Source organism: Maylandia zebra, linkage group LG1, assembly GCF_041146795.1.
Source record: "Maylandia zebra isolate NMK-2024a linkage group LG1, Mzebra_GT3a, whole genome shotgun sequence".
Lineage (NCBI taxonomy): Eukaryota > Metazoa > Chordata > Actinopteri > Cichliformes > Cichlidae > Maylandia > Maylandia zebra.
The window spans coordinates 18,945,320-19,082,265 of NC_135167.1; the positions used below are offsets into that span (position 1 = coordinate 18,945,320).

Below are 136,946 nucleotides of genomic sequence, written 5' to 3' on the forward strand. Positions count from 1 at the left end.
TCCTTTGCATGTCACTCTGTGAGTTTTGGTTTCAATTTCATGTATTTAGGTTTTCCCAGTTTAGTTATTTCTTAATTCCTCGCCATCTCCACCTTAAATAAACTCACTCCTCATACCAACCTCTGCCTGCACTTGGGTCCTCACTTTATCTACACACAGCCTGCCTCGCCAGCCGTGACAGCATTGGTGTTATTGCTCCAGTCCAGTTTACAGTCCATGTATACTCCCAGGTACTGGTAGTCCTCAACGATCTCCACATCAGCCCCTCTGATGGTGACAAGGGTAGGAGGAGGAGCATGCTTCTTGAAGTCCATGATCAGTTCCTTTGTCTTTGTGATGTTAAGCTCTAGATGGTTTAACTCATACCACTCAACAAAGCTGTCCACCACACTCCTGCACTCCTCCTGTCCATCCCTGATACAGCCCACAATGGCAGAGTCATCAGAGAATTTCTGCAGATGACATCACTAAGACTTGTACCTGAAGTCAGATGTGTAGAGGGTGAAGAGGAAGGGTGATAAGATAGTCCCCTGCGGCACCCCCGTGCTGCTCAGGATGTTATCAGAGCGGCAGCTCTTCAGCCGAACATGCTGTGGTCGACTTGTTAAATAGTCAGTGATCCAAGCTACCAGTGGGGCGTCCACCTGCATTTCCGTGAGCTTATTCCCCAGCAGTGATGGTCTGATCCTGTTAAAAGCACTAGAGAAGTCAAAGAACATGACCCTCACAGTGCTTCCAAAATTGTCCACCCCAGAATAAGCCTGGTCTAGCAGGTAGATGATGGCATCCTCCACGCCGATACGGGCTTGACAAGCAAACTGCAGGGGATCCAGCCAAGCAGACGCAGGTGTCTCAGGATGAATCTCTCTAGCATCTTCATGACATGTGAAGTCATTTTCCCTTTCCAGTTCACAATCAGTCTTACCCCAGGTCAAGAATATGTATAAGAAAATTGGCCTAATTTAATATTATTTATAAACATACCTGTCCGATGATTAATTGCATAGGTACATGGAGTCAGGACCTCAGAGCAGAAGCATACGGCATAATGTGTTGTACATTATTATATGCATTTTTCATCTATTGTATTTACAAACATCAAGGAGTCACAAACAAAGAAAGTCCACACCATGGCACATGTTTAAACAAGGAGTGTTAATTGATCAAAATTATTTATTAAACAAATAGACATGGCAATTTTTTCAGCCCCCCAAAAATACATGTTCAAAGCAACACAACGGCAGCCCAATATGAGACAGAATTGTGAACTCGAGTCTGTAGAGTGGGCAATAATAATGAAGCAGTTGATTTTATTTTGTAGATTCTAGCTGCTCCTCATATGTTTGGCCACCAGATGTCACCAGAGAGGACTGTGTTGAAAAGCTTTGAGTAATGAACCGTTTTTTCAACACAATCTTCAATGCTTCAGAAAGCTTTATCTGGCCATCACTAACAGAAAGTGAGCCTTTATTGACGGCGGAACAAAATAACCAACAGGTGGAACATGGAAAATGAGCCAAAACCTAAACTGAGAAAACAAAAAAACCCCCCAAAAACATGTACCTGAAACTAGAACCACCTGGAAACGCAAGGAGACGGAGAGCAGAGATTACACATGGGATGACAAGCAGATAAAGGACAACACACCAGGTAACGAGGGGGATGCACAACAGGAGGGAGACACAGCTGGGATAAATCTCACATAACGATCCGGGGCGGTGCCGGGGAGGCAAGGTGAGAACACAGCTGGTGGCGTTTGGACTGAGGACGGTCTGTTTCCCCCTTTTTAGTGACGAGAGAAGTTGGTTTTTGGAAAAGCTGAGACCGGCGCTGACCAGACTGCGGGTTGTTGCACGAAAAGAACCATAAATAAATGTGACATCTCTGAGCATAAAACAGTTCTACACCCTCCAAATACGGTCACTTCTGGTCTGACAATGTCGGGGCTTGTAATGGCCTGATGGACAGTACAGGATCTCCTCTCAGATGCAGCCAGGTGCTGGGGGTGCAGTCAAAACAGTAGTTGTGTTCTACTGGATTTAGGTCATGCGAGCGTTGGGGCCAGCCAGTGATATTATGATGATGATGATGATGATTATTATTCCTTCATCCTCCAGGAACTCTCTACATACTCTCACCACATGAGGCCGGGCACTAGGCTGAATCCAGGAGCCACTGCACCATCATAGTGTCTGATAATGTGATGTCATCCTGATACCTAGTCAGGGTGTACTTACCTAGCTTGTTGATGTTCCTTCACGGATATGCCTCCCTCAGACCGTCACTGACCAACCACCAAACCGGTCGTGATGAACGATGTTACAGGCAACATAGCGTTCTCCACGACTTCTCCAGTACCTTTCAGATCGGTCACATGTGCTCAGGATGAACTTGCTTTCATCTGTGAAATGAACAGAGCATCAGAAGTGGACCTGTGTAACAGGGTCATAAATCACATCTTGTTATAATTACACAAAATGTGTTCTAAACCCCCAAAACTGTTCCTTTTATACCTGACTTTTAGGACCTCCAAGCCTGTAGTTATGTTTATTATCAGTTAGAGCCCCTCCTCATTGTTCTTCTTCTTTGGTGCTACCCTATAAATACAGTGTACCCCTTTTGCCTCTCTTCTACAATTCCCCTGTGGGAGAGGTGGGTGTCATTTCTTTCCAACACTGTAAAACACACATATAATTCATATTTAGCCACCCTGATGTTTCTGATTGCAATTTTAGTTCAATTATTGTCATCATTATGCCTGTTTTTTGTTAGATGCTATAAATGTGTAGTATGTGTGTGCCATATGTGTGTTCTAGGGAACGTGAACACTAGCATGAATAGATAATTCTTGCTAGCTTGGAAGTTGTGGTGGGTTGAGCTAACCCTCTTCCCCACTGTTTGTATTTGGTCATAGGAGCTGGAGTGGGCAAGCTATTTGGAGGTCTTTCTTTCTTTTACCTTTTATCGTCAGGTATGTCCGATTTCGTGTTGTTGTTTTTTTAATCTTATGTCAAATATGTTACGTGTAAATTCATACTTTATGTTTAATGTAAAAAATAAATGCCAGCCCTTTTCTACAATCCCCTGTGGGAGAGGAGCTGGAATGGGCAAGCTATTTATTTGGAGGTCTTTCTTTCTTTTACCTTTTATCGTCAGACACAACGCAGAACCACACCGGTTACACCTGCCAATACTCGTATTCTATGGTAAATGCCAATCTGACTCTACAGTGCCAGGCAGTGAGCACAGGGCCCACTAGAGGACATCGGGGCCTCCAGCAACTCTCATGAAGTCTGTTTCTGTTTGTTTGATCAGACACATTCATACCAGTGGGCCCTTCAAGTGGATTTTGTAGTTCTGGCAGCACTCATTCTCTTCCTACATTCACAAAGGAGAAGATACCGGTTCTGCTGATGTGTTAAGGACCTTCTACAGCCCTGTTCAGCTCTCCTAGAGAAACTTTCTGTCTCCTGAAATATCCTCCATGCTCTTGACACTCTGCTGGGAGACACAGCAAAGCTTCTGGCAATAGCACTTATTGCTCTGCAATACTGGAGGAGTTGGACTAACTGTACAGCCTCTGTAGGGTCTGACAGACGGATTTCCTGAAAGACCAAATTCCAGATATCGTCTGTTGCAGGCCATTATGTACAAACGTCATTCTGGCAGTATGTCAGCAGTTGTCAGCAAATCCCCTCTTGCGTCTGCTTGGAAAGCTTCTCATTTTGGCAGAGACTGCCATCAGAGTGAAAGTGTGGAATCAATGAACACTACCATTGGAAGCTGGAGCTAGAAAAGGACACTGGTTTTTCAGCAGGACTTGTAGAAACCACAGTAAGAGCACTGGACATGAATTCACGCATTGTGGATCTGTCATCAGTGCTGTGGCTTTGAAGTTGAGCAAAACTGATGGTAGAAGTTTCTTCTGAATTCTTCAATTCAGGATTCTGAGTGCAACCAATTTGAACTAGCTACCCAGAATACATTGCAGCGTAAGCCGTGGCTGCCTGTAAGTGAAATGATTAGTTTTTAAAAATACATATATAAAACCCAAACCATATAAACTGCATATAAACATATATACCATACCCACTTGTCTAGGAGGAGATTATATAATGAGGTACAGCTAAATGATTTGTAATCAGTGTATTGCATCTTTATTTACATTTGAACTGTCTGACTTTGTGAATACAGAATTGCATGCCTTCATATGTGACAAGAAAAGCAGATTATTGTCAAGAATCAGAATATGATTAAACTGTCAACCTAAATAAATATAAAGAGGTAGAATTAAATATCAAAATCCAGACAACAAACCAGTTTAAACTGGTTGTTGTTATGACTTCACTGCATGAAATCGTATTTTGCATCTGTGGGAACAAGAGCTGGCTATTTATTTACACAGAACACAACAAATAACCGCAGTACTGAGACCAGCCCTTATCCAGTCACCTAAAATTCAACTGTGGAGCTCACAGGGTCCCGATCAATTCAAGTTTGAAGCAGATCAGCTTAACGCATATCAAAAAGTGGAGGACCGAGAGACAATGACAGCAGCGACAAAACAAAAAAAACTTGACAGTTAGAGTTGATTAAAGTTGATCACATTTTATTTTTTACATTTTTAAAAAACAAACACAATTTCTAACAAAAAAAAACAAACAGTTGCCTCAAGACATTTTATACTGTAGAGTAAAGAACCTACGATATAAGAAAGAAACCCCAACAATCTGATGATCCCGTATGAGCAAGCACTTTGGCAACGGTGGGCAGGAAAAACTCCCTTTTAACAGGAAAAAACCTGTGACAGAACCAGGCTCAGGAAGGGGCGGTCATCTGCCATGGCCGGTTTGCGGGTTGATGTTAAGTTTCTTCAGTATTTGAAGAAAAGCGAAACAGCCTTAAGAAAAAGTTTTTTATCCTTTTCCCTAATGAAATCCGACCTATAGGAGGCGCTGCGTTGACTGTTCCTTCTTTGCTGTCTGCACTTGTACAGCTGAATCCCTGGATTTAGAGGAAGATTCTACCAGCTGTTTTTGTTTGACACCCAGCTTCCAAGACATTTCATCTTTTGCATGCCATGCAAACCTACTAAATACAGGCTGATCCTTTTTGCGTGCAGCTGCTCTTTTCTGTCGGTTTCTCTGGATTTCAGCTGCAGTGGCACAGTTGTCAAAAGTGGAAAACAGTCTAGATCCTCCACTGCTCTGTTCTCTGTTTTTTATGATTTCACTTGAGGTAACAAAGTTTTCGTTTTCATTTTCTAGACTGAGGGGTGGGCACACTTTCATGAGATGGGATGACTCCGCGTAGCAATCTACTGCAGGGTCCTCAGGAAGATGTTTCATTGTAATAAAACGATCTCCCAGACCCTCAACAGGTGTCATTCTTTTTACAGGATCCACACATAGCATCCATTTGAACAGGCTTCTCGGATTCTTTGTTTGGCTGTGGGTGGTGTTTGGCTAAATCTCCCATGCATGTGAACTTGTCTGTGATTGATTTACTTTGTTTGATCACAGTGCTTGTAGATACTGAATACTGAACTGATGTCTTCATTACCCATGTGTGTTTCATTATCCCTTTTCTTTTCCAGAAATAGTTCTTGCTGTGCAAAAGTTTTGCGAGATCCCGAGTTTGTTTTGCGAGATCTCACAAAACTTTTGCGAGATCCCGAGTTAGTTTTGCGAGATCTCGCAAAAGTCCCTCTTAATTTTTTTTCTCCCATGTCCCCTGCGGGGCTCCGTACATTAGGCCGACTAATGTGCCGCATGTGAACAAAACTTCCAATCATTTCATATTCACACATACCGGTGGTAGCCCAATTACAGAAAAGCTGCGACAGAACCAGGAGCCCACATGTCTGCAGATTCAGTCACAGGTATACCCAACATGACCTCAGGGGCCCTGTAGCCAAGGGCCTGGATTATGGCGCCACATGGAATGTTTGTAGGACTAGTGGCAAACCAAAATGAATAAGTTTAACTTTAAACGGCTGTCAAGACTGATTTACAAGCATGATGTTATCAGGTTTGATGTCCGCATACATTATACCTATGCTCTTCAGAGCGGTAAGAGCTACAAACATCTGCTTTAAAATGACCCGAATCTCATAGAGAGCGAGTGGATGGCGGTACCTGTGACTAAAAAAAAAATCAAACTAATGTCTAGCATTTCCATTGAAATAAAGGCGCACTATTTGTACTCGAAGATTTCATAGTACTTTACCAAATTGCACCGATCCTTGTCCAGAGCACTCATCTTTTTTTTTTTTTTTTACAACCGCGGCCTCTTTCCAAGCCATCCTTTTGCATTCCCTTTTAGCAACCTTGACTGCAGGGGCGATTTTAGCCCATTTTTGGGGGTGCTTCAGCAAAATGAATCAAAGCACCCCCAAAGATTTCTTGCTGTTTTTGACAATATTTGCTGTTTGTGTGACACACTACTAAAATATAAAAAGCATACAGTACATAGGTTGAGACGTAACATTTTAACAATAACAGTATAGATACCCCCCCCCCCCCCCTCTCAAAATGGTTTGTTCCAGCTCTCCCCTGCTCTGGCTCTAGCGCCGTTGCTGCCAGAGCTATGGTGGCTGAGACGCAGCGGAGCGGAGGTGTAAGTGCCTGGCTTAAAACAGGACATGTTAGCTGCATTTAACCCTAAGTTACTCTTTATATAGTTAGGTAGGAGTCACACCATGTTTCTTTTTGGCTGAAAAACATTACACCCAGGTAACCTGCAGTGTTGAAAACGTGTTTTCCAATGATGTTTGCTACCCTACAATCCGTCCTACTCTGTAGTAAATTCAGCGACATTTGACCGTCCTGTTGCTCCCATTGAAATGTATACAGCCTATTTAAAATCTAAAACTTAAAATTGTCGTAGCCTACTGTTGTTACCACTGTCCTGTTTGAAATGGAATGAGAGAATCTGGTTATTTTGTCATTTGTGCCGATATTAAACCCAGGAGCCACATTCAGGTAAAAGTGTAATAACAAATGATCCGTCAATAAAGGATAATGTTGGATCAGTGTTTCAATATTTATATCTTTTATTAGATTTACATGTGGTTTGGTTATTTACCTTGTGGTGAAAACACACTGAGAGAGGACTTTTTTATTAGTGATCTTAATAGTATTTTTTTTTTCATATTAATGTAATTTTTCATCTAATTGAATACAATCTATTTGTGTATGATTGTCAGTCCAAAGAGGGAGAGAGGAAAGAGGGGAACGTGAAGAGAAAGTACAAGTTCAGGAAGAACCAGGTAAGGAAACAGACAGGGAATAGTGACAGGCAAAACAGAAACTGTTTAACCGCTTGAGAGAGTTGACCAGCAAAAGTGATTTGCCAACTTCAAGGTGAGGCGACATAGGTTAAAATAAAAGAAAAAAATCTGCAGAGCCATAGTAGTATTGTCAATAAAGATCTTTTCATACATTGTACCATAGGCAAAGTTGCCTCAATTTTTATAATTTTTTAATCAATATTTTGTACATTTGTGCATTCAAGGACTCTATTTTTGGAGTGTATTTTCATATATCTGTATTGTATTATAATACACATTAGAAGTTAATCTCTGTCCAAAAAATGTACTTAGTTTACTTTTTACTCACTATGAGCATCATTCATTATTCTTCATTCTTCTTCTTTCTTGATGAATTTAAGAATCTTATGAATTATTATGGAAAGTTTGCAGACTTGCACAGAGATGGTAAAATTATGATGACTGATAACGGAGATGAAGACAACAGATGATGAGGACAGGGAGGAACAGGGGTTTAAATACACCAAGGAGACAGTCAGAGGGAACTTGGAACAACTGGAGACATTTAGGGATGCAGGGACTGACAGAGAGAGGGAAGAAGACTCATCATGATGAGTAAAGTTTATCTTGCCTGGCTGGGCAGCTCTCTGAGTGCTCAGCACCCCCAAAGCTCTGATCCTAGAATCGCCCCTGCTTGACTGCTACCGTTTCAAATGTGTCCAATTTTACGCATTGCACCACTCGCCCAAAACTTCCTCTTCCTCCAAGCCTTTTTACTTTTTTTTTTACTTTTTTTCTTTTTAAAGTTTTACATCTGCAGGACTTGAAGTTATCTGTCACGGCTACACTGGCAGACCGTGGGAATGTGGGGAAAACCCAAAACGCAGGACTCTGTGCGATCAGTGCAGTGCATTTATTTACAGTGATGTAAATATTACACAATGAATCCCCGTGTGCGCCCGGTGTTCCCACCGTGCCGTGTCCATGCTCTGTTTGTCCGTGCCTGCTGCCTTCTCATTTCCGTACTCCTACCGGGAAATAACAGAGGCAGCCGTTAGTACAAATAACTTCACTGTGGCAAGCTCCCACTCACAAACCGACTAGCTAGAGAACTGCAGGAAGTCTCACGCAACAATCCAGCGTCGAGGAGCTCTCAGCCACACTGCTATGTCCTTTGATGTTAAAGAGTGTCTATAAGTTCATGTTAAGCCAAAGGGTAAAACATGTTTGAAACGCTACGAGTTGTAAGATGGAACAGATTTCACAGTCGTCTGTGGCAACTAACAGTAATGTGGAGATTGGTGAGAATGCTGTCGTCCAAAGTAATACGTGTAAATACTCCCACCGCTGCTTCCTGGAGGGGTTTTGAGATTAAGGAATTGTACCACACTTGGTGTTTTCTGTAATTTAATTTGATTACTCTTAAATCTTTGTTTTACATTTGATTTGTTGATATCTAGTGTGGATGCGATTAAGCATTGTTCTTCTACTTTTAATCTTCCGTAAGTTCAATACTGTTCATGTTCAACTTAGAAAAACCATTCAACCACCATTAGATTCCTCTTCTTTTGGACACGCGTGCTTGTATTTTTTTCCCTCATTTTTAACTTTTAGGGCAGCACGATGGTTAGCACTGTTGCTGCACAGCAAGAAGGTCCTGAGTTCAATTCCACCATCAGGCCTGTATGGAGTTCGCGTGATATTCTGCCTGTTTGCGTGGGTTCCTTCCGGGTACTCCAGCTTCCTCCCATGACTGTCTATTTGTAAAAATAGACAGCCAATGGTGAAAAGAAAGCACACTAATCAAAATATATGACATGTTAAACCAAGTACACCCCTCAATGATTTGATAACTGGTAGAAACACAATCAGCAATTTTCTTTTTGACTTCATCAGTCTCTTATATCATTGTGGAGGGATTGGGGCCCACTCTTCTTTTTGACATTTCTTCACTTTTCTGAGGTTTGCTGACACTTGTTCTTAAGGTCAGCTGTCTTAAATTTGCAGCACAGCATATCAGTCAGGTTCAGGTCTGGACTTTGATTGGTCATTGCGGCACATTGATTTTCTTTTTCTCCCATGCTGCTGTATATTTTCTGCTGTGCTTGGGATCACTGACATGTTGCATGACCTGATTTAGGCCAAGTTTTAGCTGCTGGACAGATGGCCTCACATTTGATTCTAGAAAACTCCGAAATGCAGAGCAGTTCATGTTTGAATTGATGGCTGCAGGTTGTCCAGGTCCTGTGGCTGCAAAACAAAACAAACCTTCACCCTACTGTGCTTGACAGCTGATATGAGGTGTTTCTGCTTATATGAGGTGTGTGACTTTCTCCAAATGTGGTGCCCTGTATTATGGCCATACAGCTCCACTTTGATCTCATTTGTCCAAAGGACATTGTTTCAGACGTCTCAAGGTTTGTCCAAATGCAACTTTTCAAACCTAACCCTTGCTGTCATGTCTTTTTAGAGAGAAGAAGCTTTCTCCTGGCAACACTTCCAAGCAAGCAGTCTTTTAAAAAAAAAAATTGTTCTGTTATGAACTTTAATCATAACATCCTAAAAGAGTCTGACATGTAACACTTGTTTATTTTAGCAGTTTTTCTGAGCATTGCATGGTCTGATCTTGGGGTGAGTTTACTCACAGGTCCTCTCCTGGGAAACCTCAGAGCTGTCTTTAATGTTATCCACCTGTGCATAATCGTTCTAACTGTAGAATGATGAATTTCAAATTGTTTTGAAATAGTCCTTTAACAACTGCTTCTCTACGATCTGATGAATTTTACTCCCAAGCATTGTGTTAACATAAGACACAGATCAGCAAAATGCCAAAATTTCTACTTTTATTGAGGCGCTCACACTTGCTGATGATCAGTTACACGAGTGCATTTGATTAGCAGAAACTGGCTGCTTTGTACTGTCTTAATTCCTATGAAAGCAGTGAGTATGGACTTAGTATTTTTCACACACACTGCTTCTACATGTTGGCTGAATTTTTCTTATATAAATAAAGGCACAATGTAATACGTCGTGTTTTTAAGGGAACTGAGGTTGTATTTGTCTATTTTTAGGCTTGCAAAGCGGCAGATTAATTTTATTAAGTCCTGATAAAAAAAAAAATACCGTAGAATCAAAGTGACTTCATTTTCATATTACTATGTCAGGATCTAGCTTGTTCCTGTTTTTCTTTTTATTTTACATCATTGGATGCATGTGGCGATATTAGTTTAGTTTAGTTTTTGTTTTTTGTAAAAGAATAGTACTTAATATTTAAAAAAATCTCGCATCTATGCTCATAAAAAATGTATGTCTACTAGTAGACACTAGTGGGCGTGCTAGTACTTGAAATAGAGGCTCGAATAACGCTACATAATCTTAAATTAACTCCGGCAATAGGATTAAACACCTATAACTACACCGGTGTTCTACTCTTTTCTTGTTGGCAGAAAAAAACAGAAAGAGAGACTCTCCCGTCTGGGTTGTAACGACCATTTTATATTGTTGTTATTATTATTTTTTAAGGCACACTTTTCAAGAGTAAAGAACCTGTCGTAAAGTGTCGTAAAAGTAGATGGCGGGGGTTCAGCGCCCCCATGCGGCATTACGGGCAATGACTGCATTGTAGAAGCGGCCAGCCAAGAGACGACCTGCTGGGTAAACAACAGTGGATGCCTCGGAAGGCAGGAATGGGAACTTCATCGAGGGCAAACAGTGAGATTTTTTTATCTTGTCACATAGAGAAATAACACGGAGGTCGTATTGTCTCGTCCGAGTCGTCTGGGTTTCCATTTCGAGCCAAAATGGCTGATAATAATCGAGTATTTACTGAGTGAAGTGGAGCTAGCATTAGCTTAGCTCGTAGCCATCCGGGGCCCACTGCCTTCGATTTTGCTTCTCGGCACGGCTCGGGACTGTGTTGCCAGTTTCACAATCCCGGCCGCTACAGTCCTCCGGGTCGCGATTTCTGCGTGCTAGGCCTGCCTAGTTGCAGTTCGGGTAACACGTAGAAAACTACCTGTTTTCACTACTTGTCACTATTTCCTGCAGGATTCAACCCCGCATGTTGCAAAAAGGACGGTGACACATTTTGAAAAAAGGATTTGGACACAGGTACGTGTTGTCTTTGTTGTCTTCTGTCTGGGATATTTATCAGGCAACGGCTTGCTGTCCACTCTGGTTTCTCTCGATTCGTTATCGTAATATTGGTAGCTGATATTGTGGTGCGAGTGCTTTCCTAATAAAGCGACATTATCCAGCCTCAGTCACTTCGGCACCGTTTATGGGACATACAGAGAGAGAGAGACAGACAGACAGGCAAGCAGGCAGGCAGACAGCAGCTGGGCTTATTGTAATTGTTAAGCGTTGTAGAAAGTATGCTTAGCCCCCAGCTTCAGGCTCGATACTGCCAGCCTAAATAAATCTATGTATCTGTGTTTTTGCTTGCCTAATCAGTTGTTAGTGGTCAGAAAGCACTGTGGGTATCGTTAGAGCTCAGCAGTACTGAATCAGTCGTACATCTTGAATTGGTTTGCTGTTGCCATTTCTGATTGCACCCACCCCCATGTATTTTCTAGTATAGATAGGCACCAGTTAACGTGGTAGAACTACCCCTTTTCTTCGTGATCTTATCGCCTGCATTAGAAATCAGCAGTATTATGGTGCAGCTTTGAGCCTTTGGGATTTTTTTCCCCTTCAGGGCTGTCCTCTGAGGCCCCTGAATTCATGCTTGTCATTGCGCAGCTTTTACAGTGAGATCTGAAGCACTCTCACTTATGTGTTATTTATATATATATATATATATATATATATATATATATATATATATAAGCATATAAGACCATTGTTGCATGTGCTTTTCACAGTTATGCTAAATACTTAAGCAAATCACTCTCTGCTCGCATAAAACCCAGCATCCCCTTTGACAGAAGTTGCATCTTCAGGTCAAGTGACAGCCAGGGTGCTGTTGTGCAATATGCTGCTAATGGACGTCACTTGTGCATTTGGCTTTTCTCTGTCTCAGGAAATGCTCTATAACCTACAGGAGTTGCACAAATGTACATACCAAAGCAGTGCAGTGCATTTTACTCAGACAGTTCCAGGAGCATGTTGAACTGTGTAGTGTTTTTTTTTTTTTTTTTTTTAAATCCCTATTTTGTATCTTAAAAAGAAATGCTTATTTTTGCTATCAACTGACTTTGTGTCTGTCCTAAATGCATGCAGTGTTCTTCATGTTTGGTATTTTAGCTTTTAGCTCCATTTTTTCTAAAAGCAGATTGAAGCAGGAAATTGAAATCCAATTCATATTGTTGTGAATTGTGTGTTCCCAGCACACAATGTGGACAGGGACTAGCAAAGCACTGATTTCATATTTTTGTGTTGTGTTACATCACTTGTACTTCCAGATGGCTGCATTGACAGAGTTGGTACAATATGTTCCCAAATTATATTCTGAAATAGTAGCATCATGAATTTGTTTTCTGATTGCATCGGGTCAACAAGTACGACCAGCTTGTTGCTACATGCATACAGTGCAGACTATTTGACTTTGGGTTTACTGATGGTATAAAGCGCCCTAAATCAGAAAAAAGTTAGCCAGAAAAATACTGATCTGCTTTTTAAGAGATGATCAAATAGTTTGTTCGTGCTTGAAAATACCTTATACAGAACTAGACTGATTGTGTTAATGCCAATATTTGGGAAGTTTAAATTTCTCTATCAATATATTTGCAACTGTTGAGGTACATATAGTGTATTATAGCTTTACTGAAAAATGAACATGATAGGATTGCCGATTATTAACCCTTCAGTACCTAACCTATTGCAAAGTCACTGCTTGGCTCCATTCTGGTGCTACTCTACTGCATTTGCTGCAGTAATCTTTGAGCCTTAGCTGTTCTGATGGAACAACTATGTGATGTTGCTATTACCCCCAAACATATTTCTCTGCATTATAATCAGTAAAACGAAAGATTCTGATGCCAAAACATGAATGCTCATAAGGTATATTAAATAAGCCAGTATCCACTTATACATGGATATATAGGTCAGGCTAGGATCCCATGTTCTACAGTATGTAAACAGAATGTTTTCTGCCCTTTTTAATAGCAATTTTAAAGCCTTTTCTATTACAGATTTCTAATGTGTACCTTTGCAGTCCATATGTTTCCAAACACAAATCCAGGATTGCCAATAATGCCAAGCTATGCAATATATTTATTATGTAATATATTGCAAGAAAGTATTCTGCTTTACATCTACTGAATTCTGGATTTGATTTGATATTTATGATTGAATTAAAAGCAGTTTCCAGTTTCACTGATCACTAAATGGCATCGTGATTTTCTTGACAGTTTGGAAACAGAGCCCTATCGGTTTTTATACTCCATGTTGGTGCAAAGAGCACTGTTGACTGCTGTGTGCTTTTAGAATGTACACGTGGAGTCACGGAAATTGCTTTTTTTTGTTGTATGTGCAAAAATGGTTTAAATTTCACAAATGACTGGGTTTGTCGTTGTTCTGGGAGACTTCAAAACCACTGTGAAAAAATTTCCCGCGGCACCAGAGTGAAAAAGGCTCCTTCTCTTCACAGATACACGTTGGTGCACCCAAATATAACTCATATAGTCTCAGAGTCATGAAATAAACACGAGAATTTGTCTCCCTTTCAGATTTTTTTTTTTTTTTTGTCATGCTTTTCTTGGTATCCACAACAATGCAAACATATCAGGGCTGTTGACTCATCATTACTTTGAGTCAGCCTATGGGTATTTATTTACTGTCTTTAATCAGCAGCTTGGGGTCATTCTGTGTTAATTTGTATGAGAAAACAAAATGACCTGTTCAGTGAATAGATTGTCTTGTATTTAGACGGTGAGGTATTGTTTTAGATGAATTACTGTTTCTTCATGTTGTTGATTGGCCAGTGAAATGTCAAAAATGTTTACCTTGAACAATTCAGTGCAGAATGAAAATAGAAGTATAATTGTCTTACAGTCTATTTAAAAAATGCTGCATTTGGTTAAGGATATTAAGAATGAAGACTTGTTCGTGCATTCATGCACTTCTCGGAGTCAGGAAGTCTAGCTCCGGCCTAGCTGTGTTCACCTGCTCTTGAGTTGGAATAAGGAAACACAGTTTAGTCCTGAAAGACGACATGATAAATCATTGCTAGGAGTGATTAAATAACTTGTTGGCAGCTGTCTGCAGGTTTTATCCAGCTTATTATTAAAGTATTCAAATAAAAATATTCTCAGACTTTGTTTAGTTTTGTTTTTTAGTTTCAACATGAATGAGTGTTTACTTGAATTAAGAAATGATTATTTTTCTCCTTTTAAACACCATCAGTACAGAACAATCATCTACTATTTCTCTTTTATGCATCTTAGATTAAATGTATGTTTCTTACCTGTTTTTGCATCTAGTGTTTTTTGTTTGTCTGTTTGTTTGTTGTCGTTTTGTTTTTGTTGTAGGATAGGCTGCAGAGGCCATAACAGAGTCCATCAGTAGTTGATGCTTTTGGTTTTCCCTCTCCGTGTATTTTCTTCTGGATGTGTAAACAAACAATTACTTCAGTTTAAATGATGTCTGTAAGGCAGATTGTAGTCATGTTTGAAGAACACTGAAAAGCACATGATTGAATTGTCTTATTTAGTTAAGTTGGTCAATTGAAGCTGCCTGACTACTGAGGACTTTAAGTGTGTTTACTGTGTAACATAGACTATTAATACCTCATCCATCAGACCTACATTGAGCTGACAGTACTCATTCACATTTTGCTTATTTTATTTTCTGTTTCTTTGTTGACTGACCTGTGTTATTTAACTCTTACATTTTCCCCCTTTTCTAGGTTTGGTGACATGCAGTGGTGAGAAGCTTTGGAATTAATGCAAGTTCACTTGGTTTTTGCTCCTTGAGGTCAGACCTGCCACCATGAAGAGTGAGGTGCCGTCTGAGGCCGCCAACAGACAGGAGCATATGAAGGAGCAACTGGTGAATCCCGAACCCATGGAGGCATCCAAGAGCTTCCCTAACAACATGGAGGTGATTGGAAAAGCTGGCAGCGATTTTGAAACTCTTTGTGAGTCGAGGCATCGGCCCCTGAGAGACACAGGGACACATAGAGACTCAGAACGGAGCTTTCCCGGACGTAGAAAACGAAAAGGCCAACAGGCAGGCCCATCAGACTGCTCGCTCAAGGATGGCCACATCAGTGAGAGTTCACTGGCACCTCAGCGTCCCAGAGTAGAACTTTTACAGCAACCCAGCGAGGATGAGCATAATCACGAGTCCTCTTTTAGTGACTGTGCTTCGTCCCCTTCATCCAGCCTGCGATTCGGGGACTCAGACACTCTTAGCTCGGAGGACGAGGGGGAAGCAGGAGCAACAGGAGGCCAACATAAGGCCCCTGCCCTGACAGGAGGCGGAGCCACTGGAGTCGGCTTGCGCCCTGCTATGGGCCGAACTCGGGGCAGCCGCACTCATAACTGGGTGCGGTCTGATGCTGAGCCCGTGCTGCTGAAGCGGGCGTGCCTGAGCAGCCGACGGCCTCTACATAGGAAACGCTTTGTGAAAACGGCTCCTGGAGGAGGTCAGCGGACTCAGAAGCAAAAGGAGAGACTACTACAACAGAGAAAGAATCGTGAAATGTTTGCACGCAAGAAGTATGCTCTACACCACAGCACCAGTAGTTCCAGTGAGGAGCTCAGCGGCGACTTGTCCTCTGAATCTTCTACTGAAGCAGAGGATGAGATGTATGTAGATGTCAGCAGCACTAGCAGCCAGACCAACAGTGCTGCTGTGGCCTCAGGTAATCACTAACCCTTACTTTGTTATACATTTATCTCTGTGTTACATTACTTTGTAGGATTAGTTTTTAGTGCTTAATGAATTGACAAGTAAGGGAATAATTTATTTTCTCAGTAACCAGTCTGTAAAAGAAAGATTAGATTGTTTGGACATGACATGGGGTAAGATGGGTTTTATATGTACCAGCAGGCAAAATTATACACCACAGCCTGGGCATTTATTTTTCCATTATGTAATGGGTTGTTTTCAGCTCTTTGAAGAAAAATTCACCACACTTGTAACATTATGATGGAAATTATTTCTCCTAAACATCACGGTCACCATGATCTCTAATGCTGCACAACCATCCAGCATGAATTAACATATTTTAATTGAAGTACGTTGATGCAATGTTAAATTAACATGCACTGAAAAGCGGAACAGAAAAAACAGAAATGGCTCGTGAGGTCAACATGTGTCGTACAGCTTTCACTGACTGCTTTTATTCACAATAAAGGTTGTTAGTGTGGTAGATTAAAAACAAAAAAAAATATATATATCCAAATTACTGTAATATTCATACAGTAATGTGCAAAAGTATTGAGTCACTCCTTATTTGTTTATATTTTTCTTCCAAAGAGCCAGGATTCAATCAGTAATTATCCAGACTTTTAAACGGTCTCTTTGGACATTAACTGCTATTTTTTTTTAATTCCCTTTCAATCAGGTCCTTGTACTTGATCATTTTCAGAGGAATACTTTCTTTTTTAGTCAAGAGATGGACGAGCACTGTCCACAAATAACAGACATCTTAGCAAAGGACCAATTTAAAATTGCATTTTTAGCAGCAGCCGGTCACAAAAGCAGATGATTTAGTTCCATTTGTTTAATCGAATCTATGACAAAAAGCTAAAAATAACAGTCTGGTAGGCATAAACATAAGTTTTTTGGCCAACAAGGTGATTGACAGAGAGTTATTAGCCAAAAACGTAGCTTCAATGGTGTGCAGAGTGTCGTTAAAAATTGGAGGAAACTAGGCAAAAGAAGAACTGACAGGCTTAAAATACTATCAAAGGAAGACGGAGAGTATCTGAAAGTCATGTCTCTAATAGGAAAGCATCTGATTGACAACAATTTAAATTTTCACCATGACAACGATCCTAAACACACTGCCAATTCAATAAAAGCATATTACATATAGTGGAACAATATGAGTCATTATCAAAGCACTGTGGGATCATCTTGATAGAGAACAGAACAAAAAATTTGAATGTCTTTCGAGAAGCCTAGAGAACTATTCCTTAATACTACTTAACAAAATTACAAGAAAACCTGGCTAACACAGTTCAGACTGTGTTTAAAAATGAAGGAGGTTGTACCAAACATTGACTTTCAAGATGTTAGAACTGTATAGTTCACCTATTACACCAATTGCACCAATTTCCCTTTTCCTGAGAAGACTGACTCAAGAGTAGCAGAGTACGGAATTTTTATAGACTTCCTGTTCCCTCACAGCACAATCAGGATCTAATTCTCTGGTGTAGAAGTTTAATGATGAAAAGTATCTCATTTGTTTCTGTAGTTGGAGCCGCTAGCTCTTTAGGTGTGCTGTTACAATTTTGGACTCCAGGTTTGGTTGGGTAGGGTCTCCTACTCCATAATTACTGCGGAATCACAGATGAACAATAGCATCGCTATTAGGGCGGGGTGACGTAGAAGTTTTAAGGTGCAACCATTAGAGCAGTCCTACCCATATATCGCACAGTGTGAAAAGAATCTCAGTAGTGCACAGGTGAGAGAAACACACATTTCCAGGATGAAGAGATTTTTGTATGTTTAATACAATTAATTAATCATAACTAACATAAATGGACAGATATCAGCTGAACAGCTAAAATGCTTTTGTGATGTTTTGGCTTTTTTTCCCTAACAGTTTAACCTTCGACCTATAGACCTGTGTCTGCTCTTTAATGTAACATTTGCACACTGTGTTTTTCACCAATTTAAACACTCGGGGTGAGAAAAAAAAAGGTTATGGCGACAAGACAGATGACTGTCTATCAAAATGCAGTCAGATTAGATCAGATTACGGTGTAATTTAAACATTAAATCATAAGTCATAAAGATCCTCTTTACTTTCATTTAATAATAATGATGGGTCAGTGTAGCTGTTATACACACACATTTACATGTTCAGAAGCATGCATGTGTCCGAACACATCTATCTTGCAAGGTTACATGCAGTGATTGACATGAAGCCATAGCGAGGTAGATTCAATTGTGAATATTATAATAATTATACCACTGAAATAATACAACAGTGTGTACTGCAATCTGAAAGCACAAATGGGAAAACCAGAGTGAAACTAACCACAGAGGTTCAAGTAGAAGCTACTGAAGTGCTGAGCTCCAAACACAGAACTACTTTACCGAGACCTTGCAGTAACGTCCAGCACAGTGTCAGGACACAGCCAAAGCCAGATTTATGGTCCCATATTTTCGTCCATTTTTGTAGCCTAGGTTTGGTGACATGCAGTGGTGAGCCAAAGTTGAGAAAGTCCTTAGTTGTTTTTAACACTATGTTTCACTGTATTACAAAGAACTTCTTTAAATAGTTTGACTTCTTTCAGGCTAAGCTGAAAACTAAACAAGAGTAGTCAGCATTCCAGATAATTTTTAAACTGCCCCCAGCGGGCAGTAGACCACCATAACGTATAGATGTGGGTCTGAAAAGCTCTGTGTACACCTATACATGACCCGCACAGTACCATGAGGGTCCTTAAGAGAAAGAGGCCTTCATCTGGCCTCCTATAAAGACGGACCACAGCTGCTTGGCTAGCCCCTGCTGTGAGCCTGTTGGAAAATCATGGCTTGGCACAGCATGGCTAAATGAGACTAACATGAGCAAAATGAAAACCCTATTAATTTCTGTTTTCTGAAGCTGGATCAGAGTCTACAGGTTTTCCTTTTACAGAAGGAGATTTTATTCTGGCTTACTAGCATGTCCCGTTAATATGAAAGGAAACTAAAAAAATTAAATGAACTTTATTATAGTTTTTGACTTGCATTACAGCATTTCATAAATGTGATGAATGTTGAAACATACATTAGAATTTGATGGCTGAATAATCAGAGCCCTACCTCAGAGAAATGCCAACTGCTGCCCTCTGTACCTGTTCAGGTTTATGAAGCCACTAAATTCAAACTATAACTTTGTGATTTGTTTCTCAGTGACTGTAAGAATGAAATCCTTTGAAAAGCTCCACCTCCGCCTTCGTTCATTGTTTCTTTCATGTAGCTGTTTAGCCCGAGCGATATTTCTGCTGCTGTGGCCCTAAGGGAGAATGGAAAGTTAGTTGTTGTGCCTTTGTGGTGGGAGACAGGTGGGAGAAAACTCAAACACTGTAGAGCAGCAGCCTTTGCATAGAAACAGTGAGTCTCTGAGGAAAAACAAGGCATTTGTTTACAGCAGGGAAAAGCAAGGAGGCAAGTGATGAAACCTTTCTTGTCCAGGGTTTGACGTAGGTGTGTGATGTAGAGAGGAAAGAGTTAAATCATACACGATGTATTAAAATGGGAAAACAATATCACAGCCAAATTTAATTTCAATTCAGTTTCAATGCAGTTTACACCTTAATTGAATTTCTTTAACAAAATCAAATAAAAATTCTGGTAAATTACTGGTTTAAACACAGATCAGACTCTTGGCCAAACTAAATTGCCTCAAGCATATTATGTGTCCTTACAGTGTTGTGTTTTTTTTTTAAAAGGTATAGTAATACGAGGTGTTGTTTATCTTATTAAACATTGCACATATTGGCTACAGTTCCCAACCAACTTGTTGTTTTTGTGACTACATAAAGGCTTCACCTGAGTGCCAGGCAGCTAGACTTGCAGAAGGTGCTAAGCAGCAGTTCTCATGAGAGAGTAGGAATAGAAATCACACTGGGGAATTAGACTTCAGTAACATGGCAAGTCACTTGGTGATATGCACAAAGACACGGTTTAACTAAGCAAACAAAGTGCACAAATATACTCTAGCACTAAGTAAATTAAGCAAGCATTAATTTAAGTTATTTTAAAATCTCTTAACCAGCTTCCACAAGCTCTGTTCTACAAATCTTTCTGAATTTCATTCCTTAGAGATCATAAGGTGTTACAGTTTAAATGTGCTATACGCTGTAAGCCTGCCTTGGTATTTATGTGGAAGGCCAACCATGTTGGAGAGAACTTGTAAGTTTGACTGAAACACCCAATGCATGAGTCAGCAACTCTGACTTGCACTGAGATATTGTGATAATAATTAGAAACAGGCATGGGACTGTAAGCAGAAATAATCATGTCTCTGACTTATACTGTGTATTGTCGTCATCATTAGTGGAGACAAATTTATAGTTTCAAGTCTGGAGCTAACCCTAAAATAAATTCATGTTTGGGGACACTGCTGTCATTACCCTACCATGGCACCGGCACTGCCTCCATTTGCAGTGCTGAGAGGAATGATGCAGTTCTCTCCAATTAGTTTGCCATGACTAACCTGTTTGAGCAGTGCCTATGATGCACTGGGCTCCTTGAGTATAATGTGGGTGGCATTAATACATGCACCCACACAGGACCCCTTGAGTGTTATTAATTGACCACATACATTAGATATAAATCGTAAAATTAAATAAATACACATTTGTGGGTTTGCATAATGCTTATTGTATTTTTTAAAATGGATTACTTTACAAATAATGTAATAATATCTTCTGGTTTCCTTCTTTTGATGTGTCAGTGCAACCATTAACGCTTTGCAGACGCACCTTAGTGTTAAGGTCCCATGGTGTTAAGTGCAAGTAGAGATAGAGTGGGATCTGTTGCATTGATTACATTTCTCTTGTGCCCAGAGCTGCTGAACTGAGCAATTTCAGCACAAAGGTTTATTGGTTGGGTTATTTGTATGCTTTAAGCTAGTTATTTATATTTAACTTGATTCTGGTAAGCAGAAAACTGAGATTAATAAAAATTTGGACTATGACATGTTTATGCTGTTTGTTTTATTGTAGTTAGATGATATTTGCATTTATCAGATAGTATCTGGTCAGTTTATTAGAACTGGGGGGGGAAATTGATACAATGGTATTGTCATATGGTGGTATTGTATCAATGCAGGGACACATGATATCTATATTTTCTTAAATACATTAAATTACTCTGGGGATACTATGAAAAAGAGGGCTCATCTCGTACATCCTGGGATAACATTAGGTGAGCAAACATACATTTTATTGACTCAACTGAAAAAACATCCAACATTGGACACACTTTGCTGTGAACTAGGAGTCAGCTTCATCAAGCTAGCTAAGGGCTCAGTCACATGAGTAAAAGTAGGACAACAACATCCTTGCATCTACAAGAAAATCTGCCTGGTGATTGCATTGAATCTTTTAACATTCTGTGACCGATTGCAGCTTTTGATGTCTAAATGGTTGCACAGAGCTTGAGCGTGTTGATCGCAAGGTACAGATTGCATGATAGGAGGCAACCTTTCTGCAAGCAGTTGAACTCTGACCTGGACTGACTGCAATCACCATCAGAGAAAGTTGAAGGCTTGCACATAACTGTGATCTCAGTTATGTTAAAAATGTAAATAATAATGCATCATGAGTGAAATATTGTGATAATATTGTATTGTAGGGAGTCTGGAGTACTACACTAACTTTTGGTAATGGATTTATTCAGGTGCTCTGGACGAGGATGTCGTGGTGATTGAGGCGTCTCCAGCTCCCGCTCCTGCTGTCCCTGCAAGTGAGGAGATCAATGTGACCTCAACGGACAGTGAGGTAGAGATCGTCACAGTTGGAGATGGGTTCAGGTAGGCACCCCAGCTTTTTGAGTAATTAGTGAGAGTAAAATAAGATCTGAAATTAATTTGACCCTGATTCTATTTTGAATTCTTAAGGGTTTTAGGTGGATGCAGACTAAGCGTCTGAACTGTTAGTACAGTTTGCTTTTTTATCAGCAAACAAAAACTCAAGCCCAGTATTGTGAAAGTTGGGTTAGGACTTTTCTTAACTTGCAAAAATAGACTTTTACGCATGTGCTGTTAATGCTGTTTTTGTATACCAGTGCTATGCATTACGCTTTCACAACAATGCAAAGTGTCCACTTGGGTCAGTGTGGCAGATTAATGCGAGACTTTCTGCAGATACTAAAGTTTCTGGCAAAGCTACATCCTTAGCGTACCTTTTAGCAGACTAGGTAATAACTCCTCAACTTTGACACGAGCTATTGACATGACTACCTATGGGAGTGAATGATTCTGTTGATTGACATATGAGGGAATGGTAAATGCATTAGATGGGAGGCACCAATGCTAAGAGACTGGTTGGCAACTATCTGGCAATCCACAGGTTGCTGGAAAAAAATATGCATACCATGTGAATGCCTGCTGGTTAGTGGCAGATGCTAAAGCTTCATTCATGCAGTCCTAGAGATCTGCCAGTGACGCCCAGTAACCACTGGTCACCAGAGAAAATTGTTTCTTCTGTGACAATTGGCAAGAAGTCACTAGTGAAAACTGAAACTAGAAACTGATCACAAAGAGGTACACAGTGCTGCACTGAAAACCACCTTACTGTTGCTTTGGTCATTAGCAGGTTGCTGCACTCGACTGTAGTTTGCATGGAAGAAACAATCTTGTCTACAAACACCTGTAAACCCCTTCCAAGTGTTCGTGAAACTATGAGAAGTGCAACACAAACTGAAAAGAGACCATTTGTAGAAACTGCGCATTTTGAAACATGTTGTTTGTCACAATATGGTAAATCTTTTTTTTTTCTATTTTGCTTTGCATTTTTATCCAGTTTTAGCTCAGTGGGTCAATTTTAACTCATCAAGAGAAGAGCATCTTCCATTCAAACTAAGGGTGACCATTGCAGTCTGCTATTAACCAAATAAGATCTTTGGTGCAGTAGGGTCCTCTTTGCAACTGTTTTCACATAGTGACAGCCGGCAACTCACTTGCCATCCAGTTAGGAAATGCACATTTTTCTCTAGCATCTGGGGTGGGGTTACCAGGAGGGTAACAACTTATCTAGTTCTGTGTGATGTAGCCTAACCACTGTGAAATCTTTACCAGACATCAGCTGCAGAGCAAAGGGGAATTGCTTTGTATCAGGACATGGCTTTCCTCTTAAATTTACTGGAATAGCTAAGACACTGTTAGCTCCAGCTTCAGCACTTTGCTCGCTTAGACCTTTTATTTTAAGGGTTGATCTGTGATAATGTGCAGTAAGGATAGTTTAAAATGCCTTATAAGACTTAAACCAAGCGCTAGACAGCTGGTTTTGTTAGTGTGGGTGTAGCCATTTTGACAGAACTAGAAAAAGGAGTAAGTGCAGGTTGGTCATTGCTTGCTTAAAGAGAAGTTGTAGGATGGGGGTGTGTAGTGCTTTAGTTGATTTGTTTTGCTCATGGATTCCATAGCTCTGCTTACATTGAACAGAGAAACCGGTCCTAGTAGAGCTGCATGCCTACATGTTTATAGCTGTAAACCCACATCACCCTGAAGCCACCTACGCTGTGCCTCTGCCATTTAAATCTTTCTAGATATGTCAAGCACAATGTGAGGTCAACCAGATGCGTGACTAAAGGTTTATAGTTAAATATAGTTAACTTGTTACACCACGAATGATTTAAGTGGCAGGGACAAAAAAAAGTCACTTTGACATGCCGCTTTTTTATATGCTACTAAAATTGTAAAACTATATATAACCAATGTGAATAATGATCCCATATCACAGAATAATTCTAAAATTCATGTTTCATGTATACATGTATACATGTATACATCAGAACGTATTCCAGACTTGTTTTTTTAACATCACTAGAGGTTTATTATGTAAGCTTAAAACTACCATGGAGTAGATGTAGTGCTATATTGTGGCAAAGAATAACAACAATAACTAGCTGCTTCCACACTGAGTCCCTTATCCCGAGGATGGAGTCCAACTTTACCAACCTCTGGTGCGTACGGAGAAAGTTGTAGTCCTAGTTTTGCTCTGCAGCCTCTTGGGCTCAGCATTGCAGCACATGAACCAGTTCTGTACCTTTTTGTTGTTGTTTAGAGTGGTTCTCCACAGCAGAACGACGGCATGCACAAGGCTGGTTGGACTGTGCACAACTGCGTAATAGACTTTCTGGAGAGACAGCTAAATGATATCAAGGACCGCCACAGCAGTGCCAGCTAACAGAATTACTCACTAATAAAGAAACTGCTAAAATGACATGCAGAATATACTTATCCTACTTTTGATATACCTGGGCATCTCACACAAGTAAAGTCCGTATTTAGGGAAACACTGTATACATTGCATAGCCTGATTGGTATCATGGCTGCCATATCACTGTATATAATGCTCAAGTCTTTTTGATATGGATGCTAGTTAGAGACAGACATTTGAGAGCAGTGTGTTTAGAGAAGTTGTATTCCACTACACCCACCTCCATTTTCCTCACCCAATGAATCTTTTCTCTCTCTTCTCATATAACTTCTTGTCTCCTCATGCAGGCGATTATGCAGCTCAGTTCACAAACCTCTCCCTCTGTGTTAACCTCCATCTGTCTCCTTTGGCTTTCTGTCTTTAACCATATTTTTCCTGTTCCTACCTTTCACATTAGTCTATCAGTAATATATGAAAAATAGTTCCTGGAAGTGAGTATACCCAGCCTGCGATGTCATGGCCTGTCTGCCTGTTTTCCTCACTTTCAAAGATGTCCTGTCTCATTAGAGAATGTAGAGATGAGCTCTGCTGTAAGGGGGATGGGCAGCAGCAGAGCAGAAGGGCGGAGAATCAAAGGCCAGGAGAATGAGCAGTGAAATCTTTGTTCACACTGCCAGTGGTCTAATTTATATGTTCACATGCAGTTTATATTAGTACAGGCACGATATTCAGAAGTATGAAAACCCACATACATATTGTATCGTGACTTTTTCTTGGTATTTTGGGTGATTGGCTGCTTCTGATGTGATTTATTTAATTGTGTGTGATGCATTTGCATGAAAACAACTTCTGTAGGCAGAAGAGTGGGTTTCCTAAGTCTCACTACACATAGATATACTTTTTATTCTGAAAACGGAGAGAAACAGTCTTAGAGCAGCCAAAACCAGTCAAAAAGACTGGAATGCAGTGTAAAAGCTGAAGATAACATAATAAATAGCCTGATAAGTAAAACCATACAGGGTTGGACAGCCTCTCTTCACTCCCAGCTTGTGCAAAATGTGGCACTCCAAATTCAGGTTTAAACCAACAGCAGCACTTTTGACATAAGTGGGGAAAAAACGCTAAAAAAATTAAGTAAAGTGTTTCCATTTTTAACCCACTGCCTCTCAGATTGGTCATTTGACTTGCTGTCAGTGTTCTCATCATGAATTTGAACGGCTGGCAGTTATTTATTCGTTCATGCAGTTGACTCGCCTGTAAAGCCGTGCGTCAGGAGAAAATTCCAGTGTTTTAGCAGTGCACTGTGGGCTGCGTTTGGCAGCTGGTTCACCCAGAGCACAGTGAGTTACAATAAACAAGGATTATGTAGCTGACATGGATCAATTTAAAAAAAAAAAAAAAAGCCCTTGATGAGTCCCTGCCCTGATTCTGCTAATCAGCTCAGTATATGCATATTAGGGCAGTGAATATCACGAGACTCTCTGTGAGCGTTATGTGCGTGCTACATTTTTCTGCAGGATTCCTGAAAGTTTTCTACTCTGTGTTTAGAGTTGGAAGGCCTAAATTATGAATACACAGCCAATACTGCTGTCAGGGCAAAGCTTAATGCCTCACATTGTTTATTCTCTCTTACACAGTGCTGTTGGCCTTTTATGATCCCCTCCCAACCTTTAAACTCCCAACCTCCCAGCCTTAGCTGCCCATAGCATCAGTCCCAGCAGTTTACATTGCCGCAGTGCACAGAACCTCAGCTCCCTGGGGTTTGTGTCTCTCAACACTTTGGTTTGGCACAGCCTCGACATTGCCAAGCCACCCATTCCCACAGTGTTCATATTTACAATGTACTGTTTTGCTCTTTGCTGCCACACTCAAGGGGTCATAGTGGTAAACAGATATTTACAAAATAATCCCAGGGCTGCTTAATTAGGAGCCCATCCCTAGTGGCAAGCCCTGCTCCTTGGGATCAACCCTGAGCTGAGGATGCTGGCCAATTAGACCCCAGTACAACCACCATGTACACCCCTCCCCTCACCCCCACTCCCACTCCCTCCACCCACAGATGCCACCCTCACTGCTGTGTGTTCAGTGGTGAGGAACAAGTGTTTGTTAGCAATGTGTGAAGTATGAAGTTTAATAAGCTTCCTCCTCTATTGTTGCATTGTGCAGTACGTCCCAGAGGAAGCTGATTTGGACGAGGACAGTATGAGCTAGTGGGAATCCCCCTCAGCACAAAGCGTTTGCTCTGTTACATTTAAGCAATGAAATCAAAGCCATCTCTTAATTAGTTTGTTTCTTAGTTAGCCAGTTCAAAACGTTACATATTCATCTTTAAAGTATTAAAGTAAAACATGCAGGCACTAAAAGTGAAATGAGGAATAATAATGCTTTTTATTTACTAGTTAACTTTATACAGTGCAGTAAACACTTTTGCTTTTTAAATAACATTAGTTTTCATCAGTAACACTTCCATAGGTTTAAGGTATTTGGTAGTTTGGTTATTTCACCAGCTTTCAGGGCTTACCATGAGTGTTCATTGGACTCAAGTCTGTCTTAATATTTCTTCCGGTGATCCCAGAGTGGTAAATCCTATTATTATTTTTAAAATACAAAACAAAACCTCATTCGTGACAATGACTTAACAAGGTAAAAGGAAAAAAAGATTGCAGTATTTGCTCACTTCTTTCTTTGGTGTGAGTAAGTCCATTCTTCCTATTCTACTCAGTTGTTCTAGTTTCTATTTGGTTTTGTAATCTGCTCGGACAAGATCAGGGAAATACCCTTAGAAGTCACAAGTACATCATTTGGCTAAAACAAAGAGAAGGATTTTGGGACGTTTACAGCAAAGGCCTCCAATTCATGTGATCTCTCTCTGTTTTCTCTGTGTTAAAAGGAAAACATGAGAAATAATTTAATTTCCCCAAAAGTTAGAAAATTAGTGTGTTCCAGTAGCCAAAACATACCAGATTAAAAAAGCTTCTAGGGTTAAAACTGATGTTCAAAATGGGACTCGGTTAAAACGAAAATGCAAAAAATGAAGAGCTGAATACCATAAAATCTAAATATGAGGATGCAGGTCTTTGCATTGTGTTCTGCATACATCCTGAGCTCAAACAGATGTTGTACAAAGTGTTCCGCAGTATGTCCAGGGTGACCATTATTCATTGCCACAGCGATTTGGATGAACTCTGCATGAGCCAATAGCAGATTCCAGTCAGTGTTTATTCAAACAGCAATGACGAATTCCCTTGGCAACTAATATGGATGCATTCCAACAGTTAGCAGTTCAATATTCAGGCTGCAGAAAAGTTCCTTCATAGTAACGTGATGAGATTGCGCCACTTTTTCAGGAGGATACTCTGTATACAAAAGACTTCACACACTGGACTCTGCCTGTGTAAGCTTTTGGTTATCACCATGCTTTATTTGGAGCCAGACTTGAACACATTAAGACTTAAGAGAGTGAGGTGCTAAGTTACGAGCTAATCATAGCTAGTATTGTTAGCAAGCTGTGTGCATAAACTCTGTGTTGGTATCACACAGACACATTTACCTGCTAGTTAGTGCCTGGTAAGCAGATTAAGGAAATACCAGATTTAACCAAAAACAGAGCCACTGACTCATTAAGATGGTTCTAACTCACTGTAAGCCATGCTATGTATCAAATAATTCCATTTAAAAAATGCTTTTTCATAAAGTCACCAACACCACAAATGTGGCCCAGAGGTTCAGTTCAGTGATTTGAATTGGCCAGAGTGAAACATAGTAGACAACAAGTGGCCTCACCCCTAGATGCCATTTGCCACAAAGGGCAAATTTATCAATAGAGAGCAAATCTATTTTTGTACCAGACTGTAAACAAGTTTATTTAATGGCTGAAGCTCAGCGTTTTAACATCTGAGTCTCTGAGGATTGACTCATTTGTGAAGCCAGGCAGAAGTCAAGTTTTTGCCCCCAGTTTGCTCCTTAAAATGGGTTAAAAAAAAAGGAAAAGGGTCAATCTAACAATGACTTAATCAGTAACATATTGATGTCTGATGTATATGTATCAATCAGTAGGAATCTCTGAGCTGGTCACATCAGGGTTACTGAGACTGTGCTGTTGCTTCCTTCCCTCTGCTGCTCTGTATTCCTGTTTTTAATCTCTCATTTAGCCACAGTGAAATTCCCTAGCTGCAGAGCTCCATGGCATCAAGCTTTACGGCACTCCCATTTAGTCTCTTGACTCTTGTCCCTTGAGGTCATGCCCTCCTCCCTCTGATCACCTAGATTTACAGTGCTGTGGAGGGAAATGTGGCTACTCCCTGGCCTCTCATTTGAGTCTCAGAGGCCATGGGGTAGAGCGACCGGAGCCTTGGAGAGAGAAAATTAAAAGAAAGATAAGAAAATGGGCTAAAGGTGGGGCAAGAGCAGCACAGCGTTTGACTTAATTCGAGGAAAACGAAAGGTGGTTGGAGACGATGGGAATATTTAGATGCAAGGCTGATTGCAGAACAAGTCTGCAGATTCTAAAAGTCAATTTTTTGTATTGTTTTTGTTTTTTGGGGTTTTTTTATTTAGCGACTAATTTACTAAGTAAATTATTAAAGTTTCAAACAAAACAATTAGTGCAGAACAAAAAAAGAATGCAAAACTACACAACCTAATGGATGATGTTAAATATTTTACAAAGACAGGAGACTAGTTTGTCAAGTGTGGCTTATCTTAGCAGCACCAGCTGTAATTCTTTCTCTGCAGGTCCACACACGTGTGCAGACTGTGGTTCTGTGTTGCTCTGGTGGTGATATGCCACTTTACGCCACCACAGGCTGCAGATCAAAGTATAACAGAACTGCGCTGGTTGCAGGGCTTGTCATCTGTTTTACTTTCCAGCATGCTCATTTACAGCTTACTGCCACAGAGTCATAGGGGCTGTTGCTAACTAGTGGTGGATGGTTGCTTAGCAGTTAAAAGGCATTGACCATTATTTATATTAGCAGAGTACTAACATTTAAACGTATCACTGACTAGTCACACACATCCCTAGCCTACCATGCACTGTTTTAGATGCTGCAGCAAAACAAGCCATTACACAAAGTCCTTCTGTCAGATCTGCTCACTTTTACTTCCTCATCCACTTTTGCAGCAGCAGCATCTGCTGGCCTGGAAATGAACTGGTCTGGCTCTTGTAAAGCAAATGCTTCAGTGAGCTGTGAGAATAGTCCCGGTGGTCCTGAACTCCAGCATGTTGTAACAGTCTCTTTTTCTTTCTCCCCTTTTTTCAATGTGTCTATTTTCTGCAGGTCACGCTCAGTGGGGGGTCTTGGCCGAATGTGGGGTAATAGTTGCTCCCAGAATCGCCTCCAGGAGCCACGTGGACGTCACAGGCTCTCCACTGTTATCCAACCGCTGCGGCAGAATGCTGGGGAGGTGGTGGACCTCACGGTTGATGAAGATGGTAACACAGAACTCGTTTCAACAAAGCCTGGTTAAAAGATTACTAAGCGATGTTTTAACTTGGGTCTTACTGACTCAGCTAATGTACTTTTCATGCAAGCTGTGCGAGAGTTGTAGTAACTTATTTGTCACAGTCTACAACTGTGAAAGATAAAACTAAGACTAAAATATATACAAGGAAAAAACATTTAAAATTAAACTTAAAAATACTCAAAAATACTGGATTTAATTGTCAAGTTGTTACAGAACTTTAATTTAAGCCACATGCACATCTCTGGAGTGTTTTAAATTTAGATATGAGATGTAAAGTAAGCAGACAAAGATCTAATGTTGAGTGGAACCAAAAGCGATATTTTACCAAAAAACGTACAATTAGTAACAGAATTGGCTAATTATTTATTAAATTGACTTAAATTTTAGTGTCATTCTAGTTCATACTCAGCTTTGTATGGTTCTGTGACAACATTAACCTAAACCAGTAAGGTTGCATTTCTTTTCAGTGTATTCGTATCTCGCACTTTATTTTCTGTTACATTGCTTTGTATTGGTATTTGTCTCTTAGCCTGGATGTCATTCTCTGTATCAGCCTGCGCCTGTGATGGGTAGCAAAATGGTGCCTCACGCAGTATTAGAGCATTTGCATTTCTTAGGAGAAAGAGGGAAATTAATTTGTGAATATGAAAAGCAGATGGTATTTACACACTGGAATGCTAATAAGGTCTGCTCTTCTACTTGGCTGCTAAGCCTCTGCAGACACTATGGTATGGCAGACATTACCAGTGTGCACAAATACCACAGTGTCTCCTCCACACATAATCGTGCTTGGGAATCGATAAGAAATAAGCGATTCCGATTCCATAATCGATATCAGTTATTGATTCGATTCCTTATCGATTCTCATCAAGTTCTCTCTGGCTCTGCTTTGAGAGTGGCCAAGATTTCTAAGCAGCATATCAAAGACATTGCATTCCTAGAAATTAATAGCGTGCTGTGTGGTCAAATGTTGCACGCTGGAGGTGTTTCCCCTCTTTGTTGTGATCATTATTGGGCTCATTACTCAAAAAAGTAATTATTACCTATTACACAGAACACTTGTCTTAAACGTAATGCTGTACATTACTTAATGTCTTTATCCTTGGAGTAATTAATTATTACTACTATTCGTTAACATTACTTTCACATTTTTCTATAAAATGACCTGAAACAGACCGTCTGACAATTACCAGTTAACAATATAAACCTATAGGTTCCACACACCAACACGAATCCCTATCCTAATGAGGACACACATATGATATTTCTCTTATTATTTACACAAAGCCGACAGCACAAAATAAATCGCCACAGCAGCCCAACTCCTCATCTGCTTGTTACCTGTTAAAGTACACGGTCTGGCTGCTGGGCATTCACTCAGCTTTATCATCAGTCTGTGTTCTAGCTAACTTAGCATTAGCATACTGCCTGTGGAGTTGCTTGCAAAGAGCCAAAGTTCTGTTACAAGTCTAATTCATTTGTTTCTGTAATGGATGGATTTTGCACTTTGCGCTCCCATGCTTTTGTGTAATAAAAATAAAAGTAATGTCATAACCACACTGTAGACTGTGCCACTATCTTCGTCCTCCTGCAAACTGAAATCAGCTGATTGTAGCACAAGTGAAGTCGATAAAGGGGATTGATAGGCAAGCAGGCTAACACTTCCAAGGAACTGAACTTCCCGATTCCCACCCTACTTCTGATCAATAACTCAACTGACAAAAGTCAGCTGGTTTTTATTCTGGTGACATAATCTTTTCTGATTACCATTTGATTTTGTTTTTTTTTTTAATCCACAGATCTCTCAGTTGTGCCAACAACCTCTGGCGGGATTCAGCCTCAAACAGTCAGGTCGTCCTCATCATCATCATCATCCCATCAAGCCTCTACCTCAGAGCTCAATGATGCCCCAGGCCCTTCCACTAGCTGCCCAGGTTCAACACCTGAAAGTATGCACACACAGAGGCCAAGTGGCTCTGCTCGCACAGGTCCAGAGGGTAAGACAGGACACAGCATGTTGACATTGCTGCAGCAGGCAGTTTCTTTTCAACTGTTGTCTGGAGACATCTTGTGTTTAAAAAATCAATTCTTTTTAGTGGCCAATTTCTAATTAGTCTGTATTGTGTGGTCCTCTGTGATATTGTCTGCCCTGTAAAAGCATTTTTAAAAAGAAAAATAATTCTCATATATCTTTCTCTCATCAGATGACAACAGACCAGGTTTGTCAGGTACAACAGGAGAAAATGCAGGCGTGGCCATGCCTAGGCTCCCATCCTGTTGTCAGCAGCACTCACCATGCGGAGGCCCCTCCCCTGGTCACCTGCCCCTGAGCCACTCCCATCCAAGTTGCTTGCAGGCGTCGTCCCCTCAGCAGACCAGCAGCTCTCAGCACAGCCACAGCAACACTCAACACTTTCTCCATCATGCCCACCACCCAGCACCGCAGCCCCCAGGCACCATGCTTTTTCCGGAGCCGATATGCCCCGTGGTGCGACCCAGTGCTCTGCCCGCCCCCTGCGCCGGAGTCAGCAGCAGCAGCAACAGCAGTAGTAGCAGCAACGCAGCCCACTACCATGACCAAGTATGGCTGTTTGTACAATATTTATTGATTCATAGCTGTTAGCGAGGCAGTATAAGCATACGCTGATTCCACACAAACCAGGTTTTCGTGACCACTAAGGTTTATTTTCTTGCATGAAGAAATCCTGGCACCCCAGAGATATTTTAAGTGGAGCTAAGGGAAGATCAGAGCTAAGGAAAAAATAATTTATTAAGTTAAATATTTATCCAAATGTATATTGTCAGCAAAGAACTGCCCCAAATACTGAATCACCCTTATGTTGAAGAGCAATGATGTAGTCTGAGTAATGGGGAGTTACAGTAGTCAGGTTAGAGGCTTTTAGCTACCTTCATTGTTGCTTCATTCTTTGCCTCATTCCAGGCATTTATAGAGATTATCTGACAGGTGTTTGGAAACACAGAACAGCTGTACTCACTCTGTCATGAGGACTCGTTATATCCCTACAGTATCCATAACCTTCAGTAGAGTGCAGGGTGAATGAAGTGAGAGGATTTTTTGTTATTATTTTATTCCACGACAACTTCTGAGCCTGTTTTTGTCAAAGCTTCATGATGCATTTGGAATCAATCAGTGAATGTGATCATTAATGTTTTATTTACAGTGCTGCGAAAAACTACTTGCCCCCTTTCTGATTTGTTAGTCGTTTTGTTTCATTTTGCATATTTGTCTTGTGTCTGTTTTATGCTTCGGATCCTCAAACACATTTTAGTACTTCTCAAAAATAAGTCAATACAGAATTTTTGTTTATCATCATTTTATGTCCATAAAATGCTTTTCAGGTGTGACCCCGTGTAAAAAACGTATTGCCCCTCAACCCTAATAACTGGTTATGCCACCATTGGCAGCAAGAATTGCAATCAAGTATTTGTGATAACTGGAAGTGAGTGTTTCACATTGGTGTGAATTTTGGCCCGTTTGTTTTAATTCAGCCACGATGGAGAGTTTTCCAGCATGAACGGCCTGTTTAAGGTCACGCCAAAGCATCTCAAGAACATATGATTTACATTTACATCTCTCAGCCTGGAAAGGGTTACAGAGACATTTTTAAGGCTTTGCGACTCAAGTAAACTACAGTGAGGGTTCACTTGAGTCCACACGTGTAGAAAATTTGGAACAGTGGTGAACCTTCCCTGGAATCAACTAGAACTGCGGGCCTCACTTGTTTCAGTTAAGGTCAGAGTTCATGATTCAGCAATAAGAAGGAGAGTTGTTAAAAAATGGCATTTATGTGAGGATTCCAAGGCAAAACCACTGCTGACCAAAAACAACACACATAATAATGATCAGAAACACACCAGCAACTCCACCTCTGAATGGCTGAAGAAACAAAAACAAAATGAAGGTTTTGGAATGGCCCACTCAAAGAGTGGACGTAAATCTGATTCAGATGTTGTGGCGTGACCTTAAACAGACTGTTCATGCACGAAAACCCTCCAGTGTGGCCGAATTAAAACAATTCTGCAAAGAAGAGCGGACCAAAGTTCCTTCACGGCGATCTGAAAGACTCTGTGCCAGTTGCCGCAAGCACTTTATGGCAATTGTTGCTGTTAAGAGTGGCACAACCAATTATTAGATTTAGGGGGCAATTTCTTTTGCTACAAAATCACCATCTTATAAACTGCTTTTTGTATTTACTTGATTTGTCTTTGTCTTAAATGAAGTTTCATTGACATGTGTGACAAAAATGTGAAAAAAGAAGTCATTAAGGATTCAAACACTTCCTCACAGCACTGTAGTTAGAGACTGAGGGAGAAAAAACTAAGTAGAGGTTCCTGATGGGTTTTTTTTTTCACTCAGAAAGACGAGCTCAGTGTTCTGCAGATTTGGTCCCAATTCTTTCTGAAATGTCTGTCTTCCTTTCATAGCAAACTTTGCCAGTGGACCTGAGCAACAGCAGCGTTCGGAGCAGTGGAAACAGCGGGGCGAGTTTCCATGGCAGCACTTCAGCCTTTGACCCTTGCTGCCCAGGTTCCACCTCACGGCCCCCTGCTTATGTTTCCCAGCCCACCCCTGGGCCCAGTCAGCCAAGTGTGGTGGACTCATTCAACTCCCCTATGGTGGCTCAGCCCCAGCCGCAAACACAGCCCCAGCCCTGCAGACATTACATGCACCCAACTTGTGAGTACAACGCAGTACATTACATCAGACTTTTTAAACTTTTGAAAATGCATTTTGAATGTTTGCTGCTGCCTATGAAAACAGATTTGCAATGCAATAATACTAACCAATGCTCGCTCACAGACACTAGTGCTGGCTAACAGGTTAATGTGCTCAGTGCTGAGAAACTTAATTTGCTACTCAGAATTTTCCAGTATCTGGTTAGTCTGAAGCAATGCGATGAGGATTCTTGGTGGGGATGTCGTGAAAATTTAGAGTCACTGGTGCCTCTCCTTACCTTTCCCTTACTTGTCCACCCTCCCTGTTTCAGTGCAGTGTGGACAAATATTAACAAATTCAAATTCAAAACAGGAAACGGGCAAGGCCCCAAGAGGACCTATAATGGGTTTTTTCTTATTTTCTGTCATATATAATATTCTAAAATGTACTGTTAAAACAATCCTAATGCTATACCAGTCTTTTATAGTAAAGAGACAGAACCGTCAGTTCAGGGGTCGTTCTTATTCTCACCTATAGGTAGCTCTGGGTAGTGACTGAAAGAATGAGATATAAGATGTAAGCAGTGGAAATGATCTACTCCAAATTGTATGGATTTCTTTTTAGTGATAGGGTGAGGAGCTCAGATTAGAGCAGCTACTCCTCCACACAGAAAGGAGCCACTTGGTCCAGGTATTTGACCTTTCAAATGACGGAGGCCCGGGGGCAGACCAAGGAAATGCTAGAGAGATTTCATATCTCAGCTAACTTGGGAATGTCTTGGTCTCCACCCACACCACAAGAACTGGGGGAGGGCTGGGCTGAGGGAGGGCTGGGTGTCTCATCTTAGACTGCTGACCCTGCAATCTGGACCTGCTTGAGTGGCAGAAAGTGGATGGATAACTGGTGCTTGTATTAAACATAGCAAAAGTTTCGAATGGTGAGGTCAGCATGTGAACAAGTAAATCCCATGAGTCCAAGGCTCAGGCCTCACAATGTTTTAAATAGTTGACTTTAAAAAGGTTTTAGTCCCTTGGCTTGATAGGTCATAGACACGGGATGTCCTTTGCTGGTTGCGAGCGCAGTAGCTCCATAGCAACCTCGTATTCAAACTGATTTTGAGGGCGAGCCGATAAGAAAACTGTAGGGAGCTAAATATCTTGTTTTAGACAGATGAGAAGCTGAACCTTTCTGCCATACTGGGTATATATAATTTTATTTTAAAGTGATAATTTTCCATCAACTATTAGACTTGTGATTGGAGTAGGTTGGAAACGGAAGATATCTGCATTTATTTGTTCTTTTTTTTTTTTTTTAACACGAAGATCCTTGCATAATTTGACAGTCTTAACTTTTCCCCTTTATCTCTTGTCAAACCCAGATGGCCCTCTAACACGTTCACTGCATCATCAGTCCTCTTCCGCCTGTCCTCATTCCCATGGGAACCCCCAGCTTACACCTCAGACCCCAGCACAAGGTGAATTTCTCATTCCCCACACCTTTCATGCACCTCTGTCATCCCACCCGCCAGGCCACGCCGTGCCGCCCGCCCCTCCCCCGTCTCTGTCCACCCACCACCTCACTAATTCAAGTGCCCAGCTGGCCCAACATCTCCCTGCGGACCACCAGACCCTGCCGCACATGTATAGGATGGAGGTTCAGAGGCGCAGGATGATGCAGCACCCCACGTGAGTACCAGTGCAGGCTAAACTTACATAATTGATGGCTTTTCTTTGCTGAACATGTATTTTCCTGTCTTTCCAGACGAGCACACGAGCGTCCTCCTCCACACCCCCACAGAATGCACCCCAACTACGGCCATGGGCACCACATTCATGTGCCACAAACTATGTCTTCCCATCCTCGCCAGCCTGAGCAGAGAACAGCATGGTCAGTATCATCAGGAGTGTAATGTGTGTAATGTGTAAGTTTCATACTAGCTAATCCAGTGATTCCTAGATTTCATAACTACCAAAAAGAAAGCAAAGAAGAAACATGGAGACCCATCTCAGTGTCACAACTTATTTATTTTTTTTAGTCTTTCCTATCATGTCACAAACTGAAGTTATTTTTCTATGTTAAATAAACTGAATGCCCATGAAGTGAAGTACCCTTTAGAAACAGTATTATAGATATTTAATGTGACTGCACTTACATGATTATTTGGATTGATGTGGTTTGATGTAATAATGACTCACCGCCTTGTGTCAACAGGGAGCTCGGCATCGAAGCCGTAGCCCCGTTCCCTTCAGGGCACCTGCACTCCCACCTGCCACACTACCACCCTCCCCCAAGACTGCACCACTTCCCCATCCCCTTCATGGTGAGAAACCCTCAGCACACAGGCATCCATTAGCATACATGAAAATGAATCACTTTTATATGGAGTTTGGCTGCGATTAATGGAGTTTGCTCCTTATTTATAACATCAGTTATTTCAAGGATGGTTTAGTGAACCCATGAATAATTCATTAGCAATTAATAGTGGCTCATCAACCATTTCGAGTGCACACTCAACAAATCCAAAAAAATCCTCGACTCTCATCCTGCGCAAATATAGCCGACAGTTGTGATGTTATTATTATATTAAGGAATCTATCATCTGTGACCTTTATCATTACACATATGCAGTGCCTGCATTTTCAGAAGTTTTTAATTAATTACATTATTTTGTTGAAACTTGGCTTCAGTTTTAGAAATGGCAGCAGCACATGTTGGTTTTGTTTATTTTTAATAAAGCTAAGCTGACACAACACCCTTCATGGACCACATTACAGTGTGACTGACTGCATTCCTTGTATTTTAAGGCTAAACTTAATGAAACTTCCTCCCCTGCAGCACACTGGCATATCTGAAGTGACCTACCCGCACATTAGGTACATCTCATCTAGAATTACTGGCTTCGGAAGAAATTATGAGGTGAGTACTGTTTGTAAATGTATAAGCCTGAGGACAGTTGGGTCAAAACACGAGTACGAGTTACTGTTTCATTCATCACGGTTGTCTGTTACTATAAATTTTAAAATGGCTTGACTCATCTCCGCATGACTCAGCATTATTGTGATCCTGTCATGGCGTCAGTGTTGGTTTGTTTTTATTGAAAATGCACGCTGGAATCAGATGAATGCTGCTGTCGCAGGAAAAAGAAGGGAGACGGTGTTTTAGTGGAAGTTTGTGCAAGGAAAGTTTTTAGCGTTTAATAAACAGTGCAGGGTTATTAAAGAGACAGATTAACCAAAATCAGATTCACTGAGGCCTGTTGCACATCTACATTTAGGTCCTTAAGTGTTGTAGTTTTGCCTCTTTACACCACCACAGTGGATTTTAAATCAAACGGCATCACAGTTTGTGATTGTCCCACATTTTCAGCATCTGAAAATTTGTTTTTTGATGAAATAACATAAATTTATATTCATTAGTTTTCAATTCCTGGATGAACTTGTGGACATCATCAAATGCCTTGTTGGTTAATTTGAGACAGTCTACCAGCCCTTTATTGCTGCCACCTTCAGTGTTTGTCAGGAGATAAGATGTACCACAATGTAAGGAGTGCTCTGACACGTTGATAAATATGTTTTTTTTATCTGATTAGCTTGGTAGCATTTGTCTTAATCTGAGCAGAATGTGTTGCCCTGTACTTCACAATTCTGCTGCTTTTATCAGCAGTCACATCGTTGGTAACCCGGTTCCATTGGCAGCTATATTTGCCCGTGTCATAACATTGCCTCAGGTTTGACAGATGATGTAGTTTGATCGTTACCCATAGTACAAGTTAATTTTCGTTTGTTTCGTCTTGTCCATATATATTTATATATACACGTGTACACAAGTTTTTTTCTCTCCCCAGAACTCTATAAGCAGTGTTTTCTGATCTGTTCTTCCTGTAACCAGTGGTTTGCACTTTGTTCCAAACCCTACATGTATTTATATTCATGAAAGCATCTGTTGATTATAGACGGTAATGCTATCTGTGATCTTTTGGGGTTGTTGAGGTGGTCAGAGAATTCATTCTATTTAAGACTGGACCACATTGGTGTAAGGAACTTTAGAAGTGACCAAACCAGCTGGTATAAAATTTGCTGTAATTCTTAAACGGTTCATCTAAAATGATCATAAAACCCCTCAGCTTAAAGGTTGAAGTCTACATATCAGTGGCATATTGATTGTTTGATTTTTAAAATCCAATCTTAGCAGCTAAATTACAAAAACCACTTCGTTGTGCAACAAATTATGGACCTCACTGCAGATTATTTTAGTCTGAGTTTTGCAGTGTTATCTAAAATGTTTCCCTCCTATTGAATATAAAAGGAACTCAATCCCAGTTGCCTTATTTGGCCTGAAACACCAAATAAGTACATTTGAAAAATTCACCAGTGGCGTCATGTCCACGCAATCATCACATGATTGCTCAGAAAATTCCACAAACGTTGGCATTTTTTCATATAGGAATTGTTTTCTTTCTGCTGAAGAAAACTGTACCCATCAACCACATCACCGCAAGAAAAAGGAGTGCGTCTAACTTTGGCAGGTTCATACTTGTGACATCGGGGTAGGATGTAAAGATCAATAGCGTCTTCATAACTGTAGCTGTAACGCTCGTCTTCACAACGAGCTGTAACGTTAGCTCGGTACACGTCGTCTTTGGTGGTGAATGTGGTTTAATAGAAAGAAAATAGTTCCCGTTTTGAGCTTCTCACACTGCAACCCCAACTCACAGTCTCAAAATGGTGAATTGACCTCTGAGCTCGGTGTGGCCAAATGTTCATGAGCAACCTTTAACCTGAAAAAATTGCTCCCAGAACACGTGTCTGTCAGCCGTGACGTGAAAGCTTCTTCTCACAGAGCCGTCTGCCTCAGTGAGTTGAATTTATTTGCCAAGTCACGCAATTCAACAAGCCAACAAGCACAGTGAGTGGCTCAGTAGGTAACCACAGCTGTCCTGCTGACACTGCATAAACCATTGGCTTGATTTAGAAATATTAATCTGACTTTCGATGACTACTTGGAAACCCATTTAGTCAAAGGCTTTATCTGCTTAATTGATTAATCGAACAGCTGGTAAAGCCTCTCCATAAAGAAAAATGTCAGTTTGTACAGAAAATGTCAGCTTTTTCCCCCTCCAATCAGGACCTGCTGCATTTAGAGGAGAGACTGGGGACTGTGAACCGAGGAGCCTCTCAGGGAACCATAGAGAGGTGCACTTACCCACACAAGTACAAAAAGGTGAGGACCTGTCAGAGTGTGTGTGTTGTAATAAATATATAATGTGCTTACAGATTTTGAAGCTGCTGTCTATAGTTGTGAATGTATGCTGCAGTTGCCTCTGGGACAGAGTGCGCAGTGGTCTTTTGTGCTCATTTCAAACATCTGATGTTTTGCCAGCATTTAGAAAAACACTGTAGTGTCTTTTACCAGAGATTTGCAGCTGTGACGATATCTGTTGGGGCAAAGTTTCCGTAGAGGTTTCCAAATGTATCTAAATAAGCAATCTAACACCCTGCCACCCAATACAGAAGGTGTTGGAGAGAGACATTGACCAACAGTTAACCCCTGAAGCTTGGGCATCTATTGGGAAAAATATGCACGCAGACCCAGAATCGGTGAGAAATAATGAACAAATCAATTTGGAAACATGTCTCTGCTCACATGTACAGTAGATGTTAGTGTTAGTCTTGGGGGCCAGGGAATTCGGCTAATTACTTTGATTTGAATCATTTTGATTTGATTAAAAAACATTTTTCTGTTTCAGGACAAAATGACCATTCTCTCTGTCCCCAAATCTAATGTATTGTTGTAAACATAGTTACCTCTTTATCGGAAAAATATCACTTGTTTTTTTTTTTTTTAAATACAAACTTAATACATACTTCTAATCTTACTACAGTGTTTTAATTGAGTAGCTTGTGTTTGAATTCATAGGATTTTGTTTAACCATCTGTAATAGCAGTTGTTGATCGACACTGCTCATCAAAAACAAACGTTTCTCACAAACAGAGAAAGCTGCACGGTAAGCAAGACGAAGACGAGGGGGCAGATGAAGACACAGAGGAGAAATGCACCATCTGCCTGTCAATACTGGAGGAGGGGGAGGATGTCAGGTAAATGTCTCGCCTCCTGGGTGTTCGTCCCGCTCGCCGCGCTCGGTTTTGTGTGTTCAATTACGCTTTCAAGGGTGTGACGGAGACAGGTGGGATAGCAGGTGTAGTTTAGCCGTTTCACATTGTCTCATAGGATGTCAAAAAAAAAAGAAAGACCCAGAGGCATTAAAGTAATCAGCAGAAAATCCCAAAGAGCCTTAAAATTACAAGCCTCATGGTGCTGCGTTTTGGCACTCACTCAAGTATTTCTTTTAAAGAGGATTTTCTGCCCCCTGTTGGTTTAAGAGAAACTGAAAAATTAAATGTTTTTCTGTTTTCTTTACCGTGCACTACAAATTGCGAATCCCTTAATTATTGTTACTCACTAACAACATTTAGTCTTTATTCTTACATTTAAACTGTGTTTTAAAATCAGTGTTTCCCTAATTGGAGAAAGCAGATGGCAGCTCTGTTTGTAAGGAATACAGATGAAAACTTAAATATATGAATTATACGATGGACTCAAGTGTTTAAAGGCACTTTTATCCGGTCAAATCAAAAACTTCCTCATTGACAGTGTCTGACATTGTAAAATATACTTAACTCTGTTTTTTGGAGCCTATCCCCAGCTGTCGTAGGTCGAGAGGCAGGGTGCGCCCTGGACAACTGTTACAGCTGTTAGCTCACTATTTCAGCCATTTCCTGACTTCTTTCAGCTGTTGTTGTATTTAAACCCATCTCTGCATTGAGGGTACCAGCATGCAGCAGTTTCATTCATTTGAGCTGTTTTTATGCAGCTTCTACAGAATACAACTTATTCACTTTTTGAGCCATTTTAATGTTAATTTAACCTTAATGACATTTTAATGTACCAATAACTCAGCTGTATGTTTGTATAGCTTATCCACTGGATTTTGTTGGGTTAGGGTAGCCCCGGCTGGGAGTCGGTGGTTTTGATACAGCTTGTATTTTACTCACAACAGTGGCTCCTGTTTAAGACTTAATGTGACAGAAAACAACAATTTCAGTCTTTGATTAACTAAAGATGTTGGGTTTTGAAAGCTTTGTTTTTGGGGCCTGTTGTTAGCTGTGGATTCGGTGCACTGGTGATCATTTAAAATAGCTGAACAGTAACATAGTGCTTAGCAAGTTTATTAATATCACCACTCAGTATAACATTTATGCCAAATAAACAGAACTGTAATTACCAAAATCATTATTTCTGTTTCTGTAATGGTTAATTCACTGATATTCACACGCTCTTTAATCAAAAAGATATTTTTAATAGGCTAAATTATAATTATTGTTGTTATCCATCAAGTTAAATTTTTACAAAATGAGAAAAAATGTTTTTAAAATGTGTTATTTACTTGCATCCTGAACAGAAAAAATATTTTAGTGGTTGAATGTTTATTTCTGACTTTCAGTTATTTGAGTATAAATGCATGAATTCAGAATAATATTAATATAGTTTATAGATTTAAACAGACAGATTTCCTGGCTTTTGCACGTGACCATAAACAAAGATTTTAGTAGACAAAGTAGTGCAATCGTTTCTGTTTTTGAAATAGGTTTCGCCGTTTTCATCGGATTTTTAAAAAAAACCCCAAAACTATATTTTAATTAAGCTCATGATCAGGCAGTGCTGCTGTATCATGCATGTTAATATTCCATTCAATTTTATTTATACAGTGCCGAATCACAACAAGGCACTTTATATTTTAAGGTAGACCTTACAATAATACATACAGAGAAAAACCCAACAATCATATGGCCCCCTGTGAACAAGCACTTTGGCAACAGTGGGAAGGAAAAACTTCCTTTTAACAGGAAGAAACCTCCGGCAGAACCAGGCTCAGGGAGGGGCGACGGGTTGGGGAGAAGGAAGACAAGATAGGGAAAGGGAAAGCCTGCTTAATCTATTTCTTTGTCTCACGTCTCTCTCCTCTGTTTCCCCTCCAGACGCCTACCGTGTATGCACCTCTTCCATCAGCTGTGTGTGGATCAGTGGCTCCTCACCAATAAGAAGTGCCCCATCTGCAGAGTGGACATTGAGGCGCAGTTGTCTGCTGAGAGTTGATGCTGTTTTTTTTTTTCCCCCCTTTTTCTTTTCTAACAACCCTTTTGTTAAAAATTTATTTTGAGATCATATTAATTTCTCTTCAGTACTGCAGTCAACCAAAGATGGCATGAATTACCCCTGCAGCAGCTCTACTGCAAGGATATTAAAAAAAAAAGACATCTGACAGAGAAAAAAATAAAAGCATTGAGCCTAGAGTGCCAGCTATCACATGTTACTACAACAGCTAGAATTCTCCATTAAGGGTTTAAGATTTTATTGTATTTATAAAGCTTTTATGTAGCTTTTTTGATCGTTTCCTCAAGTGTCATTTGCGTTCTGTTTCTCTGCATGTTTCCTCGCAATGCATTTCTTTGCACATATAACGTGGGCTCGAAACGGCCTAACAAGTTGCAGGTGAGGATAGCTGCTCTAGTAAAGATGCATTTCTGTAAACCCAATGCCTCGCTTTACTAGAATAGAATGTCAACCTCCAGTTAAGGAAAAAAAAAGAAAAACAACAAAAAACAAAACAAACATTGCAGGATTCATTTTACCAATCATTGTATCATTGATTAGTTTATGTTTAGAAGATGTGGATTGTTAGTGAGAGATGTTTTTTTTTTTCCTTTCCTTTCTTTTCTTTTTTTTTTAAGTAAATCAAGACATTCCTAACTAGGGAACTATGTTAACAGATCAGCTGCTGTATTAGTGCACACCCAGTATTTCTAGAGTGGAAATAAACTCAGATGTTCACCTCACTCCCAGAATATGCACACGCTTTGCTACGATTACACCACCCGCCCCTTCCCCCGTTTTCCAGCACCTTCATTTTGACTACAACACCGTTACCGCCACCATCCGATGTATTTTAGAGGACAAAGAAAAAAGAATGTCACCTCCCTCTCTTTGACTGTTCTTTCTAAACCGAACGATTGTCGGGATCTGCTGTGAATCTTTTCTTCATTCTGTTTGGGGTTCCTTCCTGCAGACGGGCCTGCGGACGCTAGGTTTATGTGAGGTGATCTCAGGTCGACGCACGACCCCGCAACCTGGGATCATTTTGTCAATTTGAAACTGGCAGTGGCGTTGATTTCCTGTGTGTATATGTGTGCGCGCGTGCGTGTGTGCTCAGAGGGAAATACACAGCTCAATGGGAGATGAATATTTACTGTTTATTCTCACACGTCGAACCATTTCACCCACCCTCCCTTTTTTGTCTCTCTGTAGTTGAGCAGCGGCGTCTGCTTTGGCCGCTGAGAAAAGAAAAGAAAAAAACACTAATGCTGTCGACTAACTCACTCGCATAGACTTGCACAAGAGAGAAAAGGGTAGGAGGACCGTAGTGAATATGACAGTGTGCTGAGGCCATGTATTTCCACTCTGACGAATAGTAAAAACGGAAAAATTACAATTTTGAATGGAGTGTTGAAATGCAGTACTTAAAGCAGGTAGCCATGCATTCATTGACTTAAAGGCACCAGGATCATATTCTGTGGGATTTCTATTAGTTTTAAAAAATGATATTAATAAACTTGGATAACTTAATTGTGTCGTTTCTTTGGCGTTTTTCTGATTCATCAGACATGCGAGTTTCTCACTGGCTTTCATAGTACATGCTTATCTGTCATTAAATTTGCATTGGCTTAAAGATCATGTAAAAGCTTAAATCTTTTATATTGGAGAAAAACCAACATAAAAGCACAAATTTACAGACCTGACTTCCCAAACTTCATCTTTGGGTTAAATAAATACACAAATGTACAAAAATCAGTCAGATATAGAAAATGATCACTATTACTACAGGCACATTTACTCTTTACTAATCTCATTATATATTAATCTGATGCGATAGATATAGATAGAATAGATGTGCAGTTTCCAAACTTTCCTAGTGCTTGACCTCCAGACGTTTTTGTGATATGTAATCTCAGAAAGCCTTAGATCGAGAACATGTAGATGATATCAAGTTTATTCTTTCTCGTTATTGTCATTATTTATTGTATTATTAAAAAGGACTTCTATTTTCAAATAATAAATTAATGTAAGATCATTTTAATCAATCATTTTTCTCTAATCAGTGCTGTTCTGGTTTTAATAAGTTGATATAAATAATTAGAAAGTCTGTTATGGACCAGGTGAGTGAGGTGATTCCATTTAGGAAATTGTTATTTTGTTAAAGCAAAAAGACAGAAGAAACTGAGCAAGTCTAGTCAGTTTTTCGAAATGGTCCATAGTTAAAATGAATGTGATTAAAAACTACTAGTGTCTAAAGAAGATAAACGCATTTATCACAACCGATAAAAGAAGACGTTTCTCAGATAACATAAATGTTAAAGGTCAACTATTCAAAATGTTGCAGTACCGATTGTAGCCACAAGGTGGAAATGAAACGCAGTCTTCCAGCAAAGCTGTGGCCCTGAGTGCAGCTGCACAGTGGAGGGTGTGACAGATCCTCCTCAATAAAAACAATGTAGAAGACATAAGTAGGAAATGTTCCTGCCAGCACAGATACATTTTTTTCTGTTTCAGCTGAGTAAAACTATTTCAAGGTAAAAGTCTCTTGTACCTGTAAAGCTGGGCTGAGAGACAATCTTTAGAAAACAGTCACAATTTAAACATAGATTTTGGTAAAAAAATTACTGAACAGTTAAATCTGCAGCTTAGACATTTACTTTTAAAAAAGGCATACACATCACTACATTTACCCTCCAGGTCTTCATTAGGTACACCATTCAACTGCTCATTAATGCAAATATCTAATCACCAAACACATAGCAGCACCCAGTGCATTTAGGCATGTGGACAAGGCCAAGATGAGACCTGCTGACTTTCAAACTGAGCATCAGAATGAAAAATAAAAGTTATTTAGGTGACTTTGAATGTGGCGTGCATGTTGGTGACAGACGGTCCAGGTCTGAGTACCAATTTCTAAAATTTACAGAAAATACCTTGTTGACACCAGAGAATGTCTCGATGACCAGACTGCTTTGTGCTGATAGAAAGGCATCATTAAGTGAAAACTAATCAAACTAATCCAAAGTATGAAGAAAAGTATCTATGAATGTAGAAACGTCTGACCTTAAGGAGTGGGTGTCACTCCTGTCAGCTAAGAACAGGAAACTCAGCCTTCAAATCGCACAGGTTCACCAAATATTTACAGAACTGAAGATTGGAAAAACATCTGCTGTGAGATTCTGATGGCAGGGTCAGAATTTGATGTAAACAACATGAAAGCCTCTTTGACAATAAAACAAACCAAAGCAGTTAAATATGCAGTATTACATGCTTTATTAAAGGACTGATCTACTGTTGTGTATTGCACAAGGATACTTTCCACCATCTGTTCAAACTATATTTCATGATGCAGAGGTTTTATGACAGAAGTCCCAGCAGTTGTCACTGACCAGAGTATAATGTGGTTATTTTATTTGGGAAAAAAAGGAATGTGTAAGTAATGAAAGCAGTGCAAAAAGATGTGCAGAAACAGTCGAGCACAAGTTAAATAGTTTGCAGCGCCACAGGGAAAAATGGCAACAAATTCACCTAAAAGCAAATCGGTGCACTTGACGAAACAATAATCCGTTCACCGTGATCTGTGATAGTAACCACACCGAGCGGAACAGGAAATAAAGCAGATCTGTGAGCAACAAAGGCAGATGAAAACCAGCATGTTAAAATCCTTCAGAGAAAATACAAAACAAAAAAATATTTAATTTAAATTCTAACCAGCACCAGGCATCCTCCTACATATGAACACATATACAGAATCAGATCTAAAATGCCTGTTTTTAACATTTAATGTAAACAAATTAATTACCAAAGCGACTTATTGCTATCTTGGCAACTTGTCCTTCATCAACTTGACTTACTGGCTGTGGCATGAACGATGTCTGTGTCCAAGGTAGTACCGGTGCTAATAAAGTGCTAATAGACCGCAGACAGCATGCTCAGGTTACAGTATACATGGCCTCTACTGTTAGTCTAATATACTGGTGTGCTAGAAAAGCAAAGACATAGTGATTAACCACTTTACTACACTGCCCTTTGACTGGTTTGGGTATTGCTTTGGTATTTCTAATCATTAGAAATCACAGTGTGGCGATTTAATGAATATGTGTTCCTGGAAAGTAGTTACAGTTTTGCACCAAAAATAAATATTTCCTGGTAAAACAGCAGTCACTTCATTTTTGACACGGACACATCCACGTTTGCTTCGGCAATCAAACCTTCATCTAAAACAAGCTAAACAAAACAACGTGTTGAGAGTAAAAATCACAGCCTGGTCCCACAGATTTAGCAGATTTCATTCCAGCGCTTCAAAAATGTTTTGAGCTAAAAGTCCTCAGCAAGATATAAATGACAGTAAGGAGAACACAGAAGCTATAAATACAATAAATAGTTTTGTTCAGTACTCAGAGGGACTGTGAAGGGAAAAGAAATCAGACCCTGGGGTCAAACAGTCTTCTTTGTCTTTAGAGCCTCATTTCAAGCTCGATGATCTTTTAGTCTGCTGGTGTAACCGGGAGTTACATTCGTGTACTCTAAGGCAGTAAAGTGGAGGAAGTGTCTCATTGTGCTTCTCTCTCCAACTGTAAGCTTCTAAGCTCCGCCCCTTCCTCTGAGAAGGTCAGCTGGGATGAAGCGTTCTCTCCTCCGTGTGCTGTGAAACCTGCAGCTCCTAGATCTTGGTGACGTAGTTGTTGGGGAAAAGTCCCTGCTTCCCACGAAGGCGTCCTGTCCACCACCCGGACACATCTGGCCGACAAACACGACTAAATTAGCGTCTCATGAAAAATAGATGACAAATAAGCCCCTGAATGCCTTTTTCGCCCTGCGCTTACCCTCTTTGATGATGTCGATGACGTCGTCAGCGTTGAAGCTGAGCTCGTCTGTGTCCTGAGCATCGTAGGCGTACAAAGCTCTGCACTGGGGCACCTGGGGCTTGGGTTTGGGTGCAGGCTTGGGTCGTCCTCCTCCCGGCGGAGGCCTGCTGGCTGACGGTCTGTGGGCCCTGAGGTAACATCGAGAGAAACAAAGAGAGAAACGCGTTTGTGACTTTGTCTATGGTCGATCTCAGAATACGAGGGCATGCATAACCACCATCTCATTATACCATATACCAACCAGGAAACACCGATTTGAGGATTAAGATTTTTCATTTTCCAATCAACACTGTAATCAAACGGAAAGTGTTTTAAAGAGATAGCAGCAGTTCATAAATCAGACACAAGATGGCGATATGGTGCATGCCATCTATATGCCTGCAACTGAACCTAAAATGTGTTTGTGAAGCCCTCAGGAGCACAGAGTGCTGATCCCAAGTCAGCAGCACCTTTTTTCTGCATACTGGCTGCATTCCATTACTTGCATATTGCTGTACCTGATTCTCTCGTCACCACGGCGCGAGTTAGTGTACGGGATGTATTTGGGAGCAAGTGAAAACCTCAAGGTTGATGTTAGAAGGATTTGAGCAAGTTTGAGAAGGACCAAATTGTGACTTGGTCAGAGCGCCTTCAAAACTGCAGCTCTTATGTGGAACAATGGCCGGCTCCTGTGGTCCGATCTAACAGACGAGCTACTGTAGCTCAAATTGGCCAGAAAGTTCAAGCTGGTTCTGATAGAAAGGAGTCAGAATAACCAGAACAGCCAGGTGCCCGTGCTGACTCCTGTCCACCAACAAAATGCCCAACAATGAACCGAACCATGGAGCAATATAGGAAGGTGGCCTGGTTTGATGAATCATGTTTTCTTTTACAACACGTGGATGGGCAGGTGTGTCCATTTTTACCTGGTAAAGACCAGGCATCAGGATGCACTATGGGAAGAAGGCAAGCTGGTGGAGGCAGCATGATGCTTTGGACAGTGTTCTGCTGGGAGACCGTGGGTCCTACCATCCATGTGGATGTTACTTTGACATGTAACACCTACATAAGTGTTGGTGCAGACCATGTACACTTTTTCATTGAAACTATTCCCTGATGGTTGTGGCCATCAGTGGGCTAGTGGAGTTCATGCCCTGGCAGGTCAGAGCTGTTTTGGTACCAACTCAATATTAGGTATAATTTTGCAGCTGATCGGTGTACACTGTAAATAAAAGAGGGATGCAGTCTCTATGGCGCCACCTGCTGGTCAGGCGGAGCAAATTCACCATCATCATCATCATTCAGGTGTTCTGACGTTCTGACCAAAGAGAGCTCGTACCCTACTTTATCATAGTTTTTTTTTTTTTATCCTGTAGGGATAATCTATAACATGAGTTATATTGTAGATGTCTTATGTATCAACTTCAACAAAAAAACAAAACAAATAATAAGTAAGGCCATAGATCAATGAGCTGTAGTGTTCACTGCAACCGGGCTTCTGTTTAAAACCAGAAAGGTCGCCCCCTGCTGGCCACGAAAAAGAACGCAGGTTTGAGGCACATCTCCAGTGGCTTCACTTTTTAGTGCCGTATGACACATCCGTCTTTTATACACTGAACTTTAAACAGGCAGTGAAGCAGCCTGTTTTATACATATGTAACTTATGCATTGACCCAATAAAATTATTTACTCCTGTGATATTAAAATTGAACCAATATTAAAATAAATCAATAAATCAATAAAAGCACAGAAGGATTCTTTCAACCTCCCAGAAATCTTGTTTACAAATGAAAAAAAAAATTTGAGAAAGAATTCCCACTTGATTGAAACAGAGCAGCAGCAGGAGCAGGAAATAAAAATAAAATAAAATCTTAGTTGCATACTACGACAGGAAGTCGAATTTTAATCATACAAGAGAATATGCATGAGCATTTCCTGCTGCTGCAAACTTTTGCACTCATGAAACACCAGTCAAAACACTGCAAACACTCCAACTCACATTCCTCCGTTTGAAGTGGGCGGTCTGCCTCCAGGACTACAAAAGAATAAATTATCCAAATTATGTCAAAATACAGAAACACAGCTATGTGTGAGAGTGTCTATAGTCATTTTAATACGACGTTTATAACTGTGTTCGTGACACGAGCCTGACTACTGTCTTATTTTATGAAACTGGGTTTGGACATTGGACATCTAAACACAGGAAAACTGTACGTTACACAACGCCAAATAATTACATGACTTCATACGTTTATTAACACAGAATCAATAGAAAAAAAAAGGACTTTTCCACCACATGAGTTTATCCGGGAAACAGGAACCTTTTGAGGAACTTAGGGTTTTAAACCAACAAAGAGCAAGAAAGAGTCAGAAGGAACCTTTAAATTCTTTGAGAAAAGTTCCTGGGACTAAAAGATCCACATAGTTTAAGGTGCAAGTGTAAATTCTCATCAAATGGGATTTCAAAGCTGAGCTAAAACAGTGCTGTGTCACATTAAGTTTAAGGACAACGAGCGACATTTGTTTTTAGCTGAAAATCAAAAAGATGAGTTGATAAACTGCTGATTTCTTTCAGCTGAGCTCTGTGAAACATCACGTTAGTCATACAATTAAGATTCAGCCAACAGGTGTCAGAGATAAAAGCTAGCTTTGCTTGACTGCTGACTTGCTGGTGACTCTTTCAACGTACAAATCAGCTGTGACATTTTTATTTCAAAGCTGGGAGACGACAACATTAACCAAGCAAAGTGTAGACGCTAAAGAACAGGTGTAACTTACAGCAGTATGAGGAGTTCAGGCACAATTTAAACTAATTAAAAGCTTGAAGCGGTGATGGGAAAGTCCTTGTTTTGTGTGGGTGAGTTAGTCTGTCTGTTCCTGCCTGGACTGTTTGGCTACAGTGTGTGCCGGTTTCTCACCCTGCTGCTCCTTGATCGGGGACTCTCAGACAGTCTAAGTTCGGCTGCTGGCGACTGCCGCCTCGCTCCTTCACCTGGTTGATGTTGCTGGGCAGGACCGGGTGCGCTGAGTTGTGGGACGATGGATGCCTCTTGCTGTGATGCTGTGAATTTCTCTGATTGGTGACATGGTTGGTGTTTTTTATGCCACCGTTCTGGTGTGAAACTGCAGAAAGAAAAGCTTTGTTGTCATGTGAGCTGTGAGAGAGATGATTCACTCGGGACAGGTGACCAGCGAGCTGCTCGGACGCTGTACCTGGAGGTCCCGGTGCAGCTCGTGATGGGGTGTGCTGGTGGCTTCTGGACATGTTTGAGCGACTCTGAGTGAAGCTCTTCCTGGTTGGGCCTAAAGGGGAGAGATATTCAGATATTAACTAACCAGCAGCTTTGTAATTTAGATAAACAAAACTAAAACACAGTTGGATCCATAATTTGTTGGATAAAAAGATCATTTTTGCAGTTTTGCCTCTGCTCACAACCACAGTGGATTTGGATCTAACAATAATTGGAGGGACAACTTCTTTCTCAGTAACACAAAAAGGCATGAAATGGCTCCACAAACAAACAACCTCTCAAAGAAGGAAACGCAGCATTTGGTGGATTACGGCTCACTGTGAGAGCAGGTAACCTTTCCACAGGTTCGTTCATACTCACGTGTATTCTTGGGAAGCCCGGGTCCGATGCTGACCTGCAGAGATTTGCTCGAAGGCTTCAGGACAGGCATGTCTCCCTGACCTTGGACAAATGTGACCTGCCTGGAGCCGCCGCCACTCAAGAAGCCCCAGTTCTCCTTCTTCAACTTCATCTCCAGTCTGAGAAACACGACAGACATTTTTATATCATCGGACTTTGTTTTTGTCTTGTTTGTCCTTTTGGCTTCTATGTTTACTATTGAAGTGTTTACTTACGTGTTACTGAACTTAAGCGGTAGCTTCCTCTGGGTTTTCTCCTCAAACCTTTGAGCAAGCAAGCTGATGAACTCGGTCTTAAAAATGCACTCCAGCAGGCTGTCGTACTCCTGCTCGTGCAGTATCAAGACGTCGTCCTGCATTGTGCTGAAAGGACGAACAAAGCAAGGGAAACTTTAAGTGTTATAACAGATCAAATCTCCCCGTTTTTCCGTTTTCTGTGAAACTTTGACAGAAGCCAAGATCACGAGTCAGAATCAGCTTTCACATTTGCATCAAGAGCCTCACAAAGCGGCTCACATCTGAGGAGGGACGACAGCTTGAGCCCGTAACCCGCACAAGGATACTTTGTTCCTCCCAGAGAAGTCGGGTTTTTCTCTGATGAGCTTTTTACAACTCCTGCTTTCGCTCATTGCACCACCTGGTCTGTATTACCCCGCTGACTCAAAAGCCACATGTTACTCCAGCAGCTCCACCTCTGAAACGAGCTATGCTGCGTTCCCATGAACAACAAAGCTACGATAAGTCTCTCAGCTCCTTTTTCCCCCGCACTTTCACAATAAACTGATCAACGTTCTTTCCCCACTATAGCATTTTTGAGTAATTTAGCAACGTTTTGGAGATGTGGACTAAACTGGTTTCAGTCAGACCTGAAAACACTAACATATACAAGCAGCTTAAATATACTCCACATGTTTTCCGCGTCCCTTGTGTGACATTTACAGCAACATGGGAACTTCTTTGATTACAAATCCAGACTGTGACTTTGAAGTGGATTCATGGCTTTCTGCAGTGCAGTGTCCACAGAATCAGATGTTGTCTTGTTTTGGAAACAGTCAAATATCTGCTGGTATGTACCTCTGCTCATAGAAACGTGTGATTCAGAACATCAGCTTTGAGATAACGGAGAGGAGTGCAGAGCAGGGGCTGAAGTTTGAAAATCAACAATATTAGCGTGCACTTTACTTCTGATTAAAGTAGCAGAAAAATTACACTGGAAAAAAAAGCTTCACCACCTGGAGGGATTGATGCAGCGATTGATATGTTTCGGCTGGGAAAAGGTTACTTAATCCTAAAGTCTCATAAGCGTGAAAAAAGCTGTTTCATTGGAGTCAAATTGCTGGCCTGTAATGAGGAAAGAAAACTACTAAGGTGATTGGCGAAACTACGAAAACTGAGTCCTGGACGGGTAGTAGGGAACCATCATCTCTGATAAATGTGGTCGGGGGGGGGGAAAAAAATCCTGAATAATCGAGATCGGAGAGAAATCACATAATTAAAAATATATAAAATCTACAGTAGAACTCACAGCTATGTTTAAAAGTGAAGGTTGGAGCATTTCCACAAATATAGCAAGAAGAGAACAGCTGTGTAGCCTTAATAAAAACACACTTATCAGTTTCAATTTGCCAGGGAGCATAAAGATTAGAGTCTGAAGCAATGGAAATGTGCTCTGATGAGACCGACTGTGATCCAGGAGTGATCGGCACGAGAAGAAAGGCGGATGAAGTGCAAGCGTGTGGGTGCAGGGTTATGATCTGGAATTACTTCAGCTGGTCAGGTCTAGGTTAGGCAACATCATGTGCTCAAAAAGACATGAGTTCAGCTGACTATCTGAATACACTCAATAACCAGAGTCCGGAGTTCTCGACCTCTTTGAGAACCTTTGGGATACGATGGAGACGACTTTACGCAGCAGTCGGACTCTCATCAGCATCATCAGTGCAAGATCTTCGAAAAAAAAGAATGCAACTATAGATGGAAATAATTGTTGCGACACTGAAACGATGCCACGGCGATCGCGCGCTGTGATCAAAGCTAAACGGGGTCGAATGAAGTGTGTGGCTTTTCTTGTGGCTGTGCAGTGTAAATTCTGAAATACACCAAAATAAAAATGCTGCTGTAGGTAGATTTTCTAGAGAGCAGGATGTGGTGTAGCAGCAGGACGTAGCAGTTAGAGTTGACTTATGTAAACAGAATAAGCTCCAAATTTGTTTTTATGGATGCCATTTGTGTGGCACATGTTATTAATTCTATTAATTATTAGACAGTATAATGACTTCTGTTCCTGCTTTGAGCTACAATAAACCTGCATTAAAGTTATGTGATGGAAAATAAAGTACCCCTTCATCCACTTTCTTCCACTTATCCACTCCTAGCTGCTATAGGGCGAAGTAGACCCCGGACAAGTCACCAGTCTGTCACACAGCTAACACACAGAGAGGCAGATAACTAGTCGCACCTATGGGCAATTTAGAATCACCAGTTAGCTTAATGCCACTAACTGCATGTCTTTGGACTGTAGGAAAAGGCAAAGTACCCACACAGACATGGGAAGAACATGCAAAGTCGACCCAGACAGTGGAAATGAATCCAGGATGGCACCAATATTCTCCTTAATGTGAGTAAAAATAAAAATACTAAAGAAATTAAGTTTGCTGCTATTTTAAATTGAAAGATAGACTGGAATATACAATTGTAAAGGCTTAAATTTGCCACTTAACCATGTGGAAATGTGTTAGGTAAGAAGCCGAATAAAATGATAACACATCCATTTTCTTAACCCCTTCACCAGTTCAGGGTTGCAGATCATGAACTCGTCTTTGGTCTCGTCATTAGCGGAGCCGTGCCCGTCGGGTGGCAGAAGAAAGCCTGCTGATTGAATTTACGAAAACATAAAAATAATATTGAACTTTCTGCCTGACTGATAATGAAAGACTGGACTAAAGGTTTCATCTTTGTGCCGTGTTGGCCTGAAGTTTGGAAATATCTGCTCTAGCATCATTCTCTCAGGAGAAAACCTTTCTCTCTGAGTTTTGTGGAGGAGTTAGAAGTTGTAAGCTCTCTGGACCTGGAAAAGGCAATACTATAATTTCTTTTGAATGATGTTACTCAGATGTGAAGGAAGCATTTTGCACCTCAGAGACACCGCTAAGATCTTGTCCACATCGATCCGCCTCTTCAGCACCTCTGTCACCTGCCCTTTCTCTGGCCCCTGTTTCACCTTCTCTCTTCCAATCAGGTACACAGATTTTGGTGTCAGGATCAAATCTCTCTTAATTGCCTATTTGAAGAAGGAAAACACAATGTTACTATTTTGCCAGTTGTTGGAAAACCAGACTGAAAATTTAATCGAACCAACCTTGAAGCGACGGTCGTATTTTGTGACTTTGTCCGCAAAATCGATCTTTTCTCTCTTTCCAAGAAACTGCCGGAGCTCAGGCCGGTCATCCATACCGAGGTAGTCACCTACGAAGTTTCTGTTGAGGCTGTGTCGCCGCCTCTCTTTTCGGTTCAGCAGCAGATCGGAAGCTGAATGAACCCAGACAAAGAGGATAAGAGCGGGAGCGCCAGGCAGGTAGATACTTCCGGCAGTAAGTCGCTCCCTCACTCACCTTCTTCCCTCATCTGAACATACTTCTTGCGGGCCACATATTTCCTCCAGGCTTTCTGGATGGTCCGGGCGTAGCCGTCAAACTTGCGCTCCCTCGTCTCTTCCAGCAGAAACAGCTGTAAAGACAAAGAGCGAGACTCAGGATGACACATGCCGAGTTCAGCTCACTGCACAAACCCAAACACAGACACACCTACATGAACTCAGTGGGAGGAATGCATACAGAACATACCTGAGTACAGTTAAATAGACAAACCGAGCTGTCGGCTCGTCATTTTTATTACAGTGCAGAAGTGAAGTGCTGGTGTCTGACAACAAGACCCGTGTCATGCCAAAAAGTGATTTCCAATGTTCCTGTGTGTTTTTCATGTGTGATATATTTGCTTATATTGGTAAATAGTCAACAGGATTTATGAAATCACCTGTTTTGCCAGCATCTTTATGACGATCCAGTCCTGTTTGTTTGTTGTTTAAAATATCTGTATAGAACTATTATGTTATGTTTCTTGCAATTTTTGCTGCCCTCTTGGTCAAATCTCTCCAGAAAAATACATTTTTAATGCCAACGACACATTTTACCCAGCTAAATAAAGGATATATAAAAGTCACTTTGCCAGAACAAACAGATTTCAGCTTTAACCTTATGACAGGACGTTTTCTGGCTCTAAATGGCTGGATATCATTCATGAGAGATATATTTGATGGATTATAGGCCAACAAGTCATTTGCACCTGTTTAAATAGCAGCAGTCATTTTTTGGCAGACGACAAACAGCCACAGCTTGTTTGGATTGTTGTAATGAAATTGTTTGGCAGTTGAATCCAGTGTGAACAGGATTCTGATCTTTGCTTCGAGATGGACTCAAAGACATTAACACTTACCCTTTAAAGTAGAAAAACTTAGAATTTAATTACAATAATCCTTAAAATTACAAGTGTTTGTGGTCCTTGCTAGCACTTATGAGCAGACTCATCTTGTCACCGGGATATGTCATTTCCCGATGGGCGTCGGGACACGCAATCACACTCTCTGCCCTCTCCCTGCCAGACTAAACATCCTGCCCGGTGCTGCAATAGGCTTGGCATCGACAGAGCCGGCCACAGGAACAAACCGCAAGCAAGACCGAAACACAACACAGCAGATCAAACTTCACCCAGAAAGGCTGCAAGCAGAAAAATACACTGAGTCACAGAAACAGTGACACCACAAAATCACAGAGGCTGTGAGAGTGATTGCACTTCCCGGCTGACAACACCAGGAGCAAACAGCAGGTGGTGTTTTGGTTAATATTAGTGGAAGCGAGAAGGAAATGGTGGCAAACTTCCTAATGTCTTTATTACACAAACATCTGGCTGACTCTTCAAATCGAAGCAGTGCTGAAACAAACAACTGTATTTACTATAAATAAATAAATAAATATATTTAGAGTATGGTTAATTAATTACACGTGTACTCACTTACTTTAATTTTTCATAATTTTTTTAATTTTTCATATTTATTTCCTATCTTATTCATAGCCTTTTCCTTTTTTGTTTTCTTTAGGTCACGAGCAGTTGTCCAAGCATTTCACTACATATCGTACTGTGTATGACTGTGTACGTGACAAATAAAATTTGAATTTGAATTTGAATTTTAGGCAGCACGGTGGCACGGTGGTTAGCACTGTTGCCGCACAGCAAGAAGGTCCTGAGTTCAATTCCACCATCAGGCCGGGGTCTTTCTGTGTGGAGTTTGCATGTTCTCCCCGTGTTTGCGTGGGTTCTCTCCGGGTACTCTGGCTTCCTCCCACCGTCCAAAGACATGCAACTTGTGGGGATAGATTAATTGGATAATCCAAATTGCCACTAGGTGTGAATGTGCGAGTGAATGTGAGTGTGAATGGTTGTCTGTCCCTGTGTGTTAGCCCTGCGACAGACTGGCGACCTGTCCAGGGTGTACCCCGCCTCTCGCCCTATGACAGCTGGGATAGGCTCCAGCGCCCCCCGCGACCCCGAAAAGGATAAGCGAATGGATGGATGGATGGATGGATGGATGAATTTGAATTTGTAAAGGCCCTATACAAATACTAGGGAATGGATTATAACAGTAGAAAGTACCAGATAAACAGTACCGAGCAAAAATCTTGAGCTACCTCTCATTTGTTGATATTTTGTTACTAAGTGGGCTTAAGTGACCCTTCCCCAGGCTTTCTAAAGGTCTTTTAGAGTTTTTCTTTGTACATTACCTGCTTTTTCACTCATTTTCATTCCAGTCTTTACCCTGACCATTTTCAAAGAAATATTTTTAACACTAAACACTGACCTTTGAGTCAGTCAAGGCTAAAAAAGCACAGAGGTTTGCGGATGAACCAGTGCTGTGTCTACAAATAACAGAGAACTTAGGAAAAAAAAACAATTTTAAGTCGTATCTTTAGGCACTTTGTTTCTATCAGCCTGTCACAAAAACACAATCTGCTCCCATTTCTTTAGTTGAATCTACAGTAAACCCAGCGATTAAAACAGTTTGACACAAAAAAAAAAAGTATCTTTGGTTCCTAAAGAGCTGTTAGCTAAAAACCTGGCATATCTCAGCAGTCAGTGTTATAAAATCTGAGGAAACTGGACAAGCTGAGATTGAAAGAATTAGTGAAAAACATAAAAACAAAAACCCAAATCATTCTTATATAAAGGTGCAAATCATCATCAATATATGCAGAAGAGGTACAACAGTGAGTGTCTCTAAAACGCGATGGAGGCTCTTTCATGGTTCGGGGCTGCATTTCAGCCAGTGGTGTTGGAGATCTTGTCAAATTATAGAATTATTAATGCAGAAAGTATCATCAAATCCACCATGATGACAGATGATAGAAGAAAGAGAAGACAGAGAGAGGACATTACAAAAAGAAAGAAGTCACAGGTTATTCCAAAGCTGAAGGGGGCCTAATGGCAAAAAGCTTTTTACCCTTCAGCTCAACGCCTCGATTTTGAAACAGCCAGGAGGACAACACACGATGATCTCAGGCTGCAAAATGGCTCATATGGGCTCAACATACCTGCTATGTTACTTGTGCTAAACCACAATGTGCTTTAAACGCAATCAGAAAAACCTTAAAAGTCAATTTAAAAGGGTGAAGCTAGGAGTGGGGTGATGTGATGCCATCTGCCAAAAAAGCAGCAGGAATCTGAGATGGATCTTATTTGGAAGACTACACAACTTTTCTAATGTGTGGTTTGAAAATTAGCCCAAGTTTGTGGCCCAACATTTGTATGTAAGGGGTTTAGGACACTTTCAGTGGCTTTGATGATTAAACACTATTATGAAGCAGGAAACAGAAGAACAGCTGTGAGTGCTGTATAAAAAAGTTTTTTTAATAACTCTTTAGGTGAGCTGTCTGTCATAGTCACTCAGCTCTGCTTACAAAGGACCTCTGATGGACAGTAAGCCACGAGCAAATCCGTCATCACAGAGGGGCTGAAACTCCTCCAACATCTGGCCTGGCGTCAAACAAACTTTACTTATTACAGCCGACAGAAAAACGCTTCAGTCACGCAGCTCATTAGCTGGTGTCAGTGTCTTATCATGCACAGAGACTTGTTTTGAGAAGCCTGGCAACTCATTTCAGCGGTCCGCCCCATGTGATATTTGCGCTTCATAAACACACCTCAGTGGCTCTCAGTGTGGTGGCGTGGGGGGATGGGGGCTCCTGGCAGTGAGCGGTTGCAGTAAATAAGTAAAGGCATTCAGGATCCGCTGTAAGGCCTGAATCGAGACTAAGATGTCTGTGTTTAAAGCTACTAAACATACATCTGTGGGCGTGCATGCTTACCCTTGTGTGACGTGTACAAATGTTAATGAGTGAAAGCGCAGGGCTGCACACAAGTGCTGCTTTCATAAGAATCGTGAGGGGGAAAAAAAAGAAGTTTGGGTGGAAAAAATAGGAGCCTTTACGATGTCACCCCAAACTCTGCAACCACAGCCTGCGCTCGTGTTTTCATTTCAGAGCGGCGGTGACTCAGTGCTGACGTGGTGCAAGGGTCGGGTTCAGTCTCCTCCCCTGTGACGAGGGTTAGAGCGTGATTTGGGGCTCTGATGTCCTTTTATGGTGTTCAGTGCAAAAACTGATGACTTGAGGCTTTTTGCAGCCTGCTGATGACGCTCTGACAAGAGATGTGAGCTGCTACAAACTATCTGTAGTTTTTACTTTGTGCTTTACACTCCTGGAAAGCTTCCTGAAAGAGACCCTGCATTATAAATGGACAAACGCACAAAGAGAAGATGCGACAGTCCGAAAGAGACGCAGCGGTGAAACGTACCGACTCGGGGGCTTTGATGAAGATCTTGGTGCGGCCGAGCTGGAACTGATCCTGGTCCATGTTGACAGACCGTAAGAGATGAAGGACGCCTTGTTTCTCGTCTCCCCGCCATGTTGGCCAGGATTCTTTGGTCAGGATGGCGTACCTGTCGAAGTTGAGTGGCGATAAGCAGCAGAAGTTGTGTGACTTCGGTTTGAAGCACAGGACACAAGCAGTAGAGAGAATGAAACGTATCTTTCATAGCCTAGTCAGACAGTGCACCTTGAACCACGGCGAAAAAGAAAAAGCTTGATACCTGTTGAGGAACTTCCTGAAGACCCTGCGGTAGGCGTAGCCAGCACGCCTCACTCTGATGTTTTCCTTCAGACCCAGATACTCCACCTGGTGCTTCACCCTAAAGACAGAAAAACCTCATTCAGTATCAGATAAACCACAAATTGATGAAACTTGTTCATTTTTCATACTTTTGTGTTTGTACACATCATTTAGTGATGTGTACAAACACTAATCAATAACAGCCGATTCCTTTTTCTCTAACCTCTAAGGAATCAACTATAAGTCTTTTCATATCACGTGAAGCTTCCACTCATACTAGAGGAAGGGATAATCGGAGGTTATTGTATGCAAATGAGTTGCTTTCCTAACTTTTTCCTCAAACAAAGTAGTCAAACTTCCTGTGAAAACAGCGGTTCCGGTGCTAATTAACGATCCACCCTCACAACAGGAAGGCGGTAGGCTCCGAACAATACACCATCAGACTGTATGTGAACATGTAGTACCCAAAACCTGAGCACAGGGACAAAAGTGTAGGAAACTGAAACAAAGGGATAAAGAACGGGGAATGCCTGAAACATGTCTCACATGTCTTCAGAGGGACAAAAAGACCCCAAAAAGACAAAAGCGCAAAGAAATTTAGTGAAGATAGAAAAAGAAATTGGATAACGATCTCATGTGCTATAATACATACTTAAATAAGAGAAAAATGTAATAAAATTAGCCATAAATAACGTAACACAGCATTTTGGTGATGGTGCATATTGCAAACAGGGTAGTTTTCTATTAGATTTAAACATTTGATAGGACTGTGGATCAGTTTTAACAAACACAAAACCCAGACTTTTGTTTTTAATGTATCACTTTCTGTGCTTTATTTCTTTCATTGTGGTTATAAATGTCATTAATCTGTTTTTTTGTCCTTGATAATGTGTTCGTGCTCCATTTTTAATGGTCTTCGCTTCGTATTTTAGTCAGTTTTCTGTTATTTCATCTTATTTTTAAATCTATTTGTTAATTTTCTATTGTGTTTTCTACAAGACAGCTTGAGGTGGACCTATTATGCTTTTACTTTTTTCCCCTGATATAATAATACAGCACTATGGTTGTATCTGATATGAGCACAACTCAAATATGAGGTCAGACTGCTTTAAAGGCTCAGTTTTAGACAGTTTTTTCCACTCTTAACTCTGCAGGACTAAAAAAAAAAAGGTTTTTTAGAGGAAATTTTAGAGGAAATGAGCATTTTAGATCAACTTCAAGTGTTTCATAGAAATATTAATAGCATATTTTGGTGTCCACAGGACATGCTGTCATGGGTCTGTTTAGCGAGATGAGGTTTTTCATACTTGTTCAGTCTTTTTCTAATTGTACTTTCATTTTCACCAACAAAATGGCAAAACTGCTTTTATAGAAGCGCTCACACTTGCTGATGATCAGTTAATCGAGTGCATTCGATTATCTTAGGGTATACTAAGGGTATACTTAGTTTTTTCCAACAAGCTATTTTTATTTGGGTTCATACATGTTCTTGTAAACATCACTTTTTCATGGTTATCATAAAACTTGCCACTGATTGGCTGCTCCTGCTCAGACCGCCCTCAGGATCGGTCGTGTACACTCGAGTGCTGCCCTCATGTTTTGGCTCTGTAAGCCGTCTAATGAATGTGTCTTAATCTTTAACTTTTCAGGACAACAAGGAGTGGGTGCTAGTGATTCAGTCACTCACCGACTTTCCTCCCAGTCTCTGGGCTTCTTGGTCTCATTTGGTTTGATGCAGCGGATGTAGTGCGGCGTGCATTTCATCAGTGTGCTCACCAGATCGTTGGCTTGTTTCTGAAGGATGGAATTAGAGCAAACATCAAAAAAAGGAAAGATAATGATGAGGCTGGCGCGTCTGTGACTAAATTACTGGCTCTTTGCTGACTGGGAACGCTGAAGGACATCCCACTGAACAGCAAACACGCACATTATCTCAGCAAAGGTCTTTTCCACAGTGACCCTGATAAACAGAAGGCACAGCTGCACTCACACACCTTTATTTTGCTGCCTGCAGTTGTGGGTCGACCCTTCTTGTCAGCATTGAGGTTTTCCGGAAATAGTGCTCTGATGAAGCTACTGTTGGAGGACAGAAAGTGAGAGATTAGGTCAAAAAAAGAAAAGAAAAAAGCTCTTATTATTCTCATATCAACAAAAACAAACAGCTTTAGGGCTAAAAATCACACCAAGGCTTCCAGACAGTGAAAAAAACAAAACAAACAAAAAACGTAGTTAATGATTAAAGAACCGAGGACCCTTGATGAAGGTCACTGATTTAAATTCCTGAACCATTTAGTAAGTTTGAGCTGGGGGTGGCTGGGAAAGCAAAGAAAAAACAAAAACGTGAGTGTGTGTCCACACTGTGCTGTATTTGTACAAACAGCTTTCTCTGCAGCAAATCCCCACAAGGCCTCTTCTGTAGAGGCCGAGTGAATAGTTTTACTTGAGGAATTCCTTCAAAGAATAAAATAAATAATTTCTTTTGACTGATACTGGGTCTGGAAAAGGAGAAACAGAGAAGAACATTAAAATAAGACAGTGTATCAATCCCACTTCTTCCAGTATTTTTTTCTCCCGTCTTTCTGTAACTAAAGGGGGATTTTTCAGTGAAGTGCTGCTTGTTGACAGTGTGAAATGACTCATGAGGGAAAGGGCTGCTAAAGCTAGTTTTTCACTTCACGGTAGAGATTTAGGTAGTAGATACAGAGTGACATTGTTAAAGAAACTACCTTTGTTTTTAAATTCATATATTTCAAAGTGAATTCATACATTGCTTACATTCTCCCAAATATATATACATAAACACAGGATTTAGACACTGTAAACTTGTGCTGCTTCACCAGTATAACAAATAATTTGGATTTCAGGTGGAAACCCCACAGCATGAGAAATGAAGCCAGCATGGAAGTGTAAAAACTGAGTCTCCATAAACTTCCATGTTAAAATGATGCAAACATTTTTGGTATTTATAGCTGCTTTAAACAATTTTTTAAAATAAATTTTATGACTTGATGTGATGTTTGTACTAAAAGACTCTCCAAGAAGTACAGTTTGTGCCTCTAATTGTTGGTGAAATGAAATCGTAGCATTTTATTTTTAGAATTTGTTACTTAGCACTAATCTGTGTGTGTGCAGACTGTGGTCACAGCTGCTAACAGGGCTTCATAACATTCAGCACTTCACCTTGTAGTGTAAAATATAATTACTTCTGGCTCTAAAAACAACCATAGCAACACCTGAAATCCTACAATAGGTCGAAACTTCAAAACACGGCTTGACAAGCTGATGAGTGACATCACAGTGACTACATCCATCTTTAATATACAGTATATGGTCCTGATCGAGGTTCAGCATTAACTTTAAATGCATCACAACACCAGGATGTGTACAAGGGGTAGTTGAAGCATGTAGCTCCACATGTTCGTATCCATATATCTATTTAATTAAAAATGTTATTTAATTTAAATGTATTTATTTGTATTTTATTTTATTTTATTTTTTAAAAACTGGATACTCTTCCTGACACAATCCCAGAGGAACTTGTCTCTCCTCCTGGGATCAAACCAGAGTTCCTTCACTCGTTAGGTGGTTACGTAAATGTCTGCGCTGTGAAGCCACCAGGATTTCTTGCTGCTGGTCAGAATGTGGCAGATATTTGTGAACTTTCCACATCTTCAGGTTCTTCTCAGCTTGAGACATGCGACCGTCAAGATTCAAACATTTCCAAAGTACCTTTTTACTTTGTTGAGCACCATTTAAACTATGCACACACACACACACACACACACACACACGGTGGAGTAACAATAAAGGAACAGTGTGCGTGTTTTAGCTTCGGGAAGTCATTGTCATTTATGGTCCCTTATGAAAATCATAAGATAATAATTTATATTTCCTCCTCACTCCTTTTTAAAGCCCTGCCTAGTTAATAATGTCGTTTATTTAACTTACTGCTGATGTCTTGTTTTTTTATTATGTTGTCAAGTTCCAATTTATTTAATGAGCTTTTTCAAAGGCTTGTTTAGATACTATGATGCAGGTAAAACTCGATCTTAAATTGACGCACACTTCTGGCTAACATTTGATTAGTGTATGATTTCAAAATGCTGTTTCATGTTGGTGTAAATCCCACACCCTTTCTGGTTTTCCCCCACATTGGGATTTGTTTGATTTTAAACTTCTGACTCCGTGCTTGGACACAGAAGAAAGGATCAACAGTACAAATAGATTCAAAGACTTCTAATACTGTCCAGCTGACAATACTGGTCAGTCCTTTCTTCTCCGTTTGGACCTGCTGCTTGGAGGAATGGGTGTGCTTCCTTCCGCCTCATTGTGTGACTGTGTACGACTCTTTATCTTTGCATGTCGTGTCAAATGCATCAACGCATCTTCTAGCATGTGTCCTAAAGGGATTTTGGTATAACCTCCTTTCGCGCCTTACAAGGAGACCTGCAGGGGTTGCGCAGACAACACAGGCTGTTTACACAGATGGCCACTTCGACACACACAAAAAAAGCCCAAGAAAGCATAACACAGGGGGAACAGACACAACCCCACAAACAACCTGCACTTGCAAGGGCAGATTGAGTAGACCCCGAAAACCGCATTATGGGACAGCAAGCAGATGCGATTGAGGGTAGAGGGCACGGCATAACCCCACCCTGCACACTTTTGCTACATCCCACCAGTTTCCAGATGCACTGCTACGTCTGAAGCTCTTATTCAGCTGGTTTCAATTATAAACATATGATCACAAAGACGACTCCCTTTAAGCGAGCGCCGTAGAAATGCTCGCCACATGTCGGTGCAATGTGCAAAAAGGATTTACTTACATTTCACTGCTCTGCATCAACTCGATGAGGTCGGTAAAGAGGACGTCTCGGTTCCTCTCACAGAAACCTTCCGCGTCGTAGGACACCTGGAGGAGAGACACACAGAAGGATTTCTCAGGAGTCATCTTTATCAAAAGAGGAGAAAACTGAACTCTATGAAACCTTGAGCAAAATGGAAGATGACCCCTGTGTGAAAATAAAAAAGTGTAACTCATATTGTGGCCTAAATAAATGCCCTGAAGTTTATGGGAGAGAAACAAAAACAAAACATGAAGGGTTTCAGGGTCCGAGCTTTACACGTTCCAGGATTAGCATCCTTATAAACCCAGCAGTGGTTTAAGTGTGTAAATTAAACTCCATTATTTCTCCTGTAATGTAGGCTGAGACGGGAGGAATGTTCTGAGCACAGGCATGGGAGCCTCTCGAGCCTTAATGGCACGGCTCATTAAGCTTACGGCATGTGTGCCAGGCTGAGGCCACCACACATCTGGAGAATGACACGAGGCGACCTCTACTCAGACCACCGAAAACCTAAAATAATCCACAAGAAGACTTCTAGTGAGCTGTAATGCTCGGCTCGATGAGCAGGTTTAATACGGGGAGGTAAATTCCTCCACAGACAGACAATGGAGAATGGCAGAGATGGTGCACAAAGCTACTTTAGAAGTGGAAACCTTCTGAGGACAAAATGACGACACAGATGGAGGAACCAGCTGCGTATAACTAGTATTTATGACAGATCATACAAGCACGGAGGAACAGCTCCAACTCCATTAAAAAAATGCCATTTTTTATGGTGTTGGACTTGTTGGTCTCCTACAGCCGGAGACTACATGCAGAAAATATTCTTTCAAAGTTGACGTCAGGGACGAAGACAAGTGCACAGAGATGCTTGACTGTATATATACACACTATGTCGCGGTGTACATTACCGTTTTATGTCTGCAAAAAGCTGAATGGCTTCCCGCTCAAAATGCAGATGACTGCCGTTTGAAGCCAGTTGTCAGGGAAAGCAAACAAACAGATCAAAGTGAAACTGACCTTGCCAGCATAGTGGTGGATGATGAAGCCCTGATTCCAGCTGTTGAAGTGTTCATGGGTGTTGATCTGGACTCGGAGCTTCTGCAGCATCGTCTGGTCGGCCCCCTCGCCCACGGCATGCATGGTGGCGCAAACATCATCCAGGATGCTCATGATGCCAGGAGGATTCTGGGGATCACGGTAAACTTTAGGTTCTTGATCTGTTATAGCTTGAAGATCTTTTTTTGACCTTTTTCTGTCTGATCTGCAGCACATGTATACACAACTGTGGTCTTATATGTAGATCTGAAAGGACTCTGCACCAATTTCAATCAAGTGGCACGAAAAATTTGAGCGGTGGAACATAGGAAACCACACAAAGCCTCGATTTCAAGGCTGAAACAAATTACTACGGCTTGGTATTTATCAAACACACAAAAGACATTTTACACATTTTAAAATGAAAACAGCAGAGCTCATTTAAAACAGCATGTCCTAAAGACTACTCTCACAGTGGTTGTTCCCATTTTTTTTTTCATTATGCCCGAGGCTGATCATCGGCCTTCAGACCGGATCGCGGCAACAGCCTCTCAGACTCGGAGAGCAGTTTTAAAAGGACACGCGTAAATTTGTCAGCACATTAGCCAAAGAACTAAACTGTCAGCCACTGATGCAGATCCCCGGCTCCTCTCAGATGGAGCCTTGTGTTAAAACCCTTGTTGTGGATTTCATGGATTAGACCTCTCAGTAGGACATATAAATCAAATTAAGAGGCATGTCGGTGCGTTTGAGGGCATTAAGCTGCGAGTCATGGCAACAGAGCAGAAACTTGGCAGTAAGTTGGGCAACTCAGTTTACAATACTAGTAAACAAGATTAACAAATGATCACACCCTGGTTTATTGTGGTTTATATTTTTTTAGCCTCTAAAAAGATATCTGTTTGTGGAGGAGTCCATTGATGTCAATTGTGTTTTTAGAGTGATCGATTTAATTTTTCTTCTCCTCTACTATACAGGTCCAAGGTTTGATCTAATCTCCATACCATTTTACTTTACAAAGTAATCTGTTACTTTCTTGATGATAAAAGCCTAGAGGGTGGATATTTAAATCAACCTCCCCCCCAAAAATAAATTCACCATCACATAGGCAGCATTTTTTTTAAATAACTGAGGTCCTACGAAGATTTTCTGTCATGTTTGTGGTGAATGAAAATGAAAGGCTTTTTTTTTCTATATTAAAGAGAAAGAAATGTGTATATTGTGTATGAGCAACAAACGTCCTATTCAGAGTTTATTCACTTTGCTCTCGATGAGATCGCACACAATCTTGTTGTTGAAGTATTCTATAGGAGTCCACTTGATGCCCTCCTGCACATACTCCTCCTGCAAGACATGGAAAAAAAGTTCAGCATTAGAGAATAAAGCATCTGTGGAAAAAAACAAAAATAGAGTGAGGGGGGGGAAGAAGAGAAGAGTGTGGAGGAACATTACCTGCTCCGCCTTTAGAGTCAGCTCGATGAATATCTGCTGGAGCTTCTCATTCACAAAGTTGATGCAGAACTGCTCGAACCCATTTTTCTGAAGAAGACAACAGGGTGAATAAAATCTGTATAGCCTAAATGAGCTGCATGTCCAGTGGGGTGCGGATATCCTCTAAGCTCAATGGGCTTTGTTTGGACGGGGAGTGATGTACTGACTGCCTGATGTTAAAGGAAGGGGAGCATTGTGCATTTCGCAGCACATACAATGGACCTTCAGCCTGAACTTTAGGCTACAGAGGTCTGCAGCTTCCTTTCTAAAAACCTGCAGTCACCAGAATGCAGCTGACCTTTTCTTATATTGTGCATACAAAAAACTCTTTAACCTGAAAAAACAGCCAAACCTGGATCAGATTAGATGTCGTTTAGCTATCAGAGATAGAGTCACGGTCACCATAGCAACGTCGATAAAAGGGCTAAAGAGCTGTTTGTAAACCACAAATGTCCAGTCTCATTAAACAAAGTAAACAATGACGTAATCAGATTAAAAAAGCATGCTGAAGACTGCTGCCTCAATTAGGAGATGGGACCTAATCCACATACTTTTTACATTAACCTCATCCTCATCCTTTGTGTTAAATCTGTTTAAATGCTCATTGCTAATAGCAGTTAATCTCATTTTCACATTGCTGCATTCCTGCAGCCATGTGTCAGCCTGAGACATGTCCAAAAAACACTTACTTGGAAAATTTCAAATCCATAAATGTCCAACACGCCAACATTTAACTCCTGATGATCCTTCACCATGGCTTTGTTGATGGACTGAAATTAAAAGATTAAAAGTTGTTATTACCAAAATATAACCGGCTTCAGCACTTTGCATTTACTCTCGCAAAGCACTGTATGCATGTAATCATACCTCGACCAGAAAGTCAAACACACGTGAATGCAGGGCTTTGGAGAGGGCGTCACGCGTGTAACACGCCTGCTCCACGTTCAGCGTCACGTCGATGGACTCCACCGCGCTTCCCCACTTGCTGTCCATCTTTCGACTCGTCAGTTTCTCCTTCAGACGGATGTGGTCAATCCCCAGTAGAAATGCAGGAAAGGCTAAAACTATTATAGGAAAGGAGGGAAAAGAAAGCAGTTGTGACTTTATGGGTGTTATTCTATACAAATATATATTTCATAAGGACTATGATGATTTGGCTATTTAAGAATTTATCATTGCAGAGCTGAAACTATTTTCCAGCTCCTAAAATAAGATGAGATTATATTTTGCTTTTGTCGTTTGTAATCTTTAATTAAATATCTCTTGAGTTATGGAGAATAGTTTGGGGGAAAGACTGGGATGTAGATCAAAGGGAAAGAGCAATTAGCATGTCTTTTTAACGATAGGTTTTCTGACATTTTATAGTTTTAATCCTTAATCAAGAAAACAAGCAGCTGATTAAATGAAAATGATCATAACCACTGTATTTGCTTGACAGTCTTTTGTTATAATATTCTGCTACTGCACTGCTATGATGAGCTGAGAAAAGCAGCATGTAAGGATTGGATCCTTCTCTGAAGTAACTACGAGACACTTCTGTGAAAACCAGCATGCAAATCAATACACAGCACTGGACTCTTCGAAAGGTGCAACCTTTGCATTAGCACAGAAAACACTGAAATCCAGGGTTCAAATAAATCTGCCTTTTTCATGAGCTTCGTACTGCAGCTGAGTGTAGCGTAAAATATAAAAATAGCTGCTACTGAACTCTTCAATAAAAAGTGTGGCACACACCACAGATCAAGCCCCGACCTGGCGCTGATATTGTCCCCTGAGAGCCCCTCCCTGCCTTATTACAGTGACTCACTTCCCCTAAAAGGAAATAGCTCTCAGGCCTGCAGACTCGCTGCGTCTGAGAATGCATCAGACCACTCTAGAAGCCCCCCCTTTTGAGACGTTAGGGTGTGACTGACCATACGCCCGATTAAACCGTGAGGAAAAGTCGTCCTTTGTGTTTGGTAATAAAGGTAATGGCTGCATATGACGGCTGGCGGTGTGGACACATTCTGTGAACTTTGGAAACAATGTAACTCTAATGTAACTCTGTGTTTTCCTGCAGATTTGTTAGTCAAAGCAGCAGTGCATAATGTAGATGTCAGTGCAGACGTTTTCAAAGCTTGCAGCTTCACTCCAGTAAGACATGAACAGTCCTGTGACAGCTCACTTCATTTCCTCAATATCAACTCTTGGATATTTGCATGTTAAATTTGAGCCGTGGGAGTTTTTTAGTCATTGTGGGAGACTGGCCACCTGTTCAGGGTGTACCCTGCCTCTCGCCCCATGGCAGCTGGGACAGACTTCTGTGACAATGAATTGAAGTGATGGATGGAGTTCTTCAGTCCAAAAAGGCATTACTAATTTTTGAACTGAATTAATGTCAACATATTAATGGTGAAAAGAGATGATACCCTCATGTCTTTAAAACTAGCACAGCTCAGAAAAAAAAAAAGGACCAAATGCTGGGTGATTTGGCAGTGGCAGTGTCCGTCATCTATTTACAGTCTGCCTACTTTCATCTTTATACTTTTAGTTTTAGTAGTTAATATTGAAGTGGCGTGTGCAGTTTTATATTAGGAGCAGTAATACAACAGCACACTGCAGTTAAAGCACACAGGAAAGGGGCAGGAAAGGCTTAGATTATGAAATGTTGCTGTTACGTCTGCCCTGAACAAACCAGCGCTTTGTAGACTGGCAACTGCACTCTCCCCTGCATCATACAGACGCAGCATGAGGAGAAAAAGAAAAGAGGAAGGGAGAAGGGGGACAGACAAAAAAAAGCATTTTTCCAAGTAATTTTAGTCTCTGACGAAATACGTCCAGACCTTCAATAATAGCATTTTATATTCTGGTGATCTTGCATGGCCTGAAGTACCCCAGACAGCTGGCTGCAGCCCTGCATTAACACAATAAAACTTTAGGGAGTAAAAGTGGTGAAAAAGAAACACCCTCCAAAACCAGAGAAGGGCAGGTCAGGACAAGAACCCAGCGAAAAAACAAAGATTTACCACTACTCAGACTCAGGCCTTAGCGCTCTGTTTCCTTTTGGTGACAGAAATCTTTAGTGACTGGTGATCAGCTCATTGTGCAAGACCACTTACACTCTTCGCTCTCCACAGCAGCGTAGTTCCCCGATTCCTTGAAGCTGATATTTCCCAGGTGCAGGACTCCGGCTACAATCTGAAGCACCATGGAGCGGTCCTCTGGTGCAATGCCAATCACATCCATGGCTTTCTGGGGAAGTAAAAGGGGAAAAAATAGCATGCTAAATCAGGACCACAGTGGGGGTTTACTCACTCCTGCGGTACCTAGCTCATGTTCTCTAATTACTCCTGTTGTGGTCTCGCTGGTAAACAAAAACAGAAGGAGATCATTGAAAAAAAAAAAAGGAAAAAAGAAAACAAGAGAGGAGTGCTATTGAGAGACTGTGAGCCACATGAACACTGGTATGAGATTCACAGACAAACACAACACCACTGACTCCCAAGCAGACAGAAAGAGTCTGACCGTACCATTGTCTCCTGGAAGTCGCTCTTGTCGTTGATGTCGTCCACTTTGTAGGAGCCAGACTGATTGAGGTAACTGTAGTAATCCAGGCTTGTGATTCCCAGGCTATTCTTCTGCTCCGAGGTGGCTCCTTCTATCAACTGTTGAGCAGAAATTAAGTCTCTAACTGTGTGTACAAAATATATAACGCACAGTTTAAAGAAAGCTGTACTGGCTTCTGAAAACTAGACATGTCTATACATTGGAACGGATAACAGCCCAACTACAACAAAAAGGGCCAACCTTTGAGAAAAATTATAAAATATCTTGACAGGACACTAAAGCCTTAACACTGTTACATCTGTGTTTAGGTATGTAAGTATAGGTATGTATGTATATGTATATGTGTGTTTTTCCTTTTAAATTAAGTTTTCGAATTACCCTCACCATTATATACTGCAGATTTGGTCTCAGATCATGTTGTTGCTGTGAATTGCCTTGCTATTTTTGGCAATAAAAGTTCAAAAAAAGAAAAAAGAAAAAAAAGAAAGCTGTACTATCGAAAAATGAGAACCTCTGGCCATGCACGACAAAAACAGACTGCTTTTCTAACCCAAACTGTCCTGAAATCACCTCGCAGGCCCTTTTCTCAGGTCACATGTGTTCCTTTCCATATTACAAAAAAGAAAAAAGGCCTCACCTGGTAGAATATATGGAAACTCCTTTCTCCAGGATTCCTCATGACAACACGTGACTTTTCCAGAAGGAAGTTGGAGATTTTCCCGCCGTCTGGTTCACCGCCGGAGCTGAACTGGATCTCAAAGTATTTCCCCTGATGGATCAAAGCATTTTTTTTTGTATTGCAGCCAACTGTAATAAAGCTTAAAAGGCAGCGTATACGGTCTGAAAATACTGGCACCTAGCTGTTCTAAGGCTACTAGCAGTGTGTGTGTGCGTGCGTGTGTGTGTCAGCTTAAATAGAAATATGATCCAGCTTTTTGTCTTACTCTCAACTCCAGACTAGCCTGTATGCAATGTCTCATTATTCAAAGAAAGCACTTCAAATGTAGTGACCTTACACAATTAGTGCCAAACTATTTTTGCTCTTTTAAATTTGAAGCTAAGAATATCTTTTATGGCATCTGCTCTTTATGAATTTAACTAACAGACTCGGTTGAAAAATTTCGGGGGAGTTGCACTTTCTATGTGAAGCTTATTTTTCATTGGTTAAGTTTCTTAGTGAGCCTCAGCGCTTCTGCGTGTGTGTCTTTCTGTGCAGTGCGTCGTCGCAGCACTTCTGGTTAACCGGGACACACACGAGGTTTGATGCCTCATGAAATAAAACAGAAAACAGAAGGCAAGCTGTTACTGTAAATCTCAAAGGTCTCGAAGGTATGCCACGAAAAAAAAGTTGAGGACTCAGCTTGTTCCACGGCAGCTGCGTCCCTGTCTGTGACTACGAGTGGGAATTTCACTTTAAATTTGATTACACTGTATGTTAAAGGGGGGGAGAGAAGCAGCCTTACAAATCTGCTGGAGTTGTTGTTCCTCAAAGTTTTGGCGTTGCCGAAGGCCTCTAGCAGCGGGTTGGACTGCAGGATGATGTCTTTGACGTGCTGCGAGGAGACAGATTCAGTGAGCTGATGCTACATCACAAACAGATGAGGCAGCAGGTAGAGAAACCACACACTTCACACCCCGACTCTCTGAAAGTTTCCACTAAGATAGCAGCATGGCGCACACATGCACATCTACAGACAGACACACAAAATCTGGAGGGCATTATCCTCGCTATGAGCCATGTGTGTGTCAGAAACACATGAGTTTTAAATCAGTACAGCAGACAGAGATATTCCCCACTTCCAGTATTGTTCACAGAGGCTGAGTGGTATTTCTTGGAAATTTTCTTTTATCAGTCCTGTACTAAAGAAAAACATCCTTCGCTGACACACATTCTTATATGAGTTTAGCCTTTTAACTACGCTGAAGTTCTTCTTGCACTGATGTTTTATTCCAGCATGATTCAGTTTATTTTGAAAAGTCTCAACAGGATCTTGAGCTTTATTGTGAAAGGTTTATGTGGAACATAAACAAGCGTTCACGCGATGGTGTTACCGTCGTTGTTGCTAACGACAACGCATAAAACGGGAGCTTGTCCGTCTGTAGTGTGGTTATATTAAATATAAGAGAAAGAGAGACCTTTAAGAAATTAATATAGCCACTACAGTGACCATCTAAACGATGAAAAAATATTGCTGTAAACAGTTTATTTTGCGACACCACGGAACAAACGATAGCTAAAATGAAACGATAGACGTTTTTATATCGTCATCCGATATATATCGTTATATCGAACAGCCCTAATTAGATATGTAGAAGCTTTGAGAAATGTATGTTGCTAAAACAGCTGAACTGACACAGTGATATTATCTTAAGGCATGAAGTACAGTTAACATTATCATAGTTATATAATAAAGCTGTCTTGGTTGATTTAGTGTAAGCAGTCTATCGTTGAATTTAAAGGTAGAAAAGCCAAATGGCTGCTCTCTGGGCCTAAGTGGTTAAGCCCGAAAATTATTTCTGATTGTTTTCTTGGTGGAAGCAGCTCTGAGTGGATTAATTATAAAACTCCCACTGCCATCACGGTGCAGGAATTTCCTCATCAAACTTCAGATCTTTATCGCGCTTAGAAACTGGACATCTGCTGTTTTTTTTGTTTTTCTTTTTTTATTTGAGGGGGGTTGGGGGGTGCCAGATGGCACGAGGGGGCTGGTGTATAAGAGTCTGCTGACGGGCTCACAATAGGACACAAAGGATGAGGATGACAAGACAAAGACTGGAGCAAAGCGTGAAAGACAATGCAGGAATGAGACAGCAACAGGTGGTTTGACTGCACACGTGTGCAGTTAGTATCACAAATCATTCTGGTTTAACTTAGTTATCGTTCACATGTGCACTTAAGCATTTCAAATATGCATTCCTCATTTACAAACTGCCGAGAAGGACAAAAGGCATCTCCTCTCACCTGCACTCTAGGTCCACCGCCTGACACTCTGGAGATGTAGCCCATGATATATTTGGCTGCCACAGTCTTCCCTGCTCCGCTTTCGCCGCTGAAAAGCAGATAAAGACTTCATCACATGCTTTCTCAAACACAAGCCAAATTCAGATACACCTGATAGCCTGCGGCACACGCTCACTGAGACATTGTTTTCTGTCTCACACAAGCACAGTTTTTATTCACTCAGTGACTAAAAAACACCCGCCCCAAAACTGTTTTTTGGTTTTGATTTTTGTTCACCTATTATGGGTTTTAAATGAATTTTCCTTCTTCCCGTTTGTTCTGGTGGCTTATCAGTCTAAAGCTTATGTCATACCCCACCTGCATGTGATCTGATATTTAACAATAAGCCTGCTTAGGAACAGCTCGGCCTGTGCATTAAATAGTTTCCTGCATACGTCCCAGTGCAGACTTTTGTCTCTTCTCTAAGAATAAACACATATTTTACATCCATATTTGAAAACAGAATCTGGTACATGGTTTGTTTACATGTGTTTGTTTTGGTTGGACACACTACAATAAACAGGATAATTTGGACTACTAAACATGGTAAACTTTGTCCAGACAGCCGGTATTTGGACAGTTACAACATTTTTATCCTTTAGAGTTTCTATTTTAGCGGCATCAACCTGGAATACAAGATTCCAGATTGCAAGTTCAGTCCTCAGCTTTCATTTGGAGTACATTTAAATCAATATAGAAAAAAAAAATCACTATGTAGCAAATGTACCCAGATTTAAACACATAGTACCCAAAGCTGAGGGGTAAAAAGCAATTGGACACAGTACTTTTGTCCCAAATGTAAACCTACTTAAATTAAAGAGACTTGCAACGTATCTTACTCTATGTTAAAGTGAATAAAGAGTCTGAAAAAAAAAAGTGTAACTGTTTAAACACGTGTCATTTGAATTGCACAAACTCTTCATTCAGACAAAAATCCAGATCAAAACTGGTTGAGAATATGTTTGTGTGTGTGTGAGACACGTTTCGTGCAAATTTCCACCTCAGAAAGTAAAACTGAATCTCTTAAATAAGCAGTCACAGCTAGACAGCTACATTTACCGCCTTGCACGTGCAGGCGGATGAACGCTGCAGTAATAACGACATTTATCCCGTTTTGTTTACATAGCTTTCCTTCGTATCTTTTCCCTCAGCCTACTCTTGTCTTTTTCCTCTCCTTGCCTTTCACTGTGCCGGGGTCATACTTATTTTGACCTATGTGGTTTGGCAGTGGATGATGGCTGGGTCTGTTTTTTCTTTCTGTGCCTTAAAGTAGAGTCAGGATGGTACAGCCGCTGTGAGAAACACAGCTGCAGACTGTTTGAGACTGCCAAAGGAAGTCATGGGAGCTGCTCTATTACACAGTCTCAGTATAGCTGCACACATCCTACTATATACACCTCCCAGCCTGTACCAGATGCTAAAGTTTTGCCTGGACTTCCTCGCTGTGCAGTTTGGAATCAAGTAGGAAACTGATCGTTTAGTTATATGCATCTGAGAGCATAGTTTCTCCTCCTGCAATCGACCCTCTAAAGAGGTATTTCCAGCACAAGCTGCAGTGAGACTTTGAGGCCCATTTAAACCCCCAAAGGGGCAGGTCTCATTGTTGTGGCGTTTGAATGCTGAAGACATTTCTGACTTCTGCAGCGATTTATTACCCAAACAAGGACATGAGTTACACAATGCAGTGCAGAGGGAGGGAGCGTTAAGCATTATCTTTCATAAATTATTACTGACTTGAGCTATGTGAAGGATGTTCAGTCAACAGTCTAGTTTTGGCAGTTTTGAATCCAACAAGGTGTTCGCTGCATTCCCACAGAACTCGCTGAGACACATGTACAGTCTGTTTGACAAGATTTTCCTGTGATAATGTCAGTGCATTGTTTTTTTGTATGTTTTTACATTGTTTGTATACATCACCTCCTATGACTTTTGCCTGCATACTAAACATCTGTTTTAGTTACTGATACTAAGGAGTAGGAGGGCAGAGGGACCGTTGCTACTTTAAGACCCACGTTCTCTTCAAGTCATAGCTCACAGGACCCCTGTTTCAGTCGCTGACCTCTACTTTAAGATATTTGGTGAAATTAAGCAAATTTTTACAATTTTACATTTTAATTAGCGTGTCTTTATCTTTGTTGTATAGGCTACCCTAAAGTTTTTCCTATGACACCATGTTCTTTGTAAGAAAGTGCAGGAAATATACCGCTAGAATTTGACTACCTGAGACTTTGAGCGATCACACGAGGACATTCATTTTCATGCGTCTCCACATACAGCTGCAGAAATATCTAAAAGCCTAACATAAATGCATTTTCACAGTGCAGGCCACACCCAATGACTACGTGCATATTTTAAGCATTAAAATGATCCCGACAATCTCTCACCACACATTGTCCTTCTCAAACTGATCTAATTATAACAGCAACCTGCTCTGTTGACACCGATGAAAAGACACAATCATGCGTGGAAAGGATCCCACGCACAATCATTAAAAAAAGAAAGAGCAGATTCCTGGTAAAAAGCCAGCCGAGCAATGAATACGCCTGCTTTCTCTCAGACTGGGTTTAAGAAGCTGTTGTTCACTCGTCATGTGACTGAAATTTAAGATGGCTTCAAAGAACAAAATCAAGCAAAACTGCCTAGAAATTGTGAAATCGTGTATTTCTGAAATATCTGTATATCTGTATTTAGAGCACATGTAAAGGAACTGGTCCTCGATAAAAAACAAAAAGTATCATAAAAGAGAAATAAACACTTTGTTAAATCCAAATCGTCACATATTCAAATGCTGTTACAATATCAGAGAAATAAAAGAAATGCTCAGCCGCTCTTTTTCTGCATTAACCTCATTTCTGATTCTTAATATAATATTTTTTTAAAAACTGCTAACACAGGTGGGTGCTGACCACGCTGCACGGTTAGCAGTTCACAGCAGCCTTTGTTTGCTGAGACCTGGTTCATCATAAAACCACTTCCATGCTTTTGTTTGCTGATTTAGTCAATCACAAAATCCACCTCGGTGCCTTTATGTGGAAAACTGAACGAGCAACTGCTGGCTGTCCAAACAACAGCCGAAAGTGCTGAAGCAGGGCTCATTCATCATGAGGTAAGCACTATAGCAACCACGCTGCTCAGATGAGTGGGCCATAGCATAAAAACCCCCTAATGACACCACATTTTTCTCAGCTTTGTAGGTCAGAAACATTCATCGGGAAACTCAAACAGGCTGCGAAAGCATCTAAAATCCTCTAAATCTAGGGACCGTGCAGGTGTCCTCTTTTCTTTTTTTAAAAACAGGAAGCTTTTCAAAAATAGCTGCTATAGCGGCTGCTTTGTTTCCATCTCACATCCTGAGGATTTAGCAGCCAGATCAAGCTGTAAAATCATTGTTTTCCTATTTGAGGACTGGCACATTTTATTATTTTCTCTTTAATTTGTAATTCACTGAAGCTGAAAACAGTATGATGGAAAAACACCACACAAACACTGACTCAGCTCTACTGAATGATGTGGTCAGACCTGTTAGGTCTGTCCTCTCGCCCGTCTATTATCATGACCTGCAGAGCAGTTCAGTGTTGTGATCTCACAGATCACATTGCACAGATTATCGTCTCCAGCTTTTGTCTCATTTTGTCACATCCTGGACATTTGACACGCTAATATAAAGTGCTGAAGGTTACAAAAATATCAGTTGAAACCAATAAACTGGGCAACTATAGTATCTTAATAAGATATGGATAAGGTCATATTTTGGTTGATTTATGATCTTTTTAATTATTTTAGATTAAAGCAAATCTACTGTTTTTTTTAAAAGCACCGAGATCAGTCCCCAATGTACACTACAGTTTATCAGGCTCTATTTTGAATGGATAATTTAAATAAAAATGCAGCTTTTCTGGTTCTGAAAATAATTTCCTTGTCACATGCCGTTAACTAGGCAGCACGGTGGCACGGTGGTTAGCACTGTTGCCGCACAGCAAGAAGGTCCTGAGTTCAATTCCAACATCAGGCCGGGGTCTTTCTGTGTGGAGTTTGCATGTTCTCCCCGTGTTTGCGTGGGTTCCCTCCGGGTACTCCGGCTTCCTCCCACCGTCCAAAGACATGCAGCTTGAGGGGATAGGTTAATTGATTAATCCAAATTGCCACTAGGTGTGAATGTGCGAATGAATGTGAGTGCGAATGGTTGTCTGTCCCTGTGTGTTGGCCCTGCGACGGACTGGCGACCTGTCCAGGGTGTACCCTGCCTCTCGCCCTATGACAGCTGGGATAGGCTCCAGCGCCCCCCGCGACCCTGAAAAGGATAAGCGGAAGCGAATGGATGGATGGATGGATGCCGTTAACTAATGATCACTATAGAAGGCAGAGAAAGAATGGCCGGAATTTCAAAGTCTTACCTAATGATGACACACTGGTTCTCACGGTCTATCATCATGTTTCTGTACATGTTATCTGCCAGAGCGTAGATGTGAGGAGGATTCTCATACTGAGCCTGAGAGAGGATAAAAGATTAAATTAGTGGTTAGACAAGTGAATATACATTTAAATACAACGAGGGTTTCTGTAGACAAAAACATGGATGCCATGGGCTCCCCAGTGTCACCCATTGTAGCCAACCTTTACATGGAGGAAGTGGAAAGTAAAGCTCTTGCCTCTTTCAAAGGGACAGCACCTAGCCACTGGTACAGATACGTAGATGACATCTGGTTCAAAATCAAAAGCTGAGAAGTAGAAGCTTTCACTGCTCACATCAACTCAGAGGACAGAAACATAAAGTTTACCAGGGAAGACCCAAAGGACAACAGTTTGCCATTTCGGACTGTGCTGTGCACATTGGGGAAAATGGAAAACTCAGCATTGAAGTTTACCAGAAGCCCCCACACACAGACCAGTACCTACTCCTTGACTCCCGCCACAAACGTGGAGTGATCAGGACCCTGCAACACCGGGCAGAAAACATTCCCTCTAAGTAATAAGGGAAAGAAAAGGAACACACACATGTAAAAAAAACAAAAAAAAACAAACTTTTAATACATGTGATTATCCCAGTTGGGCTTTCATCAAATCAGCACAGTAAAGAAGGTCAGACGCCAACTAGCGAGAAACAGACGGACAAACAGAACAACATCATCATCCCTTATGGATCAGGTTCATCAGAGAAACTCCCAGTTTCCATCCCAGTGCACTTCAGAGCCAGTCACACACTCAGACAAAAACACGGACACAACTCCCAAACGCAAACTAGACAATGTAGTGCATGCTGTGCTGTTCACCAAGGAGTGCTAAGACCTCCACGTTGGAAAAACCAAACAGTCACTTCAAAAACTGATGGCACCAACTGTCTGCCATCTTTAATCCAGTTTTGAGATCCCTTCCCAGGTGTCTTAACGCCCACTCACATCTTGCATCAATTGACCTCAATAAGTTTCAATAAGGTCACTCAAGCTCCTTAGATCACTTTATGAATCACTAAGTAACACTTTTAACATCCATAGACTGTATATAAAAGATGAATACAACCTCTGTGACATCACCTATTAGGAAAGCCAATTATGAAGCTGTTGCCATCTTGGTGCTTTGAAACTGGATGTGACAAACTTGACCCTGACAGAGGCAGTTATTTATGAAATAAACATTATGTTGGATTCAGTATTACTGGGTGATATATTCTTTCAATTTTAAAAATGGGAAGTGTAAATTCTGACAAAATGCACACAGTATCGTGTTGCTGTACATGTTCAGTAGATCAGTGGTTCTCCACCACAGCTACAAATACTCCAAATTAGCTCAACTATTCTAAAGAAACGTGCAGAAAATTTAAAGACAAATGATTTAAACAGACACATAAGCAATAAATAAATAAATAAAATATATAAAAAAAATATACAAATAAATAAAATATGGAGACAGCTGAAATAGCCTGTATAAAATTATGCAGTCATGACTTGTTTAAGTAAAATTTTAGCTCGCAGTCAAACAGTCAAAACTCTTCCAACTGTATGCTAAAGATATGAACAGTAAAGAAGAGCTGCTAGCTGAGAATAATAATAAATGATGAAATTTTTGGCAAAAATATCAGAAAAAAAAAAAAGATGCAAAATCTACCTGGAACGTTAATAATAAATTACACGAATAGTGTAGTTAGCAGTTAAAGTGGAAGTTACTAACATGGCTCCATAATTGTTTTTAGTGCAATAAACAGCTGAACCTGTTAGCAAAATAATCGGGTCAAAATATCATGAAATGAATGGATCTAATCAAAAAAAAAAAAAAAAAAAAAAAGAGTAGTAGCAAAAATTAGGACATAAATACTTTAATACTGAGCTGAAGGGATGTCAGATAAAAAAAGTTTGGACACCACTGCTCAGGGGTAGGCTTACTCATTTTATATTTTATTATTTTGTTATATTTCATATTCATTTTATTAATATAAAAAGTATTAAACAGTTAATTCACCATTAACTCGTAGTATAGTAACATCTGCTGAGAACTACAGTGCCCTGACGGTTAAGGAAACCTAGTGAAATTTTAAACGAACTTTTATGCATAATAAAGTTATTATGTAATCAGAGACAGGCTGACCTATAAAATCCACAAAAACCATAAAAAAAAAAATTACTATAATACAATTACACACTGCTGTCATTTTTGTCTGTGATGCTAGAACAAAATAGCGACCTTTTGCCAAGACAGTTGCACTTGGTCCCTTTTTGTGATTATTTCTTGTGAACAAATATGAACTTTTCCCCGATAATTTGAGCTGGCTAACCGTGCAAATATAAACCCCGTGCACTTGTGTGCAAATGTGATCTGAATTTGGCATGTGTGATGCTTTCACAGTCTGTTAGAATTTTTAAAGCTTTTCAGTGTGCTCCTGGCTTGAGAATTCGAGTTCGCTGTCAATGGGCTGGCCAAGAGAGAGGAGGCAGACTCGAACAGGATGTTCTGTGATGGTGCTGCCAAGCTGCTCCAGCGGTTGAGTCAAGTTTGTGACAGCAGCATCTGCTCGCTGGAAAGTTTTCACAGCATCTAACCCAGTACATTTAAAACCTTTGTCTTTCAGACCGTTACCAGCCTAAACCAGCCTGACACTTCAATAACATCAGAGACCCAGAAAAAAAGCTTATTTCCTTAAGATGATGCTGGATCTACTTACTGCGCCTTGATACATCTCAATTTCTTTATCCCCAAAATATGGCATCTGCTTGAAGGGGTTGACAGATATGAGCACGGGACCGATGTACGTCTGGTGAGATCGTGAGTTAAAGAGATTAAAGAGTGGGAGCAAAACAGTGGTACCAAATTACAATTACCTCTCACAAAGAGAAAACTGTGTCGAAAAGAAAGCACTTAATCTCCAATTGCCATGACGTCAACAGAGATGGCAACAGTGCAGCAGTGTGGCGTATTTGGCGATCAGGCCTGAGCCTAAATAAGTATGCAGTGCTTACAAATGACAGAGAATAGACCGACCATGTAACACTGTGAGGTTTTATGCCTTGAAGCCAAAATGCAGCTCAAGGCAAATAAAGCAGCTATTGTGGGTGGCCCATAGTGACCCACAGCCTTGGCAGGGAGACCTCACAGTTACAGATATTTACTGAGCAAAATCAAAGGAGAGACTCAGAGCTGTCGAACCTGAAACTGCCTGCATTTGGTAAACTTGGTAATGCCGAGCGCTGGCCGAGCGACAGTGAGGGTTTATGTTTATGTAATGAGCCATTAGGAGCGGCCTTTCAAGGCACTCATTCATTCATCTCGTTTCACGTCGTGAATACGCGCGCGTGTGTGTGGCCACAGCTGCACTTTAAACTTAAACCCAGCATTTGTGTGATGCAGTGTATGAAAATGATAGCTCTCAAGAAGATCATTTTAAATCCGTAACACAATCAAATTCAGCTGTTTAAAAGATAGCAGCTATGCTCTCACCACCACCACCCCCTCACAGTGAAAGGCCTGGTGAAAGAGCAGGAGTTAGAGATACAAAGACGCCCTTTCCTCCCCGCTCACCTTCCAACACTGACCTATTACTCATTGCTAATATGTCACAGCGAATGACCAGTCAGCTATTCTGGGTATAGCAGGAAAGAGAAGGGCTCCGCTATTCCTCACTGGGGTGTGAACTGTGAGCGTGAGCAAAGGATACAAAGATGTAGTCATCCATGTATCTCTTCTTGAGGTTGTCCACGATGGCGTCCTCATTGATCTTGCTGAGCAGCACCATGTCATCCACGCCGCTGTGTTTGACATTGTGGCTCTGCCAGTGGTACCGGTAGTGCCCCCGGCTCCCCTGAAACAAAACACACACAATGTCCAACTGTTAGGTCACTGAAAAAGACAGAATGAGATCATGCATAGAGTCTGACGTCACGGATGTGCAGACACACTGCTACTTTTCAACACACTCGTCATAACCACACCACTCAGGCAATCAAACGAAAGTGGAACACGGTCATTATCACTCAAATAAAAAACACAGAAAAATAAATATTACACACATTTCCTGACCTGAGAAACATGTTTACATGAAAACAGTGCGAGGTCAGATTCCCAAGAGCGCTTGTTGCCAAAGATGCTCTAAACATTTATCCAGCATCCTAAAACTCTGGCTTCTCTCTACATCCCTGTTTTTCTTTTTAGTCGAGTGAGTCTCCGGAGAACTGAGGTCATTCATCATGTGCTATGAGTCAGTATTGTCTGGCTACTGTGGACGAGGGTCACAATGTGCTGTGAGGGGTGAGTCTCTTTCTCCTGGATGGAGAACCACTCAAAGACACGGACAGCATCCAGAACATTAGTCAACACACAAGTTAACTCTTGACTTCCTCTCTCTTTAGGGAGGAAATGTGGGGAGAGGAAGCAGAAGAGCAAGGCTTCAAACAATACTGCCAAGAGAAAGAAATCATTAGGGGCTTTTGGACCACGGGAGCTTTTTTGGTAATTTTAGAATGTGGCGGCAGAACCACGCCGATCATCTTTTTTAGCTTGTAGAATAGAAACTTTCTCCTAGAGCTGTGTGTGGTGTGGTGTAGATGCATAGCATGACACACTGATTGGTCAAATGCAGCTTTGGTGCTCATCACTAAAATAAAAAGCAGCTGTGTGAACATCAGCTCTTAAAGTTAGTCTTAAAGAAAGGAAGCAGCAGTGAAGTCCAGGCTTTACTGAGTCTACATGCGATGGAAGAAATCGAACACAATTTCGACTCATTGGAGCGAGATATTATTTAGGCTACTTGTCGCCAGTCGATTTCATCTTCCTGTTAGACTACTAGCACACAAAAAGTCATGGAAAATAAAGATGCTGGAGATGAGAGAAGATTAGAAAGTAATCAACTACAAAACTGGTGGAGAATGGTGCAAACAAAACCAGACTGCATGACTTCGTTTTGTCTTTGTCCCCTCACTTCAGTTCTGGTGAGTCAAATTCAGCAGTTAGTCTTTTATCTTTGTACTATTTTGCAGATATTTGCACAGTCTAAGTAATCCTTATCACGTTTGTCGATAACGGTGAACTCCATTCTAGCCATTAGCAGCCAAAATGCTAACGCTTAGTCCTCAAAATACAGAATTCAAAACGAGTGGTTTCAGCCTGTGGTTTCAGAGTCTTCAGATAGTGCACGCTAACAGACACTTACTAAAGGACACACATATTAATCCCAGTTCTTTTATTCTTTCGGTGATGATACTTTCTGTGTCAGAAGTGTATGGTTGATTTGTTGTCTTGAGTACATAATATGCCTCTATATTTTCCGTGGATAAGTGAGGTTCGATTAAAGGCAGTCTTATTGTGGCATATTGTTAAAAATAAGTGAAGCAACAACAACAAAACTATGAATACAATAACTGTTGCTCAACTGTGGTTTCCAAGGACAAAGATGAAGTTTAGCAAGGCCGTCAATTATTTTCTCAACTCTGTACCAGCATCAGGGCTGAACTTTAAACCTCAACTTCATTCTGGTTTCTTGGGTTTAGAGGTCGCGGAGTCCTGCTTATTCCAGTGTTACACAACACGTTAAAACTGTAAGCCTGGATTTCCACCGAATGCTATAATCTTTCCTGCACATAGAGACTCTAGTACACGCTAGATGTGAATAAAAGTCAAGCACTAAAGTTGCTTTTACAGCAGGAAAAGGGAAAGAAACAAAAACAGCAAAGGGAAAAAGCCACAACGTAACACTACAGTACAAAATTAACCGTGGAAAGTCATTGTGCTTTCACTTATTAACTCTAAATTACCATGTCCAAGGAGGAGGAGAGCCAGAAGCATTTAATATCCTCCACAGTCTCTTTACAGCAGCGAGATTAAAACCACTTTACAGACTCAGTCATAGCATGGGAGATGGTGAGGAATGTTTACGGCTTTTCAGCTTAATTCAGCGGGTATTTTCCATTAGGTGGGAAGCAGCAAATTGCTGTTTGATTACTTCTCGACATCATACGGATTAACAGGCCTCACAACTTTTAGGTGTGGCTGAGAGAGATGCCGACTTCTTTCATTGTCAGCAGTGTCAGGATGATGCCACTCTCAGCGGCAAAAACACCTCTTTTGGTGAAGTGAATTTGCTTCTCTATCTGTAAATTACAAAACTGTACAAAAAGAAATATTTAAAATGTATATCTGGAAAAACCACCTAAAGGGAAAAATCTTCCATTTTCTGGATGAGCAGCCTTTTAAAAGGTGTTGTTTACACACACAAAAAATGTCAGAGGAAGGGTGTAGAATTGCAATATAAATAGGAGAACAGCAGTATTACTGTGTACAGTAAAATGACAGCATATAACAGTGAGGCTGATCCTTCTAAATGCATTGTGTTCATCTCGAGGTTCCTTTGTCCTTAATAGACCTCAGTAAAGACACAAAGTGTTATTTGTTATTGTTGATGGATGAACTCGGATGATCTTCTTATTTCAGGAAATTACCATCGCACACTCTGACATTCTTATTTAGGTTAGCACCTTTTGTCCATCAGGAATGCCAATGTTAAGAGACAGCGCTGGCTCAACTGCAAAGAGAAAATAAGTGAACATGATATCTTTTATTTCTCTCTGCTATGTGTGGAATGAAAGTCTACCGACTCAAGAAGGGAGAGGTAATAAGCTGGAAACGTAGGAGGCAAGAGTCACATATTCTTGGGTCTTGTCTAATGAGGGAAGCATACTAAGTAAATATTCATACTCGCAGCAGCGACTGAGGGAGTAGCTGCACACGTACAGACATCAGGGAGACGCCTGAAAGAATCACACTCTTCTGCTGCTGAGCAGCTCCGGAGCAGCTGACTGTTCCGACTGTAACAGCGATGATTGGCTGGAGCGTGACTTTGAACCAAAAACGCTTATTTTATACTTTTAATTAAAGACACTTTTCCACTAATTTAAATCCAGACACTTAAAAGTTATGAAGCAGATGTTTCTCTACAGTTAGTGTAGTGTTGCACGCAGCCGCTAGTTTTATTAAATTGAGTCCCTGCACATGAACCAGACTGTAAACAAACAAACAAAAACAAAAAAAACCTTTTGCAGGTTGCTAAGTGCAGCACCTTAAATGAGGAGGCTGTTTAGCATTTACTGTATTTCAGACTGGAGCTCCCAGAGAAAACCTGGGAGCTCTTGGAGAACATGCGAACTCCACACAGTTGACTGGGTTTGAATCCAGGACTGTCTTGCTAATAGGCAAAGGTGTTAACCACTGAGCCACTCTGCTGCCATCCTGTTAATAAGGTGAAGAGCACAATAAATAAGAGAACAGTGTAACAGTAAATAACTGTGACTCAGGACCTAATTACATGAATTGTGGATACATGACCTTTTATTTGTTCCACAACAAAGCTGTCCATCTCAAAGCACTAATTACTCAACTAATTTAATTTAATATGAGGCCACAGCACCATTAATGTCTAATCAATTACCTTTTATGGTAAATAATATTGAGCATACTTTCTCAGGTTTTACAGGTTTTATGGTATGAAATCGCTTTGGCTCAGTTTACAGGAAATCTTACTACTGTTACCGTAGTCTGTGGTGATGGAGTAAGACATACACACACACACACAGGGGACATCTGGCATAATGTGGAGTCTATAGTGGCCATAACGACATCATCACCATGCAACCGGAGACTTCCCTCTGAGCACAGCTATACACAGAAGGAGCTCACACATGGCAAGATCTATATAAATGCAAATATATATAATATATAATATTGTGACAACAACTTCCCCTAAAAAATATTAATGGGCAGAAAAGACAGTGGATTCCTTTTCTCTCGTCAAATCTGAAAACAGAACCAGACCTTTTCCCAGAAGTTACTACAAAGGAATTTCAACACCGCTCCTGATCCATAAGCCCAGGCTTTCCCTCCATGCAAATACCATCACCATATATGGAAAGTGTGTGAGCAGCTCTGACTCGGGATACAGGAAATGGCTGGGTTTGATTCACTATCATAAGCGGCACTTTCCCTCTTATTTCTCCCTTCTATGCCATTTTCCTCCTTCTTCCACATCAGAGTCTGAAACAGTGAGTCCACCGTGTGTTAGGGCTAGGTTTCTCCTCTGCCCTCTGAGACAGATCTGGATAAAAGCCATGAGAATGAATTCCTCGCTTCTAAAATAAGAAGCAGCTAAAGCCATTGAACACTGAGCAGCAAAAGTCTGGAGAAATCACACAACTTTCATAGAAGCACATGGCTGAGGAATCCTCTGTGAAGCTGATCGCTAGCAGTACGAGTACAGAGAAAAGGTCTCGATACAGGACAACATCCTGTTTCGCATCATGAAAAACTGAAGGATATTTTAGCTAAAGCTGCTGTAATTAAATTTATCCTAAGAACAGCAGTACAAGACAAGCTAATACTGGTCACGTACTAAAGGAGACTGCAAGAAAGCATTTCAGTTGATATGACTTAAGACTTTTGGCCTGGATCAGACCGTCTGAAGCGAGACCCTACATCTGATAAGCCCTCAGATATCAGATTAGTTGTGCTGCCATTCCAAGTCGGAGCTTTGTTTAAATATATTGTTCCTAGCGCTGATTTCATGAAGTCTATTTTAAGAAATTACACACACGCAGCAATTAACTTACAACATCACATATTTGGGTCGATGACATAAAAACTAAATGGAGCCTGTGAGTTAGATCAGCCGGGCAACTCGAGCCGCACTGCATCACACACACGTAACACGACCCACTCTCCTCACGTCGCACAGCAAACACAACCTCCTAATTTGTTTATTTTTCTATTTAAGCAGCAAAATTTCCCATCTTTCCCTCTGACGTGTCGATGATTCGCTACCTGCAGTTTCAGCCCCCTCCACAACCACAGCCTCCACCTGTTAGTGCCTGGGAGATGTTTAGTCATTACTCCCCAGTTTAGATTTGGGGGTGTGATAAGATAAACTCTATCTGATGGTTACTTCAGGACTATCAGGACTGGTCAGTTGTGTAAATCAGACAAATGACATAAAACCAAGAACAAAGACCTAAATAATTACACAACGTAAACACACAAATTGACAATAATGCTGGACAAATCCAAACAGATTTAAAAGGTTGGCCCCTGCCAGTACATGAGCTTTAACCTCCAGCCTTCAGCTTCCCTAAATAAGTTAGTTTTTTTTTTTTTTTCATTGCTTACTGAAATTACATAAAGTTACTAAAGCTGTCTGGAAAACAGGTCCTCGTTCTCATCTTTATCACCCTGGTTTCGCTCTTCCAAACAGAGCCATATGGTAGCCATTGCAGCAAAAGGCATGTCACTGTTTGCTGTTAACGATCTCAAGGAAGTCTGATCTCTCTGCAGGTGAGCTGTAAAGAATATTGCTTGCCCTGACCAAAAAGTAAACACAGGATATTTAGTCACTCTTTTCCTCTAGTACTACTTCAGCTAAGCTGCTACAATCACCGTCTCCTCAGTAACGCCAAAGCAAGTCAGGGAATCGCTCCAACACACATTTATGTTAGTGGGTTGATTTTGACCGATTTTCTTTTTTCCCCCTCTTGAACGCTTGTTGTGATCCAAAACATTTCAAACAGTGCTTAAGGGGTTACCACTCTCTAAGCTGAATTCCCACCTGGTCTCTGCTGCTTACGCTTGTACTTTGTGTGAGATTAGTCACTGCATGTAATTGGGCCAGATGCAGACGAAACCGCTGACTAAGATAGCTGGCCTTTCCATGGTGGAGGAAAAAGATAAACAATGATGAGAGATGGAGGAGGAGCTCAGCAGAAGAAGCAAAGAGAGTGGAGTCAGAGGAGCAGTGACCCAGTCTGAGCTTCTCAGCGAGGGGATGCTCATTCAGGTCTAAGTAAGCTCTGTACACACACATGCAAACACACAGAAGCAATGCTGAAAACTACAGTTAAAAGCTGGAGTCTGATTAAAGAGCTCATTCACAGTTTAACACACAGAGGAGGTCTTCCTCTAAACTAAAGCAGTTAAAGTTAAAACTGGTCTAAAAATTAGTTTTTTTGTTTGCACTGGGAAACACAGACAAGCCTTTTTTTAAACACAGTTTTCAGATAATAGATCAGATTTAAGTTGCACGTCAGGTTTTTGAGATGTTTTGATGTTTACACACTTTTAAAAAAAAAAAAAAAAAAAAGAAGCTTTTTCCCACCAAAATATTTTCATACATTTATTCTGAAAACTAACCAGAAGACAGTGGTCAAAAATGTTTGAGCTCTTGCTGGCTTGTACCGCACATCCGTGTCTCTTTGCTTGGACCAGCAGTAGTCGCCCATCATGTATGGAAATTTTCCCTGATAACAGTTTTCCATCACTTGTATATCTCGATGAAATCTTTCTCCATGATCATCGCAAACACCGCCCAGACAAGACGGGAATGTAAAAAATGCATCTTCAGTGACATTCTGGCACGCATTAGCTGATATGCTTTCAGCATGTTATCCACAAGCTCAGCAATATTCTTTGCTCCGTGACTGCCAAGGACAACCTGCACGAATGCTTCCCGTGCTGCTGATTCAGACAGGCTTCAGTTTACTTTCAAGCTCACTGTCGAGCATCAACAAAAACACCTTCCTTCACATTTTTCATGACCATTATTACTTAAAAACAACAAACAAACAAAAGGGGACGTGCTAGATCCCAGTAGCGAAATGCTTGCTGACCAGTTTAACCTCCTAAAAATATATTTTTATAACTATGAAGGTAAAATTCAATCTTGCATCACTGCAAAACCACATATTGTAGCACTGCAACAACATGCAGTCACATTTGGCTCGACACAAAAAAGGATGACGAAAGGAGGCAATCTGTCACAACACCTCCATACAGACCGAGAGGAAATATGACTTCTGATCATACTGAGAAATATATAGCCTCCAAACTCACATATTTAACACCAGCAGCAGACAGCGATCTTTAACTTTAACGTCTTTTTCCAGCCAGGTATTTCCAGTAAAATGTAAATCAGAAATGTACTAAAAATAGCACAACAAATACTAAATATAAATATTAGGATACTAAAAATAGAGTCGTGCAGAGTGTGTAGGAACAGCTTCTTGTGAATATAGGTGTATTGTACTGGGAATGACATGCTTTTCCATCTGACAGTCATGGATCACAGACTGGATTTGACTGTTCCTCACCTGGAAAGGAGGAAAGGAAAACACCAGTTTCCACTCTACACCTGCTGAAACCAGCTGCTCCACATATTAGCAGCTCCATATTTTTGTCTGTAGAAGATTGTTGAGCAGAGACTGTGGGTTCTCTTGACATCTTTCCACTTCACAACTTCAAGGATGACAGCGGTCACTTGGATGTAACTGGGACACCATCATAAATAATGCAAACAACAAGCCTGCCCGGAGTTTCCATGCTTAGACTTCTCACACTGTTGTTATGGATCTGAGCTTCTACAAAGGAATAATAAAAGGAATCTATTCTTCGGTGAGGATTTGGAAACATGAGCACCGACTGGCTGCGATGACGTTAATATGCTATGCCTGCAGGGCTGGGCTGAATGCTGCCCCTCCCATATAAAGACGGTATAATGATCATGAGTGAATGGATACTTTAAACATTAGTCTCCTAAACGGATGACAATAGCAATAAGGTTGCTAATAAAAACACAACATCAAAGACAATGTGGTTCAGGGTGGAAGTCTGCTGAAGAGGCATGTCACTAAGTGCTGCGTTTTCCTTTTTAAAGCAGTTTCAGTTAAACATAAACAAACTATCTGCAGTGGAAACCAATTCATAGCCATGCCAGTGCCACAATAGGGCCTCAAATCAGTGAAATCCAAACTACAGTCAAGCTAAACTGAGCACACAAAAATACATGTTAAAACCCATCCCAGCTTTCCGCGTTACCTTCTGCTCCAACTAATTATTCAAAGCTGTCTCCTCTTCTTAGAAGGTAAGAGTCAGTCTGGCATTGAGGGAAGAAACCTTAAAGTTGTTTGTTACGGTAATTTGCCAAAAATGGCTTTGTTTTTGATTACATAATAATAATAATAATAATAATAATAATAATAATAATAATAACAACGAATCCAGCGTTTCATAGTGCACTGTGAACAGAAAAATCCTTTAAGAAGCTACAGTTGCAACTGACATTATCAAACGACTGCCAGGAAAGAAGGAAATTAGTAAAGCCAAGGTCACTGAGATCAGTTCCAGATGAATCAGAGCAGTTGGACTTTAGAGGTACTGCTTCTGCTTTTTTGTGTCTATTAAAAATCTGAACTTGAAATAGACTTCAGCTGCTGGAAAACTTAAGTTGTAAAAAACAAACAAAAACAAACAAAAAAAAAAAAAAAAAAAAAAACTAAACCAAACACAGCATTACCTTAATTAATTTACTGCAGCCCAAAACTGTACTTGATACAGTGTTGCAATAAAATGAGTAGCTGGACTATTTGAAGCAACTCTGCATTAGGAAAGAATAAGATTTAAAATTAATTAATTAATCATCCCTGTGCTTTCATGCTGAAATAAACACGATTTGTCTCCTACAGTTTCGGAAGTGTCATGCATGTAAATTATGAATGTGATTTTAATGATGCTGACTCCATAAAAGTGAACTCATGGAGAAGACAACTAATGACTCGTAGGTTTAACTCAGGCTTGTTTAGTTCAGAAAGTTACTGCGCTGCTTCCCAGTTTATGATTAACAGAACGCTGGACTGCAGTGGTTCGTAATACCTGCTGCGTTTGACTAAATTTTGCTGCTGACTGAAACAAGGTATAAGGAAGTCTGGACCCTAGTAAATTGCCTTTTCAAAATAAAACACTAAAAACTGCCATGACTGGGTTGTGTTTGGGGGGTTAGATTGATGCACGACTCATGAGAAATGACAGCTGATTGGTTTATGGTACGACAACAGAAAAGGATGTGCAGCAGGGCCAGAGGGACCGAGTAAATAACTTTTCCTCTTGTGCCATTTCAATTTGAGGCAAAGCTTTGCAAGCTACTTTGCAGCCCACCTTCAATCCAGTCCCACCGTTTCCTGCTGTATCCAACTTCCATGCTTCTTTCGATTATAACAGCCCTGACTGAACTAGTGTTTATAAATGATCAGTCAGTGGGTGATTCCACAGTGACTCAGGCCTGCCACAGGATATGTGCCAGAAAAGACAGCTAATTCAAACCAGCTAATTCTGACTTTGTTTCCAGTCAGTTTGTTTATGTCTATTATAGAAAAGCTGACAAGCCTTGTATTAAAAGCTTGTACTAAGTTCTTGTTCCTCCTTGATCACTGTCTACAGCTGTGTGATTTTTTCCCATATATCTTAATCCACAAATAGAGAACCTGCTCCATCTTACCCAGTGCACTTTTCCTATCAGCTGTTCAAAGATGAATGAAAGATTATGACAGCGGACGAGAGGTGGGGTCGCCAGTCGATTGCAGGGCTAAGACATACCCACACCTACCGATCAAGCATTTCTTTGGACTGATAGGAAACCAAAGGAAGGTTACAAGGTCCCCTTTTAATTAACTGTGTGGGTTTCTTTAACTTTTTTTTTCAAATCAATCGATTAATAAATGCAGAAATTTCAGGTTGTGTCTGGTTTCGACTCACGTCCGTATTCCTTGTTGTTATTAGCTTAACTATTAGCCAGCAGCAACAAAAGCAAACTCACTAACAATAACTAATGTGTCAGAGGGAGTATCAAGCTTCTTGAAAAACACAAAAACACATACATTTTCATTTTCTGTGCCAGCACAGTTTCATTGTGAGCAAATCGGGCTAAACAGTAACTAACAAGCCAAATTTCCTACAGCAGCATCAAGACAAATGAAGGGTGGAGTTAAAGGCGATTTGGTGGCTGAGTGCTGGCTGGCATGGGATGATGGGAGGTTAAGAGCACTTGCATAAGTCTGACCTTGTTCCTGGTTTGCGATGAGGTAAGCCATACATGCAAATAGGCAGGTATAATAGGACACTGCTTCGTTCAGGGTAAAAGAACAAGGAGAATAAACAAACATCTAGCACGAAGCATGCCTACAGGATAATGCTGACACAGTAAGAGCATTTATAAGGAAGTTAATTTATCCTTTACTCTATGAACAGATTACCTGCAAAATGGAAGAGAGGCTGGTTGTGTTACTGAGCTGGAAAGAAGGATCTAAGCCAGATAAACTACAGCTTTTCCATTGGACACCAAAGACAACTGATACATGAGAAAGCCATTGCTTCCATTTGAAACTCAAACTGAAATAAACAGCTAAGCTTACAAGTACAAGTGAAGGGAACACAATAAATAAACACAGAGACAAAAAAAAAAAAAACACTGCTTAACTGTTCCCCACCTAACCACTTCCACTGAATCATGTTTCATAGTTACAAAAATACCCAATGTCCCATCACTATATCACTTACTATGAAGTCACGACTATTAAAATATGCTTCTTTTGTGACAGGTCACTCATCAAACCTTTTCTGTGGAAATAATTCTCAGCCTCCACTCGTGTTGTGTGGACGTCTGAAGTCCCTCCTTTTTTCCCCTAAATCAAAACCAAAAGTCTCATCCTGCCTTTGTTGTGTGTCCTAAACATTTTTTATAGCATCCATACTGCAATAAAGAAATAAAGATTATTATAACAGCCAAGGTCCCAGTGATCCAGCCACATTCTGTGCAGGAAGTCCAGCAATTTCATGTTTGGGAAATCATCTTCATTTGACTCCAACTTTAGCTTTAGTAAAGATATTTTGTCCAAATGAGAAGATGTAATAAAATATCATATCATCACAGAATGTGTTCACGACCAACAAATCCAAAGAAAGGGATAAAAAATAGTCCATCTGATTGCAATCATTTATAATAATAAACAGTAGCAGTAATGGAAATGCTTAATTTCTTATCAAAAAAAGAGACTCTGCAGTTGCAGAGTGAAGTAAAACCAGATTTGACACTTGGGCAAAATAGAAGAAAGCTCAAAAACTTTTTGGTAGTTGACAACTTGTGTTTACAATGTGTTTGACACATTTATAAGCGATTTATAAGCTTCTCGTGTCCTCACTGATTTACAGCAAGTGCAACAGTAGAATGAGTCAGCACTCATGGGGTCCATCAGGCCAAACAGCAAAGTGGGGAAAACTTGGCTCCGTAACAAAGACGTATGGAACCGATTGAGGAGTGTGTGTGCACACTGCACTGCAGCGACAAGACTAACGAGTTCCCCAGGTCCACAGAACGGGTGTTCATCCTGTTTTCAGGGACAGGGCTTGAATTCCAGAGCAAGTCTCTAAAGCAGTGATGGGTTTGAAAATGGAGCACCAGCTCTGAGATGAAGTATGCACCTCCCTGCTGGAGAGACTAATGCAAACCAGCTGCTCTCATGCCGACTTGCTATTCAGCATCTGGCAGAGAAGGAACCACTGAGCGATGCTGGTGTCTGCTATTCTAGACAGATACAGTGACAGACTATTTTCTCTGCACGAACTGATACTCTTCTTAACCTCTTGTAAAAAGCTTTAGCAAGAGTGTGTGAGTGTCAACAAGGTCTACAAAAGCTGAGTTAAATGCTGCAGGATTACATATGTTGTGCTGACTGGATATTATCTCAACCAAACCGACAGGTTTTAATGCATCACCTAGGAATCGAAGAATGCAAACAGCTTTCAGGTCTACCTGTTTTAAATGGACAAAGCATGTTTACAGTCTGAGGTACTGTACAGACACGTGGAAGAGGTTCCTAAGTTGAATGGTGGGTACGTTTTTCAGTTGCCTTTCAGGATATTTCTATATACAAGCCACAAAAAAAAATATTGCAACCCCCCTTCATATAAACATTATGTCTCCAACATCAATGATGCAGCCATATCATTAAGTGGAAATGTGCTAAAAGTCTGTATCAGCTGTTTTATTAAGAGGACAGGGTTGAGGAAATGTTTCCAATATGCAAAACATACAATATCTCCCATAACTTCTCTTTAGGTGTGTTTTCTGCCGACCTGGCATTTAGAAACCAGGAAAAACCTGCCTCTCTGTGATGCATCGATACAAAGTAAGGTGCACACAGTACACACTCCACTCCACCTGACACATTGTCCTCCAAGGCTAACCGGTTTTCTAACAAAAGAGACTGAACCTAATTTATCAGTGCTTTCTGACTACTTTCACCACAGGCAGTAAAAACTATAAGTCTGCCTGAAACAGCCAAGGTTGCCGCTTCTTATCATAGAATATGTTACACTCGTCAGGGATCAAAGATTAATAAAGCAGCGATTGTGGTTTAAAAGATTTTTCTGTTAAAAGCCTCCAGTGAAGCAATCTGTGAGCTATATTTATGGACATGTGAGTTATCAGTTCGAATTTCGTTAATATTACTTAAGAAAACTTTCAATTAATATTTAAAATAAACACGTTTAACACCCGAGACAACTTTTATAAGCAGACTAGAAAAAGGAACCGCCGCTCCGTGGCAAATATTTGGATTATGATGACTATATTAAACAAATAGTGCCCTACTATCTCAGCCAGTGTAAACACCGCTTACCATCCTCTGTCCTCACAACAGTCGCAGTCTTCGATGTCGTATTCCCTGCGATCCAGTGTCTGAGCGAACCTCGGGGAAGTTCACGCTGTTTAAAACAAGGTCTGACTTGTTTAACCTAAAACCAAGCGACCAAATCCAAAATATACACAAGTTATTCCCGGTAAACTCCAGACAGCATGGATGCGGCTCCTTAGCGGTGCCCTCCGTCCATTGTTGTTCAGTCAGATGTGAGTCCTCCACTGACAGAAGCACAGCAGTCCTCAGACAACGAGCCGGATGGTCAATTTACGGAGGAGCAGTGCCCAAACAGCCCGACTCTAAACACAACACGGGAAACTCGGTCCAATCAAAGCGCGAGTGTTGTTAAATATTCATTAGCTCCTGGAGGGAGGGCAACTGGGCATGCGCAAGTTTGTCGTTCCCTAACAACAGACTCAAACATAAGAGGACGACTAATAAACATGAGCTGTCTTCAAAGAGAGAGCCAACAGCAAGGCAGATGGTACTATGATCCAGCGCAGGGGCGTAGCTTATAATGTCAGTGGGGTCTTAGCTTTTAGGAAAAGTGGCAAAGGAAAACTCATACAGGCTAAAGGTCGTGTTTTCAGATTACAGTACTCACTGAATGTTATAATACACTATTTCACGATCATTTCTACAAGTCTGCAGCTAGTAGAGACCTTATTCTAAACATTTTATATCCTGCATAGATGCAACAGGGTCTTGTGTGTGTGTGTTCCTGTCTAGCTATCTTTGTGAGGACCGAAATCTGCATTCTACTATACTTATGAGAACCAACAGGACCTTTGTCTGTGTCCTCACAAGTTTGAAGGCCTTTTTGAGGCTCAAAATGTGGTTTTAGGGTCAGGGTTATAATTAGGTTGTGGTTAGGGTTAGGGTAAGGGGCTGGGGAAACCATTATGTCAATGAAGGTCCTCACTAAGATAGCTGAACGGGGTTTTGTGTGTGTGTGTGTGTGTGTGTGTGTGTGTGTGTGTGTGTGTGTGTGTGTGTGTTTTAACCCATTACAATAGATTACCTACATGACCAAAGTATTGCTGCAGAGCAAATCTATAAATGACCTCAAAACTGAAATACTTAACTACACTGAATAACCTGACAAGTGTCTAAACATCATGTTATGTACAGAGGTTTGTAATGTAACACCATGAAACATGCAGAAGCTGGTATAAGTTAAAGAGCAACATTAAAACACTCTTTCTCTGTGTATTGCATGTGAAATAATAGTTTGAACTTCACACACAAATTTGGGGATGTCGGTCACACCATCTTCATAATGTTTGGACGCATGAGACTGTAAACTAAGAGATACAAACACTTTAACATTATGTAAAGAGCACAACTTACGGATTTCAACATATGAAGTTTTCATTTATTAAAAATCTTATCAGTGTTTGACTCAAATTACCAAATACAAATGTATAAACCAGGTGATAAGAACATCTATCTTAGTTATTTTAACGGGACAGTAATATTAATTCTTAAACCTAATCGTGAGTAATTGTCTAACATGCTGATGAAGAAAAATACTGTCAGCTTTATTCAGCAACTTTTAAGATCCACTACCAAATTAGGTATAGAGTCAGTGTGTAGGCCAGTAATTTAAAACATAGTTACAAAGACATGGTGTCACAGTCTAACAGCATGATGCAGAAAGGACCTCTAATCTATTGATTTGCATTTATGACAGCATATAAATCCTTTTCAAAAAGCATGGAGGGGAAGAGATGGATCAAAAGTCCAAAATGACAAGAGTTTTAAGCTTGCTGGTTTTCACTAAATAAAGGATTCCATTTTGACATTTTAATGGGGCAGTGTGTCCTGGGAAATACAAGTTTCAGTCTGCGTTCAATCTAGTAAATACAAAACATAAAAAAATACTTAGTAATCAGTCTAAATGACATAAACAGTAACATTAACTTATTTTTAGAAACTCATTTCCACTTCTGCCTGTTTACCCTTTTTTTTTTTTAATTTGGTTGCTCCCAAATTTAGTTCTGTTTTATCAGCAGACAAATAAAAATGCAGCTCAAAGGCCTTTTAGAAAATCCCTGTTAAGATTTTTGGGTGGCACTGGTATCCAGTTCTCACAACCAGTCTCCAGTCAGACTGAGGCTTGCCTTGGAATAATGTTGGGCGGTCAGGCAAGCCTCTGGGTGTAACCAGTGTAGCAGGGTGCCTCTGTATGCATAGACATATACTGTGTGTGTGTTTGTGTGTGTGTGCTTATTTGAATGGAACAAAATAAATAAATAAATAAATAAGAGATAAATTATTACAAAACGAAAATGAAAAAAGTTTTCTACCATCTCTGATTCTTGCGATGCATTAAAAGATGAATCACATCATGATTTGAGTCAGTCTTGGTGTTTTATCACCACCGTGTGGTCACTTAGGGAGATGGCAGCAATTATTACAGAAACAGAACAAACTCAAAACCTTTTTATTCTCAGGAGCTTACAATTAACTACTGTTTGTAGTAGTAGTAAAAGTAGTAGTAGTAGTAGTTGTTGGTGTGTGTGTGTGTGTGTGTGTGTGTGTGTGTGTGTGTGTGTGTGTGTGTGTGTGTGTGTGTGTGTGTGTGTGTGTGTGAAAACCCAATTCATTGTGAACAGTTTCATGGCTTCATCACCTGTAGTTGTGGGTTTTTAATTACGAACTTATTTCAACGAGAAAACATTTCTGGATCTTATTCAAAGTACAGCTCTTTTTTTGTTTTGCTTTTTGAGTTTAAAGACATTTAGTTTGGGAAGTGGTAGTATACAATACAGTACAAAACAATAACTTCTTTATTAATGTTGGAGCTATTTGTTCTTTATTTTTTATTATTTTGAAATTAGTTAAAGTTTGTTAGTTTATTTATATTTTGGGGTTTATTTGTTGGTTAATATTTTGTTTTAAATGATTTGTTTTGTTTGTTGTTATTTTGTTAAATTAGTCAGTAAGAGCTGTAGGGCCATTTTGTTTCTATAAATAAAGAGACTGGTATAGGACCAGCATGCATTTGGGGTGGGCCTATGGTTTTTTACCAGAGCAGGAGAAGCAGTAGGAAGGATCTTGTTATTGCTTGCCAAATGGATAAATAAACCAAAACCAAAACTCTCAACTAAAAGGTTTGGACAATGGACTTCTTTTGCCTGCGTACGAAATATTACCTCAGTGCAGCAGTGGCTTGTGGACTTTAAGTTGTGGGACGTTTGATCATTCAAAAGTAAAGGAATTGCCACTACACAAAGTAAAAAACCTTCCCGTGGACAAAGGAATAATTCTTCATTAATGGATATAAGGATTTCAAGGATCACCGTCGAACTCGAATAAAAGGTATTGGATCGTCTGGTGAGTAATCCAGACGGATTTGATGTTGAGGCCTGGATCAACATGTCACTCGTTCATCAAAGCTGGTGAGTGATAATATTGTTTAAGCCGTAAAGGAAAACGGTGAAGCTATTGGAGTTTAAAGACATGATTTCACTACAAAGACTGATGAACTGAGTTTTGACGTACTAAATTGGTGCAAAATTGGATCGCTAATTGAAACATGCCAACGCCCTCTGTGGAAATGTTTGTCCGCTGCAAAAGGCAGGTAAATGGATGTCATGTTTGTACTTTAGGCTATGGACTCTCAGTGTGCTGTGCATCTTTATAAAGTTTGAAATAATCCAAGAGGACAATAAAAATGTCGGATATTAAGAGTAAACGAGAGGATGACACTGAGATGCAAGCAGAGAAAAGAAGCGTTAAATTTACGCCAAAAGGTTTGGATTTGTATATAAAGACATGCCAAGAAAAGCGCAGTTCAATGTGTAAGCAAGCATCTAAGTACATGGGGAAATTTTCCGCTTTAATGACCTCACATGAAAACGTTAAGGAAGTGTCTTCTGAATTTGGGAAGTTTATTAAATGCTATCAAGATGCAAACGCTTTGCAAGAATCCTTTTTAAGTTTGCCACTGCCAGAAGATGAAGTGAAAAGGCAAGTTGCACATTTTCAGTCGAAGTTGACAGCATTCTCTGTTTTTATGGACAAAGTAAAGGTTTGGTTGCAGGAGGCGGGCGAGCCGTATACTGAACAAAACAATACTGTTCGCAATGATAAAGCTGTTGAAAGTTTGGATGAAATAAAACCTGAAGACAGTGTCTCTAATATCTCAAGTGTAAAACCACCTTCAAAAACCTTGTCACAGCAAAGTCGAATTTCATCAACATCTTCCGCATGCATTAAAGCTGCGGCTGACAAGGCAGCGCTCATGGAGCGACTGGCTGCATTAAAGAAAAAACATCCTATCGAAGCGCAAGAGGAAAAACTGAGAAAAGAAAAGGAGACATTATCCTTGGAAACAGAGCTGGCAGTCACTAATGCAAAGCTTCGTGTCTTAAAAATAAATTCAGTTTGTAGCTCTGAGCATTCTGATGGAATGAACTCTTATTTTGAAAGAGGGCACGTACAAGAAGCGCCTAGTTTAAATCCCTGTGCCGATACATTTGTTCCAACATCAAGAGATTACTCTGGTATAAATTCTGCATCTGAATCACAAGTAATCGTACCTAGACAAAGTCAAACCCAACATCAGGTTGATGATTCAGCTCAAGTGACGCAGCAAACACAGCCTCAGTCTCCTACTTTGACTGGGAACTGCACGAAGGAGATTGTCAATATTATGCAAAAACAAAATGACATCACTACTTTGCTTGTAAAACAAAACTTATCTTCTGTCCTCCCCGCCAGAAACATCCCTGTGTTTGATGGAGACCCTTTACAGTACAGATCATTTATGAATGCCTTTGAAAATGGAGTGGAAGTTAAAACTGATAACTGGAGCGACTGTCTGCATTTTTTAGAGCAGTTCACTAGGGGGCAGCCTAGAGATTTGGTGCATAGTTGTCAGCATTTACCTCCTGAGCAGGGCTATTCCACAGCTAAAGATCTTCTTGAAGAACATTTTGGGAACGAAAATAAAATTGCCTCTGCATATATGGAGAGGATTGTGAGTTGGGTACCTATTAAAAGTGAGGATGTGAAAGGTCTACAGTCATTCTCTCTTTTTCTTCAAGGATGTTCGAATCTAATGCAGCAAGTTGTTTATATGAAGGAGTTGGATTTGCCCTCAAATATGAGAATGGTTGTTATGGAACTTCCATACAAATTGAGGGAAAAATGGAGAGTTGTTGCCTATGAACTGCAGGAACAAAATGGTTACAGAGCAGTGTTCACTGATCTGGTTGCCTTTATAATAAAACAGGTAAAAGTAGCATCAGATCCAGTGTTTGGCAACATCCAAGACTCACAATCTGGAAGCAGCTTTAAAGCTTCAAGTTCTACCAAGCAAAGGAGAAAAGGAAGTAGTTTTGCCACTAATGTCAGTACAGTGCCAGGAATCAAAGCTCAATCAACTGGAAGCAGAACAACTTCCGTTGTTCTGCGTAGTTGTTTGTTTTGTTCACACAGCAACCATTTACTAGAGAATTGTAAGCAGTTTAAAGCTAAAACGCATCAGGATAAGTTGACTTTTATCAAGGAAAGGGGAATTTGTTTTGGTTGTTTAAAAGTTGGTCACACAAGCAAAGACTGTAGGAGTCGTTTGGATTGCGACGTGTGTCACCAAAGGCACCCAGGGGTTCTTCATATAGAGCGAAAGGATCCAGGTGCGTCTTCGGAACAAACTCAACAGAGGACAAACTCTAATGTCAACTTTTCAACTGCAACCACTCAGACATGTGGGTATATTGGGGCTGGTCATGAAGTTGATGCAATTTTTTTCTATAGTTCCAGTTCAAGTTAAGAGCCAAAAGAGTAATAAAATTGTGCAAACTTATGCGTTTTTGGTTCCTGGAAGTTCAGGTACATTCTGTACAGAAACTTTGGCAAAAAGGCTGAATGTAAAAGGTAAAAAGACCAATATCTTTTTGAGAACAATGAGTCAAGATAGGATTGTTAGTACACAAGTTCTGTCTGGTTTGGAAGTGTCTGGTTTGGAAGCAAATGATTTCATGCCATTGCCAGATGTTTTGACTCAAAAGACTATGCCAGTTTCTACAGTTAATATTCCCCAGCAAAGCGACATCGATCAGTGGCCTCATCTTAAACCTGTTAAACTGTACAACGTTAATGCAGATGTGGAGCTACTGATAGGCACTGATGCTTCCAATGTTTTGGAGCCATGGAAGGTGATAAACAGTGTGGGAGGTGGACCTTATGCTGTAAAAACAAAAGTTGGCTGGGTCATAAATGGTCCCCTGCGCACTGGAAGTAACAGTGGAAATAAAACCAACTGCACTGCTGTAACAGCCAATAGGATTTCCGTTGAGCGTCTTGAAGACATGTTGATTAAACAGTACAATCATGATTTTAATGAATGATCATCAGCGGAGCAGACTGAAATGTCTAGAGAAGATCTGTGTTTCATGGATATTGTTAGTAGTTCAATAAAGCTTATTGGAAATCATTATCACATTGATTTGCCTTTCAGGAGAGAAGGTTCCAGTTTGCCAAATAACCTCTGTGTCGCGGAGCAGCGTCTCCAGAGTCTCAGACGGAGATTTGAAAAGGATACTCATTATAAGGATGAATACACTAAATGTGTAAACAACATGCTTGAACGAGGATATGCCGAGTTTGTGCCTGTAGATGAGTTGCACAAAGACGATGGAAAGGTGTGGTACATCCCTCATCATGGAGTGTATCATCCCACAAAGGGCAAATTAAGAGTTGTATTTGACTGTGGAACAACTTATAAAGGAGCATCATTGAACAGTCAGCTTCTACAGGGACCTGATCTCACAAACTCGCTGGTTGGGGTTCTGATCAGATTTAGACAAGAGCCTGTTGCATTAATGGCGGACATTGATTCCATGTTTCACCAAGTGCACGTCTCAGAAAAACATGTCAACTTTCTCCGTTTCCTGTGGTGGCAACATGGCAACACTTCAAGGTCTGCACAGGAATGCAGGATGAAAGTGCATTTGTTTGGAGCTGTATCTTCGCCAAGTTGTGCAAATTATGCTCTACAGAGAACTGCAGATGATAATGCACAACAGTTTCCAGCTGAAGTGGTTGATACAGTCAAAAGAAACTTTTATGTGGATGATTGTTTGAAATCTGTTGCTTCAGAAGAGGAGGCAGTGCACATGGTGAAGAGGCTGACAGATATCTGCGCTAAAGGAGGATTTAAGCTTTCAAAATGGATCAGCAACAGTCGCACAGTGCTCATGTCAATCCCAGAGGAAAGAAGAGCAAAGGAAATTAAGGATCTGGATTTGGACACAGATCAACTTCCAGTTGAGAGAGCACTGGGTTTACAGTGGTGCATAGCAACAGACAAGTTCCAGTTCAGAACCTCCCTGCAGGACCGTCCAACAACCAGAAGGGGCATTTTGTCTGTGGTCAGCTCACTGTATGATCCTTTGGGAATCTTGTCTCCCTTCAGTATGCCAGCTAAACTGTTGCTACAAGAGCTTTGCCGACAAAATTTGAAGTGGGATGAAGTTATTCCCCACTCTCTTTCCCAGCGGTGGCGTGATTGGCTGGAGGATCTCCAGCTGATTTCAAAGTTTAAAGTGGAATGTTGCATTAAACCAAATTGCTTTGGAAGACCAGGCACAACTTCATCATTTTTCTGATGCAAGTCAAGATGGGTATGGAACGGTGTCATATTTAAAGTTGGAAAAGAATAACGTCACGCATGTTGCTTTTATCCTGGGAAAGGCTAGAGTTGCTCCTCTCAAGCAAACTACAATTCCCAGGTTGGAATTGACGGCTGCAGTTCTTGCAGTTCGGGTGGACAGGCTTCTGCAAAAGGAGCTGCAAGTCAGGTTGGAAAAATCAGTTTTTTGGACTGATAGCACAACAGTACTGAAATACATCTCCAATGAAACCAGAAGATTCAATACTTTTGTTGCAAACAGAATTGCTGTTATTCGGGAAGCAACAGATGTGAATCAGTGGAGATACGTTTCTTCTAAGGAGAATCCTGCAGATGACGCATCCAGAGGTATGAGAGCTGGGGATCTCCTCAAATGTAGGAGATGGATAAAAGGGCCAGAATTTCTCTATGAGTCAGAAAAGGAATGGCCTAAACTGGATGTGGAGTACAGTGTAATTTCTGCAGATGACCCAGAGGTCAAAAGGGACCTGACAATGAATGCCATTGTGAGAGAATTACAAAATCCTACCAGCTATTTTATCCTCTACTTCTCGTCTTGGGCAAAACTTAAAATCTCTGTAGCCTGGCTTTTAAAGATGAAAGAGGTCTTGGTGTTGTTGGCACAGAAGAGGAAAGAGTTGCTTGCTGCAGGTTTGAATAAGAATGATCCGGAAGGTCAGAAAGAAGTGGAGATAAGAATGGAAAGATTTAAGACCACTTTGAAGAAAGGAAATCTCACTCCAGAAGACTTGGCAAAGGCAGAACAAGCTATTCTTCAATATGCACAACAACAGAAATTTACGACTGAAATGGCTTTAATCCGCAATGGCCTCAAAGGAGTCTCTAAGGGAAATTGGCTCTACAAACTTGATCCAGTGTTGGATGCAGGAATCCTCAGAGTGGGTGGCCGATTGAATAAAGCAGCCATGCCTATGGAATTAAAGCATCCTGTAATTTTGACAAAAGATATGCATGTGTCAACACTGATTTTACACCATATCCATCAAAGGTTGGGACATGCAGGAAGAGCACACATGTTGTCAAAACTAAGACAAAATTACTGGATATTAAATGCAAATTCTGCTGCCAGGAAAATTATCTCTCGTTGTATCACGTGTAGACGCAACAGAGGAAAGTTTGTTGAACAAAAGATGGCGGATCTGCCTGAAGAGAGAGTCCTGCCAGACATAGCTCCATTCACAAATGTTGGAGTGGACTATTTTGGACCTATAAGTGTTAAAAGAGGACGAAGTCTCCTTAAAAGGTATGGAGTTCTTTTTACCTGTTTCACCAGTCGTGCAGTACATCTGGAGATTGCATGTACACTTGATACAGACTCTTGTATAAATGCTGTGAGGAGGTTCATCTGTAGATGAGGCCCAGTTACGACCATCAGATCTGATAATGCTACAAATTTTGTTGGGGCGAATCGAGAGTTGAAAGAAAGTTGGACTGAGCTGGACCATGCCAAAATTCAAAAGGCTTTTGTTCAGGATGGCATGAAATGGAACTTCAACATTCCAGCAGCCTCTCACCAAGGTGGTGTGTGGGAGCGTCTCATTCGTTCAATAAAGAATATTTTAGCCTCAGTTCTTAAGGAGCAAGTTCTGGATGATGAAGGACTCCACACAGTCTTCTGTGAGGTTGAAGCTATAATGAACAACAGACCCATTACTAAAGTTTCAGATGACTCAAATGATCTTGAAGCACTGACACCCAATCACTTGTTGTTGCTGAAAAATAAACCAGTTTTTCCACCAGGACTGTTTCATCCAAGTGATTTGCATGTCAGGAAAAGGTGGAAACAGGTACAGTACATGGCAGAGTTGTTCTGGAAGAGATGGCTTTCTGAGTACCTACCTTTGATGCAAGAAAGACAAAAATGGATGAGGACTAAAAGATGTCTTATACCTGGAGATGTTGTTTTAATTGCAGACGCTACAGCTCCAAGAGGATCATGGATGATGATGGCGAAAGTCTTAAATGTAAACCAGGATGCAAAAGGCTTGGTGCGTTCTGTGAGACTACAAACAAGGACCAGTGTTTTGGAAAGGCCAGTGACAAAACTTATTTTGCTACTGGAAGCCTCATCGTGAAGAAAATCATCAATGAAAATTAAGGATTTGTTTAAGGGAATAGCTCCTCCTTTTGGGACTTTAAAGTAATTGTGATAGTATGCACAATTAGGGGCCGGAGTGTTGGAGCTATTTGTTCTTTATTTTTTATTATTTTGAAATTAGTTAAAGTTTGTTAGTTTATTTATATTTTGGGGTTTATTTGTTGGTTAATATTTTGTTTTAAATGATTTGTTTTGTTTGTTGTTATTTTGTTAAATTAGTCAGTAAGAGCTGTAGGGCCATTTTGTTTCTATAAATAAAGAGACTGGTATAGGACCAGCATGCATTTGGGGTGGGCCTATGGTTTTTTACCAGAGCAGGAGAAGCAGTAGGAAGGATCTTGTTATTGCTTGCCAAATGGATAAATAAACCAAAACCAAAACTCTCAACTAAAAGGTTTGGACAATGGACTTCTTTTGCCTGCGTACGAAATATTACCTCAGTGCAGCAGTGGCTTGTGGACTTTAAGTTGTGGGACGTTTGATCATTCAAAAGTAAAGGAATTGCCACTACAATTAATAATCTAAATGACATAATAAAAGTGCTATGAATGCATTTCTGTTATAAGCTTTGAGTATCATGCTAAATAAAGTTAAGCAGTTGCGTTGAAAAAAACAAAGAGGAAAAACTAGGGCACGGTCGGTCGCCTAAGTTCTCTCTGTGTCTCATGGGAGTTGTAGTCCATAAGTGGTGCACTTGATGAACGCAAAAATAATTGTTGTTTAAAACTTTAACATGACAGGTTTATACGTGTTTACTATCGCACACAGTAGCAAATATCCATTTAGCAGAGGATAAAGCCAGAGTACCTTCCTGTCGCCTTCCAGCTTTTCGGAAACTTTAATGAAAGACGATCTCGGAGTGGAGTGGAGCCCGGAAGCAGGGCGGGACCTCTGCTCTGTATAAACATGGCCGTTAAATCCTTTACAGCGTCAGGTACTGCGTTTGGCTGAATTAGTTAGACTTTGAGGAAGTCGGTAAGGTTAACTAAAACTGTAACAGGTGTAAAGAAAATGTAGACACGCAGCCAGTGCGTCTTATCTTTTTTTTCCCTTAGTTTTTTTTTCTGTGCATGGGAGCGATATTTATAAACTTGATATAGTACTTTAAGCTAGCTAGCTAACACCGAGCTAACGCCGACGTCTCAGCGTCAACTTCTGTCAACTTTGTTCTGCCAGCCAGCCTCATCTGCTACTTGACTACTTCACAAAATGAAGGACTGCCGTCGCTTGCCCACAGTGTCTCAATGAATGTTTTACACACGGATATCTTGGATTTGCTCAGCTAAGGGCTGACCTAGAAACTTTCTCCAAGATTTTCCCTTGGATAGTTTTTATTATATTATTTTTAATATTACTGGCAGCAGGATATCGTTTGCCAGGCGTCCGTTTGGGAACGTAAATTACATAAACAATGTTTCCTGCCAAAGTCACGAAACCGACCTTCAAGTGTTATCTCCCTCCTGCTCAGGTATGTACGGGCTCATGATCGATAATGGTACAGCATATTTTGGTTAGCGCAGTAATTGCCTGGGTTGATTAACACTTTGTTAACTTGCTGTTCTTCGTGTTTGCGCATTGTCAGATAAGTAACACATGAATTGCACATTAAGCATCCATGCCAGCGGAGGTATCTTCTTTCTGCAGCACCATCGTACCATAAAATAGGGAAGCACTTCACCACATTGCTTTTGCTTTACGGTTATATATGTCAAGTGAAAAGTCACAAGGTGCCACAAGCAAAGGAAAAAAAGCCCCCCACCCATTTCTCGTATAAATTCGAGAAATGAAACCTTTAACAAACATACAGCTAATGTGCCACCATTTTGAAAAAGAGAAATAATTACCCAGCGGTTGGGCGTCTCATGTTTTGCCTACAGGTGTATGCAGCTCTAGACAGGGTAAGTGTTTGCTTACAGTCGCTGGCGGAGCAACCCAAATAAAACCAGTGCTTGTCTGAGAAAGGCCAACACAAACATTGTACAAGGGTTTTAAAGTGTTTTGTATCTGTGTGACTTAAAAAAAAGTCGCTGTTTTCAAGTACATAATAAGGATGGCTGTGCTCTTTTGATTACCGAGCTGGTGATGATAGTGTTTTTGTGTATCTTGATTATTTAAAACTGGGCATTTCACATTTTGGGTGAGGCTAGAAGTGATGCACTTAACAATAAAACTTCAGCAGGATGGCAGTTCTTCATCAAGTTGTACTGAGTTGTTGTTGTTGTGGGGTGTGTGTTTTTGTTTTTTTTTTGTTTTGTTTTTTAAAGTAAGGTTTTGATCATTTTTTTAAAAAAAAACTTTTTAAATTTTGCTTTGTCAAGCATTTAAGCGCAGGGATCACCAAATGTTAGTTTTAAAATAAAACCATAACTGTGTATAATATGAGTATAAGCAGTAACATGTAGAAATTTTAGCCCAACGTGTAAAAGTAATTCCTGCAGCTGAAACTTAGTGTTTTAACCTCACATCCATTTACTCAATCTCAAAGAGTAGAGTTTTACTTTAAGCACACAGCCGTCCCGATACTAACAGACTGTCACAGCATCACAGGAAAGTTTTTAATAAGCATTTGCTGACAGCTGTACATGCTTGGTACCTAATTTTGTAAGCAGCAAAAATTAGGCAATGGTATTGTTACCTGGGGCATGCTGATGGTGTTTATGCAACAGTAATTTGCCAAAACAGCAACAGGATGTTCAGCTTGAATGCTAGGAGAGCACAGATTAATTTAAACTATGATTTGCGGGGTTCGGACATTGTAATAACACATTTGACCGGCAGGTTTTACTCTCTTACAGTGTAAAGATGCATAATTTTAATTGTTTATTAACTAATTAACTGTAGAGCTGGTAAATGACTAACTAAGATGTGGTGTATGTGTGTGTCTGTCTCCAGACTGATGTGAAGAATACAGTTGAAAAACCTCTTAAAAAGTTGGAGGCAAAGTTGCTTTCAGGTAAGTTTTTTTTTTTTTTTTTTTTTCTGCATTAGAATAGTTGTCACTAAAATTTGTTTGATCACAGAGAAGTTAGTTTTCATGTTTACACGGTGTCTCATATTTTGCATTCATGAGTTGTGTGCTGTGTATAATCTGTGAATGAGCAGTTTTTCATTAACTAAAACGTTTTGTGCTTGGTTACAGAGGTTTACTGCTTTAAGCAGAGAGCAGGCAGAATTATCTAATAGTTATGCCTGATTATTTTTCTTAGTGACTTCAGAAATGTGAAATAGTTGGTCCAAAATGAATGAAAAATGAATGGTTTTGTTTCAATAGATGCAGATGAAAGAGACATTTTATCAAAAGCAGCTATTCTATTTCAGTTCACAGTACAAATTGATACCTTGGGTGTCTGTGAGAACTGAGCATAAGGTTCATGAAATGGAGAACTAGAATGAATGTTTCTGCTTTTTATTTTTTGTTTTATTCTAGTAAACTATTTGCAACACAGGGTCGGTGGTGCATTTCCTTAGACGGCTATCTAGTGTCAAAGTCTCAATACTTGACTATTAAAGTTTGTACAATGCCCACCGCAGACTGACTTACTGGTAATGGCTCCAGGCAGTTTTTTTTTTTGCACATAGACTGTATATAAAAGACTGCCCCTCTTCTGGGTCTGAAAAGGGAAGGCGTTGTAGAAATGTCCTAAACTTGCAACCTGGTTGCTAGGAAACAAGATGACATACTACATGTGCAATGAAAGTTTTAATGAAGTCTTACTGTGCTTGTTCTTGTTTTTATCACAAGTGGATCATTTTAGCCTTTTGGCACGTGGTTGATAGGCGATACGATTGTATCATAACATCTAGTCAACTGCACTGCAGCAGGTGCTCTGGCAGAAATTCCTCTTCATAACTATTTATAAACGTCACCCGAATGGTGTTTTGTCCTCTGTCAACATTTTTTTGTTAACAGGAAACAACAGCCTTTAAACTTAGAAGCTAAAGTGGATTCAGCTTAGGAATCTCAACCGTTCAAGATGTGCCTACTGATGCAAATATTATCATTACAATGGCAGACTGTAGTTGTATCATTAACTGAAACAGCAGGAAAGCCTTTAGTTTAGTAGTTTCAGTATTATCTGGGAGCTTGTGAGCCTTGTGGAAATGGCTTGTCATGCTCTTTGTATAATATACTGTAAACTGAGCCTAATTTTGGTTGCAAGTTTTACTGTTTTGTTTTTTTTTTAATGAAGTTCTTCAGAGCTACTGTTTTTCATTTTCAGTCATGTGACATGTAAAATTGTAGTTTAATAAAGTGTAGGCTAATTTAGGTCACAAGTAAGATGACAGATTTAACTAACCTGATGTACTAGTTAGGAGGTAAGTGTGGTATTGCCTGAAGGCTGTTGGTTATTTCCCTTTTTGAATTGTGAGCAAGACAGACTAACAGGTTACATGATTAGCTTCCCTATTTTTAACTGTGCATTCTCAGTTGACTCCTCTGAGGCAGGGCTTTGAATTCGCCTCTAAAGAACTCCACCCTCTGTAACAGTTCTCATCTTTTTAAAATTTGCAGACCAACCTTTTATAGCCGGATTCACGTGAAGGTACAAAGTCTGCATTGCTCATGTAAATGGTGTATGAAAAACGCTGACCCATTTAGATATGGGAGAACTGAGGGTTACCGTCTCACTTGTTTTTTGCAGACATTTAAGAGGTGTGTGGAGAGAATTGGCTTTTAGCGCCAGCTTTTTAAATTGTTTAGTGTTTGCTTTAGAAGCACATCCTTTTGCAGTCATACATGAGAAACGTGATCAGATATGCAAGAGTGATCTCAGTATCTTGTTGGCTCAACTAATGTACTTTCTAAGGAAAGTACCCCAATGCTTGCTGTGTTTTTTGTTTTTTGTTTTTTTTTTTAATCATCGTTTGTAAAAACGTAAAGAAAATTGAAACGATGGAGACATCCTTTTGAGTATGAAGACATTTGCCCCTCCAAAATCCAGCGGTGGAGGGCCTGAGTTAACTCGAGTTCCATCAGTCATTGGGTCTAACCCTGATCTAAAACGTTAGTTTCTCATAAAGCATAATAATGTTAAGTATTTCTTTCTTGTACTCTTCCTTCCAGTATTATGAAGTACAATTAACCTTGTTAGACTGGGTGGACTTGCTTTTTAAATCTGATGTGACATCATTGTTAAAGCATGCAAAGACTTGTAAAAACGCAGATACTTTATTAAAGTCTTTACTTAGTAAGAAGTTAATAGCATTATTATAGCATTACTGCTGTCTACTTATTAGTTTGCGGTAAAGTTTGTGGGATTATTTTTAATTGATGTGTATCAGCATGCATTGGTGTACTTTGCAAGCTGTGACTATTTTCCTTCTGCACTGTCAGCAAAACCCAGATCTGAGCTACTGCTTCACCATCCATCTTAACATATCAAGTAGCAGTAGATGGGGAAAGTAGCTGCAAGAAATTGTAATGATTTTTATTTATACAAGAGCTATCATGCACGCACAGGCAAAAGAAAATGCACTCTCTGGATATTGTTTATAATTTACAATATATCACATGAGTACGGCTGTGAATAGAGTTTTCAGGTACTCGTCTTGATTAAAGTCCATGTTTTTATGACTCACCTGTGTCTGCGTATACTTCAAAGTCAGCATTGTTTGACTTGTGATATGATTGTTTCATTTTCCCTCTTCTCTAATTTATCTAGGTCAGCTTAAGTATTCAGGCTTCTTTGCTTTCCTTTGTCCTCCTCTGATGGCCATTCATAATTTAACTTAAAGGTTGTGTGGAAATTTTTTTTGCAGTGTTAATCTTTCCCAGTATAAGAAGCATAGAAAATGATTGTGTAATTAAAATTTTAAGCAAGGTCTGCATGTATAATTATAAGTTCAAGAGATGGTATATGCAATTATGGAGTATGCATTTTGTCCAGAAAAGTATTCTGTCAGAATTTACTGTTTATGAATGTATGTAAATATAAAGCATAAATAAAACAGTTTGATGCTGTATTGCAACATGATACCTTTCTAAATTGATGTCAGTATAGTGGAAATACACAAGCTGTTTTTTGGACTTCCTTTGAGTTTCCAATTTTTGTTTTCTACTTGTTTCTTTGAATTGCAGCAATAACCTTTGGATTTACACTGGTCTTTTTGCTCATTTATTTGTCACTAGGTGAGATAGTAGTTAATGAGGTGAACTTTGTGAGGAAATGTATCAGCACTGAAAACAACCAAGAAGGCCTTTGGGGGAAGCTGATATGTACCAACTTTAAGGTGTCCTTCATTCCTCAGGACACTTCACCAAAGCAGGTATTTGAGTGGATTTCTTAGTAGCAGTTAAGCTATTTAGAGGAAAAATAGTGTGAAAATTCATTTTTGAGGTTCTTAAGAGTACCTAATGTTCGTTTGTCTTTTGTTTTTTGTTTTTTAAGGGGGGGGGGGGCAAATTTCAATTATATATTTGGATGTGATATATGTTAGTATCGCCAGCACCATGCTGCAGAATAGATTGAATACTGTTACTTTACAGCCTTCTTTCAAAGAGGAAGGAAAACTCGTGTACTTTCCTGCTCTACATTGTCAGTGATATCGCACAAGAAGTGAGAGAACAGACGTCATTTCCACCTATGTGGCAGATTGGCGACTTGATAAGAAAATGGAACTGGATCATTGCTTAGTCTGGGAAAGTTAACTCAATATATCAAACAGCCTTTTAAGACCGTTTTCAGTTAGTTTTGGGGGCTAATACATTTTCTGCAACACATCAAACCTACTTTTTTGTTTTTCTCCTTTCACTACAGAAGTCCACGTTGTCCCACCTGCTGCTCGGAGAGCATGACATCCCCCTGACCTGTCTGGAGCAAGTAGTAACAGGTATCTCATTACAATTCCAAATTTTAGGGAAAGAATTTTAAGGAAAAGCTTTGATATTCTTTTTTTTTTTTCTTTTTTTTTTTTCATTTCTTTTCTTAATGTTTGTGAGGAAAATATTCTTGGAATTCCTTGAGCCCAAATGAAATGTCTTGAAATCCCATTAGAGCACAGAATGTGAAATTTATTAATGATGTTAGGCCATCATTTTGTGCATTTGGCAACTGTGTGGTCACAAACACAGAAGCTTTGCCCACTCATTGTATAGGAGCACCTAGTGTCATTCCCTTTTTCCTGGTCAGTGATCTGATAGCAAATGATCTCATGGCTAATGCAGTGTTTAGCAACAATGCTACCCAGCTTAGGATTAGCTTTGTTTATATATCTCACTGCAGTCCATTGCTGACACTGTGAGGGTGTCTGTCCAGAACAAGGTTTATTGTGTTATGAGGGTTTGTTTTACCCAGCTTGTTTTTGAGCTGTATGACCTCGGCATCTAAGGACACTATCACTGTGGGACAAGAGCAAATATAAGGGCATCGGGAATAAAATAAGACCTTAATGCTGGTTCACTTATAAAATCAAATACTGGTATAAAATTAACTGCAGACATGCACTGTGATAGATGTGACAAAATGCTGTCAGCAGCACCGATGGTACAACAACACAGCGTCCCAGCACTACCCACAGGGCAGCCAAATAAAAATATCTGAATAAAATACAAATCTGAGCAGTTAAAAAGAAAGAGATGCATATATTTAATGAAATCTGGTCTTTTGTCATTATTTAATCTGAATATTGTGTCAAATCATTGTGATTTGCTCGACCCTGTTCCTCTTGTCATTATGCCATCAGTGTCATCATGCGGCAATATAAAGTAGTGACTTTAATAAGTTAGGTTGCTGAGGAAAGTAGTTCAAACGGCTTACATGGTGCTGTTGTATTATAGGAGAATGAGTACTATTAGAATCCAACTAAAGTTAGCATGCCCAGCTAATCAGGCTAAATTGTTTTAACCATGTTTGTTAGGTTCTTCATAAGAATCTAGTGAAATAAGCACAGTAGAACTCCATAACAATTAATTAAATCAAAGAGGCAGCAACAGAGACAGGAGAGAATGGGGCCAAAGTTTACCAAGTATCAAGTGGTGTCCTTCATTAGCAGTACACTCCACAGAATAGTAAATTTTTGGAAATTCAGTCATCAAAAATTTGTTTTCTTTTTAAGTTTTGTGTTTATTCCTTTCAGTGAATGATACAAAGGGAAAGAAGAAAGTATTGGGCTCCAACCAGAAGCTGAAGTTCAACCCCACTGAGCTCATACTGTACTGCAAAGACTTGCGCATGATACGGTTCTGTTTTGAAGAAGCTGGACCTGAAAGTGCCAGAAAGGTCAGTGAAACCGAAACATCTGCATGCTTTGAGTCAGAATGCCCATTTAAGCTGTTTAGGAGACTTTACTGGGTACATAATGCTAGTTTAGACCCCACACTGACATGTGACCCAAAAGTTTGATATAGTGGATTGAGGTCTGGGGACTACGTGGGCCTTTTGTCTGCAGAAAGGGCATGTTTTATTGTGGGTACATCGTGGTCAACATTAGGACTTGGCTAGGATGTGGCATCTAAATGAAGCTTGGTTGATGCTGTGGGGCCTGAATGGTGTCAAGAGAAATGTCTCCCTCATCATTACACCCCTACCCTCAACTGGGATTGTTCATACAATGCAGGGTTGAATCACACATATTTAAAAAAAAAAAAAAAAAATTCTGATTGTACTATCTGTCACAGAGACTCATTGGACCAGGTACCAGGTTTTGTTTGAAAGGATTTTAGACACCCCCCCCCCAGTATTATTTTCATGAAGAGTGATGGACATGGGGATCTTGGGAATTTTGGCAATTGTAACATGGTTAAACATTTAAAGAGTTAATAAGCATTTGAACAGGGTACCTAATGAGACACTCTTAGTATTTATTTTCTCAGAGCAAACAGGAAATTGTGGGTGGATATTTGAAGTGCTAATAAGTTGTATACAGTAACCAAACAGGATATTGAAACTACTATTAAACTATGATAATACTGAACAACTGTGCATCATATCAGTGATATGTTGGTAGTGACGGTAGCAGCATTAAGAAAATGAGCAATGGCTACCTCATTTCCCACATTCACCATTTTCACCAAAGTTTACTGCAAGTAAAACTTTGACTTGTCACATTAATGTAGGTGTCAGATTTAAACAGTTGTTCTTTAATCATAGCCTTTAATCTTTAATCATAGTTCTTTAATCATTCTTTAATCAAGCCTATAAATGTATGCCTTGTATCTGAATAACTATTTAGAAATAACCTTTTGGTTTTCTAGTCTTCGATTTAAACGTTGGTTATTGTTGACCAAACGTTTTCTTTCCCATACTGACTACATACCCACATTGAGTTTCAAGTTATGACCACATCCTCTGTGACAGCAATATTTATATTAGACCAGGTTTTCTGTGTTTCTTTGTCAGCCTCCGTTAGAATAGGAACTTCTCAATTAGCATATTTGCTGAAGGTACAATACGAAAGGACCCTGAGAACAATACTCAGTCAAAGCAGAGGAAGCAGAATTTGATCCTGATTGTAGGAACGACTGGCAGTGTAACTCTGACTCATCTCCTGCACAGAGAACAGATGGTTCATTATTGATGCCCAGCTCATTTAGTAGAGCTACAGTTTGGTAGGCACCAAGTAGGCCCAGAAGCACAGTTGTGGAAATATACATGTTCTGTTTAAGGTTGATTATGTATAGAGCACTAAAATTAAAAATGTCTCCCCTCCTGCACTCCTTGTGAGCTTATTTATGGACACCATGTATGTAATTACAGCGTAAAACAGGACTCGGTTCTTTTTCTGACATATGGAATTATGCCAGCCTATAATGGCCCATTTTGCCATAGGAAATTACAGAGTGTGGAGCAGCCTTTGTATCCGCACACACACACACACACGAGGACAGACGCACGCACTTGTTCTGTGCCCTCTAGTATCATTCACAGCTTTAGCTCTGAATGACTTGCTTTGTATGACTAAAGTTGAGCCTCACAGAGATTCAGCTCTGAACTCAGAGCACTAGAATGTGTGTTAGACATTTTCTACCCCAGGGTTGACTGCTTGTGTTGCTATTATTTAAAAAAACATGCCTCTGAGTTAATGTTAGCACTTGGATAAACCTGGACTGGGAAGTTATGATGAAACCTAATCTGCCTTGACAATATTTATTATACCTCTCACTTCTACTTCTTTTGTACTGCATATCCCATAGTACTTAGTAGTTCTCTTTTTTAATTATAGGTTTGCCTGGCTATTGCCCACTACTCTCATCCAGCTGATCTTCAACTGCTGTTTGGCTTTGAGTATCAAGGACGGCGATACCATGAATCTAAAGGTAACGCCTGTGGATTGCTATAGTTCTTTCACTGTTTGTAAAAGACCTGCCATATTATTTGAAAGTGATAAATGTTTTAATTCCATGTATAAATAAGTGTATATGTTTTTTGTTTTGTTTTTCTCTCAGAGGAACGAGTCAATGGTTCCACCCCGAGAGGATTACAGACCCCCATTTTTGACCGTTCCTCTGATTGGGATCGGGAAATCAAGAGAACGAATGCTTCAGAGTGGAGAGTGTGCTCCATCAACCAGAGTTATACCGTCTCCTCAAGGTTTTTATTTCATGCATTCAGTCCTACTTGTTACAAACTTCTTTTAAAATCATTTTTTTGATGACATGTGACATAATGTGCCTTTTCCACACTATATTGAGGTACCTGACAAGAAAAACAAAAACTAACATGTCAGTCTGGTTTTGACAAAACAGTCTATTCATCTCAGTTCAGCAGCATTATCGCCAGAGATGGTTTCAAAGCATAGACAGTATATGGTCGTAGCCAGAGTGATATTGCCCTTTAGTAAGCCTGGAGAAGAGCGTCTTCACTGTTGTCATCTTGGTAGTTTTGTAATAGGACATGACGACAAAGGAGTGGCTCTGACTTGCACTTGCTAAAAACTTAGTTTACATTTCCTGAGACTGGAAAATCCTCCCTTTTGACTCTGTGATTTTTCAAAATGAACTTCATGTTTTATTCAGTATAACTGGAGACTAGCCATTGAGTTGTCAAGAAAGTTTTCAAGATCACAGAGGAAGGGAGCCAAATTCTGTTTTCAGTCAACTATTATAAAATCTAGTCTTTTAACCAAAGGAGTCGCCCCCTGGTGTTCATTACAGAGGATCAATTATTCACCAAGACAAACACACAACATGGGCCTGAAATAATCCAAAGCGATAGCAAAACAGTTCCAGTCCTTACAAGCTTTCACATTTATACTATACTACTTGAGAAATTTAATAGACCACCTGTCATAAAACCAAGAAAAATAATTTATTTAAAAGTAAGAATGACATTGTTGTTTATTTGGCAATTGACAGACTGAAGTCCCATTTTTATACCCAGATTTAAGCCAGCACGCTGGACTTCTCTGCAGAGTCATCAAGTGTAATATTCAACCACTAAAACTAATTTTTCTTTTCAGAAATATGGGTAAATAATTGTAATTTGTCATCTAAAAAGTGCTTCACCTTTTTCTGCTTCTTTATAAAACTGTAAATGACATAATTCAAGTATATAACAATAATTGTAGTTTAACATTAAAAATATGATTTTAATAAAAGGGCTTGCACATATCGGTTGATTAGAAACATAAACAAATATTTTGAGATGTTGTTTTTTTCCAATACTATTAATTTAGGGCATCTGTGCCATATACCTTTATTAGATGGTGGTCTAATAAATTTGTTAACCACTTATACCTTTTATTATTATTATTTTTTCACTCTGTTTTGGGTTAGTGTCTTAGTTGTTATTTACTTAATCCGCTTTAAATGAAGTCTTGTGTTTGTTTCATGTGTTAACACCAGTCTCTCTCTCTCTTTTTTTTTTTTTTCTTTTTTCTTTTCTAGTCTTCCAGAGCACATTGTAGTCCCGTCATCTCTGACAGATCAAGATCTGATGCAGTATGCATCATCATTCACTGATCGTCGCATCCCTGTGAGCATCTACACTCTAACAGAGCGCACGTTTATCGGAAGTCTCCAATAAACGTTATGCTTCCAAATATAATTTCCATTTAGGTCATTATTTAACCTGCAGTGTTTTTTTTCAGACAAAGCGCAGGCCCACCAATGGAGTTATCCCACTTATTGTTTAATTTAACTGATCAGAGCCTCACTATTACTTTGTTGCTGATCAGTGACTGTTTAATTAATGTCTGTTTTTTGCAGATGTGGTGCTGGAGTCACTCCAATGGGAGTGCTCTTGTCCGGATGGCCAGCTTAACTGATCCATTACAGCTAAAGAAGACTGAGCAGAAGTAAGACTATTCAGATTCAGAACCTAAATTGAAAATGATTTTTTTTTTTTTTTAATAACTCTAGCAGATTTTCAGCTCTCAGTCCATTAAGAAAGTGCTACTTTAGGAGAAGGAAATACAAGTCTGAACATTCAGTTTCTGCTCAGGTTTTTGATATTTAAATTGTTTACATTAGTCAAGTGTGCATCTTGTCATCACTGTCTGTGGTGTTGTGTTGTAGAATCTTTGCCGCTATCACAAAAAGCCACCCACAGCGCAATGAACCGTTTAGATCGGATCTGGACAAGAGTCTGCCTTCTATCCTGGACATCCAGAGCGCATTTGTTAAACTGAGGCAGATATGTATCCTAGGTGAGCTCCACTGCAGCTTATACAGTGGGGCAAAAAAGTATTTAGTCAGCCACCGATTGTGCAAGTTCCCCCACTTAAAATGATGACAGAGGTCAGTAATTTGCACCAGAGGTACACTTCAACTGTGAGAGACAGAATGTGAAAAAAAAATCCATGAATCCACATGGTAGGATTTGTAAAGAATTTATTCGTAAATCAGGGTGGAAAATAAGTATTTGGTCACCTCAAACAAGGAAAATCTCCGGCTCTCACAGACCTGTAACGTCTTCTGTAAGAAGCTTTTCTGTCCCCCACTCGTTACCTGTATGAATGGCACCTGTTTGAACTCATCATCTGTATAAAAGACACCTGTCCACAGCCTCAAACAGTCAGACTCCAAACTCCGCCATGGCCAAGACCAAAGAGCTTTCGAAGGACACCAGGAAAAGTATTGTAGACCTGCACCAGACTGGGAAGAGTGAATCTACAATAGGCAAGCAGCTTGGTGTGAACAAATCAACTGTGGGAGCAATCATCAGAAAATGAAAGACATACAAGACCACTGATAATCTCCCTCGATCTGGGGCTCCACGCAAGATCTCATCCCGTGGGGTCAAAATGATCATGAGAACGGTGAGCAAAGATCCCAGAACCACACGGGGGGACCTGGTGAATGACCTGCAGAGAGCTGGGACCAAAGTAACAAAGGTCACCATCAGTAACGCACTACAACGGCAGGGAATCAAATCCCGCAGTGCCAGACGTGTTCCGCTGCTGAAGCCAGTGCATGTCCAGGCCCGTCTGAAGTTTGCCAGAGAGCACATGGATGATACAGCAGAGGATTGGGAGACTGTCATGTGGTCAGATGAAACCAAAGTAGAACTTTTTGGTATAAACTCAACTCGTCGTGTTTGGAGGAAGAAGAATACTGAGTTGCATCCCAAGAACACCATACCTACTGTGAAGCATGGGGGTGGAAACATCATGCTATGGGGCTGTTTTTCTGCCAAGGGGACAGGACGACTGATCCGTGTTAAGGACAGAATGAATGGGGCCATGTATCGTGAGATTTTGAGCCAAAACCTCCTTCCATCAGTGAGAACTTTGAAGATGAAACGAGGCTGGGTCTTCCAACATGACAATGATCCAAAACACACCGCCCGGGCAACAAAGGAGTGGCTCCGTAAGAAGCATTTGAAAGTCCTGGAGTGGCCTAGCCAGTCTCCAGACCTCAACCCCATAGAAAATCTGTGGCGGGAGTTGAAAGTCCGTGTTGCTCGGCGACAGCCCCAAAACATCACTGCTCTCGAGAAGATCTGCATGGAGGAATGGGCCAAAATACCAGCTACTGTGTGTGCAAACCTGGTAAAGACCTATAGTAAACGTTTGACCTCTGTTATTGCCAACAAAGGTTATGTTACAAAGTATTGAGTTGTATTTTTGTTATTGACCAAATACTTATTTTCCACCCTGATTTACGAATAAATTCTTTACAAATCCTACCATGTGGATTCATGGATTTTTTTTTTCACATTCTGTCTCTCACAGTTGAAGTGTACCTCTGGTGCAAATTACTGACCTCTGTCATCATTTTAGGTGGGGGAACTTGCACAATCGGTGACTGACTAAATACTTTTTTGCCCCACTGTAAAAGCAGTGTAATTCAATGCTCTGCTGAAAAAATGCAGGAGACTTAATGGCATTGGCGTGTACAGTTTTATACATATAAACGTACTAATGTTTTTTATTGTGCAGATCCGTTTGAGGAGTCTGAGGAGAGGTGGCTTTCAACCATTGAAAACTCTCGATGGCTTGAATATGTCAGGTATGTAAACAAGCTGACAGTGCATGACTGTGCATTGTAAACTCAAGAGGGTCATATAAAATTTTAAAGGGACAAATTTAAAGTGCGCCATAAGGCTGCATGTTTGTAGAGTCACAGTTAAATCTAGAATATAGGATTAAAAGGTGCTTTTTAAAATGATTTCTTTACACTTTCATGTTTGCACAGGATTATTTAGATGCAGAAAAGACTAAAGGTATGATAACGGTTGACAATAAATATCAATGCAGTTAACATGTTTGTTTCTTTTGTGACCAAAGGGCCTTTTTAAAACACTCTGCTGAGATGGTCTATCACTTAGAGGGAGGGAATTCCTCTGTCATTCTTCAAGGTAAACTCTTTTTGAGCCTTATTTTGTAGCCTTCACTCCTGCATGTGGAGTTATGTTTTTCGATCATTTATTATATTACAGCTAAGTTTTTCTTAAAATGTACAATAATATGCATTTAATGTATCAGTGCCACATAAGAGTCTGTGACTTATTACTCCTTTGTTCTGCACCTGCACAGAAGAGGAAGACCGAGACCTAAACTGTGTAGTATCCGCATTGATGCAGCTCATGTTGGACCCTCGCTATCGCAGCCTCATTGGCTTTCAGAGTTTGGTGCAGAAGGAGTGGGTGATGGCTGGCCATCGCTTCTTGGACAGATGCAACCACTTGAAGAAAAATGACAAAGAGGAGGTACTTGATTAATGTAATTTAAATTAATCCAACTATTCAAGAGATGTGACTTGACACCCCTGCTTCCTGCATCTGTTTTTTTTTTTTTTGTTTGTTTGTTTTATGGGTAAAGTCCCCACTGTTCCTGTTGTTCCTGGACTGCGTGTGGCAGATTATGAACCAGTACCCAGCAGCATTTGAGTTCACAGAGACCTATCTGACAGTACTGAGTGACAGCATGTGGATCCCACTGTTCAGTACTTTCCTGTTCAGTTCATCCAAGCAGCGTGCCCAGCACTTGATGGTGAGGGATAGATTAATGTTTATGTATGCACTTGATCTGGATAAATGTAATCATCAGTGGAAATGCCATAATGAGCAGTAAATGCAACTGTGTGTATGTTTGTGAGAGAGGTCTGTCTGTGGAAAAAATAAATAAATGAAGAGGAATAATGAATTGGAAATGAATAGAAAAGAAGGAAAGCATAACTTGAGGATGTGTCACTGAATGCTTCAGACTGTAATTTCCTTCTGTGCGTGCCAGATAATTGACAGGAAAGAGTACAACAAAAAGAGAGGATAACATTTAACTTGTGGTCAAGACAAAAGCAAGTTGTGGACCTTTCTTTTCTTTTTTCTCCTTCTTACTTTCATGTATTGAAACTGTTCCGCTTTGGAAGCTGCTTTTTATAGAGTATAGTAGTTCTTATTACGTACAGAGTCACAGGGTAACATTGTCTTTACTCTGCAGGACTTTGCCAAGCACAAAGCCATCCCTCAAGGAGAAGACCAGGTTGTGTATTTCCCTCCAGTTTGGGAGTGGTCACAGCAGTTCTCAACTAAAGATCAAACCCTCTTTAACAACCCCATGTATGTAGGCAAAGGAGCTGCCTGTGTTCAGAACGGTGAAGTGAAAACCTTCAAACGCAAGGTACGCAAAGCACTGAGGTTCACCAGTTTTCAGTTTTCTCTCTCTCTCTCCCTCCCTCCCTCCCTCCCTCCCTCCCTCCCTCCTTCTTTTCTGACAGTCAGATTGTAATTACAGAATTCCTGTCATTTGAAGGGAAAGTTTCACAGAACTCAAAGAATGCAAATACAGTAGTCTCTCTTCCACTTATCTCTTATTTATAGAAGTCAAAGGACATGTAGGTAAATTTGTATCGAGTCACCTTTGTCCTCTGAAATATCTGTAGTAAATGTACAGAAGGTGGATTATTAAACAGAAAATATACATTTTAAATTGTCATTTTTAGAGTCTTTGCAGTACAGCCTGTCACAGAGAGAGTCAAAATAGTCTAATTCTCAGTGTTTCCTCTTTTTGTAGCAGAAAGCCTACAGTTCCACATTACGAGGGACGCCCACAAATCTGCGTAATGGGGTAAAGGGTGGGGAGGAGTCCCTGACCCGACGAAGCTCTCTAGCTAACGAGTTGAAGTCTGAGCTGACACCAGTGAAAGACTTAAGTCCATCTGAGCGCTTCTTCAAGGACTGGTTCTCTCGACCCGCTGACCTGCAGGGCCTGCTGATTCCCTTGCTCATGCCCTCTCATATGGCTTTTTGGAAGCTCTTCTTTCTCCGTTGGGTTCCTGAAGCCTGCATCTCCAAAGGAGGCCCAGTCACCACCTACCACAAGCTCTCCCAGCTGGTTGATGAAATTGAGATACTGCAGAGCCAACTCAGGCAATATAAGGGAACCAGTCCAGGCAACACACCACTCACCAGCTCAGGTGGAAACCCTACAGACCAACGGAGGATGTATTTTCAAGCCAGTTCTCCTGATGACCCCTCTACACCTCCAGAATGCCTTACATCTTCCTTTCCTTTCACCCCAACGGGCAACCTTTCCCGCCGCACTGTCCAAGGGACTCCCATTAGCAAATTTCTGAATGGTGCAAGGATCTGGCTCTCAACAGAGACTCTTGCTAATGACACCGTCTGAGGACGTAGGACTCACTTTTTTGAGCCTAGTACAGGTTTTTCTAACAACTAATCATCTTATTTTCTCTTACCTCTTTCTTAAATACCAAGAACTAAACTTAGAATTAGAAATATATGCCATTTTGGACTTATACTGAATTATTTATAAGCTAGAACTTGCGCCATTGATGCTGCATCCAAATCTGAGGTAATTTCTAGAGTAATGTCTGTAGCACTGAAAAATACAGTTGAGGAATTCAGTCTTGTAAGCACATCATTATTGGCCTTACCATGAGCTCTTGTATGACTGTGAAAGATCATAACTTTTAAGATGGATGTATTTTTATTTTTTGTCATCCATCTACTTAAAGAGTGCTTTTTAATACACCTTTTCTGACATTTACCGCTGATTTACTGTATGTTTTAAAGCAATAATGGAATGAGGTATATTTGTGATAGTGCTATGAGTTAAATTGTTATTTCTTTGAATTCTTATTGGTCAATAAGACGTCTCACTGAAATGGAGTAATGTTATATGAACTTTAAAGAAAAATTGCCCATTTAGTGTTGCAGCAGCAATGATGCTTTTCACTGAACACTGACTTCCAAGTAGTCAAGTTGCTTGTGCCTTCATGGAGATTTAATTGAAGATTATTTTTTTTTAATTTATATTTCAGAAAGAGGAACAGAAAATAATACTGCTAACATGTATTATGCGTCAGAAAAAGATCTGCCTTGGTTGAATGTAATGGTTTTTTTGTTTTGTTTTTCCTCTTGCACAAACTTACTGCTGTTTGCTACAAGTGCCCATATTTTAAGGGTTGTTTTTGTTTTCGGGTTTTTGCGATTGGTAGCAAATGGTGTGATTTCAGGGTCTAACTGTAGATTAACTCTATTTTTTATTTTTTTTTTGAAGCAGCAATAAGGACCTGTATTTTTAGTCTGCGGGGAAATGGAGCTGTGAGGACTTCAATCTGTGGTAGATATTTCCTCTTTTCTTACGAAGCAGCTTTATTAAACTTAGAGGCCTTCTGGTAAGGCACCAAGGAGAAATTCTTCAGAATAATAGTAGCTGAATGGTAATTTTTTTTTTTCTTTCTTCAAAGTAAAGGGATGGACAGATGCTATGACTCAATCCAGTCCCTAGTTTGGTAAATGATGAATCAGATATCAGGCACGGAGTCCAAGCATTCAGAGAGCATGACACAGTTTCAGGGCAGCACATTAGCAAGAAGTCATCTGGTTACTGCAAAGCCTCATAAATGCATGTGCCTGTAATTTTGACTTTGCAGGGTTCAGTTGTAGAGAATGAAAAGTTTAAAAGCATGAACTGCACACACTGTTCAGCATACTGTATCCTTCCTCATTTCTCTTGATACATTTACTCTGCAGAGACTAATGGCAGCATTCGAAAACAAGAACTGAAGATGTAGTGCTAAACATGCCCCGCTGTTCTTTGTGCAACTGTGTGCTGTCTTGGCAAGTTTGGGGAAAATGTCATCATCAATGGCATCAGTAAAAGATCACTGTGTAATTCCTCTTTAAAATGTTAAAATGCCGTTTATTGTCAAACCCTTTGTCATTCGCAGTGGTCCTGCGATGCTGGATTGATCAGTTTCCAGTGATATGAGGGTTTTATTCTGCAATAACTAGTTCAGGTGTTTCTGTAGTGTATAATGTGAGTGCAAAACTGCTCTCCCAACTGCTATTAATTGCACAGTTTACTCAGTATATAGGATAGATTTGTTAAATATAATTTTTGGCAAATATTATAAATATTGTATATGCTTGAAAATTTCCAATTAATATTTTTGATTAATGGTACTAAATAACTTTTATCCTTGATTTAGTCTCTATATTTTATGAAGAGATATTTATATGCTGTGTTATTTTTCCACTAATTCACAATGTTGCACTCTGCTGTAAGTGTATGATGACCGTGCTTCTTCTGTGGCACCGTTTGATATCGATTAACAGCAGATGTATTTATTCAGATATGCAAATGTTCTCTAAGAGGGATGGAGCAGCTGCTGGACGTCCTCTGTGCCTTTTTTTTTTGTTTGTTTGTTTGTTTTTTGGGAAGATTGACCATTTTTGTAACTTTGTTCTAAATCTGTCGGCTTATCTTAGTTTTCTAAAACCTGTTGATTTGTACCAATTGTGTAAATTTAGTTAAATTTGGAGGTACTGCACTGAAGCTTTTTTTTTTTTCATAACAGAAAATACAGCTCAAATATGTACTAGTAACCAATCATTACATAAGTTTGCAAATGAAACTGTGTTCTGGCTTTTCTATGACATGTTCATGACAATAATATGTCTTTATCACAGCTAATTTGAAAGTATTTGTTGTGGCATGAAAATTACCAAGTTGATATTCATGGGGAAAAAATCCATTAATGCAAAATGAGGAAAACAAACCATTCCCCCCCCCCCCCCCCCCCCCCCCCCAACAAACACCTGCTGGTTACCAATGGACACAAAAACTTTGAGTCCTCAAGTAGAATAAAAAAGAGCTGCCTAAGAGCCAGCGCATTTACCATCCTCGGTATGGTGTCATTAGTTATACATGGATTTTAAAGACTTTATCTTAGTAGGATACATTCATAGATTTGTTATAAACCCTTTTAACATTATTTGTTTATTTTATTTATTTATTTATTTATTTATTTAGGACAGTGCATGTTAATGAACATAAATGTAAAAAAAAAAAAATTACATGAATGTAAACATACCAGATTATAGCCAAGGGCTAATTTCCATCTGTTGTCCTTAAGCATAAAAATAGACATAATTCATAAAAATTCATCATTCATTCATAATACATTGTTGATCAACTGTTGATCAACAGATAGCAGAGGTCAAACACATTAGGTTGTCAAATAACATTATTTTATGTAGCACTAATTACACTACACTTAATAGCATGTTGACATGGAGGCATTACATTTTTGTGTACTTCCATAACAATGAAACTAGTGTGTGAAATGGCACAGCTGGAATACAAAAGGAGAAACTATATCTGAGATTGAGACCAAGCCTTTTAAGGAGGCTGCACTTCAGCTTAAGTGTCTCTCTTTAATCTTGGCTGAGGTTTTCCTGCAAGAGCATAACTCTGATTACCCAGAGTGCCCTTTGACAGTGGCTCAGAATAAAATTGCTGATTACAACAGGTGAGGTGCAGTAGTGGTTAGTTTAGTGTCACTAATGCTGCTGTTACGCAGCTCCAGAACTTTTCTCAGATGGGTTTTTTTGTTCAGTAATGTTGTCTGGACCCGGAGTTGTGGTAGGAGATAGTCAGAGAACTTATAATCATCATGGAATTTCTTAGAGAATATCTGCAAAACCAAACTTGTTGATAGAAGTATAACCTGGCGAATAGCTGGTTTGACTGATGATTCTGAGCCTTATTTTTTTATCTAAAGGAGACCACTGAAGTTAATTTGGAAAAAGCTTGGAAAACAAATCCCAAATGCATGCCTTGGAACCTTTTAGATGATTGCAGAGTAATGAGAATTGCTTTTAGATGGACATCAGTCAACCACACTACAAAACCAAAACAATGGATAACCAATGGATCTTATGAGATACCCTCATTGACTACTAAAAAAACAAAATTTGCAGGATAAGAAGCAAAAAAAAGTCAACATTGTTGTCAGTTTTGCATGATGTGCAGGATCAAAGGGGCCCTGAAGTAGCACTGTTGTTACTGATTTCATTGTTACAGGCTGTCGGCTGATTGTTGAAACATTACACAAACTTCTAAGATGAGCTTAGGCTAGTGTGTTACAAAGTTTCTTTTTTTGAAAATACAAATTTGCTTGCTTTTATAGAGCATACATTCTTTCAGTTCATAGAAGTAAAAACACTGGTATAACTACCAGCATCAACAAGAGTTCTGCTCCACTGTATCATCTCACTGACAGATGCCACGGTAAGTCAGCTGTGTGCAATGTAAGGGAACTGGAAATATCACCGCTTGCGTGTGAGCTTTACCTTTGAAGAAATGTCTGAAAAACATATTTCTTCTTAGAGTCTGTAAAGGCCTTGTGCTGGGGCTGGCACCTTTCAGATGTTTCCAGCCAATGTGGACACACCTGCATATTTTTACTCTACAGTCACATGCCTTTTGTTTAACTCAAAGGTGGATTATCAACAAGGCAACACTTTCTGGTTTTCAGAACCTCCATGTTCGCTGTTTGTCAGTTCAGAGAATTTGCTCTTTTCATGTAAAAGCAAAGCCTTTGTTCATATTTTTTTTTCAGTCAAATCAGCATCTGCAGAGGAGATGACACAAAAAAAAAACTGCAGATCGTCATTTCAGGACAACAGGATTATGTACTGCTACTGTTTTTGAAATGAAACGGCTATTTTACTGCATCAAATGATTAAAGGTACCAAAACAAACGTATGAAGCATAAGCATTTAACTATTAATATACATAGGCTATAAAAATGACTAAAATTAATGGAGGGTTTCTGATGCTACAGAAAATATGAAGTTACTACCCAATTGTAAATTCTATTTGGTGCATGTCTTCAGCTCCCCCTGCTGTGTGACACTTCGTATTGTACATTTAATTAATTTATACCGAGGTTATTAGAGTTCACGACACCCAAATTAAATAGTAAGTGGGTATGAAAAAAACTGAAACTCCCAAAAACTAGACGTTACAAAAACATGTATTTATATAAATGACTGAAATAAGACACACCAGCATGCAGGAAATGTATTTAGTTTTTCTCAATTTGATCACATCTGTGAAAAATGGCTGGAATTGATTCACATGTTTACTGAGATTGGGATGTCTATATGACTGTAGATAAAATAGTATATTGTATACTATACCTGTTTTGACCCTGTCATATTGTACCCCTTATAATATAACAATATAACTTCAGTCATATCTCTGTAAAAACTAAAGCTAAGGCAGACACTGATCAAAACAAAGCAATAGCAAACAAAATGAAATGAAAATAACTGATACTAATATCTATATGTGCAATAAAGTGAATGAACGCCATGTTTTTTGGCTTTGATGTGTTGTGTTATTGCTGTTATTTTGAAAAAACTGGAAAAAATCTGCCAGAAAAGCAATTGTGAGTATCTGTTCGCGCAGCATTAAAAGTAATATTATATTTTTCATGTGCAAGTAGGATAAAAACTTCGTTCTGCTGGTAGTAGTGCACGCCTAATCTAAGGGAGTAAACGTAGTGACGTCATTGTTGAGCGCCTCTGCTGGCCTTCGAAATGGGCTCGACTCCTGAGCCTTGATTACTTCAATTGTCCCCTCCGAATATCAACTTTTTAATAAAGAAACTCCTGTTCGCGATGACATTTGGAGGTATGTGTGCAGGTCGAGACGAAGCACGGGCGTTTATTAGAGGCTCCCCGCGCGCTGCCATCGTAGTTATGAGCTGATGTGAGTCGAGCAGGGCTGGAGTCAGTTCATTTAGCTTTAGCCGTGGGGCTAACTAGCCTGAACCTCTGGGCTGATGCACAGTGATAAATTATAGCGATAGGCGTCGTGGCCTCGTATAACATTAGCTACCATTTAAACTCGTCGGCTACGCTTGGTGTTGCACTGCGAAGTGTCACACTGTCACTTCTTTCTCCTTAAAAGTAGGAATTCTAGTAGCTAGCTAACTTTAGCTAAGTCAGCTAACGGTAAACAAATTTCCCTGGAGTGTAGCGATAACAGGAAGAAAACTCTTGACTTGTTACAGCATTAGTTGAAGAGATGTTTCTAGATGAAAATTCACATTGTTTCCCGTATAGTCATGCTGAAAGAAGTCTGGATTCTGGACTTTGATTTATTTATTTATTTTTAAATATAAGCTTTTTCAAATTAAGTGTGTGCTAAATTAGCAAATGTGCCTTTTAGGAGCTGTCCAAAAAAATCTGTCAGCATGTTTTAATCTCTTTAGAATGGGGTTGTGTTTGTATAGTAAACAAGCTGATATGCATTGCAACAGTTATATTTCCAACTTTATTACTACTCAAGTAGACATGGAACAGCTTGAATGTTTACTGGAGGGGGGCAGGGAGTGTGTGAATTGGATGTATTGCACTTAATTGCAGTGGTTTTATTGTATTAAAATGTGACTGTAAAAAGTAGTTAATATAAAAAAATGCTAAATTTTTGAAAATGGGGCATTAAATTACATTTTGTCTGTGTGTAATAAACAGTAATGAGTATTCATGTATTAGTACTATGTATGTATATATATGTCAAGCAGCTTAAGGGTTTGTTTTCCCAGTCAAATGGTTTATTTTTGCTTCTACAGATAGACATGATCAAAGATGATTAACAAAATTCTGCTCTTAGATCAGCATAGCTGTACCTTTCAAAGTGGACTAATTTTTGCCCATTTCTAGCTCCATATTTTCTTTTACGATTCTACTACAGTAACTTTGAATAATTCAAAGTTATGCTAACTGAACTTGTCAAACAGAGATAAGAGCAGAAAAATCTGTTTGAAATCAAGAGTTTTGGGTAGTCTGAAGCCTGAGATTTTTTTTGGTTGTACTCAAACTGATCCTTTTCTTTCACCTGAGATCAAGTACAATTACGCATACATTCAAAAACAGGCTCAAAAACTTTTTATTCAGACATTGTTTTATCATATTTTGCCGTTTTTACTTCCTGAATGCATTGCAAACCTGTACTGGGATTTTATTTATTTATTTTTTGTCTTCTGTGTTGAGCACATTGAGTTTGCATATAATAAATGTGCTATATAAATAAAATTGCCATTGCCACAGCAAATACCCTAACCTGGTTGTGTTTAATATGCACATTGTGACTTTACTAGTATATATGAATGACCAAAAAAAGGAAACCATAAGAGGTTTGCTTTAGTGCTTTCTTTCTGTGGTTGAGGGTAAACTAACACAACTTGTGGCCGACCATAAAGCCTAAAAATCAAAGTTTTAAGCACTGATGCAATGAGACAATATTATGTGTCTTATTTTATTGTATTTTTCTTTTCAGGTAGTTTGGTAGATGAGGTGAACCAGGTGATTTCAGAACTGGTTCCTGTGCGGGCTGACTGGCTTGCAAGTTTCAGTTCCTGTGCAGTACAATAAAGCTACTGGCTTTGTCTGAGGATAGCAATGAAACCAGCTCAGGAGCGTAATCAGGAGTGCCTGCCTCCTAAGAAAAGGGATCTCCCAATAAGTAACAGCAGCAGTGGAGCTGGAGGGACAGTGGGAGGTGGGGTTCCAGTCGGAGGGGCTAACAGCGGAGCTGGCAGTGCTGCTGGTGGTATTGCAGAAGAGGAAGTGGTTTCCATCCAGAATTGTGGAGCCAGCAGTGAAACTCAGGGAGGGACCCCCTCTGGAGAGTGGCTGCGAGCTCAGCCAGGGCTTCATTATGGAGTGGATAATTCTGACAGCATACCGGCAGTGCCCGTTGACCAGTACAGTATGCTCTACAAAGTGGCCCTTCCATCTGCTACCTACTCACCTACCAGTTTACACCCAGTGTTAAGCCACATTTCTCCAGCCTATACTGTACACTCTCCCCTCCTGCAGCATCATCCTGGCATTCCCTATTCCCCTCTTGGTTATGCACAGATCCCTCATTCTTCTCTCCAGTTTGTCAGTTCCCCTTATGCAGCAGTACCTTACGCGCTCCCCCCTGGTTTTGTCCCAGGATCATTAATCTCTCCCTCAGGGACCATCCCGCAGCCCCATGCTGTGTCCCACCTTGTTCCCTACCCATCTGTCATACAAGAAGGTGTTGTTTCTCCACCTCCTCAGGCCCAGGTGGCTGCTCATACCTTTGCCAAAGTTGCAGCTTCCAGTGGTGTCCCACTGATGCTGCCCTCAGAGCAAGCTGCCCAGCAGCACCTTGGTACTGTTGGAGTCCTGCCTGCAACAGAGCTTAGCTCCCGAGGGATGCCCATCTTCTGCCACCCTCAGGGAGCAAGGGGTGCCACTGCTGTCAGAGACTGCCACAGTTCCCAGCAGGAGAATGAATTGGAGGTGAATGGAGGGGACAAAGAGCAGGGAGCCAGAGAGGTTGTACCAGACTCGGTCTACACTGCCAGAAATGCACGTCTACTACAGGTTGCATCCAGCTCAGCATCACAGGAGCACAGCCAAGACAAAGTCCTGCAGAACCGAAGACTGGAAGAGAGAAGTTCTCCTGGTCAGCGCAGCACTCCGGACAGTGACCTGGAGGTGAGACACACTGATGGCTTTCTAACGTACCCTCTAACAGTGAAATGGTGATTTAATGCCTCTTTACAAGTTAATGCACAAAGAATAAACCAAAGTTAACAGTTAAATAAGAAGAGCCAGGAGTGATATAAGACGGTGTGTGACATTGTTCCATGTTACAGCTTAAGTTTTGTGTTTTACATGTACACTGAAGGGAAGCGTCACCTGATGCAAAGAAAATCTCACATTTGAACATGGCAAGCAGAGCATGACCAATAGAGAACACTTGAAGGGTCTAGAAATGATGTCCATGCAGATCAAACCATTTTACAGCCTTTCTGTAAAAGAAGTCAGAGGGAGCTCTATGGTGTCTGTCTTTTCTGACATCAGTTAAAAAATAATAATTTTGTGGTTGTTGTCTGGCCTGAAATCTCTTGTTGGAGAGGTTGAAGATTTAGGAACTCAATAATTAAAAGCCACTCATATTTTACACATTTGGTTTCTTCAGGCTGCTGTGAGGAAGCGTACCAAAAGCCATTTTTAAGTTGTTCTGTGAAATTAAGTTGTTCAAATAACTACTCATTTATTTATTCAACTCTCAGGTGCAGCAGGTGGTTGGGCGTTTGGTTTCCTCTAACCAAAGTGGTATCGGAGCACGGAAAGAGGTCTCCTTTGCTCCCTTGAACCTCTCTCAGGGTGGCCACAGAGCCAGAGATGTCCACGGAGAGAGTCCAGGTGTAATTTCCAGCCGAACGGCGTATGCGGCGCAGAACGCGAGTTACAGTGATCACAGAGTCACCGCCCTCCAGCAGCAAGCAGGACAGCCAGGCCACGCTGTCATGCTTGCCAATGGGCAACCGGTACTTATTCCCTTGGAGTGTCATCCGCATCAGCAACCACAGCAACACTACCCGGGACAGGCTAATGATGCCTCAGCCAGCCATGCCTCTACCACACTGGCCTCCCCTAGCCCAAGCTTTAAAGCCTCTGATTCTTCAGCCAGAGTGTGCCTCTCTGAAAGGGTGGAGCCAATCACAGCTCAGCAGCAGCCTCTCCCGCAGCCTCCAGTCCAGCCTACAGCAGATGCGACTCAGGCCTTAACTTCAAGCCTTGCTCCCGCACCGGCTTCTTGCAACCCATCGCACTTCATGAAGGGGGCAATTATTCAGCTGGCTACTGGGGAGCTGAAGCGTGTGGAGGACCTGCAGACTCAGGATTTTGTGCGTAGCGCCGAAGTGAGCGGAGGGCTTAAAATCGACTCAAGCTTGGTGATGGACATCCGCGCCAGCCAGCAGAGACCCGGCCTGGTTTCACTTCATTTTACTGTGGGGGAGCAGCAGAGCAAAGTGACCATCGACGTGCCCCCGGAGCACCCCTTCTTTGTCTTTGGCCAGGGATGGTCATCTTGCAGCCCCGAACGCACGGCCCAGCTCTACGGCTTGGCCTGCCATCATCTACAAGTTGGTGACATGTGTGTGTCCATCACCCTGCAGCAGCAGCAGCAGCCACCGCTTCCTCCACAACAACAGAAGCAACCACAGCACCATCATTCACAAACGCAACAACAACAGAACCTGTCCAGGACTATAAGCAAAGCCAATGCTATATCAGGACCTGGTCACCAGCTAATGGGGCCTCCAGCCCCTCAGCAGTCACGGCCACCATCTCATTTCAGGTTGGACCGCATTCACAGAGAAAGACAGAAGGATGGAGAGAAAGATTTGGCCGATAAAGAGGAAGCCACACAGCTCGGGGCTGTAGGCCGCACTGAGTCGCCCATCAGACCAAGTAGGACCTCAGGAGAGCATCCAAGGAGCCAGAGCAGTTACCACTTGCACACAGAAGGCTCTGCTTTTGCAGAGGCAGGGATGGGAGCAATGCAGGCTGCAGTAGGTGCCTCACAGAGACGCTGGTCCTCGCCTGGCCTCCGAAGATACAGTATGAAGGGAGACGAAGGGCCACGCCCTCAGATAATCAGCTCCAGCCACACAAGGCCTTCTTTCATCCCACAGGAGGTCAAACTGTCCATTGAGGGGCGCTCTAATGCAGGGAAGTAGCATCACATTTGGTAGCAACTATAGATGAGACTGCCACAAGTAAGAATGAGTCTGACAAGGAGAGAAAGAGGGAAAAAAAGAGTGTGAATGTATCCTCAGAATGTTTGAGATTTTGCACACCTAAAATATACAAAAAAATGACCAGATCCTTGTCTGTCTGGTGAGAAGTTTGATTTTGTTCGAATGCCACTCAGCCAAAAGATGCAGACCTTTCGGTCTCTAGCCAGCTGAGTTCATGGCGACGGGGCGGGGGGGGGGGCATGAAAAGTGGAGCAGAAAGTATGTAGCTGAAGAAATGCCTACCATAGAGTCCTTATACGCTGCATTTCTCTTCCTCCCTCCCTCCTCCGTCTCCACTTCCTCTTAACCATACTTGGAGGTTTCCATTGCATTCAAATCACTCTAGCTTCCTTTTTGACCAGACCGTCTCTTCAGAAGAACACAGACTACAGAAAAATAATATACGTGTATCGCAGTGAAACTACCAACCCTGCAAGTCGTGATCTATTAAAAAGATCACCGCCAGGGATCTTTAATCTGCTTCACTGCTAAGATCCTATTTCTATGAAAAGCACCCCCCCCCCCCCCCCCCCCCCCCCAAAAAAAAAAAAATAAAAAATAGAGTAGAATTGCAGACATCAGCAGCTCCTTTGGTGATGTTGGCACTGTTGATGCTTTCATCAGTGTATGTTACATTATGCTTCTCCTGCAGGAGTCTGAAACCTCTGCTGTCAGCAGAGATACTCTCTCCCCTCTCTCGTTTCTGCAAAGATCTCGTCTCCGGCCAAGTGTGGCATGTCCCACTTGTCTTACACTGAAATAGCGATAAATCAATCAGCTTGTTTGTTCAGCAATCAATTTCTCCTTCTCCAAAAGCCATTCACCATCATACTCTCAGATTTAGGTTGATGGCCCCAACGTAGATTTACAGAAATAATAAGCGATGTCACGCATTCCACTATTAACTTTCCCCCATGTAGGGAATCATTTTACTTCTCTCCTCACTTCCTCATCACCCAAACTGGTCGAGACAGATGGCCACGCCCCTCAGCTGGGTATTGTCAGGCTTCTTCTCGCTACTGTCACCAAGTCCTTGCTCATAGGAATTTGTTGCATGACCTTTTACATTAGTTAAATGATTTAATTTCCCTTCCAAAGTCATGGCCTCCTCTCCTCACTTTACCTCAGAGCTTTCACAACCAGACTGGGGAATTTAGTTTTCTCTTGTGAACTTTGTAATTAAGGAGGAGGCACCGCCTGGTCATCACTAAAGCCACCTGTGGGAATGAGCCAGCAAGTTGTTTCCCTTTTTGCTTCGCTGGCTGCACTGCCACCTACAGCCCAGGAGTCCGGAGTTGGAGGGTGTAGTAGTTTTTTGTGTATATGAGTGGGGCCGTGATGTTCTAAACTTGACTTGCTCAGTAACCAGATTAAAGCAATAGTTATTTTTATGCTATGTGGCTTTACTGATCCGTATTGCCCTCTCCCAGGAACTTCTTGTGGGGTGTGGTAAATCTCGATAAATGTGCAGTGTGAGATCTCACCCTCTCATCCCTTGACTCTTAAAGGCGATGCACTCTTTTTAATGCTCATTTTCATTAATTTAGCAATCCTGCACAAACAAAGCCTTTGGAAACTTTCTCAAGAAGTCATTGTCCAAACATGGATTTTTCACTTCACTGATATTTTTTAATTTTTTTTTAAAGGATTTACTGAAGTGCACATCCAAGAGATGCCCAGCTCTAATGAAATCACAATCATCATCAACTTCTTTTTTTTACCTTTTAAAGTGTACGTTTTGCATTGATACTAGGCTGTCTTTATTCCAGTGGTTCCTAAGATTGTCTTGTGTTGCACATAGCAGATGTCACATTTATTTCATACTGACCTTTAAATAGGAATCACAGTACAGTAGTTTATTTTTTTAATGAAGGGAATAGGTTTAAAGTATTGTTGTTGGGGTTTTGTGGCGAGAGGAAAAAAAACTGACTTGCGTTTCTAAATCTGTTTACAAATTAGCCGACATAAATGCTGCAGTTTCTTCCTTTTGTCTTTCTTACAGGAGAAAAAAAAAAGAATCAAAAAAGGGTGTAATTAAAAATAAGTGCAATTAGACCATACATAAAATCGTAATCAGACGACATTCCTCATTCAGACATTCCCATCAAAAAGTACTTCTTTTGCCATAGATATCTGGACTTACCTTTGGCAAGTTACTTAGGAATATTTCATGTATCTTTTAAATTCGACGTGCTCAGACAGCAGCATCAGTTGTGTGGTTGTTATTGTCATGTGTGCTGTTATGGACTAGTTTGTTTGTGAGGTCCAGACACTGTTGTGTGTTTCCCTTATATCCTCGTGATTCACTGAACTTCTATCAGCAGATAGAAGGGGTCATGAGATTGAGCCTGAGCAGTTTTAAAGGATGGGTTCACATTTTTCTTTCTCTCACGCACACATATTACTTATTCCTCCTATCCATTCTTGCTTGTATAAAGATTCCCTCTCAAAGCTACAGCGGTCTTTCAATGCAGTGTTGTGGAATAGTAATATTGGGCTTCAGGAGTCATATGGCAAAGTCGCACATTAAAATAACTTTTAGACGTTTAAAATGTAACAGTCGTGCCATATCTATAAAAATAATACTTTAGTTTATTGCGTGTGCAGTTTCTTTCCAAAAAGTATTAACAATTGTAGGGATGTGGAAAACAAAATCTGTAACTATAACTGTTAGACAGTTATTTGATATTTTCAAGTGTGTATTAATAATATGTCAGTATTTCTTTTCTTTCTTTAAAAAAAAAAAAATCATGGTTATCCTAACACCCGCATATCATGCTTGTTGGAGATACACATTGTGATTTGTGAAAGTCAGACTCCTGAAGACGCCAAGTTGTGGAGAATGATGAAAGAGTGAGACTGTGGGTGCACGCGGTAGAGATGAGCGTCTTCTAAAGAGTGCTGGGGCTCAGCCTTTAGAGACAGGGTGAGGAGTTTGGTTTTTTAGAAAGGGCACAGAGTAGAGCTGCTACTCATCGACGCTGAAAGGACGAAGTTCAGGTTGTTCGGACATGTGGTCAAGATGTCTCCTGCATTCTTGGTAAGGTCCAGGTGTGTCCTACTCGGAAAACCCTTACTGTCCTTCCAGAAGAGCTGGCCATGGAGAGCCAAGTCTGGATGTCTCTGTTTCGCCTGCTGCCCTCACATCCCACTTAAATGTCAGTGTAGGCCTGAAATGAACCTTTTTACAGCCGGTGTGGACAGGAGGAAAGATTTCAACTAATAACTGTCAAACTTGATATGGACAGGTTAGTCAAACTAGCAAACATGTGAACCCAGACTTTTTTTTTTTTTTTTTATATCTGATCATCTGATTGGAGTTTTTCATCCTGTAAGCAATATACACAATACCTGAAAACATTTCACGTAGTCTTCTCTATGCAGTAACCTCAGTATTGTACCCTTCATTGTCTTAACTCTGAAGCAGCGGGGCAGGTCGGCGGATGCAGTCGTTCCACGCTGATTTTTGCTTTAAATTACTCTTCTAATAGGAATCTAAGCAGTGTTTTGCTTTACCACTTTGTATTTTATGCTCAGTGATTCTCATCGATGTTTATTGTCCTGCGACGCCACACACTTTGCCAAATAGCAATGCATTCGTCCTGCATTACCATGGCGCGATTGCTGCTTCTGCATTATGTGTAAGGTCAGGATTCAATTGACGACATTTAAATGGTGCGAGCAGTGCCACCTGTGACTTTTTTCTTTTCCCCCTCTGCTTTTGGGAAGTATCCACTCAAATAAAGATGTCTAATGATCCACATCACTGATCGTCTGTTGCTGTAAGTAATTGCACTAAATGTCCTCCTTTACAGTGTTTGAAATCTGTTGGTAGTTTGAAGAGTTTCAAAATGTAAAGCACACAAAAAAATCACGGAGAAATCACAGGTTGTGCGTTTCTGTAGATAGCTGTATTTTTTGTATAGATAGCTTCGATGATGCTTGTCGTTAATGCCTTAAATTCTGCTTTGTACAATATGTGAAATTGAAACGATGCTCCAGGTAGGCTCAGCGTCCCAGTTTCAGGTTGAATAAGAGTGAATCAGAAATGACAAACATTCATATTTCGATGTCTCAAAGGTTGACTGTGGGCTTTCTTTGGGACATGAACTCTGCAACGTTTTGGTTTGGTTTCATTTTTCTTTTTAAACACATTTCTTATTCCGTTTTTAATAGATTCTTTAGGCTCATATTTAACATTCAGATCCTTTATTTTTTTTTTTCCAGTATGTGGGAATGGAAAGGAGGCTTTTCTCTGCACTTTTTTTGTACACAAGACAGCAAAAGGAGGGCAATCTATTAATTCCTCACATGCATAGACAGATGCACAGTTGTTTTTATTGTTGTTGCACAGAATTTGTAGGGTTTTTTTTTTTTTTCTTTCCTCCTTAGAAATTAATGGGTGGTGTTTGGTGTTTTGTGCTCTGACAGTCTGAACAGCAGAGGCGGGTTTGGATAAGTGAGAAAGGCTGCATAAAGCCAAAACTTTTCTATCGGTGGTAATGTGACTATTTTTTTTTCTCTTCAATGTTTTGTGGCGTTGCTCGATGGGATTTCTATGTGAACTACTTCCTGTTGATCCAGTATTGCAAAGGTGAATTTAGGACGGTTTTGGTGCCGCTGATGTCGAATTAAATCAGGAGAAATGAGAACGGTTAAAAGTTTTAAAAAGTCTGTGTATTTTCAGATATGACTTTGTACTATTTTTTTTTCCTTCTGCACACGGTGACACTGCTTTTTATGTGACGCATAACTAAAAACAAAACAAAAAACAGCATCTTTTTAAATGCCTAAATCTGCAAAAATATATGCAATTATGTAAATGTAACATTCAATCCTCAAGTATAATCCAGGTTGTATGAACTTTGTATAGTGAGTTTTAATATCGTATGGCCGTACCAATATGTATTGATCTTAATCAGAAGCCTTAGAGTTGTCGACCCAAAGTGCTCCCTTAGAATATCCTACACCTACCTGACTTTAACAAAGCATTACTATCTCTATTTTGTTGCGTTTTTATTTGTATCCTTTTTGAATAAAATAGATTTGTACTGTATATTTGTACCTCTCTGTGAACTACTTAGAGCGGTTTTTTTGTTTGTTTGTTTTGATTTGTTTTGCTGTTTTAATTCTATGTACTTTAAGGACACAAAGATATTGTATTTTTATTGTTACAGCTAACTTGGAGACATTGCATTTATCATATTTGTTAAGTAAACACAATATAATATATATATATATAAATATATATACAAATATAAATATAAACAATTATCCAACTTGTGTGCTGTGATTCTTAGTCCTGTTGTGCATTTATTATTTTAGAGAAACTGGTGGCTTCAGTTTCTTTATTGTAGGTTCTATACACCTACAATAGTATATAAAAGATCTTCTCAGGATTATACGGTATATAATATATATATATAGTCCTTTTGGTGAAAAAATGCTTTTAATTATAGTTGTGGTCAGAGGTTTACACGCACTCATCCCATCATGGCCATGAATGTTATGGTAACTCGTGGCTTTTTTTTTTTTTTAAACTGTTCTTTTTTCAGAGCATACAGCTTTCATGACCAGCTTTAAGAAGTGGGTGCACACTGGTTCTACACAAGCTACACCCACTTTAGAGGGAGGTTATTTTATCTACTTTATATTTTGCTGCTTGTGAATAACCCATTTTACAAGTTGATTGTCACATCTTGACCTGTAATGTATAGCTGGTAAATATAGTAGTATACAAT

At 40.4% G+C, this 136,946-nt stretch overlaps 4 protein-coding genes across 13 annotated transcripts; 3 read left to right on the plus strand and 1 right to left on the minus strand.

Moving 5' to 3' along the window:
• Window positions 1–10,844: 10,844 nt before the first annotated feature.
• rnf111 (ring finger protein 111) lies at window positions 10,845–44,086 on the plus strand. 7 transcript variants are annotated; one of them, XM_012916974.2, is made up of 16 exons: window positions 10,865–10,981; window positions 11,318–11,380; window positions 15,117–16,076; window positions 21,779–21,911; window positions 29,541–29,695; window positions 31,527–31,724; window positions 31,932–32,308; window positions 34,174–34,426; window positions 35,784–36,090; window positions 36,167–36,292; window positions 36,617–36,725; window positions 37,241–37,321; window positions 39,530–39,625; window positions 39,916–40,002; window positions 40,397–40,500; window positions 42,442–44,086. In XM_012916974.2, the coding sequence occupies exons 3-16, from the start codon at window positions 15,200–15,202 to the stop codon at window positions 42,557–42,559; spliced, it is 3,021 nt and encodes a 1,006-aa protein (XP_012772428.1). In that variant the 5' UTR covers window positions 10,865–10,981; window positions 11,318–11,380; window positions 15,117–15,199; the 3' UTR covers window positions 42,560–44,086. The 7 variants fall into 7 exon arrangements, with proteins under 7 accessions (XP_012772429.1, XP_012772428.1, XP_012772430.1 ...); XM_012916976.2 differs by having other exon boundaries at window positions 15,185–16,076; XM_076882784.1 differs by having other exon boundaries at window positions 15,190–16,076.
• Window positions 44,087–45,812: 1,726 nt separating this feature from the next.
• On the minus strand, window positions 45,813–94,494 carry myo1ea (myosin IEa). Of its 3 annotated transcripts, XM_004543092.6 has the most exons (29): window positions 94,159–94,494; window positions 81,339–81,482; window positions 80,349–80,438; window positions 77,590–77,684; window positions 73,157–73,244; window positions 71,658–71,747; window positions 70,832–70,963; window positions 70,158–70,292; window positions 69,747–69,879; window positions 67,516–67,712; window positions 67,338–67,418; window positions 66,610–66,696; window positions 66,418–66,501; window positions 65,140–65,307; window positions 64,099–64,184; window positions 61,264–61,345; window positions 60,957–61,063; window positions 59,250–59,348; window positions 58,955–59,099; window positions 54,664–54,778; window positions 54,411–54,580; window positions 54,187–54,332; window positions 51,269–51,415; window positions 51,015–51,172; window positions 50,617–50,706; window positions 50,322–50,526; window positions 49,403–49,438; window positions 47,383–47,552; window positions 45,813–47,296 (listed from the first exon to the last, which is right to left on the minus strand). In XM_004543092.6, exons 1-29 carry the CDS (start codon window positions 94,159–94,161, stop codon window positions 47,220–47,222), a joined length of 3,360 nt encoding a protein of 1,119 aa, XP_004543149.1. In that variant the 5' UTR covers window positions 94,162–94,494; the 3' UTR covers window positions 45,813–47,219. The 3 variants fall into 3 exon arrangements, with proteins under 3 accessions (XP_004543149.1, XP_012772482.1, XP_076738901.1); XM_012917028.4 differs by lacking the exon at window positions 49,403–49,438; XM_076882786.1 differs by lacking the exons at window positions 77,590–77,684; window positions 80,349–80,438; window positions 81,339–81,482; window positions 94,159–94,494 and adding an exon at window positions 77,123–77,465.
• Window positions 94,495–104,832: 10,338 nt separating this feature from the next.
• On the plus strand, window positions 104,833–123,198 carry mtmr10 (myotubularin related protein 10). 2 transcript variants are annotated; one of them, XM_004543093.4, is made up of 16 exons: window positions 104,833–105,405; window positions 106,830–106,890; window positions 110,068–110,204; window positions 110,696–110,768; window positions 112,014–112,156; window positions 114,099–114,192; window positions 114,322–114,466; window positions 115,762–115,849; window positions 116,083–116,171; window positions 116,392–116,522; window positions 118,257–118,326; window positions 118,605–118,675; window positions 118,854–119,026; window positions 119,139–119,309; window positions 119,757–119,936; window positions 120,330–123,198. In XM_004543093.4, the coding sequence occupies exons 1-16, from the start codon at window positions 105,349–105,351 to the stop codon at window positions 120,942–120,944; spliced, it is 2,298 nt and encodes a 765-aa protein (XP_004543150.1). In that variant the 5' UTR covers window positions 104,833–105,348; the 3' UTR covers window positions 120,945–123,198. The 2 variants fall into 2 exon arrangements, with proteins under 2 accessions (XP_004543150.1, XP_004543151.1); XM_004543094.4 differs by having other exon boundaries at window positions 120,333–123,198.
• Window positions 123,199–126,139: 2,941 nt separating this feature from the next.
• On the plus strand, window positions 126,140–131,732 carry atxn1l (ataxin 1-like). The gene is made up of 3 exons (XM_004543096.6): window positions 126,140–126,266; window positions 127,917–129,109; window positions 129,691–131,732. Exons 2-3 carry the CDS (start codon window positions 128,039–128,041, stop codon window positions 131,143–131,145), a joined length of 2,526 nt encoding a protein of 841 aa, XP_004543153.2. The 5' UTR covers window positions 126,140–126,266; window positions 127,917–128,038; the 3' UTR covers window positions 131,146–131,732.
• Window positions 131,733–136,946: the final 5,214 nt, after the last annotated feature.

Coding starts and splice junctions, on each gene's coding strand:
- atxn1l (XM_004543096.6), top strand. CDS start 128,039: ATGAAACCAGCTCAGGAGCGTAATCAGGAGTGCCTGCCTCCTAAGAAA. Junction 129,110..129,690: donor CTCCGGACAGTGACCTGGAG/GTGAGACACACT, acceptor TTCAACTCTCAG/GTGCAGCAGGTGGTTGGGCG.
- mtmr10 (XM_004543093.4), top strand. CDS start 105,349: ATGTTTCCTGCCAAAGTCACGAAACCGACCTTCAAGTGTTATCTCCCT. Junction 114,467..115,761: donor AGTTATACCGTCTCCTCAAG/GTTTTTATTTCA, acceptor TTTCTTTTCTAG/TCTTCCAGAGCACATTGTAG. Junction 119,937..120,329: donor TGAAAACCTTCAAACGCAAG/GTACGCAAAGCA, acceptor CTCTTTTTGTAG/CAGAAAGCCTACAGTTCCAC.
- myo1ea (XM_004543092.6), bottom strand. Junction 65,308..66,417: donor GCGATCTCATCGAGAGCAAA/GTGAATAAACTC, acceptor CGTGATCCCCAG/AATCCTCCTGGCATCATGAG. Junction 49,439..50,321: donor CCCGATCAAGGAGCAGCAGG/GTGAGAAACCGG, acceptor ATTCTTTTGTAG/TCCTGGAGGCAGACCGCCCA.
- rnf111 (XM_012916975.2), top strand. CDS start 15,200: ATGAAGAGTGAGGTGCCGTCTGAGGCCGCCAACAGACAGGAGCATATG. Junction 34,427..35,783: donor ACATTACATGCACCCAACTT/GTGAGTACAACG, acceptor TGTCAAACCCAG/ATGGCCCTCTAACACGTTCA. Junction 36,091..36,166: donor AGGATGATGCAGCACCCCAC/GTGAGTACCAGT, acceptor CTGTCTTTCCAG/ACGAGCACACGAGCGTCCTC.